Raw genomic sequence first — 144,179 nt, 5'->3', positions numbered from 1 at the left:
CAAATTGAAGGGGAAATCGTAGGAAAAGACAGTAGAAGAAATTTAGAATCACAGATAGCAGAGGGCTTTGAAGAAGATAATTTGTTTCATTTACGGGATGCAGCAAGAGAGCGCCAGGCGCGCGAACTTGACAATAATCGACATTCAAACTGGGACAGACGCGGTAGGTCTTTGTCGCCACGAGGCGAAAACTTTGACTATAAACACTTTTTGACTGTTCGGAAATTTAAGATCTTCCGTAATTCTAAGAATGACATACATCCATGTGCATGGTTAGATCAATTTATGTATGCACTCCCACCAAATTGGCCACTAAGTCACAAACTGGAATTTATGTGTGGATATTTAGAAAACGAACCGGCGACGCGGATGCGTGCACTCATTAGAGATTGTAATAATCTGAATGATTTTTATCATGCATTTCTATCGGCATATTGGTCCGAAAACACACAAGACAGAGTCAAACACAGTCTTATTATGCAGCATAATTTCAAACAGTCTGAGTTCCGCACGCCAGCAGAATATTTTGAAGACATGATTCGAAAGAATCAGTTCCTTTCCAACCCTTATAGCCCGACTGAATTAATTCGCATTTGTTTAACTAAGCTGCCACAATCCATAAGACAAATTGCTTTAGCTGGAAGATGTAAAGACGACATTGAGACTTTTAAGACTTTGTTACAAGAACTTGAGTATGACAACGACGACGGGACTTTTTGTAACTTTTTCAGTAACAGTAATTACGATAGATTTTCAGAGAAAAGGGATAGTGATCGGAACTGGCGTTATATGGGTAATTTTGAGAATGACAGACGTAACAGACAGGACAATAGATACCAGCCTTATGACAATAACAGACGTTCCAACAGAAATTACACAGACAATTATAATAACGGTAATTCTTACCGGAATGATCAATCATACGGAAACAGTAATCGGTATCATCAAGACAGAAATTATTCATACAATAATAGAAACTCTTACTACAGAAATAACCAGGGTAGTAGGTCTAACAATAATTTCAGAAGTGACAGTCGAAATTATACAAGAAGTAGTTATGCAGACAGACAGGAAAACAGAAATTTTAATAACAGACACAACCAAGAATTTGCATCCAACAGACAGGAAGGACCTAATTGGCATCCTCCGCGTGACAGAAATTCAGAGAGACAAGTAGAAATAGTAGAAATTGATCCGCGAAATGACGGGAATAATCAAAGACGTGACGCAAACAATCGACCATGACTTGCAGCTTCGGCTTCTGGCAGCAATATAGACGGTTCAGAAAGTAATGACACTACGACTTTACACTACGTACGCCTGGAAGACATGAGAGACATTTTGCTAGATGAAAAGGAAAATAATGTAGACGCATTTTTACATCCTGTCATTGAAGTATGTGTGGGTAAGAATAAGTTCACTGCAGTTTTAGATTCTGGGAGCCCATTGAACGTCATTAGTGAATCAGTTTTTCGTATATGTGAAAGAACTATTGCCTGTCCTGTGTTACCTATTTCTAAAACTACAATTCGAGGAGCGATTTCTGGAAAAGGTGTGGAAGTTAAACAACAGACCAACCTAAACTTCATTTGTCAAGGATACGAATTGTCTGCTAATTTTATTATTGTTCCATTACTCAGTACACAGATTATATTAGGTATGGAGTTTCTTAACACACATAAGGCAATTTTGAACTTTAAAGAAGGAAGTGTGAATTTGACTGTTGCCGGAATGCCGAAATGTTTGAAATTTTTCGAGTGTTTAGCAAGATCTGAATCAGATACAAAATGTTTAAGGTTTCTTACTTCTGATGCTTTCGTTGAGCATTATGACGACAGTGTGTTTATTCATGACAATGACAATAGATACAGAGACGCGATGGAGGATATAATTAGTAGCGAAGAATTAATTAATGAAAAGGTTAAGAAAGCTGAAGTGCCAGATGACGTTGCAAAAGAAGAGCTGCACCATATTTTGACTTCACATGCTACAGTCTTTAGTCATCACACAGGAACTATACAAGGCTTACAATATTTATTTAAAGTAAAAGAACACACACCATTTCGCGGGAAAACGTACGCTATTCCTTTGGCTTACAGAGACAAGGTTAAGAATGAACTTCAATACATGTTAGATCAGGGCATTATTGAGCCAGCAGTCAGCCCTTATACCAGCCCATTACACGTTGTTCTTAAAAAGGATGGGTCAATTCGTTTGGTTCTGGATTCCAGACAGATAAATAATATTATTATTCCTGAAACTGACCGTCCACAAAATTTAGATGAACTTCTTCAACATTTCCATGGAATTAAAGTTTTATCCACGATTGATATGCGCGCAAGTTTTTGGCAAATAGAACTCCACCCTGATTGTAGAAAATATACTGCTTTTTTAGCCTTTGGTAACTGTTACCAGTTTCGGAAATTACCGTTTGGACTTACTGTATCTTCAGCAGCATTCATTCGTAGTTTAAATGAAATTTTACCTGTTTATCTTCGTGACAATATTACTTCTTATGTTGACGACATTCTTATTGCTAAACGTTCTTGGAGTGAGCACAACAAAATTTTGGATTCATTATTACGTATTTTTGCACGAGTTGGCATGACAGTGAACTTGGAAAAATCAGAATTTGGTCGTTCTCAGGTGAAATTTCTCGGTCACATTATTTCTACAGAAGGTATTCTCCCTGATCCAGAGAAACTAGACGCTATTCGTAATTATGCTGTTCCAACCACAAAACGTGATGTTCGTAGTTTCCTTGGTGTCTGTAATTTTCTTAGACGCTTTGTTAGATTGGACAATTTGGCCACACCTCGTTTATGTGAATTATCTGGAAAAAATTCTAATTGGTGTTGGGATGAGGAAGCTCAATCAGAATTTGAACAACTTCGTGATGCTTTAGTTGCTGCTCCACTTCTTTCACATCCGGATTTATCTAAAGATTTTTGTTTGGCGACGGACTCATCATACAAAGGCCTAGGTGCACATTTATTCCAAGAGATAGAAGAAGACGGCGTTGTAGTACAGAAAACTGTTGCCTTTGGAAGCCGTGTTCTCTCTAAATCAGAGAAGAATTATTCGATTACGGAACTTGAAGCTTTGGCTGTTGTATGGGCTTTCACAAAATTTCGCACATTTTTGTTTGGCAGACATACTAAGGTTTACACCGATCATCGAGCTCTGGAATTTCTTATGTCAACAAAATTAACTCACGGCAGATTGTCACGATGGGCGTTGTACCTACAGGAATTTGATTTTAGTATTGTTTACATACAGGGATCTTCAAATATTGTTGCTGATGCTTTATCACGTGCACCTATGGGTTTGAAACAAAGTGCTGAAGAGGACTGCAAAGAAAACAATTATTGTTTGATGTACATTCAAGGTGTTGCGTTTGAGAACTTTATTTCGTCTTCGCTCCAGGACATCGCTAAGGAGCAAAATAAGGATCCAATCTGGAAGGACATTAAGGAGAAGTGGAGGAGAAAGGAAAGCGTAGCGATTAGACAGCATTATTTAGTTCGCAATGACATTCTTTTTAAACGGAAATCGGTCGACAACTCTGTTTGGTTAGTTTGTATTCCTGATGAGTGGGTCAATAAATTGATTTGGTACACACATTTCAGTTATGCGCACTTTGGTCCCAGAAAATGCTTTCATAAATTACGAGAAAATTGCTACTTCAGTAATATGGAAAAACGTATTCGATCTGTTCTTGCCAAATGCAAATTGTGTCAAAAGGCTAAGCCGCCAACAGTTTCTCACAGAGCACCGTTGTTTCCTATCATTCCAGCGAAATTAAAGGAGATGGCTGCAGTCGATTTGTTCGGTCCAGTGGTTCGTTCTACTAATGGTTTTGCGTACATTTTCGTAGCAGTGGAACTGACATCAAAATATGTGTGTTTTACACCGTTACGCAAAGCAACAGCTCGTTCAGTATCTAACGCTTTCATCAAACATTTTCTTAAAGAAGTTGGTCATGTTGATAAGGTTATATCAGATAATGGATCACAGTTTCGCTCTAAAATTTGGCTTCGTACTCTACGGCGTCGGAAGATTAAACCAATTTTCATTTCACTTTTTCACCCTCAATCTAATGCTTCAGAGAGATGGATGAAGGAAATCAATAAATTGTGCCGTCTTTATTGTCATCAGAATCACAGAACTTGGGATCAGTATCTTCATATTTTTCAAAACATTCTGAATGAACTTCCTAATGACTCAACTTCTTTACCGCCTCTATTGATATTAAAAAATAAAGTACCAACAAATCGCATTTCTGAAATCGTTCCTTTTCCGCCTTCACGGAAACTGCGGCATTCTGAAGTTGTCAACCTGGCTCTACAAAATATTGCATCGGCGGCTGCTAGAAGAGAGAAATCAGCTAAGCGTCCTGGTCGTTTAAAAATCTTGTCAGTTGGCCAGAAGGTGTTAATTAAGTCCCACCGTTTATCTCATAAAGGAAAAGGCTTACGTCGCAAATTTTTTCTGCTTTATAACGGTCCGTATAGAGTTCGCAAAATTATTCATGATAACAATGTTGAAGTAGAAACTCTTAAATCTCGGCGCTCTAAGGGAATACATCATATATCGAACGTAAAAATTTTTGTAGAATGACATACTTTAGAGAAACTAACAGCTACGTAAACATGCGGAGAATGCAAGAGTACCGCGCTGTGTTTTGGCGGCGGCACATACTCAAAGCAACAGTCAGTCTGCGCGCCGCACAAGGCAGTCGTTGACCGCAAACAATCACTTCCTACGTCACGCGCCTACAGCTGATCGAGCGCTCAGTGCGAATGCACTGACAGACGTAAATAAATACACAGTTTAATTTCTCCGAATAAATTCTGTATAAAGCTATAAGGACTTCATAAATTATGTTATTAACGTTCAGTATTTTTCAGGATACGGTTGTATAAAGTATTTAAGACCTTCAGGTAAATTCTGTGCGTGTCCGACGTTAAGACGACTTGCTTTGGAGAAAATTTTCAGGAAGAAGGTCATTTCGAAGAAGAAAGTAATAAACAAAAAAAGGTAACGGTTAATTGAGTTTATTTTTCAGGTAACATAATTCCACTTAGGTACGTACTTCAGACGTAATTTGCTGCTTGCGATTACGTGATTCATACTTTGTGCTAATTTCATGTTCTATGAATTTACTAGTGAAGCGACGTGCTTACGCATATTAACTGATTTTGACAATGATTAATTAATGAACAGGGTTGTTATTTGTATATATTATGCATCGCTTGGCTGCTATGCTTTTTCACTGATGTCATATTTTTCTATTATGTGCCTGCTGTGCTTATTTATTTAAATTATAATTGTCACCTGATTAATTGTGCTGATGTGGTTAGATATGTAAGTTATACTTTGTGATTTATCTGCTTGCGCCTTCATGTTTACTTATTAAGATTACATATAAACATTTATTTGCTTATGCTGATATGATGCTAATGACCTGTTTATTATGATAGATAACATATTTGCTGCCTTGCTTATGGATTGCATGTTTACACATTTCTGTTTTGTTGTCATAACTACTCTTCAATTTAGTATATAGAAATGCTGATATACTGTGTACAAACATAGAGACTAGGTTACACTATGGTATTAATTGTAGATTGTTCGCTTGGCAGAGCCTTGTTATAGGGATTGTGCTGCATCCACTTGTTGACATTCTGTTCTCTACTGGTATATTTACTCGCTATTGCATGTTTTGCTTACGCTCAGTGCCTTATATTTTTAAGATAAGAAAATGAACTGCTATAATTCGACGAACGACATTAGTAAAAGAAAGTCATAGAAGTCACATGAGCTGAGGTTTTATGGAAGCTGTATAAATTTATGCTAATAGGAAGGAAGCTAACGACATGACAGACCAAAACTAGGTTTAGACCATTGACAGTATGACACTGCATTTTCGTGAGCAATTGAAATAGGAAGTGACAATTGACACAAAAAATACTCCACATGTTTGCTTCTGCTATGATTCTTGAAGTGGTGTACACACTGTGAAATGTTATGATCATTCACACTCCGTAATCGTACTTAATTACTGAGAGTTATTCGAACTAAGGTCTGTTAGAGGTCATGTATGCATTTCTTTTATTTAATGATGGACAAGGAACCAAAATGTATCTTATAATTTATAATGAGTAGAAAATTTGGGTCAGATGGATTACACAGAGGTTGTGTGTGGACACTGTGTCTTCGGATTGTATGGGATGATGAATTGAAGTTGCACTAGGATTTTGTCTGTACTTGTTCGAGGAGACTGACTAGAGGAAAGAGTTGTTATGGAAGTGAAATGATATTGGTGCTGAGGTTTATATGTATCGACGTATTATTGAGGTATTGAGATTAGGTGAAGTAGATGATTATTGGAGTTTTCGTGGACAAAAGGTAAGATAAATGATATTGATGATCGACGTATTGAAAAGGTATTAGTGAAGTATTGAGATTAAGTTGATGATTATTGGAGTTTTGGTGGATAAGAGGTAAAGTAAATGAGGAGCATATTTTTTTTGTTGGTCCATATGGAACAAGGAGGATAAAGATGGCAGACTAGAACACTCAAGTATAAGGAAGATTGTCTACACACACACTTTGTCAAATCACTAAGCAGTATAACCTTTTTTTTGAAGAGAGGAAGTATTTGCATATCTTGGCTCACTGACAGTTGTTCAGCAACAGTACAATTTGATCTGGCTTGGCAAACATTGATCTAGGCATGATGACTATGACGTTGACTAACTATTATTGACTGTTATACATTGCTGCCACTACTACTTGATACACATGATGAACGTAAAATTTTGACAGAATTGCATTTACACAGTTAACACTATTCAATTACACAGTAGCACTAATGTGGATGAAAGATGAGTGAGTGTGTTTTGTGTGTTTTCCTTTTATAATCCCAGAGAAGTGATCCCAACCTATCTCCTAAATATTATTTCACTTGTTTGTTGTGGCTTGCACTGACACCCATAAATATTATAGGTTAACTGTTATTGTGTACTGTAATAGTTAATGTGACAATTACCTGATATCATTTGTGTGTTTATTATGATTTGTATGTTTAGTGTAAGAGCATTGATAATAATTTGTTAAAGAAATTGTATGTGCATTCAAACTATTGTTCATGACTGAACTGTCTCAGTAGTTATGGTGAATAGTGTGGACTGTTACTTGCACTTTTTCTACATGATTGGTCCCACAAGGACATGTTTAATTTCTGCAGATGAACTGTGTGATCAGTGATTGTAAAAAATTATGGACTGTTACTTGTACCTTTTCTACATGATTGGTGCCACTAGGACATGTTTAATTTCTGCTTATAAACTCTGATGAACAGTGTGATCAGTGCTAGTGAATTTTATGGAACTGCTTCTGCTGAGAAATGTGACTTGTTGCTGTGTGCACCTGATCAACATTGCTGGTGCCACTAATGGACTGCTTCTACTGAAATGGTGTTACTTGTTGGTGTCTGCACCTGCTCAACATTGCTGGGTGCCACTGATGGACTGCTTCTACTGAAAAGATGTCACCTGTTGCTGTGTGCATCTGCTCAACATTGCTGGTGCCACTAATGGAACTGCTTATACTGAATTGGTGTTACTTGTTGGTGTCTGCACCTGCTCAACATTGCTGGGTGCCACTGATGGACTGCTTCTACTGAAAAGATGTCACCTGTTGCTGTGTGCATCTGCTCAACATTGCTGGTGCCACTAATGAAACTGCTTATACTGAAATGGTGTTCCCTGTTGATGTCTGCACCTGCTCAACATTGCTGGGTGCCACTGATGGACTGCTTCTACTGAAATGATGTCACTTGTTGGTGTCTGCACCAATTCAACATTACTGGGTGCCACTGATGGACTGTTTCTACTACAAAAATGTCATTTGTTGGTTTTTGCACCTGTTGACCATTGCTGGGTGCTACTGCTGGAACTGTCAACTGCTTATTCTTGGGCTATGGAAAGCGTTTATGTGAATATTTGTATAAACTGATTTTTTGTGTATTACTGTTTGTGAAAAGTTATGAGACTCTTACCTGCACATATTCGTCATTGCTGACGCTATTGATTGAACTGTTTAACCACATAATACTTGTATAAACTGTTATGTAAAGTCACATGTATGAAAGAATTTGTATTGCTTACTGTATTCTATATAATAGGTTATTGAAAGGTCAGTGCAAAGCCAAAATTTTATCTAGTTATATGATATTTACGTATTAATATTATCTTTTATTTTTGTCTATATTTTTTTGACGAATTTGGTGGTATTTTCACCACCAATGCTGGCAAAAATACCATCAAATTCTAGCCGTGGAGGAAGGGCATATGAAAGGTGGCTACACTGAGCCACAGCGCCAGAGATCGCTAGAGAGCATTGTTCCGCCGCCTCCACTGGCACAGTGATTATTGAGATGTCGTAGTGGGCAGTGCTTGTCCAGGACTCGTAGTAGTCAGTTCGTGTTCAGATGTGCTAGTAAGGAGTGCTTGCTGAGATGTGATACTGAAAAGTTCTTGTTGAGATGTGGTAATAGCGAGTCGGTGTGGAGATATATTGTAATTATGAGAGTGATTTTGGTCAATATATGAAGGTAACGAAACTTGATTTATTTTTCATTATTTCCATGTTTTAAATAATGCGTCATTACAGGTTCAGTCAACAAAGCATCTGGCTTGTGTTCTTGGATTAGAGTGTAATTCTGGTTTTCCTGAGTAATTATGGTATTTTTATTTCCTTTAATTAATTCAGTATAAGTGATATTTAAAATTTCTTGTGTTGTTGAAGAAGAACCGTGCCAGATGCGTACGTTGAGTCATACTTCCACACACAGAACAGTTACACTTGTGCTTTGGTTTCGTAGGTTTTATAGTTGCTGGGGACTTAATTAATTAATTTTGTTAATGAAAATTTCCATTTCATTCTTTGTTGTTGTTCTATGCAGTCAGATAGCGTAATAATAACAGTCAGGGCCAACCGTTACGAGACTTCGTAATCGGACAGACAGCTACTAAAGCAAAAAAAATTAAAATTATTTGCATTCATTTTTTTTTAAGCCCCCATGCAACGTGAATAAACTTAACATATTGTGCATACACAGGACAACAAATCTACTACTGCACAACTACAGCACTGATGACAAATTGCAGGAAAAAGAATCTACTGTAAAATATCTAGAAGTACTTATCTGGAGCGATCTTTAAGTGGAATTACCACATAATACGAACAGTAGGGAAAGAAGACGCCAGATGAGATTCATAGGAAGAATCTTAAGGAAATATAGCTCAATCACGAAAGAAGTAGCTTACAATGCGCTTGTTCGAGCGATTCGTGAATACTGTTCACGAGTATAAGATCCTTGACAGGTGGGACTAATGGAAGAGACAGAGAATATCCAAAGAAGAGAGGCGCGTTTCGTCACGGGATCGTTTAGTCAGTGCGAGAGCATTACAGAGATGCTCAACAAACACCAGTGGCAGCGACTACAAGAGAGGCGCTGTGCATCGCGGAAAGGTTTGCTACTGAAATTTCGAGAGTACGCTTCTCGGGAACAGTTGAACGTCGTATTACTTCCTCCCACACACAATTCGCGAAATGACCACGACAAAAGAATTGCGAGAAATTAAAGCTAATACTGAAAATAACCGAAAATCATTCTTCCCCTGTGCCATAAACCTGTCCTTGCAGCTCTTCAACTTCTACCGTCTGTGCGGGCGAGCTCCTTGCTACCGGCCTCCACTTGTCTAGGCTGACACTGATGTACCGAGTCGCTTCTTCTACACTGGGTCCACGGCGTGGTCCTACACGCCACGGCGTCCATGGTATGAGGCAACCTGGCTGCCATAGGCAGCGTGGCTGTGGGACGCTGTCTTGTTGGTGTCAATGGTCTTGCCTTGCCTATTGAGTCAGTGCTTTCTCGCCAGCAAGACACCGACGACTGTCTGTGATCACGAGCTCAGTGCTGAATGGATCATCTACACTGACCTCTCTGGGCATCTTCACGACTACTGTAGTGCTGTCATACATTAGTGGTTTAACAATGCTATTTTCTTGACAACAGGTCGGGCGACTAAGAGGCAACCATTCATCCCTTCACTGGTACCGTGTTCTGGGTGGTGGACTACAGACATCGTGACTTCCAACTACACAGTTCAACCAACCACCACTGCAGTTGAGCTCGCCGGTCCCTATATTGCAAAACATCATGAGCATCACAGTTGTTTCTACATATACACCTACACTCATATTTTGCATACTTCTGTAAAGTGCATAACAGGGGACTCTTTCCACTGAATCAGTCTTTATGGATTCTTCCCATCCAACTTTGAATGGCACATGAGAGGAATGACAGTTTCTGTGCATCCGTGCGCTCTGTATTTAATTAGTCTTGTCCTTACGATACTTACAGGATCGACACTTACGGGGTTATAATATACGAGATTTATCGTTTAAAGCTGGTTCTTGAGACTTTCTAAGAAGGCTTTCTAGGCATGTAGAAAACCTTGTAGACACGGCAACAACAGCTGTGACTAATTGGCTCTGAGCACTATGGGACTCAACATCTTAGGTCATAAGTCCCCTAGAACTTAGAACTACTTAAACCTAACTAACCTAAGGACATCACACACACCCATGCCCGAGGCAGGATTCGAACCTGCGACCGTAGCAGCCCCGCGGTTCCGAACTGCAGCGCCAGAACCGCACGGCCACCGCGGCCGGCTGCTGTGACTAATTCTCTTGTGGATCAAGAAGCCGCTTCACCTGAATTTAATCATTTTATTATCAGATCGCAACGGGCTTCGTGGCACTGAAAACCAAATCTTCGGGTGATGTCTGTTTAACAATGAATCTGAAGAAGTTCAAATGGTGCAAATGGCTCTGAGCACTATGGGACTCAACATCTATGGTCATCAGTCCCCTAGAACTTAGAACTACTTAAACCTAACTAACCTAAGGACAGCACACAACACCCAGCCATCACGAGGCAGAGAAAATCCCTGACCCCGCCGGGAATCGATCCCGGGAACCCGGGCGTGGGAAGCGAGAACGCTACCGCACGACCACGAGATGCGGGCAATCTGAAGAAGTAGCAGCCCCTAAAGTACCAACTACCATGAAAAAAAATTCGCTGTTAGCTTCCCCTTCGTTATTTAAACTAGCCTCTCGTCTGGTCTCTACGTGGTTTTTATGAATCATCGCGTTACCAGAGGATAACCATTATGTAACCTGGTTAGCCTGCACCAACCATATTGGACATGGATCCAGCGTCCGGCTGATTTTGATTTATTGACCTGCCACCGTTTAGGAGATTGTTGGTTTGGTCTGACGATGAATGTTGCGTTCCATGTTCGGGGCTAATCTTCTGACTTAGTTAAGTGAGCACAATTTTCTCAAATTTACATGTTAAAAAGTTTTTTAAAGTTTCTTCATGTCAGAGGGCAGTTTACGGTCTATTATTCATTAGTGATACATTGTTATAGAAATATCATACGAAGATGTGATTTTCAGACCCACGAAGCCGGTTGTGACCTGATGAAAATAGATTAAATGTAGCTGACGGGGCTTCTTGAAGCGCAAGATGATTCCTCAGAATAATTTGCGACTCTCTCTTCAAGTATGCTCAATATCCCCTGTTAGTCCTATCTGGTACGAGTCATACGATTGAGTAACATTCTAGGGTGAGTTTTACGAGTGATATTAGACACTCTCCTTCGTAGACGTTCAATATTCCTAGTATTCTGTCAATGAATCAAAGTCTGCCATTTGCTTTACCTAAGATTGAGAATAAAGTATCGTTCCATTTCATATCCCCGCGAGGTGTTACTTCCAGATATTTGTGTAAACTGACCAAGTCTAGCTTTGACAAGTTGGTACCGTAGTCATAGGATACTACCCTTTTTACTTTTGCGATGCGCACATTTTTGTATTTCTGAATATTTAAATTAAGTTCCCAAACTTTACATCACTTTGAAGTCTTACCAAGATCGGAATAGTTGTGTCGTTTCTTTTAGGTAGTACTACGTTTTAGATAACTGCGTCATCTGCGAGAAGTCTGACTTAATATTTTCTTCAAACTCATAAACATAAAACATGAACAGCAGGAACCCAACACACTTTCCTGGGGCATACCCGAAGTCACTCCTACATCCGTCGATGACTCTCCATTCAAAATATGTAATGCGCAGCGACTTTCCTACCAAGAAATTCTAAATTCGGTCACAAATTTCTGTTGATTCCCCATACGACCGTCCTTTCGACAATAAGCATCGGTGTGGTACAAAGTCATATGCTTTTTGGAAGTCGAGAAAATCTGCATATACCTTGACCCATGGCCTTCAGGATGTTTTGTGTGAAAAGTGCGAGTTGCGTTTCAAATGATCGATGTTTTCGGAATCCACTGCGGTATGTATAATAGTTACAGTGTTGGAAAGTTATCTTTCTGTGTTGATATTCTACACAGAACCTTACAATTTCATTTTATATTGTCTGGCCTATAGCTTGAATCATTTCTACTGCAGCTTTATCACCCTTACGTACCTTTCATTTTCTACGATGTCTATCCAGTGGATTTATACATTTGATCTGACATTACTCTGGAATGTGGTTATTTGCTATTAAGTGTATTTCTTATTTATCTCTCGAAATATACAATCACTCACATAACTCTTGGTACGTGTTTACAGTTTAATTCGCATGTTAATCAATTTGGCGTCTGTTATCTTAACTGATAGGCGTGTTTTGGCCTTTATAAGAGATGGCGTAGTGGTAAGCACACTGGCCTCGCACTGCGGAGGACAATTTCTTAAAATTGTGTTTCCCTAAATCGTTCCCGGCAAACGCCAGGATGGTTCTTTTGAACGGGCACGGCAACTCGCTTCACCATCGTTGAAACAATCCGTGACGTTAAACAATTATCTTCCTTCCTTTCTACGTATTTGGGAGGATGGCTGTTCAAATCCCTATGCGAAAGTTTCTTGCCTTCAGTCGTCTGTCAAACTTTCGTTGTATCTCGTTACATATTCTCTGCTCCTTGCACTTATTTACATAATGAGTAATTCTGTATTCACTGTCTCCTGAGGCAATCATGTAAATAAGAGCACATCTGCATACGCACTGCACTCTCGATGTACGTGGGTAGGGGATTAGTGGGCGTATGAACGCAGATAGCTGTGTTATCTTAAAGTCGCGGTGTAATCTATTACTCCGTCCACCCATCTAGGGCATGATTTTTGTTTTTGTTTTTTTCTGTTTCCTCTCCTGAGCCGAGCTCTTCATCTCAGAGACGCTCTTGCACCAAGTCTCTTCAGTTATTTATTGGATGTACATCACACGGTGTCTTCATTTACAGTTTTCACACTCTACAACTCCATCTGGCTTCATGGAAGTTCTTTCTTCATCATTCCGTACCTTACTAGTCTACAGAACTTTCAACATTCCTCTGTAGCACCACATCTCAAACGATTCCTTTCTCTGCACCGGTTTTTCTACAGACCATCTACATTTACATGATCACTCTGCAATTCACATTTAAGTGCTTAACAGAGGGTTTACACCAAACGAGGTGGCGCAGTGGTAGAACGCTGGACTCGCCTTAGGGAGGACGACGGTTCAATTCCGTCTCCAGCCATCCTGATTTAGGTTTTCCGTGATTTCCCTAAATCGTTTCATGCAAATGCCGGGATGGTTCCTTTGAAAGGGCACGGCCGATTTCCTTCCCAATCCTTCCCTAACCCGATCTCGCGCTCCGTCTCCAATGACCTCGTTGTCGACGGGACGTTAATCACTAACCTAACCTAACCTAACAGACGGTTCATCGAACCACAGACATTGGGAAAAACAGAACAGAAGAATCGAAGCTTCTGAGATGTTGTGCTAGAAAACAGCATACAAAATTAGACTGAATGATGAAATAAGGAATGAGGAGGTTGTCTGAAGAATCAGAATGGAAATTACTGACAAGAAGAAGCGACGAGATGATATACGTGTGTTACGACAACAGGGAATAATCTCCCTGGTACTAGAGGGAAGCGTGGAGGGTAAAATTCGAATGGGGAAGACAGAGGCTGGAATCCATCCAGCAAATAACTGTGGATGTGGGGTGCTACTGCTTCTCTAAGCTGAAGAGGTTGGAACAGGAACGAAAATAGTGGCGGGAGGCGTCAAATCAATCAGACGACACACACTAATAATAATAATAATAATAATAATAATAGTAATAAATTGTTCGTAACTCTTGAATGACAAAACTAAACGGACGAGTCTGCAATGTGTTACCTCGATTGGTGCAACCCCTTACTTATCTATGGCGGATACATTCGACAGAAAGAAGCAACTATTGTTAGTAGTATGGGATGGGATGTATTCCTCGTCGTATGAGCATCGGTGAACGTCGGTGAACTCCATCATGCACACAGAGACACCCATTCCAGCCATCAATATTGTATTTCAATGCAATATTTAACACTCTCAATTTCTGTGACTACACGACAGTTTCTGTCTGAGTCTATGGCTACATTTACACGTTTGAAACCCCTGGTAGTCAAAGTACATGTTGTGGCGAACACTTGGCTACGGTTCGGCGGGTTGAGGAAACTGGAACGGTTGCGTCTCCTGAGCCCACATTTCACGTAGGCCTTATGTGGGATGCTGTGCAGACACCGGAATCTCGAATGGCTAATCCGATAAATTATTTATTTATTTATTTATTTATGCATTTATTTTACCTGGCAAGATTAGGGCCTTCAGGCCCTCTCTTACACCTAACCAGGCATACTCAGATTCAACAAATTTCAGTTTCTACAGAGCATTAAGGACATATTACATGTTATACAGTATTAATGTTAAGAAAAAAATAGAGATTATAAACGTAGTACAATGATAATTATAACAATCAAAAATTAATTATAACAATCAAGAATAATAATAATAGTAATAATAATAATAATAATGACTATGTATATGAAAGTAAACATATTTTTCTGTTATGAATGTCACTCCTATTGCTAGTTGGGAATTTTCTCGTTATATTCTTGCAGCTTGTGAGTTATTCTCATCAAGCAGAGACATAAGACGATAGAATGGGGTGAAAGAGATATAGAAGAGGTAGATAGGTTAGAGGAAGAGAAATAGAATGGTAAAATTCGAAGCTATGATGGAGAGGAGAAAGAAAGAGATGAGAGGGGCCCAACAATGGTGGCTAAACCGTCCCTAATATGTAAGTCTTGAGTTCACTCTTGAATGTTGAGTGGTTCCGGATAACACGCAGATCACAGGGGAGCGCGTTCCATAGTCGTATGGCTGAGATGGAGAATGACATGGAGAAAGATTTTGTGTTATGTAAAGGTACAGCCAAGATGCTAGACGTATCCGATCTGGTATTGCGGTTGTGGAATGATGATAGGTGTTTAATGTGAGAAGATAAGTATTGGGGGCACCAGTGGCTAAGAAATCGATGAAGTAAGCACATCGTGTGGAGATCGCGTGCCTTATGTGGGCGTATCCAACCTAGCTGGGAGTATGAAGGACTGATATGATCATACAACCGTATATTGCATACGTATCTAACGCAAGCGTTCATCACTAGCTCGAGGCGTCTCGAATTTTCACTATTTGTGCCGTGTTGAACTACATCACAGTAGTAAAGATTAGGCAAGACTAGTGTTTGGACTAATTTTTGTTTAACATGGGTTGGAAATATTTTTCTAAATTTCTGAATTGCATGTAGGGAGGAGAGCGATTTCCGGCAAGCTGTAACTGTTTGTTCTTCCCAGTTTAGGTGTTCATCCAAGATTATTCCAAGGTCTTTTACTGTTTTTTGGTATGGTAGTTGGGTACCATTGAGGTGTATTTGAGGGACTGTTTCGTGAAAGTGCCGACTGATTAACTTTGGATGAGATATAAGTATGACCTGGGATTTCTTGGGGTTTAGTTTCAGACCTAGATTCTGTGCCCATCGAGAAACAGAGCAAAGATCCGCGTTCATACTCGCTACTGCGTCAGCAATGTTCTTGGGGCTTGCACTTATGTACAGTTGGATGTCGTCGGCATATAGATGGTAGTTGCAGGAGTGAATCACTGAAGAAATATCATTAATGTACAGTGAGAAGAGTAATGGACCAAGGACGGAGCCTTGGGGAACTCCAGAGCGCACGTTTTTCCATGATGACTTTTCCGACCCACAAATGACTTGTTGACTTCTGTTTTTGAGGTAGCTGTCGAACCAGTGTATTGCGCTGTTTGAGAAATTCAGCTGCTTCATTTTAATTAGTAATATATCAAAGTCAACTGTATCAAAAGCCTTGCTAAAGTCAAGCAGTGTTAGGATGGTAGCTTCACGTCTGTCCATAGCATGTTTAATGTCATCAGTTACTTTGATTAGTGCAGTTGCTGTACTATGGTGCTTTCGAAAGCCTGACTGATATTTGTCATGGATGTTATGAGTTTTGAGGTAATCCGTCAGCTGTTCATGGACGATGTATTCTAGGGCTTTAGATATTGCAGGTAGTATGCTGATCGGCCTGTAGTCACCTGGCGACTTAGGGTTGTCAGTCTTGGGTATAGGTTGAACTAAACTTTGCTTCCACTCAGTAGGATATGTACTACTGACAAGAGACAGGTTGAAGATGTCTGTGATAACTGGAGTAATAGTGTCTACGACGTTCTTGATCATGCCAATGCTCACTCCATCATTTCCTACTGCCTCGGAAGAGATTCTCATAATTGCCTTGTGTACTGTGCCGGTAGTGACATGTTTTAGGAAAAACTTGTCTCTCGAGAGATTGATATCTTGGGGCTGGTAATTTGTCGCTGCGTGGCAGTTTACAGCTGTTGAGAAGAAATCGTTTAATTCTTCTGCAGACGCTTGATAAACAGCGTCAGATCTTCGCTTCCCTATACCCAAACTGCGCAGCTTTTTCCACAGTGCAGCAGGTTTTGATATGCCGCATACGACAGAGCGGGCATGTCTGATTTTGGCATTCCTCACGCTCTGCTTGGTTCTATTTCGGAGTTTCCTATAAGCTTCGTACGCCTCGGGAGTTGGGTTACGCTTGAAGGCCCTATGTGCAGCATCACGTTTATTCATTAACTGGCGTAATGCAGTGGTGAGCCACGGAGCGGGAGCTCTCTTTACCTTGACAGTGCGTTGAGGAGCATGTTTATCATACAGTGCAATGATTTTGCGACATAATTCCCGAATTTTTCCGTCTAAAGTCGGTTCATTGCTTATATCATACCAAGGGATGTCTGAGCAATCCTTTTGAAGAGCGTCATGGTTAACATTTTTTAGGTTTCTGTAGGTTACCAGGTGAGATTTTTCTTTGGTAGTATGCACTGAGTAATTTAAGAATATCACGTCATGAGCAGAGAGTCCTGGAGCGGATGTCTGATTGGCGCGAATTATTTTATCTGGTCGCTTTGTTGCCATTATATCTATGAGCGTATGGCTGTGTGGCGTGTGATGAGTTGGGTCCAGCGGTGTTAAACTCATATCATTGGAGTGGAACAGTCTCCTTAGTTTTTCTGCAGAGGGAGATTTTAACTGTAAGTCGATGTTTGTGTCGCCCATAATGATTATGTGTTCATACAGTGTCACGAGCGAGGACAGGGCAGACTGAAAGGAGGACATAGCACCGACGTTTGGAGGTTTATAGATTACTCCAATTAGCAGTTTCTGATTTGATGTATTTATTTCGAAAAACAAGAACTCTGCTTCTCCTTCGCACTTTGCATCCGATGTGCATAGTATAGTAGGTCTCAGATCAGAGCGAACATAGGCACCCACACCACCCCCGCGTCGTGTTTCACGATCTGCCCTTAGGAGAGTGTAACCAGTGATTCGGATAGCGTCGGAAGAGATGTTTGGTTTCAACCAAGTTTCAGAGACGAGGATAATATGGAACAGCGATTGGCAGAACAGGTTACAGAACTCGTCGAAGTGAGCCGTTAGCGACTGAGCGTTCGCGTGGGCCACAAAGAGCCCGCCGCCGGAACCGGTCCGTCCCATTGTGGCCGCCTGTAGGACCGAGCGCGCTCCGTCTACCTGCTGGCCGGAAGAGGGACAAAAGCTGGATTTCGCGGGGGAAGACATATTTACAGGTGTGTCCAAGGTCGTGACTGACTCAAGCGTCTGTGGGCTAAAGGTGAAAGACAAGCTGGAGGTATCGGAGAAGGGAGCGAAAAGAAAGATGGAAAGTGGCAGTGGTGCTTACGAAAAAGATAATAGTAGTAATAGTGGTAGCGACGAGGATGAAAATAACAGATATAGAAAGGCGGTTTTAAGGAGATTCCTGTTAAAGGTGAATGTTAATTCCCGCTTGACTGACAATATGAATATACATGAGCACTTATGATACACAAATAAAGAAGCAATATCTATGTGAAACAATTGACTGATTTTAAATAGAGTACTTATGGTACTTATAGAATTAACGAAGCAATATTTACGTAAAAAAAATGAAAAGAAAGAATACTAATTAACTTATATTAGACAGAGTACAATATGAGACTTTGTGTCTCGCGAGATTTCGCTCAGTCTTTCAGTTCGGACATGTTCGTCACCGTTTTCCTCCCTCCTTCCATCTTGACTACGATCCTGCCATCCTGGGTCCATACATTTTGAAGGCCGAACTGTGTGATCGCAGTGTTCAAAATTTTTAGTCTTTCGCGCGTCAGATCTTCCCTCAGGGTAACCCCACTCTTGGCGAGTTTTCTTTTCTGAGCAAACACTTCAGCTCTTTTCCGATATGACACAAATTTAATTATTATGGGCCTGGGTTTCATGACACTTGGTATCCTGCGCCCAACACGGTGGCTTCTGTCAATATCGGTCACGTCGATTCGCACGCCAAGTTTTTCACGCACGAGGCTAATGACCAGGTCGTCGGTGTTTTCGCGATCGTTTTCAGCTACCCCGAACAAGCGCAAGCTGTTCCTTCGCTGATACTGCTCGAGTTCATCGGTGGCCGCAGACAGTTTAGCTTCTAGGTCGGCGGCTTTTTTCTCTTGTGCGGCCAGGGACTTTTTGAGAGACTGGATTTCGGTGCTGTTGCGCCCGACAGACTCTTGCAGTTTGTCCATGACCGCGGCCGTCACAGAATCCGTGATGGATTGCACGATTACGTCTAGCGTGTCTTTGCTGTGCAGCGCCGCACTCACCTGGGACCGGACGAGCTCCCCGATGTCGGGAAGCGAGGCCTCACCTGCCGCCGGAGACCGGGCGCCCGCGCCGCCTGCGCCCCTGTAGCCTCGCCTGCTGCCGCTTACTCGTGCTCTTCCCATTTTTCACTCACTTATCACTTATCACTTGTGGTAATCAACGGAGAACAACACACCACGGCAAGTAACTCTTGTTTAGTCGGATGCACACGTTGTGGACTGCCGCACTTCTCTGTAACACCTTCAATGAGCGGAAAAACTCGCGAGCCAAAGAAACGCGCGTCACTCAGTGGCCGCCATCTTAGCAAAATTAGGTAACCTGTCTGTGTGTTGCTGTTACGGCTTGACTAGCGACGGTGCAGCGAACCGGTGTACCTCCTGCTCTAGCGTGTCAGTACCGAGGGATGTTGCGTTGTTGGTACAAAACCGTAAGTAACTGCTAAATTACAACTTCCACTGTGGCTAACGGAAGACGAGCGACGTGACAGAGAGAGAGAGAGAGAGAGAGAGAGAGGGGGGGGGGGAAGGGAGTGTGAGGAAAAATATGGCTGTCTTCGTCGCCCTCAAACAATTGGGAATGCCCCGCCCACCTGTTTTTCTGTTTTTCTTTTTCAGCCATTCTTAAGTCGCACAGTTGATCCTGACATTTGGCACAGGGGATCTGACAACAATGGAGGATGCGCTCATATGTACAGTAAACAGAATGCCACTATTTAATTTCCAGCAATATTTTAGACACGTAATTCACCTAGACATGTCGCATTCGGTAATCACGCAGGCTACACGCATATCCCCAACCTATACGAACCCTGTTCTTTTTTATAATTTTCACAAATATTTCCCATTTGCAGTCTTTTTTTGCATTCCCGACATTTTTAAGTCACTCAGATAGGCGAGAGCGGGTGAGAGAAATGACGAAAAGGGGAAGGGAGGCGTTAGATACCATTTGAGTTGCAGTTTATTCACACAACCGATTTCGATTCTGTTACGGATCATTTTTTCCCTATTTTGCGTGGTTATGAATAAGGCGGAGGAGCCATATAATAAAATGGATAAAGTAGAAAGGAAAAATTTTAATGCATCTATCAACGACGAATGTCGTCCCATTTTATACATGTGATGTCAATACCATTGATACTGAACATACTTGAATATGATTCTAGCTGAATGTAAATCGGTTGCATGATTAAAATAAGGAAGTATTTGGCAATCGATGTGGTTTGTAATCTCCGACGTGCATTAAAAAACTACGAAAGGACTCCAGCGGTTGGAACAGTGGTTCGTTTCCTCAAACTAATTCAGTACTTAAATATCAGCCTCCTATTACTCGCTAAAATCCCATTTCGCTTGTCGGATTACCTCAGTCGACATATCTTTGGAACATCGTCTTCAGTTGACGGCCAGAGGTACTAAGATCAACACCAATTAAATAACACTAACATCACGGTAATTGCAACAGGTCTTTATGAACGCATACCGAACGATGTTGTGTAGTGACAGACATTCGACGTTTCTTTTGGAGGATCATGATTTAAGTCGCTGGGGGTCTATTCTGATTACCGTTGTCCTTGTTATTTGTAAATTCCTTAAGGCAAATGTAGGGATGGATCCACTGGAAAAACACTGCCGACTTTTGCCCCATATGACCCCAATGCTGCTCTGCATCTAATGATACCATGGAATATTCATTCCTGAGTTTCCATCGTTTCTTACTGTGTAATCACTTTAATTCAGCGTCCCATCTTTCATTTCTAACATTTTCATTTTCATTCACCCACAATACTTCAGTATGTCGCTGTTTTGCAGACATTAGTCGGTAAAGAACAATCGCCTTGCTACCTCCAGTGGGTAGTCATATATCACACTGCTGTACCACGAATGTATTGGCAGAGATATGGAGAATCCTTGAAAATGTTGTGCAGCTGTGGCTGAAAGTAGAAATTAAGGGACTGGTGGGCACATTTTCAATGTTCTTATTGAAAAACCGGTTCTGCAAAGTATGTTTGCGACATCGCCCACAGACGAGGAAGCATGGATTTATATATCACTAGGTGCTAAATCAGGACTGTAAGAGGGATGAGACAGTACTTCCCAGCCCATTTTCTCGATGGTTTCACTAGTTAGTTGAGCAATATGAGGACGTCCGTTGTCTTGCTGGAGAATCATACCTCTCCTCTTAAATCCATGGCGTCTCTCTCTCATGGCTGGCTTCACCTTGTTTATAAGCAAATCCGAGTAGTTCAAAATTGGTTCAAATTGGCTGTGAGCACTATGGGACTTAACTTATGAGGTCATGAGTCCCCTAGAACTTAGAACTACTTAAACCTAACTAACTTAAGGACATCACACACATCCATGCCAGAGACAGGATAAATCCGAGTAGTATTGGCTGTTCATTGTACGCTGGTCTTCAAGATAACCACAGAAAACTGGACCTTCAGAATCCTAAAACACCGTCAACATGACTTTTCTCCCTTCTGATCTTTTTTGATTCTTTCTCATAATAGTTTCACCACAAGTTAAAATTTTGTTGGGGAAGTGCTCACCCTTCCTTTCATAATGTTCCTTTAGCTCTGTGCACACTCTCAACCGTGTTTCCGGGTGTAGCCACGTCAACTTTTTTGGGACCCATCCTGCACATGTTTTCGGTATTTCAGCTTCGTACAAATAATGTTATGAACTGTACCAGTACTAAGTTGAACCTTATCAACTATCATTTCCACAGTCACCCGGCGGTCGGCACGAATAATGTCATCAATTCTACTTTCAAGCGAGGGAGCTAAAACTGCAACTGTTCGGCCAGAACAGAGTTTGTCAGCCACAGAGTCGAGACAATTTTTGAACTGCTCTACCCACTTGTAAAAATTTACACAATTCATACAACCTGCATCATAAACTTTAGACATTCAATAGTATATATTCACTGGTTAATAAACGAACAACACAACGTTGTTCAATTAATGTGGACGTTTCAAGCGGACTCGCCATCTTGAAATGTATTTTTGAGGTTATAAATCAAACAATGTTGATACATCATCGGATCAGGCTCATCCCAATGATGTCAACTTAAAGACATAAAAGTACCAAACCTGTCCTAATAACAGTTTTTTTCAGACGAATTTGTCTTTTTAATTACTGAATGACCCTCGTATATACAGGTGTAATGTGCGAAATACGAACAAATGTACTGCCAAGATATGTTACAAACAGCTGTCAAGATAAATACCTACCATTCGACGTACATTAACTTGTTAAATAAAGCGCCACCGACCAACAACTACCAAGACGTGATAATTAGGCTGGTATCACACTGATCTACGAGTTTCAGTCTGCAGTTTATAAAACCACCATTTGAATAAAACGGTTCTGACGGTGACAATACCGTCGTCAAATATTACAGATTGAGAAAGGAAAGACAAGCCTTTTCAGTGAAAATTTATTGATAGGTTTTCTGTGGATGTAAAATTTGTGATGCTTTCCCATTTCCCGGGATACATTACAGTCGGCAAAACCCGACGTCTCAAATAAATCAAGTCTACTTTACAGAAAGGTACATTTATTCGCTGTTGCATTATTTTAATTGTATTTGCGCTTTATGAGGAACATCATTAAGGATTTTTGGACTGTCACTGATCACCATAAATGGGCGCATCAGTCACACACTTCATTTATAAAATGGAAGCTATGTATGTCAACTGATGTGTGTTACTTTTATGTGATTAATCCCGTCGTGTTCTGAAAATGGACTCGTAAATCGTTGCTGATGAATTCTGCTTGCACATTTATATGTACACATGCCTGTGTATTTGTGACCTCATTTTAATTCTGGTGCTCTGAGCATTTTAAGCTATGTGAAATAGAGAATTTTGTTACAATGCACCATTTTGAATAAATTGAGCCTCAAGTGAGAGTGCGCACAAATGTGGTTCAAAAAATGGTTCTGAGCACTATGGGACTTAACATCTGTGGTCATCAGTCCCCTAGAACTTAGAACTACTTAAACCTAACTAACCTAAGGACATCACACACATCCATGCCCGAGGCAGGATTCGAACCTGCGACCGTAGCAGTCGCACGGTTCCGGACTGCGCGCCTAGAACCGCTAGACCACCGCGGCCGGCACACACAAATGTGGTTCTCGGCATTTGATACCATACTTTCGTGAGAAAAACTGACGGTAATTCATACCTATGATAAAAGAAACAGTTTCTCTCTCATCCGAATGGTAAAAGCGACTGTTGCAGCTTTTTTTTTTCTGTAAAGGTACGAATACTACTCCACGTTCCCGGTAATAATCTATATAATAACTTTGTATGATGTTGCGTGAACTCTTGTAATTGAAATCCAGTTGCAGATTTTATAATTTTCCAATATTTTACATTGGGCTGTACAAATAGATCAACGGCTTTACACAATGACATTGGTTGTCATCGTGCAGTGCAAAGGTACAAAGCTGCTGGTGTAAAAGCAGTACTGTGCTGCTACCTGCACATATCATTAATTAATATTGTTACTACCAAAAGTAATATTCGTAGGAGCAGACGTGGTGGTAGAGTTAGTAGTTGTACTTATTACGGTATGTGAACCACAGCGTTTCATCTTGTTCCTGATGTTTCTACACCCTCCATTCGTATATACGAGTTATGAAACTTGTACGCGTCTTTGATGCAGGTTAACACCCCCTCCCTCCCCCCGCACATACGTACACACACACACACACACACACACACACACACACACACACACACAAAACGGTAGGTAGACTGTCATTTCCAAATCTCTCTCTCTCTATCTCAAAACAGTACAAAACCATCTGAGTTTCGCCATGCTAAATTAATTTAAAACTCAGTACAGAAACATGACCAACTGCCATGTCCTACATGGAATTATAGGACGAAGCAATGAATATGAATTAGCGAACTGGTTTAGGTTTCACACATTCTAAGAAAGTTAAACAACTTCGTTTAAGCAAAACCTAAACCAACATCTGTTAAAAGATAAACCACTGAATGGAAAATGAATAAGTAATGAGAACCGACGGGACATTTCTGATACATCTCCGTTTCACAAATTGCGTTCCACTTTCTGACGGCATTGCAGATAAACTAGGAAAAATATCGAATACCTTAACAAAGTTCCGAAGTGAGTTCCAAAATCAAGTGTTACACGTCCAATGTCCCGTGTAAACAATTCTCTGAAAAGAAGTAGTAGAACCGAACAAATATCATGTAACTAAATTATGTAAGTATGGCAGTTGAAGGAACCTAGTGTGCGGCGCTAAAACCAATAAAGGAAGGTGTAAAATTGTATAGAGGATATGAAATTAATAGAATTTTCTAGTGTGCATGACAATAGAAGGATGCAATCAATAAATATTAAAAGTTTTTACTAATGGCAATGAGACATAGGTATTTGTAATGACCTTTCAGCAACTGAGTTGCACAATCAGTGAACATGTGTGTTGTAAATTACTAAGAAGACAGATAAAGATATAATATGTCATTGTATGACTCAATAATTATTGCAATTGCACGGAAATTGTAGATGGATAAAGAAATGTTTCGTGGATTTTAAGAAGAGTTAGAGACAACGAAAACGGTCTGGAGCGACTTCAGTGCACTTAGGTTGCTATAATGTATTGAAAGGTGCAGTGGGAAGGCTATATTCAACAGTGGATATTAAATAGCTGACGAAGGTAAGAATGACAGTGACTGAAATTAAGAAGCTTACAATAATACTTTCATTGTGTCTAATACTGTTATCTGTCATTAATTAACAAAATTATGGGCTTGAGGAGACTGTGTCGTCAATATTAGTTTTTCTGTTTTTTAAATCAGCTGAAACCTTTCCTTTGAATGATCACGTAACTTATCAAATGCGTCGCACCAAAGCCTCGCATATGAACTTCGTCTTTTTATCGTCCCAGATCAATATCTGTAAACGCTTTGTCTTTAAGCACATAAGAACCACAGAGTACAACGTAAATTGAATAGCTTCACGAATGACATTCTAGGGAACTGAAGGTTCTAAAACCAATCTGAGACACTTTGTCTCGTGCTGGTCAAACTTCAACTGTCATGACGAACATAGGAATGCAGAATAAACAAATAATACTCACGCCAAAAATTATGAAAACCATGAAAGAAACTCCTCAAAAGTCTTCAGTTAACATTACCAAATGCATGAAAACTATATCAGCTAATAAAACTGTTGCGAATAATTTCCGGTATACATGCCTTATGTTTTTAAAGTTCATCCCGGAGAGTTCAGTGCAAGAAGGCCAACTCAGAGCCGGTGTGCCAGTCTGAATGCCTCACGAAGTACTGTCGATGTTGCATAGCACAGGGCACCAGCTGGCCATTGCCAAGCAACCTCTGAGCGAGAGAGGCACAAAACGCCACAATACGACATAGCGAGGAAGTATCAAATAACAATCCATAACTTCAAACGCCAGATCGTCATTGCAATACTCAGAATTTTCAGAAAGCTCCGATCTCGGCGACCCAGAATAATTTTGGAACCATCGGAACGAGGCAAGGAGTTCTGAGAGAGCTGATAAACGAGGGAAAAATTCTGTCTTGCGCTGAGAGCCCCCTCATCCCTCCCCCCCCCCCCCCCCCCGATCATTGGCGCGGGCTCGACTCAGTAAAGGATCTTTTGGATCTGATAGATACATCCAGTTAGGCCGCGATTCTGTCTGTCTCTAGAACCATAGATAATGACAGTCGATTTGGTTTTAGTGAACCACGTGAAGCTGATCAATGATGATCTGCCTGCACCTGCTTGGTGACTTCAACGCCGAGATGCAGCCAGCCTAATGCAAAAACACAGCCGTGGTCTGCCAGTGATGCCCGCTGGGACATTGCAGATGAGAAGAAGACAGGTGTGCTGCCAGCCCGCTTCTACTTAGCGTTAGTAGCAGATGACCTGCAAGCTATGATCTCCACACCGTCTAGGCGTGGAACGCTCGTGTTGGCTTCTGGCCGATTTGTCAACATCTTCTAGTCTTGATCCGTCCACGGTAGACGAACAAACACTCATGACAAACAACTTCCTGGAGCCCACAGCCGGCTGTCCTCACCCAAGTGCATGACGAGGGTGCCGAGGTGTTGGGCCATACTATACAGCAGAACACTAGGAGCGGGTGACACCTACCCAGGTCACCGCTCCCACCAGCACAACAACACATGACCGCAAAACACATGCTTGCCGGTCTGACATCATGACTAACTGATGCTTCATTGCAGCATGCACTGATGTCTGGCTGCCATGTGGAGCACTGAGACAAATTGATAACTATATACACTAGCAATTATTTTTTTTACAGATAACGCTGTGTCAATAATGCCTCTGGGTGTTAGTTTTGGTCACTCTCCCATAATCCATGCTCACCGCCTTCATAACAAAACTAAAGTTCAGCCCAAGACACATAAAGAATAAAACATTCACACTCTGATATTTCAATTCACATTTACCTTTCATACATATTAACAATTCTGAACCTTGTCTGGAGCTTCAGAAAATATATCACAATTTTTAGAACGTCAGAGAGTTGCTGCCTCTATGCTTCGTTTATCCTTTCAGTCAGTTTTGTCCTCACTGATTGCATAAACTCTCTTTTCCTTACGTTACTGAGGTTGCCAGCGGATTCGTGGCACAGTTAGGTTGCGTCTACAGCTTCTCAGCCTGATAAAATATTGTCAAATGAAACAGTAAAACTGTTATCACCTACTCCAAATTCAAGCTGTTGCCTACTGTAGTTAATCACGGACCGACTTTCGTCATCCTTTCCATACCCTGTAAAAATTGAGTTCTGGGATCAGTAAATCTGTCAAACTAAATTCAACATAATCCACTCTGAAAGTTAAGAAAATCTGCTTTCTTACGGGCTTAGTAGCTGATTTGTTGCACCTTGTATCTTGACACAAGTGACTGGCATCTCAACCTACTCAGTATGTGGTTTTTATGACACACATTACTTTACCTTTATCCAGTGAACCCTGCGCTTCTGAATCTCCTATCACTATACTCACCACAGGTTGAGTTCTAGCAGTAATTCGCTCCTCAAGCTTGTCTTTCGCTAAAAATATCCTTCGGAATACCTTCAAAATCATCTTCATAAGAAACCGACTGCACGGTACCTAAATTACTTTTGTCTGCAGGTAGCTCTTTTTCCAAATCAGCCTCAAAAATTTCAGTATAAGTCATTTTCCAAGAAATACCCTGTCTTACATTGGATAGTAACTCCCTTGCAAAGTAAAGTTTATTAGCTTTCCAATTATTAAACACGCCTGTTGACACAGACAAGCAAACTCTTCCCAGTTCCTTTATACAGTGTTTATATGAGTACATAGAATGAAACAAGTCAAGTAAAGGTTCTTCCTTCTTAATTAAACAAATATACGACCCCAATGAGTATGAATGACAATCGTGATTCCCCATAAAGGTAACAGGAATTTACCGGGGCAAAATTACCCCAGGTACATTAAGCAACAGTATTGAAAATTTAATAACAACTTGTTAAAAAGCAATTTCAGTGATGGAAAGCTTAGTCCATTAAACAGATCAACGGAATTCCTCTAACAATATAATGACTATTCCATACTCGTGGAATCCCAAGTATAACACCAAATATGTGCAAAACAGTTATTTTAATAAAACTTCCTGGCAGATTAAAACTGTGTGCCCGACCGAGACTCGAACTCGGGACCTTTGCCTTTCGCGGGCAAGTGCTCTGTGAGCTGTGAGGACCGGGCGTGAGTCGTGCTTCTGTAGCTCAGATGGTAGAGCACTGCCCGCGAAAGGCAAAAGTCCCGAGTTCGAGTCTCGGTCGGGCACACAGTTTTAATCTGCCAGGAAGTTTCATATGAGCGCACACTCCGCTGCAGAGTGAAAATCTCATTCTGGAGTTATTTTAATAGTCACTTTCAAATTTCATGCAAAAGCGAGCATACCCAGACTGATGACCCACACAAACACAGGAGAAACCAATTACTAGGAACAGGGGACGCACCTTGGTACAACTCGAACACCCTAACGAGAGAAAACCTCAAACAATAGCGGGAGAAAAATACTCAACTTCTGTTAACTAATGGGGCGAGCAGCAACATTGACCGGATACAGCCAAGTAGCATGGAGCGTCACCAAAACGCAGCTGGCCGAGCTAACGGCGTCCGAACACATTTCGCCCATGGCAACGCCCCTCTACCGGTCAATCCGGAACATGTTGTGCCCGCCGTTGGTAGTTCACTGGAACATTCTTAAAACAAAACAAGGACAGACAACCAAACAAAAAGTGGAAACACAAAACATTCTATTCTCAAGGTTATGCCCCCTTTAAATTTAACAACCTTAACAGAAAGAAAAGGTCATATAAATGACATGGAAAATTATTCACTTCTTACACTTCGTAATTCAAGATTTTTACAGGCAAGCCCCACATTAACGAGCATAAAGTCAGGAGAACTTAAAGGCCTACCAAACCAAAAATGTTAAAACTGCAGAACAAGGCAAGAAGGTCACAGGCCCTTCAAACAGAGACCACAGGATAAATCACAAGATACTTAAGTACATTGCAAACTCACTCTCTTAACACAACACATGGCCTGCGCACTGTGCTAAAATGACTCACACACTGGTTTAACACTATTCACGCTTAGTTTCTCTATCACTGGGCAGTGTTTCATATTCTCAACACCACTATTTAATACATATCCACCTGAACCAGGAGCGAATTCCTTACTTCAGGCTCAGCAGGGATAAGCACAGTGAAACACTGTTTCTGGCTGTATACACAAATCACTTTAATGAAATTAGGGGATGCCCACCGTTAGTAGCAGCAAGCGACGAGACTCAACATAGCGTGCATAGGCATCGAGCATCAGGTCGTGCTATATACACTCATGCTAATACATTAGAGGCCATCATCACCAGTCCAGTGCCGACACACTTCCCAAATCATAACATGGCGTCGCGAGCAACCAACACTCCCCGTAACGGTCACTACGAAACTCCACAACACAAACTACGCTAATACCACGGGCAAGCACGACCTCTCGAGCCCTGGAGCGGAAAACCAAGAGTCACATCGCCTTTTCTTTCCTTTATTGTTATTTTGAAACCTGATACAGGTAGGCCGGCAGCGGCAAACTACGCCACTCTTCGGCCACAGAATATTCCAAGCAGTACACATGAAGACACAGAAAAACAAAAGAAAACGGTGGATAAAAGAGAGTAGACACACAAAGTAAAAAAAAAGAAAACATGTAGTCGTTCACAGGCGTAGTGAATTAAAAACCGGTCAGCACTCGTATACGAACATAGGTGACAGGAATGACACACGTGAACGATGGAGCACAAACGACGAAAACACTGAATCACTATCACGAAGGCACACGTGAACACTGGCGACGATCTCCGGCGCGCGATTGTTCACTGGTTGTGTACGATTCCGGGGAGGGGAGGAAAGAGAGCGGGAGGGTGGAGATACCAGGGGCAGAGGTGAGGGAGGGGGGGGGGTGAGGAAGCTAGTGGGGTAGGTGAAGCCCAGGGGGGAGAGGAGGGAGGGAGGAAGGGAGGAGGGAGAGAAGGAAGAGAGGGTGCCCTTAGGAAAAACACAGGGGGTGGGAGGGGAGGATGAAAGTTGATAGGAGGGGTTGATGGAGAGGATGATGGCATCATCAGTGAGGGGGATTTGGCGGAAGCCACCTTTGGCGACGGTATGGGCAGTGGAGAGATGGGGAGCAGGTGGGACGTGGGAATACAGGCGTGGCAGCGGACAGGGGTGGGAGAGGATGGTACAGACAAGCGGGTGACGGGTTTCAAGTTTACGGGAGGTGTAGAGGATCCGTATCCGTTCGAGGAAAAGGAGGAGGTGCGGGAACGGAATGAGGTCATTCTCACATCGCCGGAAGAGCCATGCTCAAATAGCGGTCAGAAGAGGAAAACCAAAGAGAAAACACGCATGCCAGAACAACTTGGATTGCTGCCCCAACTACAATTGGCACCAGCGATTCCCTCATGGCTCAGCAATAAAACATTTATTCATGATTCACGATTCCTGCACGATTTTACATGTTTCATATGGCAACACCATTTAAACTACTAATTCCTCTTATCCCACCACTGAGGCTCGACGGCTACCGCCACGATAATCTGTCCTCGGAAAACGCTTGTGTCGATCCCTCTAGAACAAGTAAACAGGAGACAGTAAGTGAACTCTTGCCCGCCTGTGAGGTCCGCTAACTAACGTAATCAACACACTTTTACTAGCACTGATTGTAACAAAGACTTGTTCTCACTCGGCTCAACAATTTTGGGAATTTTACTATGTACATTTATGCACTACTTTGTGATTCTCCGCATCAGGGGCATGGATGGGTCTATTACTAACGAACTCAAGAAGTATGACGTCACTGAACTGTGTCTTACTTTTGCAGAAAGTTCTATAAGCGCCAACTCCACATACTCCGCGCAAACTAGCGTCCCCGCTACTCGCCTTCCGGAACAATGGCAGACATGTGTACCCTGCTCGCCCTTGAATGCTACTGCTTCGCTGTCTTCAAATTTGCATGTAACTAAAACCATAAGGTCTTCCGTGCCGATTGCATCAATCGAATGGAAATATTACAGTGTATAATTTTTAGCCTATTAAACTCTAACTTATTCTTTACCTTAATTCATTTTGTTACGTAATACACTGAGGTGACAAAAGTCATGGGATGGCGATATGCACATATACAGATGGCGGTAGTATCGCATACAGAAGGTATAAATGGGTAGTGCATTTGCGGAGTTGTCATTTGTACTCAGGTGATTCATGTGAAATTGTTTTCGACGTCATTAAGGACGAGAATAAACGGATTTTGAATCCGGGATGGTGGCTGGAGTTAGACGCATATTACATTCGATTTCGAAAATCGTTAGGAATTAGTTATCCGAGAGCCAAAGCCTCAGTAGTGTGACGAGAATACCAAATTTCAAGCATTACCTCACTCACAAGGGACAACGCTGTGGCTGACGGCATTCACTAATTGATTGAGAGCAACGGCGTTTGCGTCGAGATGTCACTGATAACAGACAAGAAACATTGAGTGAAATAACTGCAGATATCAATGTAGGACTTACGAACGTATCAAATAAGACAGTGCGACAAAGTTTGGCGTTAATGGGCTATGGCAGCAGACGACCGACGCGTGTGCCTTTGCCTGCAGCACCTCTCCTGAGCTCGTGACCATATCTGTTGGACCCCAGACGACTGGTAAACTGTGGGATGGTCAGATGAGTGTCGGTTTTAGTTGATCAGAGCTGATGGTAGGGTTCGAGCGTGGCACAGAACCCTCGAAGCCAAAGACCTAAGTTGTCGAAAGGGCAAGTGCATGCTGGTGGTGGCTTCATACTCGTATACCGGTGTGAGCTACACTACTGGCCATTAAAATAGCTACACCACGAAGATGGCGTGCTACGGACGCGAAATTTAACCGACACTAAGAAGATGCTCTTCCCCCATGAACCATGGACCTTGCCGTTGGTGGGGAGGCTTGCGTGCCTCAGCGATACAGATGGCCGTACCGTAGGTGCAACCACAACGGAGGGGTATCTGTTGAGAGGCCAGACAAACATGTGGTTCCTGAAGAGGGGCAGCAGCCTTTTCAGTAGTTGCAGGGGCAACAGTCTGGATGATTGACTGATCTGGCCTTGTAACATTAACCAAAACGGCCTTGCTGTGCTGGTACTGCGAACGGCTGAAAGGAAGGGGAAACTACAGCCGTAATTTTTCCCGAGGACATGCAGCTTTACTGTATGATTAAATGATGATGGCGTCCTCTTGGGTAAAATATTCCGGAGGTAAAATAGTCCTCCATTCGGATCTCCGGGCGGGGACTACTCAAGAGGACGTCGCTATCAGGAGAAAGAAAACAGGCATTCTACGGATCGGAGCGTGGAATGTCAGATCCCTTAATCAGGCAGGTAGGTTAGAAAATTTAAAACGGGAAATGGATAGGTTAAAGTTAGATATAGTGGGAATTAGTGAAGTTCGGTGGCAGGAGGAACAAGACTTTTGGTCAGGTGATTACAGGGTTATAAATACAAAATCAAATAGGGGTAATGCAGGAGTAGGTTTAATAATGAATAAACAAATAGGAGTGCGGGTTAGCTACTACAAACAGCATAGTGAACGCATTATTGTGGCCAAGATAGACACAAAACCCCTGCCTACTACAGTAGTACAAGTTTATATGCCAACTAGCTCTGCAGATGATGAAGAAATAGATGAAATGTATGACGAGATAAAAGAAATTATTCAGGTAGTGAAGGGAGACGAAAATTTAATAGTCATGGGTGACTGGAATTCGTCAGTAGGAAAAGGGAGAGAAGGAAACATAGTAGGTGAATATGGATTGGGGGGAAGAAATGAAAGAGGAAGCCGCCTTGTAGAATTTTGCACACAGCATAACTTAATCATAGCTAACACTTGGTTCAAGAATCGTAAAAGAAGGTTGTATACCTGGAAGAATCCTGGAGATACTAATAGGTATCAGATAGATTATTTAATGGTAAGACAGAGATTTAGGAACCAGGTTTTAAATTGTAAGACATTTCCAGGGGCAGATGTGGGTTCTGACCACAATCTATTGGTTATGAGCTGCAGATTGAAACTGAAGAAACTGCAAAAAGGTCTGAATTTAAGGAGATGGGACCTGGATAAACTGAAAGAACCAGAGGTTGTAGAGAGTTTCAGGGAGAGCATAAGGGAACAATTGACAGGAATGGGGGAAAGAAATACAGTAGAAGAAGAATGGGTAGCTCTGAGGGATGAAGTAGTGAAGGCAGCAGAGGATCAAGTAGGTAAAAAGACGAGGGCTAATAGAAATCCTTGGGTAACAGAAGAAATATTGAATTTAATTGATGAAAGGAGAAAATATAAAAATGCAGTAAATGAAGCAGGCAAAAGGGAATACAAACGTCTCAGAAATGAGATCGACAGGAAGTGCAAAATGGCTAAGCAGGGATGGCTAGAGGACAAATGTAAGGATGTAGAGGCTTGTCTCACTAGGGGTAAGATAGATACTGCCTACAGGAAAATTAAAGAGACCTTTGGAGAGAAGAGAACCACTTGTATGAATATCAAGAGCTCAGATGGCAACCCAGTTCTAAGCAAAGAAGGGAAGGCAGAAAGGTCGAAGGAATATATAGAGGGTTTATACAAGGGCGATGTACTTGAGGACAATATTATGGAAATGGAGGAGGATGTAGATGAAGATGAAATGGGAGATAAGATACTGCCTGAAGAGTCTGACAGAGCACTGAAAGACCTGAGTCGAAACAAGGCCCCGGGAGTAGACAACATTCCATTAGAATTACTGATGGCCTTGGGAGAGCCAGTCATGACAAAACTCTACCATCTGGTGAGCAAGATATATGAGACAGGCGAAATACCCACAGACTTCAAGAAGAATATAATAATTCCAATCCCAAAGAAAGCAGGTGTTGACAGATGTGAAAATTACCGAACTATCAGTTTAATAAGTCACAGCTGCAAAATACTAACGCGAATTCTTTACAGACGAATGGAAAAACTGGTAGAAGCGGACCTCGGGGAAGATCAGTTTGGATTCCGTAGAAATGTTGGAACACGTGAGGCAATACTAACCTTACGACATATCTTAGAAGAAAGATTAAGAAAAGGCAAACCTACGTTTCTAGCATTTGTAGACTTAGAGAAAGCTTTTGACAACGTTAACTGGAATACTCTCTTTCAAATTCTGAAGGTGGCAGGGGTAAAATACAGAGAGCGAAAGGCTATTTACAATTTGTACAGAAACCAGATGGCAGTTATAAGAGTCGAGGGGCATGAAAGGGAAGCAGTGGTTGGGAAAGGAGTGAGACAGGGTTGTAGCCTCTCCCCGATGTTATTCAATCTGTATATTGAGCAAGCAGTAAAGGAAAGAGAAGAAAAATTCGGAGTAGGTATTAAAATTCATGGAGAAGAAGTAAAAACTTTGAGGTTTGCCGATGACATTGTAATTCTGTCAGAGACAGCAAAGGACTTGGAAGAGCAGTTGAACGGAATGGACAGTGTCTTGAAAGGAGGATATAAGATGAACATCAACAAAAGCAAAACGAGGATAATGGAATGTAGTCAAATTAAATCGGGTGATGCTGAGGGGATTAGATTAGAAATGAGACACTTAAAGTAGTAAAGGAGATTTGCTATTTAGGGAGTAAAATAACCCTACATTTCAGCACGATAATGCACGACCACATTGGGGGTCCTGTACGGGCCTTTCTGGATACAGAAAATGTTTGACTGCTAACCTGGCAAGCACGTTCTCCAGATCTCTCACCAATTGAAAACGCCTGGTTAATGGTGGCCGAGCAACTGGCTCGTCACAATACGCCAGTCACTACTATTGATGAAGTGTGGTATCGTGTTGAAGCTGCATGGGCAGCTGTACCTGTACACGCCATCCAAGCTCTGTTTGACTCAATTCTCAGGCGTATCAAGGCCGGTATTACGGCCAGAGGTGTTTGTTCTGGGTACTGATTTCTCAGTATCTATGCACCCAAATTGCGTGAAAATGTAATCACATGTTATTTCTAGTATAATGTATTTGTCCAATGTATACCCATCTATCATCTGCATTTCTTCTTGGTGTAGCAATTTTAATGTCCAGTAGTGTATGTTTACGTGGAATGGACTGTATCTTCTGGTCCAAAGGAACCGATCACTGGCTAGATATGGTTATTTTGGGCTACCAGGAGACGATTTGCAGCCAAATAACAATGAAATTTTTTATGGATGTGTAACGAAATCGCCGTAATGTCGAATTCGTTAAAGAATGATGAATAATAAATTTTATCTTTTTTGCTTTTAAGTTAAGTTTCTTTCGTGCGAACTTTATTGTAGAACCACTCTCTTAATTTCGTGTGGTAATAAAAATTTTACTTTCTTAAGAATTACGTACATTTAAAGAAAAATATTACGTGCACTCATATTAACTGGATAATAATATTTAGTTGAGAATTGAGTCCTTTAGATCATTCGGCCTTGGCATACACTTTCCTGATGCAGTGGGTTTTTTTGTTAAATATTTTTACTGAATTTTATCCCGGCAATAGCCATAGAACACAAGATTATCTCTATCAGCAGAAAATGTTATAATTATTGCCAAGCCGACATTTATCACTGATCAAACCTACTTCACTATGCATTTGAGTTATTTTAAAGAACCAAACTGTTTAAATTTCAGTGTTAACTAACATTAACTATCCGCCTACGAATGCACAAACGTATAATTAATTCAAATTTTATCAGCCACAGGATCACTGTAAAGAAAGAACAATTTCTTAATTCACGATTGATTATTATGCATCTGTTCCCGATTTACGGGTTTGATAATTTTTTTTAAATGTGCCGCCTCTTCAGATCTGCGATTGTTGGTCGCGGCACAGCCCAGCAACACCGCTAAAAAATGCTGAAAAATTCTTAAAGAAATTTTATAGATGACGTGGGCAAACTAATTTACATAAATAATTCACACTTTTGATAAATACTGATATATTTAGCTCAAACAACAATTCAACTCACATTAATTCGTAGCGCGTCGTCTAATGGCGGCTACGTCCAGACAGAGACAAAAGAATTCTACACATTCACGAAATACATCTACACAGCTTCCTACCGCTTACAGCTCTAAGCAAGGAAGACCAAAGAATACATAGTGCATTGTCCTTTTATAGTATTGCTGACTATTAACATTTCTTTGTAATTTCACTACATTATTTCCCTCTGGCTGAATTTCACATCTCTGTTATCGCAGATATTGACACATTTTGCAATTACATAATGAATATAGAAATATTACCATCCTAAATACAGAGAGAATATTACTACAAAAAATATTAAAATAATAACAAATGTCTTTTACACAAAATTCAATAATGTTTTTCGTTAAATAATTACATTATATACAGATTGCTGAGAGCGGCGTATATGGTACAAATAAATTTCAGTTTGTTAGTGTGTGAGTTTGCCAGGGAACGTTACATTGCCCCCTGGCAGCATTTGGCAAAGAGTTTTTACACTTTGACACAATGGTGCCAGTAACGTTCTTTACACTTCTGTATGTTTTACGGAATGGCTCTTTTATTTAGTCCCAGGGTTATATAAGTTCATGGCTCCCCCATTTGGGCGTAGGCAAACAGGACACCTGGGCAAAACTGTGCCGGAGCCCAGCCATCCCAGTTGGTTTATAGTCAATATTGTCTTTTTAACAGTTATTCATTTGAATTAAATTAGCAGTTTGTCACAAACGGGTTACACAATTACACAATATCACAGTCACATATAGTTCAATGGAAGGTTTTTGTGTGTGTGATACTATTATTCTTGTGATGCACTACAAGGTCACTTGTCCTAGGATATATCACTCACGGACGTACATAGTAAATGTTCAATGTTTATCGAAATGAAGTCATTAACATGTTATTCAGTTTATGTGAACATTTCAAAAAAGTCAATAATGTTGTATTTGGTGAGCGGTGCGGAGTGATTGTTGGGCGGCGCTCGACGCGGCGCGCTGACTCCGTGTAGGTCACCGCCCCCGGCGTTGACAGCTACGGCGCGGAGGGGCGTGGCTGTCTGGTCTGCTACGGGCTGCTGTGGCCGCTGCATAGCTGATGTAGCCGGATGCGCGTTGGATATCAGCTCGCCCGTGCGACGTCTTCTCGCGGTGCTCCAGGAAACATGCAACAAGTTCACAAACAGTGTACTATCCTTATAGGCATTTTTCCTGCTGTGGGAAAGAACGCACACAGTTAGTGGTAGTTATTACTCAGTAGGCCTTCACTAGTCTGGTTTGCACAATGTTTCGTTGTCACAGTAACACTTTTATGGGCACACAATATTCTTCACCATGTCATGACTTGTCATTAGTCACACGCAAGTTTTCACCTTAGGACAAAATCAAAATGTATTTCTGTAGTCAATGCGCTTTCCTAGCGTCCCTTGACACACAAAGAGTTAAAGTTTGACACTAACTTGATCACCTTCCGTTATCGGTTCACTGTTCGTGTCGTGCTAGTTCCTTGTCCACTTGCACACACGGTGATGATACAGTTTTTTATTACTTATACACAACTACTCCGTGACGTATTGCTGCAGGTTTAACAGTCACTGTCTGTCTCTGCCGCACAATACTGCACTTTTGTTAAAGTTCCTTTATTTCTATTTACAATGTCCGCTGCTCAATTTTGTTTGTAACAGCACATTCGTAACTCTTTACCAAGGTGTGAGATTTGCGTACATGGTAACAATTACTCAAAATTCGTATTAGTTTGCCCATAGTCATCTATATTCGTGTTCGATTAGATTTTATTTGTGCATTCCAGCCGGATTCAGGCATATTGTTCAATAACTCCTTTGTACTCATGTCACACTTTACTATTAACGTCCTACGTAACTACAGTGTAGTCTCTGTAGGCAAAAATTTACTTGGACTGTATCTGGCTAGCTCCTTTTAACTGATTGAATATGCACATGCTTCAATTGAAGCTTCTTTGTGCGTAACTTTGCGTTACATTAATTTACAACAAGGTTGCCTCCCGTGGTGCCCTCGGGTCACTACTGGGTGCATTATTTTCTCTGATAATATTGGTGAGATAATAAAGTTCTCAGGGCCTCATATTACTGATATTATTCTGGGTTCGGATCTGTCAATCTGACAGCTACACATATATACATACATACACATAATAGAAAAGATTGTGCCAAGAAATATTTCAAATTTGACACACATATTGGAAATTATGTAATACACTAACTAATCCTTACTAAAATGTTCTTCTTGACTGAACTTTGTCACAGCTTAACACTACAAATAATTGCACTAATCAGATTATCTGTGCAAACATTTAGAGCATGTTTTAGATAACACAAATTAAAAGAGTACATAACATAAATATCCATACACATAAGAAAGTCAATCATATTCTTATAACTAAACACTTCTACACTAGTACACATTATCTCTAAAGATCACACATCATTAATGTTCATTTTACAAAAGAGTGGTGTCCACATAGGACTATTACTCTTTTACTGTAGGAATGCTTTTACATCCTTACGCGGATACAGTCCCCGTACTCTCCCTGAGTGGGGATCTGCTAAGAGATAGCTACACTCATGTGGCACACTTACTACTCTAAAAGGTCCATTGTACACCAATTGCCACTTGCTATTCTGTTTCAAGGATGCCGAGGACTTAGGATGATTGCGTAAGAGTACCAAGTCCCCAACACTAAATTTTTGGTTATTCGTCACATGTCGGTTATATTTTTCTTTCCTTTTCTGAGCGCACCTGGTAAGGTTGCACCCTGCTTTTCTTATCTTCTCTTCCTTAGGCTCAGGAATGACTGGGACCTTAGGCAAAGGTGCCAGCCACTCGTTCAGAACTCTATTATTATTCATTAATATCTCGTTTGGTGGATACCCCGTAGAAGCATGCGGGGTTGCGTTGTGAATTTCTACAAACTTAGGTATCAGATCTGGCCATCTTGTGTGTTTATATGCAATGTATAACCTGAAAAATTTATTTAACTCTCCAAATGTTCTCTCTACTAAACTTGCTTGTGGGTGAAAGCGGGAAATTAGTATATGCTTTATATTTTGTTCATGTAAATAGTTTTTCCAGGTATGGCCTGTAAAATAGGAAGCATTATCCGATATTATCGCTTCTGGCTTACCCACTTGTGTAAAATATTCTTTCCCTAACCATTTAACTATTCCACGAGCAGTGGCTGATTTAAGGCAGTATATTTTTAAATATTTAGAGAAAAGGTCATACACCGCTAAAATGTACTTCAATCCACCCCTGGCTCGTGGGTAGGGTCCTGCTATGTCTATAGATACTAACTGAAGTGGTCGATGAGGCACTATAGGATGCAGCTCAAACCTTGTGGACTTATTTTGAAACTTAGCTTTTTGGCACAGAGGACAAGTCCTGATAATGGTGCGAGTCTGCTGGCTTATCCCCTTAAAATAACAGAATTTGGATAAAATCCTTATTGTTTTGCCTATCCCAGGGTGACCCCATGCCAAATGCGTGTGCCACACTACAGCTGGGATAGCCTGTTGTGGTATACACACGACTCCATGGTCATTTGACAGACCTGTTTTATAATACAGAATATTATCTACTATTTTGAAATTCTGAACACTTTTAAGATTGGTTCCTTCTTTAATTTTGCTAATGATATCTCGCCAAGTCGGATCAGTTTCCTGCAATACAGACATATTCTTACACATGTGTAAAAAGTCCCTCCTATGTACCTTATCTTGTACTAAGAGTATTCGATATTCCTCCGATTGTTCCAAAATATTTGATATTGAGGATTGCCCTAATGGGAGCCTCGACAAGGCGTCTGCTACAACGTTATCTTGTCCTTTTAGGTACATGATTTTAATTTTATATTCCTGTAATGCTAACCTCCATCTTAGCAAGCGGGTATGGTATAATTTGCAAGTCATAAGATAGCTCAAAGCCTGGTGGTCACTGAATACTTTGACTTCTTTACCATAGATGTAATAATTAAATTTCTTTACCGCCCAAACCACTGCAAGAGCCTCTAATTCAGTAGCGGAATATGCTCTCTCGCAGCTGTTTAGTGTGCGGCTGGCAAATCCGATTACATTGATTGTTGTGGGGTCGTTGCTCCTGTCCCACTGAAATAAACACGCGCCCAGACCGTATGAACACGAATCTGTCGCTATACAAAAATCTTTTGTCATGTCTGGGTGTCGCAGTATGTTTGCGTTCACCAAGGCATTTTTGATAGCGTCAAATGCGCGCTGACATTCTTCTGTCCACACCCAGTGCGCATTTTTACGCAACAGGCTCAATAAAGATTCGTTATTCATTAATTGGTTTGGGACAAACCGTCTAAAAAAAGATGCTAGACCTATAAATGCTTTGAGCTGTTTCTTAGTTCTCGGACTAGGAAACCCACGAATTGCATCAAGTTTTTTGCAGTCAGGTTTGATGCCTTGTGGTGTTATTATGTGACCTAGAAATTTAATCTGATTACGTCCAAATTTGGATTTATCAAGATTTGCTGTTACCCCCGCTTGCTTAAACCTTTCTAAGACTTTACTCAGTAGTTCTACGTGCTCCTCCCAGGTGGCAGTGGCAATCACTAGATCGTCTACATACACTGTTACCCTTTGCAGCAAATCCGGACCCAAAACCGCGTCGAGGGCTGTTATGAAAACTCCTGCACTTACATTTAGGCCGAAAGGTAGTACCCTAAATTGGTAGCTCCTTCCCCCAAATATAAATGCAGTATATTTCCTCGACTCGGGTGTGAGCAGGATTTGCCAGAAAGAACTTCTCATATCAATAGATGTCAAATATTGCACTCCATGGAATTTTTGAATTTGCTCATCAAGATTTTCCGGATGCGTCCTGACAGGTACAATAATTTCATTTATGTCTCTTGCATCTAGTACTAACTGTACCTGTCCGTCAGCTTTTGCTACCGCCACCAAAGGACTACTATAAGGGGACAAAGACGGTTCTATTATTCCCCACTCGATCAGTTTTCTTATTTCTTTAGCTACTATTTCCTTCTTGGACCAAGGAATGGAGTATGAGGCTCGACAGTAAGTTTTGTGAGGCTTTACCTCGATCTTGTACTGATATCCCTTAACAATTCCTGGTCGTTCTGAAAATACCTCTGCATAATTAAATAATAACTGTACCAAATCCTGCTGTTGCATAGAATTCAAATTTTCGGACTGTGACACTTTGTTCACTAATGTGTCCATATTCGCTTTTGATTGATCACCTTGTACGTCAGGATAATAGAGATTCTGTCCTAGACAATGATTGTCTAAATGTAGTATCGACTGATTCCTACATTTTATATTAATAGCATTACATTTAGGTACAGGTACAGGTACCTCTCCGGATCTGAGCATGGACAATTCTATTCTCCTACCAGCATTCATCAAACTTAATTTTCCCCGAGAAAGGTCGATTATTGCGTCCCTTTCTCTTAAAAAATCTACCCCCAAAATGCAGGCTACTTTTAAACCCTTTACTACCAGGAATGAGCTCGCTATGGCTTCTTCCCCTATACACATCTCTACCTGCACTTGGAGTTTAATTATTTGTCGCTGTGCACTTATGGCTCCAGTGACTTTACAATTATTCACGGGAAAAGTCAGCATACGCCTTTCCTTCCCCAGTACTTTGAATAAGTCCATACTCATAACACTGACAGTAGCACCTGTATCTATGACTGCTTGCACATCAATATTGTTAATTTTGATCTCTATTATCGCTTGTACTTTGTCTTTGTGTTCCTTTATGCACGTGGATGGTTCAGTTATTAGTTCGTCTCCCATCTGTACCCCGTGATTATATCTAAGGATACAGATTTTGTTCGGTGTTTTGTTCTGTGTCGGGCTGCTCTCACTCCAAACCTCAGCCGACGATGGAGAGCGTATCTCGGCTGCATCTAGTTTGTTGAATTATTGCTAGTGGATGGGCGTGGCTGCTCTGTGTCACTGACCTCCACTATGTGCACGTTGTGTTGCGTCGGCCGCCACGGTTGCGCAATTGGCGCATTTTGTGGTGGCGGTCGGTTATTGTCATATCTATCATTGTTTTGCCGGTCCGGACTGGGCCTCTGGTTCTGTGGCCAAGTTCGGTTTGCATCATTATAAGTATTAGTGTTGTACGGCCCCCTGGCATTTTTCCATCTATGATTGCTTGGTGGGCCTGTTTCATACCGGTCATCGAACCTTCTCTTTCGGTCATTATTCACCGGCGGACTATTGCCGTTCCGGTCTCTACCTCTATTTCCGTTTTGTGCATACTCTTGTCTCCTATTATTACCTCCGCCGTTTCCATTACTTGGTGGAGGCGTGTTATTTCTACCACTTCTATAACCGTTTCCGTTACTTCTAGCCTGTTCAGAGGCTGCCTTAACGTCCTCCTGAATCAGGTCAATTGAGTCCAGAACAGACAAGAAATGTTCCATATCATTTTCAGGCACGTGTATAAGCTTTTCCTTTACATGTATCGGCAAGTGTGATTTCAAAAGTCTGATCAAATCCCGGGATGAGATCTGTTCGTCCCAGTAACGGGTCTTATTAATGTACTTCTCAAAATATTTTCGCAAATTGCCTAGTCGTGGAGAATACGGCTCTGGATTATATACCTCCTTCCGTAATCTCTCTTGAATACATGTTGACCAATATTTGGCCAAGAATGCCTTTTCGAATTGCTCATATGTATCACAACTGTCAGCTGCTTCGGTTGCCCATAATGCAGCATCTCCTTGTATGTAAGACATAACAAACTGTATTTTCTGGGTATGACTCCAAACGCTAGGCAAAATGTTTCTAAATCCCTTGATAAACACTACAGGGTGAACAGATTTCTTCTCCGTTGTAAAGATCTGAAACTGTCGGTTCCTAATCAGACTTTCTTCAATCACTACTTTGGAATGACATTTATTTGTTCCGCTTACATTGGTTGCCTGTTCTGTCTCGCAGTCGCAATTTTTTACTGCAGTATTTATATGCCTATCATTGTTGGACCTGGCTGGCGTGACATACGCCTGTGCCTCGTCCTGCCGCAAGCTAAGTTCCATTTCGGCAAGACGCCGGTCCACACTCCGCTGCCACAGCGGAATGTCTTTTTGCACAATCTTTTTAAGATTTTGCACATCCGCTTTTGAGTCCACTTCTCTGGCCTCAATTGCGGCGTGCACTTTCTCATCTATTTCCTTAGTGAATTTACTTTCTGCTTTGTGCACTTGTTCGGTCACTTTGTCCTCAATTACTTGAGTTGTGTCAAGTTCTAGTTGTTCGACCCTATTAGTCAAGACACTGATCTCCTCTACGATATTGGCGTTAGCCACTTGAATACTGTCTACTCTTTCGCTTAATTCTTGCACCGCTTTGGGTATGGTTTCATATTTTTGTTCCAAACTAACAATCTCACTTTGCATAACTTCTAAAGTTTGCATCAACTGTAAGTCCCTCTCATGTAGGCGTCGGTCACGCTCTGCTTGTTTAGCTTCACGTTCTCTATCGCGCTCTGCTTGTTTGGCATCACGTTCTTTATCGCGCTCTGCTTGTTTGGCATCACGTTCTTTATCGCGCTCTGCTTGTTTGCATGCAAATTCAGCTACCAATCTCTGGTCACGCTCTGCTTGCATATGTACAAATTCAGCTTGGAAATTGAGCATGCGCTCGAACATAACTCTTAATGATTGCACTTCTGACATCACACCACTCTCTGGTCCGTGTCCAGTGCTTGCAGATTGCACAGAATTTCCGCTATCAACTGAATCACTGGGTGGCAGTGGCAACATTTCTTGCCCTTCTGCCCCCAGATTCTCACATTGTACTTCCTGAACTACGTCACTGACATTACCTTGTATCCCACTTTCCAACTCGGTATCACTACTTACTGACTGTTGCTCATTATCCATGTTGATATCTTTCTGACTACGCAATCTAACCATAGTAAACAAAGGAAATAAAATCTGAACTAAATATCCTAACACTCAGGTTTCACTGACATAATCACACAAGAAATGGACATTAACTAATACACACTTACTATATACTACAATGACTAACTACTTAAATGTCCTGTTATTTTAAAACAAAGCACTAACAACAAGCACACCACTAATGATCCGAGAACACTGCACTGAGGCTTCTTTACTACCCACAGGACAACTACACTGTAGCTTTACCTTTTGGTGATCTATCTTGGGTGCAGCTGCCCCCTGATATTGTGGTAGGTAATTAATTTTTCGAAATAATGAGCTCTCTTCTTCAGCTTGCCTCTGGATACATAGTGTTCTCATGCAAAAAATCATACACAGGTATTACCACACAATATTGGTTATGAAATACATACAATACATAGAAAAATTATTAAATCTCCTCCAACAAAGTTCGACTATATTAATTCCCTAGTTATCTCACGGGTGTTTAGTGGCCACTGCCTATTCGGGCCCCACGTTGGGCGCCAAATTGTAACGAAATCGCCGTAATGTCGAATTCGTTAAAGAATGATGAATAATAAATTTTATCTTTTTTGCTTTTAAGTTAAGTTTCTTTCGTGCGAACTTTATTGTAGAACCACTCTCTTAATTTCGTGTGGTAATAAAAATTTTACTTTCTTAAGAATTACGTACATTTAAAGAAAAATATTACGTGCACTCATATTAACTGGATAATAATATTTAGTTGAGAATTGAGTCCTTTAGATCATTCGGCCTTGGCATACACTTTCCTGATGCAGTGGGTTTTTTTGTTAAATATTTTTACTGAATTTTATCCCGGCAATAGCCATAGAACACAAGATTATCTCTATCAGCAGAAAATGTTATAATTATTGCCAAGCCGACATTTATCACTGATCAAACCTACTTCACTATGCATTTGAGTTATTTTAAAGAACCAAACTGTTTAAATTTCAGTGTTAACTAACATTAACTATCCGCCTACGAATGCACAAACGTATAATTAATTCAAATTTTATCAGCCACAGGATCACTGTAAAGAAAGAACAATTTCTTAATTCACGATTGATTATTATGCATCTGTTCCCGATTTACGGGTTTGATAATTTTTTTTTAAATGTGCCGCCTCTTCAGATCTGCGATTGTTGGTCGCGGCACAGCCCAGCAACACCGCTAAAAAATGCTGAAAAATTCTTAAAGAAATTTTATAGATGACGTGGGCAAACTAATTTACATAAATAATTCACACTTTTGATAAATACTGATATATTTAGCTCAAACAACAATTCAACTCACATTAATTCGTAGCGCGTCGTCTAATGGCGGCTACGTCCAGACAGAGACAAAAGAATTCTACACATTCACGAAATACATCTACACAGCTTCCTACCGCTTACAGCTCTAAGCAAGGAAGACCAAAGAATACATAGTGCATTGTCCTTTTATAGTATTGCTGACTATTAACATTTCTTTGTAATTTCACTACATTATTTCCCTCTGGCTGAATTTCACATCTCTGTTATCGCAGATATTGACACATTTTGCAATTACATAATGAATATAGAAATATTACCATCCTAAATACAGAGAGAATATTACTACAAAAAATATTAAAATAATAACAAATGTCTTTTACACAAAATTCAATAACGTTTTTCGTTAAATAATTACATTATATACAGATTGCTGAGAGCGGCGTATATGGTACAAATAAATTTCAGTTTGTTAGTGTGTGAGTTTGCCAGGGAACGTTACAGATGACAGTGCGTCATGTCACTGGGCACAATTGTTCATGATTGGTTTGAAGAACATTCCGGATAATTTGAGCGAATGTCTTGGCCACCGAAATCAACCCACATGAATCACACCGAACATTTATCGGACATAAAACACCGGCAACACTTTCTCAATTATGGAGGGCTATACAGAAGAATGGACATCAACGTCTTGTTGGGTCCATACCACGTCGAGCTGCAGCACTACGACAGGAAAATGGAGGTTCGACACGCTATTACTAGGTATCACATGGCTCTTGTCAGCTCGGTGTATTACAGTCGCTAAAGAGCGTCTTCATTTTGAGGAGATGGAGAAGTTGTCTTCCACAGCGTATAAGTTGCCAAAAACTGTTTCAGTCTGTATGCTAATAGAATTTTCCACTTGTTCATGTAGATACCAAGACTTCGGATTGTACTAACAGAGCGACTCTATTTAAAAAACAAGTACATAGTGAACCATTTAAATTAAAAAATTTTAGTAAAAATATGTAATGGAAAATATGGATTAAATTCGAAATGAAGGCAAACTTGTTGTGTTGTCCGTGGGAGTATTAGTATTCTAAATGGTTCAAATGGCTCTAAGCACCATGGGACTTAACAGATGAGGTCATCAGCCCCCTAAACTTAGAACTACTTAAACCTAACTAACCTAAGGACATCACACACATCCACGCCCGAGGCAGGATTCCAACCGGCGACCGGAGCAGCCGCGTGGTTCCGGACTGAAGCGCCTATAACCGCTCGGCCACCGCGGCCGGCTTAGTATTCTAAAAACAGCCAAATCTTTTGCTTTACATTGTGCACTAACAAAAAAAAATGGGCCTCCATCCAACTCATTTGCTAATCTTTATATTTTAGAAGTATTAACAAATCTTTCCACTGATTTTCACTTTCCACGAAACACGAATTTAGTGACGATTCGATGCTCAGGAAATTTCTGTATAAGAGAGTTAACACTGACTTCGCTTAAGCCTCTGTCAAACAAAACTGAAAATATTCGTCGCCATCAGCGATCAGGGATTGCTCCTTGTTTTCCCAGAGGGTCTCTAACGTTGCCGATCCTTTGCATGACTGTATAAGACATGTGTGTTAAGTATCCAACTAATGTAACGATGAGAGTAGTTCTAAATTATTTTCCCTGCGTGACCAGGAAGGAAACCACTGATACAACTATTTTTGCTCATTTCATCTCAAAAGACGAAGATTTTGAAAACGTTGGTTCACTACAGATATTAACACTATCTTAAGCGTTGAGTGTAATATACTATGATTTATGCACATACATTAAAGTAGCATCTCTCATACACTAATAGCCGGCCGAGGTGGTCGAGCTGTTCTAGGCGCTACAGTCTGGAACCGCGCGACCGCTACGGTCGCAGGTTCGAATCCTGCCTCGGGCATGGATGTGTATGATGTCGTTAGGTTAGTTAGGTTTAAGTAGTTCTAAGTTGGAGGAGACTGATGACCTTAGAAATTAAGTCCCATAGTGCTCAGAGCCATTTTGAACCATAGAATAATAAACACGCGTTTGACTTCCTTGTTATTAAAAATACTTTGTAACGATTCAAGCGGTCTATACAACCCGTTGACTATAAAAAGAAACGTATCTCCCTATAATTCGGGAGTCCGAGTAATAAAGCACGTAGCTTTGTTTCTTCTACATCTACATCTACATGATTACTCTGCTATTCACATTTAAGTGCTTGGTAGAGGGTTCATCGAACCACAATCATACTATCCCTCTACCATTCCACTCCCGAACAGCGCACGGGAAAAGCGAACACCTAAACCTTTCTGTTCGAGCTCTGATTTCTCTTATTTTATTTTTATGATCATTCCTATCTATCTAGGTTGGGCTCAACATAATATTTTCGCATTCGGAAGAGAAAGTTGGTGACTGAAATTTTGTAAATAGATCTCGCCGCGACGAAAAACGTCTTTGCTTCAATGACTTCCATCCCAACTCGCGTATCGTATCTTCCACACTCTCTCCCCTATTACGTGATAATACAAAACGAGCTGCCTTTTTGTACCCTTTCGATGTCCTCCGTCAATCCCACCTGGTAAGGATCCCACACCGCGCAGCAATATTCTAACAGAGGACGAACGAGTGTAGTGTAAGCTGTCTCTTTAGTGGACTTGTTGCATCTTCTAAGTGTCCTGCCAATGAAACGCAACCTTTGGCTCGAATTCCCCACAATATTATCTATGTGGTCTTTCCAACTGAAATTGTTCGTAATTTTAACACCCAGGTACTTAGTTGAATTGACGGCCTTGAGAATTGTACTATTTATCGAGTAATCGAATTCCTCCGGATTTCTTTTGGTACTCATGTGGATCACCTCACACTTTTCGTTATTTAGTGTCAACTGCCACCTGCCACACCATACAGCAATCTTTTCTAAAACGCTTTGCAACTGATACTGGTCTTCGGATGACCTTACTAGACGGTAAATTACAGCATCATCTGCGAACAACCTAAGAGAACTGCTCAGATTGTCACCCAGGTCATTTATATAGACCAGGAACAGCAGAGGTCCCAGGACGCTTCCCTGGGGAACACCTGATATCACTTCAGTTTTACTCGATGATTTGACGACTATTACTACGAACTGCGACCTTCCTGACGGGAAATCACGAATGCAGTCGCACAACTGAGACGATACTCCATAAGTGCGCAGCTGTGTCAAAAGCTTTCCGGAAATCTAGAAATACGGAATCCACTTGAGATCCCCTGTCGATAGCGGCCGTGCGAATAAATAGCTAACTGCGTTGCACAAGAACGATGTTTTCTGAAACCATGCTGATTACGTATCAATAGATCGTTCCCTTCGAGGTGATTCATAATGTTTGAATACATTATATGCTCCAAAACCCTACTGCAAGCCGACGTCAATGTGTAAGTAGGCTGTTTAGGTTTTCTTATTGGTAACGCCACGTAGCGCTCTGTATGAAAATCACTGACTGTGCTGTGTGCAGTCTGTGGCTGCTTTGCATTGTTGTAATACTCGCAATTGTAGCGTTGGGCAGCTGGATGTGAACAGCGCGTAGCGTTGGGCAGTTGGAGGTGAGCCGCCAGCAGTGGTGGATGTGGGGAAAGAAATGGCGGAGTTTTGAAATTTGTGAGACTGGATGTCATGAACTGCTATATATATTATGACTTTTGATGATATTAAGGAAAATACATTGTTCTCTATTAAAATCTTTCCTTTGCTAACTATCCCTATCAGTAGTTAGTGCTTTCCCGTAGTTTGAATCTTTTATTTAGCTGGCAGTATTGGCGCTCGCTGTATTGCAGTAGTTCGAGTAACCAAGATTTTTGTGAGGTAAGTGATTTGTGAAAGGTATAGGTTAATGTTAGTCAGGGCCATTTTTTGTAGGGATTTTTGAAATTCAGATTGCGTTGCGCTAAAGATATTGTGTGTCAGTTTAAGCACAGTCACGTATAATTGTTCAAAGGGGACGTTTCATATATCGACCCTTAGCCGAGGATACCTCACTGGAATCTTCTGATTTTTTTCTTGTAGTTTGTGTAATTAGTGTAGATTTTGTTTATTGCTAGCGCGTAATTACAGAGAGAATTTCCTTTGTAGTTGTAGTTTTCATTGTTGTATAGTAAAACAGTTGTGGCATGCATGTAGATTTGCAGCAAGTATTTCGCAGCTGCGCTTGCAATTAACGAGATATTATTTTCAGTGCTACGTTAATGTGTTCTCTTATTTTTGCTCTTCAAATTGTGCTTTTCTGTGTTATCGTGTGAAATATTGTGACAGTAATGCCGTGTGAAAAACGTAATACTAGGCTCCAAAGAAAACTGAGAAATGACAGTGAAGACGAAAGCAGTGTGTTAGCGCCACCGAGTAATGAATTAACTAATGTTCAAAGTAGTAATTTGGTAATTGTACATAGGGAAATGGAGCGGGTTGCAAACAATGGTGTAGACAGTGAAACAATTACTGAACAGGGAAGCATTATCGATCGATGGGTCGGCAACAGCTTGCCTCAGGAATCCGAAATGACAGGACACAATCTTGGAAATACTGTAGATTCAGGTTTTGCGTCCTCACCGTTTTCTCAAATAAGTCAAGACACATTTTCTGCTTTTCAAACTGCCAATATTGCCGGTTGAAATGCATTGCCGAATAGCACTGAGGAACATGTTTCAGACACCAGTGCGTTGTTATTACAATTAATGCAACAAATGGGACAAAAGCTTCAAAAGTTAGACACAATGGAAAAAAATCTTCAAAAGTTAGACACAATGGAACAAAATCAGAGACAAACACAGCAAAAGCTTCAAAAGTAAGACACAGTGGAACAAAATCTTCAAAAGTTAGACACAATGGAACAAAATCAGAGAGAAACACAGCAAAAGCTTCAAAAGTTAGACACCACACTTGAACAAACACGTGAAGATTTAACTACTGAGTTACATAACATTGAATCGAAATGTCAAAAAGTCTGTAATGACGTAAAAACACAGATTTGTGAGCATTTTCAACCTATTTTTTCGCGGCATGAAAATGTATTACAGAATCACGAAGCAGCCATAAAAGAACTGCAAACTATTGTTCATCAAAATCATGAGAAATGCAAGCTAAAATTGACTCAGTTGCATCTACCGATTCAGCTACGCAACTTGCAAAAACTCAAGAAAACTTAAAGGACACAGTAGATACTCTGAAAATAGGTTCAGAAAGACACATGGAGGAAATTAGTTCATTATCAGAGAAAGTGGTTGAACTTTCGGATCAGCTAAATAATTTATCTACGAAGGTAGATGATAATCTGAATGACACAAAACCGGTAGTCTTCAATGACACAGAGGTGTGCGAAAAAATTAGTAAATTCAAACAAAATCTGAATCAAATTAATACGCAACACCAAAGAGAAATCCGGGAAGTAGAAGATCAGCTGACACAGGTAATACAAGAATAACGTATTTCAGAGGACATTCGCGCTCCAATACGGGAAGAGGGACATAGAAATACGGAACAGCCACAAAATAATAACACAGGGAACTTCGGAAATTATAAAAGAAATTGGCAAGGTACACCGAATTTTGAGATGGAACCGCCGAAACGACGTAACAATGACCGACATTCGACTCGCCGACATGATTTTGACTATAAGCTGTTCATTACTACACGTAAATTCAAAACATTTAAGAATTCTGGCAACAACATTCATCCACAAGCGTGGCTTCATCAATTCTCTCATTGTTTTCCACCCAACTGGTGATTAAAACACAGATTAGAATTTATGTATGGCTACTTAGAGAATGAACCAGCTGTAAGAATGCGATCGGTCATTCACGAATTTTCCAGTCTTATGAAATGTTTTGAAGACATGTTGCACAAGAATCAGTACCTGTCAAACCCATACAGCCCCTCAGAACTCATCCACATTTGCTTAATCAAATTACCTGAACATTTACGGCATATTATTTTGGCAGGATGTTGCAAAGACGACATTGAAGCTTTTCAGGGACTCTTACAAGAATTAGAAATTGACACTGACAATCACAGAACGCGAAAACAGGAACACAACAATTACAGGTCACATCTGTCGCAATTCCGCGATGAAAGAAATAATAACTGGACACGACAAGGCTATTCTCACAACAAAAAACGTGACCAAAACAGACACCACCCGTATGACAACCGTTGGCAGAGTAGTAATAATTACAGGGAAAGATCACCTCTCCACGGTAATGACTATCACAGAGACAATCAGAGGAACAGGCAATATGGGAACCAAAATAAATATTATCAGGGGACACAGAATAACTTTAGGCGCAACGGTCCAGCGCGCGGTTACAATTCTGGGAGAAATTCTCCACCGCGTGACTGACAAGAAAGAAACTATGGAATCTACCGACATGACGACAGGCGATATGATCGTAACGACAGACCTGAATTGCATCAGAACTGGCAGGATTCAAACAGAGCAGGGCCCTCTCGACAAGGTGAATTTGTAGAAGTTAGGTCTCCAAATCCCAATAACGACGCACGCCAACAAAGAGATAACAGACAATGACTCGCACCGCAGGCAGCCACGTGCGCCCACTGGCTCAGGGAAAAATAACATCGACGCTAACCTTGAGAAAAATTCCAGTATTCTTTACCGACGTGTACGACATGATAATTCCGTTGAAGCTCGAGCTTTGCATAGTAGGAAGAGTAAAGGCTTGCACCACATTTCACATGTAAAACCGTTTATTGAAAGATAATCTGCTTTTTAACTTTGTCTTTGCCATAAAACTTTTCACTTTACATTACTAGTATGCTTTGTCAGACGTAGAATCTGTTAACATGCAACAATGTTTGAGGTTAAATATCCACCCAAGAACCCAGAGAAATTATTTAAACAGAAATTACGAATGCATTGTTATAGTGAGTAGACGACACAGTGTTTTTATTTGTACATTCTTGCTTGTTAGTTCCACTATCACGTAACGACTATAAGGATCACATACTTAGAACATATACTGGAACGCTAATGAGATTTTCATGCAACATTTTGGTTTACTAGAAAATACATTCTGGATTTAAAGTACTTTCTGTGAGATACCAGATGACACAGTGGTTAGTTTATGTGACAGCTACAGGATTTTATCACGACGCTATTAATGAGTGACAATTTACAATGTTGCTTTTGCGGTGTATCTGTTTTATATCTGCACAGTTTTTCTGAATTATTCTGGAAAGTAAAACATGTTTTAATAGTAACATTTGTGGTATAGCTACAAGGAGATAGCCTTTTCCGTAGGACAACAATACATTACAGCACAGTACTTTCATCATCACGGCAATAAGCGTAATAACTACGATATCTATACGCAAAGCATTTCACTTTTGTTTATCATGAGGTAAGTACATAGACATCTGCAGAACTTAGCTTTTGGAGGACGATAACTACGAGACTTCCACAGAGATTATCTTACAACAAGACGCACAGTTTAGCGCTACAGGACACGTATTTCAGTGATTAATTTGGTACTTAAAACATTTATTTTTAAAGATTTTTGAATTACAATGATACAAAGGTTTCCCATGATGCGTTTAATTCCATTGCTGTAATCTGTAACACCTGAGGGTAAAATTACATTAATCCTCAGGGGGTACACGCCTACTTTGTGTATCATGTGTTTGGCAAGCACAAGGAGCCCTAGCTAATATGGTATTTGCTTATACAACTTTACACATCCGTACCATATTTCTCTAACACATAAATTACACAGCAATCTGATCATTTAACTGAGAGACAAACATTTTTTTTTACTACATCAGTGACAGATGTTTACGTAATTACACAGTTGGATAACTTCACACTTATGAAATTGTATTTTGTCTGTACTTTGTGAACTCTTCATATTTTTTCAGAACCATTGTGATACTATGAGAGGTTTAAATGATGTATTTGGTGTATGATCATGATTTTTAAAGTACGTTTGAGGTAGATGAAACTTTTGACATGAGCAGAGAATTTTTTTAGGTTTTGAAATTATTGGAGGAAGCTACAACGATTTTGAGAGTTGACTGAGGTGTTATGATGTTATTATTACGATAACTATTTGTATTATGCTGTTGAGGTATGTTTATGATCAATATGCTGATTCTATATTAGTTATTTGATTATGCTACATATCTGTTATGATGAAATATTGAAGAAGTGTCGACGAATAAGGTAAGGAATAATGAGTAGTGGTTAGGGACTCTGGTTTGTGAAAAATGTTGTTGGAAACCAAGAATCGTACTTTAAGAGTTATGAAATGTATCTAAACGCGTGAATGTATTACAATGCCGACGAAAATTTTTTGGACACTGTTATATCAATAGCATTTTGTTTCTACAGATTTGTAACGCAAATTCCTGACCTGTGAAATATTTTTATATGAGGCTGTTACTGTAGCAGAAACTGCTGTCGTAAATATTTCGGTAAGAAAGTTAAGTGACCACCTTCACGTAATGCGTCGTGGGCACCCAGCTGTGCGATAGACACCTGGAAAAAAGCCATTAGTGTGTGCCTTTCAGAGGTGCAGGTGGAGAGAAAAAAAAGGCCATTATCCTCGCTATTGATATTCCTTTGTAGAAAGCATCGTAAATATGACACCCTCAAACTTGAAAACATGATTACACTGTAGAGTTCTTAATTTATGATATTTACTGAAATGGAATGATGAGAAACATTTCATATCTATTGTCTTGCTAGTTGAAAGATTGTTTACTGCATTATGAAATGCCTTATGGCTAGTGAATGACGTTTCACGTCTTGCTTTGCCTATTTTGTTTAATATCTAGTTCCTAGCTGCACTGCAGCATTGGTTAAAATAAAATTTTATAGATGTGCCAATATAAATATTTTATGCCTACAGATCCAGCAATAAATAACTTTATGATGGATGTAATCCAAAAAAATGAGGGAGCACAAAAAGACATTTCCACTTCACAGGAATTGCTTACATAATTTTTGTCAGTGACTTGGTAACTTGTCTGCTTGAGCAAGTTACAGTGATGCATCACTCTAGTGTTACGATGTGACGTATGTATTTAACATGGCCATTTTTACTGTAATATTTTTTCTGCTTGAGCTTTCTCATGTTTAGATATAAGTTATTGCATTTGCTGCTGCTGCTTGCCAGGCATAATGTTACTGAATTTGACTTTGTATTACGCTGTAAAGCCAGTTTTACTACGGATTTATTTTTCTTGTTTGCTGCACAGTGCCTTATATTAGTTTTAATATTGCAATTGCTTTGCCAATTTCCATTTTTTTGTCATTGCTGTTTGTGTTAATTGTTTTGCGCTGCTGCATTACTTCATCCCTTAGTTTAGCATCTGAGCTCAGTAGATTTAAGTTAGCTTAAGAGGGGGTAGCCTATAAGAGAATGAGTTGCGATGAATTTGAAGAAATGCACTGAGAGGCTATACGAGAAAAGTAGAGAAAGCAGGTATAGATAGGACTTTTTGGAAATAATGAAGAACGAAGGGAGATCTCCGAGAAGTAAAGAAAGTTTTCTTTGCAAAATACTGCAGTAAAACAAACCCTGTCCTTTCCTTGTGTTATCCCACTATGTGTTAGTACACCCTTGTGTATTTATGTTCTTCCTGTCTTTATATGTTTATCTGATAAGACTTATGTTGTAGAATTTTTCTAGTACTAAGCTACATTCACTATGATGAGGAATACTGTTATCCTCAAATATAATTTGCATTTATAATATGTTATTTACTTTGTAAAGATGTTTAGACATTATTTATCTGTTCTGTTTTGTTGCTAATGTGTGAAGTTGATGCTTCAAAAGTTATTCTGATCTTTCATGTATGTACTTATGTCATAATTCCTGTGACACTGATGTATATGTTACTTCTATTATTTTGTAAAGCCTGTATTACTACAAATGTTATCTGTATTATTATGTTTTTAATGATGTATTTTGTACCTCTGTAATTGTATTCTTATGTTATAAAATTGTAATTGACACCAGTTCATCATATTATTAACTTGTAAGTTCCATTTCACTGCACACGTTTCTGTTGGTCATAGTATATGGACAATATGTGAGAAGTAGGGACTGTTAGTGTTTGCACGTGTGTTGATAATTCAGCCAGGGACTGGATAACAGCATTGCTGGTTCTAAGGACATTTCAAAAAATTTTTTGTGAGTGCACAAGTGGTGGTTTATGGACTTGCTATATTGTCCGCAAGACTCTTCGATGGTGATTGTGCACCTGCACAGTCACAACAGATGGTTGCTGGCCGTCTCTACAAGGACTACAGTGGGTCTGCACCTCTGGTGGCCCACCAATACCATTATTTCTACAAGGACTGCAGTGGGTCTGCACCTCTGGTGGCCCACCAATACCACAATCTCTACCAGGACTACAGTGGGTCTGCTCTGTGATGACCTACCTACCAGTATTCTTCAAAAATTCTACTGACTCTGCTGTGGGTTTGCTCTGTTGTGGCCCATTACCTGTCTGCATGTCGAGAGTCAGCACTATCTCTCCGTTGGAAGGACACCGCTACTTCTTCAAGACTGCATGGAAATCCACTACTTCCATGTGCATTTTCTTTTACTGCTGAGACTTTGAGAAAAACACTGCAATTTTACTGTGATGAACGATCAGGACTGTCTTTATGGACTTTGACCAACATTGTATCAATAAGTGTGTGCATTTGATTTCTTTGTTATTGTAATTATGAAAAATTTTTTTTCAAAATCATTATTGGCCACTGGCCAAAACAATTTGTAAAATTTTTTGTGGGGAGCATGGGGGCTATGTAAGTAGGCCGTTTAGGTTCTCTTATTGGTAACGCCACGTAGCGCTCTGTATGAAAATCACTGGCTGTGCTGTGTGCAGTCTGTGGCTGCTTTGCATTGTTGAAAGAAATGGCGGAGTTTTGAAATTTGTGGGATTGGATGTCATGAACTGCTGTATATATTATGACTTTTGATGATATTAAGGTAAATACATTGTTCTCTATTAAAATCTTTCATTTGCTAACTATGCCTATCAGTAGTTAGTGCCTTCTGTAGTTTGAATCTTTTATTTAGCTGGCAGTAGTGGCGCTCGCTGTATTGCAGTAGTTCGAGTAATGAAGATTTTTGTGAGGTAAGTGATTTGTGAAAGGTATAGGTTAATGTTAGTCAGGGCCATTTTTTTGTAGGGATTTTTGAAATTCAGATTGCGTTGCGCTAAAAATATTGTGTGTCAGTTTAAGCACAGTCACCTATAATTGTTCAAAGGGGACGTTTCAAATGATATAGGTCTGTAGTTCGATGGATTACTCCTACTACCCTTCTTAAACACTGGTGCGACCTGCGCAATTTTCCAATCTGTAGGTACAGACAAGTTTATACTGTGTTATTTTAAACACAACGAAATCTGTAATTCCTTGACGTCTATTCCGTACACAGTAACATTTCTTTCGACTGTCGACATAACATGATGCGAAAAACATCAGTGGGACTACACAGTAGATGGCAGGATGCTGGACACTTTTTTTTTTATCCGTATCTATGTTTAGCGTAGTATCCGCTAAACTTGTAACTGTGAGACAGATGAACTTTTATGTCAGATGATTATTATTTTACGTATGGCGCTCAGCACGTTCGCTTTTCTTTCCCTGAACTGCTGGTGCACTGCAAAACACATTCGCAGAAATGGATAGTTCAGCGAATAACTCCCTCCCTCCCCACTGCCACTCGTCACTGACTAATTTGAAAAAAAGAAACATGCTCTTCTTTATGTCGACATTTTTACATTTTTGTTTACACGTAAGAAATATGCGGGCTACTTGTTTCTGACACTTCACTTTTAATCACTGTTCACCTCTTCTTGTCGCAAACTGCTATTTAAGCGAAAGACATGCTTTTTCAATAGAAGAATGGAAATTTCAGTTATGTGAGAATCGTTTATATTCGAGGACTTAAATGAAAAATTGAGAACCGTACGAGTTACCACCTGCCTGTTACATTATTACGTTACTGAGTTAACAGCTTCGCCCCTCTGTTCTTGGAAATGATGCCGTTCGTGCAACGCCTTCTTAAAATATCGAAGGCCACCACTCCACTCTCATGACAGTGAGTACTCTGCCTGGAAAACTAATTAGAGAGCCAGAAGGGGACGCGGGAGCGAAATGAAACATCACGGGTGTAGAGTGAAGTGATGTTATTTCATCGATTACAATACCGAGTCAAATTCAGAAAGAAAGTGGAAGTAAGAGCCGACATATATTAGCATGATGTGAAACCCCTCTGAACCGGATGTATACACTGACTCCGTTCGGAAGGGTGCCATAAAGCCGTAACATCCTCAACTGACACTAGCTATAGTAACACGTCCTTGATATTTTGCATTCTGATGCTGGGACAGAGTTGACCTCCGAGCTGATGCAGAAGGGTACTTCAGCATTACGCAGGCAGTTCGAAGAGACATGTGTCACGTGTGGATAAGTATTGTCCTGATAAAAACTGGCGTCAGGATACTGTCGCATGTAACGTAACACATGAGGAGGCAGTATTTCCTTGATACACTGTTGTAACATCAGGGTTCCCTTAGTTACTACCAGTTGTGACCTAAGCCATGCCCAATGGATACCAAACGATGAGTAGCGCTGCTGTACCTCTCCAAAACAATGGAAGAATGTGGCCTCCCCCCAGGTCGTCACCATACTCCCGATGGTGCTCATTTGGTGTCGCAGAGAACCGTGATGCATTGCTGAACACATTATGACGCTATTCATCAGGAGTCCATGTTTACCGGTCACGGCATTACTTCAAATGCCGCCGCTAGTGTTATGGTGTCAACCACAGTCTCCGTATGGGTTTCAATACAGACATTTTCCATTGAAGTGGTCAGGCATGGTCGACTAGAACGCTGACGATGGGAATGCCTGCCCCCAAATTGCATGGTTCAAATGGCTCTAAGCACTAAGGGACTTGACATCTGAGGTCATCAGCCCCCGAGACTTAGAACTACTTAATCCTAACTAACCTAAGGACATCACACACATCCATACCCGAGGCAGAATTCGAACCTGCGACCGTAGCAGCCGCGTGGTTCCGGACTGAAGCGCCTACAACGGCTCGGCCACAGGGGCCGGCCCAAATTGCCACGCTTTCCAACATCTGGGCACTGTGACTTCCAGATAACCCATAAATCTGGAATCGACCACCCAGCCAAAAGGAGCTTCACAATGAGTTCCACTGCGAATTCTGTCAGTGGTTGATAAAGCTGTCTCACAGTGGTACATAGACACCTCGCTGCCCTTCATACCGATCACTCGTCATCAGACTCCGTTGATGCCCCGTATATACGCATCATGCTTGCTAACAATACAAAACAGTGACAGCACTAATGAACTCAGGTAGTCCTTCTATATGTCACAGAGATTCGTATCCTTAATAATTTATATTCACGCAGGTGATATGTGTATGTATGAAGGTGCACTGTTATTTGACAATGTCCTCTTGCTGCTTCGACTTTCTGCTCAGGATAGAAAACAATTTCGTTCTTGCAACGTTTACGTTTTTTAGAATTAAAGCCACGGTCGCAGGTTCGAATCCTGCCTCGGACATGGATGTGTGTGATGTCCTTAGGTTAGTTAGGTTTAAGTAGTTCTAAGTCTAGGGGACTGATGATGGTTCAAATGGCCCTGAGCACTATGGGACTCAACTGCTGTGGTCATAAGTCCCCTAGAACTTAGAACTACTTAAACCTAACTAACCTAAGGACAGCACACAACACCCAGCCATCACGAGGCAGAGAAAATCCCTGACCCCGCCGGGAATCGAACCCGGGAACCCGGGCGTGGGAAGCGAGAACGCTACCGCACGACCACGAGATGCGGGGACTGATGACCTCAGATGTTAAGTCCCATAGTGCTTAGAGCCGTTTTTTTTTTAGAATTAAAAATAATTTATATTAGCGTGAAACTTTTCTCACTTTTTCATTATTTAAGATTCATAGTGGAAGACTTTCTTTTATTTAGTAATGTAGAAACTTGTATCGTGCGATAAATATTCACTTTCGAGGAACGTAAAGACAAATTCATAGCAGTGAGAGTTTCCACGAAGAAGTGTCATTACTTAGCATCCGGAAGATACAAGGTGAATGTTAAGCGGCTACTCATTCGTATTTTCGCACTAAATTATCACGTGTGTTCAGTAGCCATAACCTGAGAAATACTTTCTGTACATTTCCCGCAGTACGCATCCAGTGGCATTTTCATTACTCCGTATTTTCCTGTGTAGCTCTACCTCAATGTGGTTTTATTTTGAAACGTTTAATGTTCAATGAAGGTTGATCACGAAGTGTACAATATTTTTAAGGACGACGGCAGTCATTTTAATTATTGAAGTACCATCAAATGTGGATAACTTATGATATTCCCTGCTAAGATAAAATGTGATCACTTCACGTGTCTGTTCAAAGTTATTCGTGGCAAGCACTGAGCATTTCCATTCCGTATCAGTCCCCACCGTGAGAAGTCTTCCCTTAATTTGGTATTATTGAGTGACTTCCAGCATGAGGATGAAAGCTTTTCTTTTACAAGATGTGGAAAAACTATTTTTGAATTTTTGTTTGTCACACTTTCTGGAACAGTAAACCGCTATGCGTGATTTCAGTTGCACTTCATCATTGCCTGATACAATCTATATACGTGTTTTCTTAGTTTTTCTGTTGCTCATGTGAATGTATATTTTTGTGGCGTTCATTTCATGCTTAGTCTGTGTTCGTACACATTTATGTCATCTATTGGCGGACTGTATGGATTTGACAGGTACTAAATAACAACATTGTTTGTATAAATTCTTAGACTTTCATATTTCAGTGTTTCTGAGTCTTATCTCTATATTTATTTCACAGGTTTTATTTAGGTATATTATTTGTCGCCGAAATCACTTCATTTGATGCGAAGCTTTATCAGTGATGTAAAAAATGGTTCAAATGGTTCTGAGTACTATGGGACTTAACATCTATGGTCATCAGTCCCCTAGAACTTAGAACTACTTAAACCTAACTAACCTAAGGACAGCACACAACACCCAGTCATCACGAGGCAGAGAAAATCCCTGACCCCGCCGGGAATCGAATCCGGGAACCCGGGCGTGGGAAGTGAGATCAGTGATATAAAATATGTCGGAAAATCAAATACTTGATTGTCTGCTCAGTAGAGCTGCACTGACGTAAAACAGCAATGTGGAGACTACAAATACTCCGTTTAGCGTTTTTCTTTGCGGAAGCTGTACACGATCGACGCTACGGCCGCGTAAATGTGTTCGTGAATACTGGAGGCAAAAATAGGTTATGCAGGAGCGAGAAGACTAATTCAGTTATCCAGACAATTGTCGAAGTACAATAACGCTACTGACGTAATTCACTTCAGGGAACCTTAGACTCGGAAATAAATCTTTTATGACGTGAATTGAGCCAGTTCTTAAAAAGAGACTGTGCAGACTTTGTCCATATTCATGCGCAAGAAATTTAGATGAAACAGTAATTTGAGAAAACGATCGAGAAACAGGCAGATAATTAACTGAGCATGAGGTTAACCTCGGAGAACACATATTTCTAGAACAAGCGTCGAGAAGCCGTCCTCCTCATTTTTTCAGGAATGTACATATCTGAGTTGTGTCCGTTCTGCCATGCATGTCCTACAGAAGACACATCACTCGTGATGACGCGGCTGGTGCATAAATGTAAACATTAAATGTAGGAAAGGTTACTGCTAGCAGCAGAGGGCACTGTGGTAACGGAATGGCGAAAATTAAAAATTCGTATCGCACGAGAACTCCAACATGTCTGACGCAAAAGGCAGTTTTAGTGCGTATACTCAAATATCGTCCGAACTCCTAAGGGAATCTAGATTTGCAAGTAGTAAGTGTAATGGGCGAGGGACGCTGCAGTGCAGCGTGATGCAATTTGCAAAGTTGTGTCGTCAGGGACCGAGCCCGGATGTCCGAAACAGTTAAGGGAACCAGTTATGAGGAGCGGTAAATCAGGGGTCGTGTCCCGGTCCGGTACAGATTTTCCACTTTCGCAAGTGCATTATCACAGTACCCTCTGCGGCTAACTCTCACGATTTCCCCACCCATCCTTTCGTTTTTCTTCCCCGACACCACTCAGATGTACACATGTACGTTTCTGGGAAAACATTTTAGTGAGCACAGTTCTCAATACATCCTTAGTGTATTGCAGTACTTAAAATTACTAATATTAACCAGGGACCTATTCATAATCTTACTAATAAATAAATCCCTACAGTTAAGAACACCATAATGCAGGTGTAATTGCGACATTATATTATGTCGGATAAATTCTGGTAGCACTGAGTATTCTGGCGGCTTGGTTAGCTGCCCCCAGCGGGGGAGCGAGCTGGTAGGCCAGATGAGAGAAACTTAGGCCGCTGTAAGCTAGCTCAGACAGGAAGCGAGTTGTCAGTGGTGAAGTTCCAATCAGTGACACAGAATACGGAGATACAGTGTAACAAATAAAATTTCTTCACTCCATTAGGTCGTCTGGTACAGCAGCTGTATGTAGAATATCTGAACTAAAAACAGTCTTGGTTGCTCCTCATTCTTTTATTAACAAAGGGTTTCGCCTTCGTGGGACATCTTTAGATTATCTACGGGAATAACAAATAAGGGCCGGCCGCTGTGTCCGAGGAGTTCAAGGCGCTTCAGTCCGGAATCGCGCTGCTGCTACGGTGGCAGGTTCGAATCCTGCCTCGGGCATGGTTGTGTGTGATGTCCTTAGGTTAGTTAGGTTTACGTAGTTCTAAGTCTAGGGGACTGATTACCTCAGATGTTAACTCCCATAGTGCTTAGAACCATTTGATTTGAAACAAATAAGGAAAAATCTTGACATGGTTCTAGCTTTCACGATTCTAATAGTGAATAAGGCACTGTTACTGACAATAAAATTTTCCTTTTGCAACATATTAAAAACAATAAAGCGGCTATGTGCTAGACTGACGGACGCGGCGAATCAAATGGATCCGCCGAAAACTAGTCAAAAATAATTAAAATAATGTTATACAATCATGGGACCCGCTAATTAAATAATCAAAATGAACGAGACCTGCCTTAATTTCTATAAGCAGAGAGCTTGTTAACTTGAACTTTGTTTTAACTAATAATAGTTTTAATCTACGGATAGTAGATAGACAACAGAAGAGAAAATTATCGAGGAAAAAGAACAGTACGCAATCGTATCTTTTGTCAGCATCACAGAGATATAGAAAGCTTCTCTTTGTAGGGGAATCAACATATCAGTTATCAAAGTCACTCAAAAATCACGACGTCTGCAAAATAAAGTTCAGAACCCTTATGTGCGTAAGAGCGGCCATATGACGATCGGTATGCATCTTCTGGGCTTTACGAATTGGAATGCAGTGTGCCATAAATTCTGTATTGGAAGAATGTTTAGAACAAGATTTAGGGAGCATTTGTCAACCAAAAAAGGATAAGTAACGCTGCAGTTCACAATTCCTGTAGACCCGAAGAACGCAGGGCAGCAGCCACTCACGCTCGATCTTAAATGGGGTTCAGAAATGCTGAACGATGAGCATATTCGCAGGATCCAAGCCTATTATGATTCAGTGATGTCAGTCCTTAAAATTTTTTAAATCAGCTAGGTTACGTTCTTCTGATAGGTTCTACTTCCGTTTTATGAATTTCTCCCTAATGATTCCTTTCTAGGCATTATATTTTTAAAGTCGCGTCGGGTCTTGCTGTTGTAAGAATTTATTTTATCCCCCGTTATAGGGATGAGGCCCATCTTTTATGGTTAGCTTACGGTTTTATTTAGTAGTTACTGATATTGTTACTACTTTATTTGCTTGCAGTAATTTAAAGGTTCCATTATGGGCGACTGTGTTCTGATTAACTGTAAGTGACTGCTTTCATTATAGTGACTGAACCACTTTTAGATCTCTTTTGTAAACATTAAATATGCCGAAAGCCGCATAATTGCGTTGAGTGCCACCTATGTGCGTCCTCGGGAGACATTGCATGCAAGCTTCATTTTATTTCTCGCCTGTCTGCCCGCTTGACGTTCCTACCGTCAAGTTACGGGTTCAGTCTAACACATTTGTTTTATTATTTTTAATATGTTGTAAGAGGAAAAAATTAAGGTCATTAACAATGCCTTATTCACATTTAGAATCGCTCAGTCCATGAAAATATCCAAATTTTTACTTATTTGTTATTCTTATATATAACGAAAGAAGGAAGTGAAACCGAAGCAGCTATTAATTCAAATGCAGTGTAATATTTACGGAAGATACTTTACAGACATTATACAAGAAATGTTAATACATCATAGAGATCAAGGCGACTAGACGCCCACATTGCTAATTCAATCTTGTTTTTAAAATATTATTTAAAACATTTGTTAGCGTTACTCACTATCATAGTTTATGAAATTTATAACAGCTGAACTTTATGATACGTCATATGAAAGATGAAGATGGCAGCATTTACTACTAAGTTTACATGATTTTGGGTATAAAACAAAGTGTTAAATAATGATAAACAATTGAAACAGTTATAGGCAAACAGCACGATAAATATGAATTCCTCTGCTGAACACATACCATAAGGTCAGCATGAGTATCCCAGTCCATGAATCAAAAAGTTCTTATTTTCAACAAGCTACACACCAGTGTTTCGCAACGGAAATTAAAGAAAGGTAAATATGGAACCCTTATAGGATCACTTCGTTAGTAAATTCGATTTTCCTTCCCAAGAAACCAAATGCAAATGTAACCAACAGACAGAAGCAAAGCAGTTTCGTTAAGTGTTTAACACAAAAAACCAAACCAGCGAATCTGTATATCCTAGCCACGTAAATTCAATGTCAATTTGTATTCGCCAGCAGAGGATTATTGTGCTCAATTCTGAAACTGACTTAAACTTTCAAGAATACTTCTGTTACTGAAATAAAAAAAATCCAACAACATATCTATTGGTTCTTTGGTGAACAGTGAAACTAACAGTGCCATCTATTGGTTCCTTGGTGCACTAAGGTAAACATCCGTGCAACTAAGCTGAGCATATTCGTAAAACCTTAAATTACGATTTCTTTTTCTATTGTTATTCGATACTGATGAAGTAAAGGATATACCCAAGTTACCTAAGAGAACCCCATGAACATTCGTCTAGAAGTTTTGAAGATTTACATGCTCAGACACAATCGACAAGTTTACTTTTTCGTTACTGGTATGGATACAGATTAACCGTAATTCGCTATTTGTAAGGTATTTGAAGCTCATGACTTGATTAGAAACTCGTTGCAACGTCGGATGTGGCGAGAAATTCGTGTGTTGACTCCTAGTGTCTGAAGTAATGTAGTGTTGTTATATTGTGAGGTCGCAAACTGACCACGAATAGTATTGTGTGTTTTTGTGTGTGTATATGTAAAATACACGTTGAAAAAGTAAAATCGGTGGTTATTTTATGATCATCTGCTTTGAGCAGAGGTTACGTGTCTTAGTACGTCAAGAGGCATGCACAACCGAGCTCGTTGTCTTATAGTCGGTGTTCAATAGAGTGGTAAGATCTTTGGTCTTTTTTTGGTAAGAATTCAGAGTACTAGACTGGTTGTTTTGGCCGGTCAGGGAACTGCAGCTGCTTTCACAAATGTAACTGAATTATAAGAAACTCAAGACAAAGAAGAATTCAAATTTGCATAAATGAATGTTAAATTTTTATAATTCATGTACGCAGCACTTTCTGAAAGGGTGTCCCTGGAGGCATGATCTATAGTCAGTGATATTAGAACGAATCATTCGAAGCAAAAAAAGGCTAATAAACATGGACTCTAATATGCATACTTTAAGAGGTATTAGCACTTCTTCGTCTCCGATACTGTGAAACAAATGTCTTCTACTGCAATGTTTTCCCTTTTCACGTGTTGAGAGGTGGTAACACGGATCAAAAGAAGAAAGAATGTCCAGTAAACAAAGGGCGCTATTAGCACTTGTTTGTCTTCCCTATGTATAATAAATGTGTTCTACTGAACGAGTGCCCCCAGCGTTTCTGGTATGCATTTTAGCGACCATTTTTACTAGACAATTTTCTCTTGTTTTTGTTCATACCTCCTCTTCCCAAAATGGAAAGCAAAGATCTTGCACTAGAAGAGATCTGTATCACAGTTTCTAAGATAAATAACTGGTCACAGCTATTAAGGTTTGTGGGTTAGAAATCACGTTTACAAGACTTTTTTGTTGTGAAATGATAGTTCCTGCTATATGACTGAATGTTGACCTTACCACCTGGCACGCACTGCTTAATCGAGTGGCAGCAGTGTTTCAGTGTTTGAATAATTACGTACCACTTCATTGAAAAATCTGGGTTTCTTACAGTGTCTCTTAACTTCTAACGCAGAAATACGTGCAAGAAAGAAGGAATGGGTAATTTAACAGCTATTCGAGACCAAGTTTTCTAAGGACAGTAATGTACTTTACTGTGTTTCCTGCGACTCATGCTAGAGACGTCCATTACACACGCAGTCCCCAAAACTTACGAAAGCGACATAATTTTTCTTCTCTGAATGCGAAGTTGTTGCTGTTGTGGTCTTCAGTCCTGAGACTGGTTTGATGCAGCTCTCCATGCTACTCTATCCTGTGCAAGCTTCTTCATCTCCCAGTACCTACTGCAACCTACATCCTTCTGAATCTGCTTGGTGTATAACCTATCCATTTCCGTTTTTAAATTTTCTAACCTACCTGCCCGATTAAGGGATCTGACATTCCACGCTCCGATCCGCAGAACGCCAGTTTTCTTTCTCCTGATAACGACGTCCTCTTGAGTAGTCCCCACCCGGAGATCCGAATGGGGGACTATTTTACCTCCGGAATATTTTGCCCAAGAGGACGCCATCATTATTAACCATACAGTAAAGCTGCATGCCATCGGGAAAAATTACGGCTGTAGTTTCCCCTTGCTTTCAACCATTCGCAGTACCAGCACAGCAAGGCCGTTATGGTTAATGTTACAAGGCCAGATCAGTCAATCATCCAGACTGTTGCGCCTGCAACTACTGAAAAGGCTGCTGCCCCTCTTCACGAACCACGCGTTTGTCTGGCCTCTCAACAGATACCCCTCCGTTGTGGTTGCACCTACGGTATGGCTATCTGAATCGCTGAAGCACGCAAGCCTCCCCACCAACGACAAGGTCCATGATTCACGGGAGTAAGAGTGAGAATATTAGGCCAACTAGCGAGGACACTATTTTATCGCGGGCTTGTAGTATCTCTGGGAATTAGAGGGATTGATCTGCGGGTGGATTACATCTAATGTTCGGATTGAATTTATCGGAGATGTCTGACTAACTTTCATTTACTTTAACTTTCGATAACTCATTTTGCTCTGCTACTGGATAATCTGTAGACAAATGTGTTTGCCAGTTCATTATAAATCTATGTTCAAAATTGTAAAAGCTGAAAAGCTAAATGACGGAAAAGAAAGCAAAATGAACATAAATTATCTTTGTAAAGTGCCACTTTTAAAAATCAGTTATGCCATTAAATTTTTCAATTTATCGCTTCTATCCAGTAAAATAAGTTCCTTTCTCTGGGGGTCATCAGTCTTCTGACTGTTCCAACCTCTTCAGCTCAGAGTAGCACTCGCAATACACGCATCAATTGTTTGCTGGATGTATTCCAATCTCTGTCTTCCTCTGCAATTTTTGCCCTCTACATTTTCCTCTAGTGCCATTGAAGTCATTCCCTCGTGTCTTAACAGATGTCCTATCATCCTATCCTATCTCCCTATCAGTATCTTCCACGTATTCCTTTCCTCTCCGACTCTGTGCAGAACCTCCTCATTCCTTTCCTTATCTGTCCACCTAATTTTCAACATTCGTCTGTAGCACCACATCTCAAACGCTTCGGTTCCCTTCTGTTCCGGTTTTCCCACAGTCCATGTTTCACCATCTACAATGCTCTACTTCAGACGTACGTTCTCAGAAATTTCTTTCTCAAATTAAGGCCGATGTTTGATACTAGTAGACTTCTCTTGGCCAGGAATGCTCTTTTTGCCATTGCTAGTCTGTTTTTGATGTCCTCCTTGCTCCGTCTGTCACTGGTTATTTTATTGCCTAGGTAGCTGAGTTCCTTAACTTCATCTATTTCGTGGTCATCATTCTTGATTTTAAGTTTCTCGCTGTTCTCATTTCTGCTACTTCTCATTACTTTCTTCTTTATTCGATTTACTCTCAATCCATGTTCTGTACTCATTGGATTCTACATTCCGTTCTTCTTCACTTTCACTCAGAATAGCAATGTCATTGCATCATTGATATCGTTTCACCTTGAATTTGAATTCCACTCCTGGAGCTTCCTTTTATTTCCATCATTGCATCTTTGATGTACAAATTGAACAGTAGGAGTGAAAGACTACATCCCTGTCTTACACCCTTTTTAATCGGAGCACTTCGTTATTGGTCGTACACTCTTGGCTATCATACATATTGTATATTACCCGTCACTCCCTATAACATACCCCTACTTTCCTCAGAATTTACAACATCTTGCTCCATTTTACATTGTCTAAGGCTTTTTCCAGGTCGGCAGATCCTATGAACGTGTCTTGGTTTTTCTTTAATCTTGCTTCCATTACCAACTGCAATGTCTGAATTGCCTCTCTCGTGCCTTTACCTTTCCGAAAGCCAAACTAATCGTCATCTAACACATCCTCAATTTTCTTTTGCATTCTTCTGTTTACTATTCTTGACAGCAACTTGGCTGCATGAGCTGTTAAGCTGATTGTGTGATAGTTCTCGCACTTGAAACACTTATATCGATTAGAAGCAGGATTATGTTAAGTAACTGTGTGTCTGCAATTATGGAGTGTGCATTCTGTGTTAGTTAAGGTCACTGATTTGTGACAGGAAATTTAGGGTTTTGTAATGCATATATGAAGAAACCAAAATGATTTGTTAAAATGATTAAATTTTATAATATGTGTTTCTTTATGAGAAAGACAATGTTTATTGTAAGCTAGTTCATGCTTTAGGTCACTTGTTAAATGTAAAAGGTGTAGGTGAAGTCCATCCGCAACGGAAGTGGTATGGTGCGATGTAAAAGGTGATTTTGACGGTCGAACTGGGTGGCTCCTTGGTATGGCGGTACGCAGTCAGTGGTCAGCCGTAGCATGGTACATCTCGACGGTGCCAATAGAGGCAATTGCAAGCTGCTTTACAAGGGGTTTTTGCCTCAGATGTGGATCTGGCTATTGTTTGGTATTCTCGGCAAAAAGGAATGGCTCTAATATATTGAAAATCCGACGCCAAAGAGAACTTTTATACAACATTGGAACCTCAAGAGCAGTGAGTACGGTTAGCCGCAATGCCCCTTGACACCAAAGCTTCGCCACTGCTTTGCTAACTTTATACATCCAGATATGTATATGGGCATGGACTAGTTAATTTGTGTGAGTGGTTTTGAAAATAATCCAAATGCTATAAATCTGCGTTTGGAACCGTATTTTCTATCCTGATCACGAACCTACACAGGGTCTTCTCCTAAGTGCTACTAAAACCGAGTATACTGTTTTAAATGAACATTTATTGCTTTCAGGTGTTTCGGAGTGGTTTCTTTTTTGTTTGTCAAATGTGAAAAGACTAGTAAAAGATGAAGTTAAAACCACAAAAGTGAAGTCAAATAGGATATTGCGAAAGTAAAAAATGGTTCAAATGGCTCTGAGCACTATGGGACTTAACATCTGTGGTTATCAGTCCCCTAGAACTTAGAACTACTTAAATCTAATTAACCTAAGGACATCACACAACACGCAGTCATCACGAGGCAGAGAAAATCCCTGACCCCGCCGGGAATCGAACCCGGGAACCCGGGCGCGGGAAGCGAGAACGCTACCGCACGACCACGAGCTGCGGACAATATTGCGAAAGTACTCTCAGTTTATTTCAAAGTATAATTTTGCAAGAATACAGTGCCAGATTGTGTAAATGTTACTGTCTAAAATAACTGCTTCACAGGTGATAAAAAAATGCAAATAAGTTAAGCTCATTTTAACCACAGTGTAGTCTTGATTACTGGCATGAACGATTTTTTTGAAGTTAATGGAGCTCAGTGTTGAATTTTTTGCCTTGCAATGTAAAATATAAACTGTTCCAAGTGATGTAAAAGATTAGCTTTGTTTGAATTTTTTTTCTGATAAAATCATAGAGTTTGACTTTTGAGACTATACTACACTCCTGGAAATTGAAATAAGAACACCGTGAATTCATTGTCCCAGGTAGGGGAAACTTTATTGACACATTCCTGGGGTCAGATACATCACATGATCACACTGACAGAACCACAGGCACATAGACACAGGCAACAGAGCATGCACAAAGTCGGCACTAGTACAGTGTATATCCACCTTTCGCAGCAATGCAGGCTGCTATTCTCCCATGGAGACGATCGTAGAGATGCTGGATGTAGTCCTGTGGAACGGCTTGCCATGCCATTTCCACCTGGCGCCTCAGTTGGACCAGCGTTCGTGCTGGACGTGCAGACCGCGTGAGACGACGCTTCATCCAGTCCCAAACATGCTCAATGGGGGACAGATCCGGAGATCTTGCTGGCCAGGGTAGTTGACTTACACCTTCTAGAGCACGTTGGGTGGCACGGGATACATGCGGACGTGCATTGTCCTGTTGGAACAGCAAGTTCCCTTGCCGGTCTAGGAATGGTAGAACGATGGGTTCGATGACGGTTTGGATGTACCGTGCACTATTCAGTGTGCCAGTGTAGGAGATCGCTCCCCACACCATGATGCCGGGTGTTGGCCCTGTGTGCCTCGGCCGTATGCAGTCCTGATTGTGGCGCTCACCTGCACGGCGCCAAACACGCATACGACCATCATTGGCACCAAGGCAGAAGCGACTCTCATCGCTGAAGACGACACGTCTCCATTCGTCCCTCCACTCACGCCTGTCGCGACACCACTGGAGGCGGGCTGCACGATGTTGGGGCGTGAGCGGAAGACGGCCTAACGGTGTGCGGGACCGTAGCCCAGCTTCATGGAGACGGTTGCGAATGGTCCTCGCCGATACCCCAGGAGCAACAGTGTCCCTAATTTGCTGGGAAGTGGCGGTGCGGTCCCCTACGGCACTGCGTAGGATCCTACGGTCTTGGCGTGCATCCGTGCGTCGCTGCGGTCCGGTCCCAGGTCGACGGGCACGTGCACCTTCCGCCGACCACTGGCGACAACATCGATGTACTGTGGAGACCTCACGCCCCACGTGTTGAGCAATTCGGCGGTACGTCCACCCGGCCTCCCGCATGCCCACTATACGCCCTCGCTCAAAGTCCGTCAACTGCACATACGGTTCACGTCCACGCTGACGCAGCATGCTACCAGTGTTAAAGACTGCGATGGAGCTCCGTATGCCACGGCACACTGGCTGACACTGACGGTGGCGGTGCACAAATGCTGCGCAGCTAGCGCCATTCGACGGCCAACACCGCGGTTCCTGGTGTGTCCGCTGTGCCGTGCGTGTGATCATTGCTTGTACAGCCCTCTCGCAGTGTCCGGAGCAAGTATGGTGGGTCTGACACACCGGTGTCAATGTGTTCTTTTTTCCATTTCCAGGAGTGTAGTTTATGGGTCCCATCACATTCTTCTCATAACAGAAAGATAATTGCACTATTATTACTGCTAAGGATATATATGTATATATATTAAAGAAATGGATAGGTTAAAGTTAGATATAGTGGGAATTAGTTATGTTCGGTGGCAGGAGGAACAAGACTTTTGGTCAGGTGAATACAGAGTTATTAATACAAAATCAAATAGGGGTAATGCAGGAGTAGGTTTAATAATGAATAGGAAAATAGGAATGCGGGTAAGCTACTACAAACAGCATAGTGAACGCATTATTGTGGCCAAGATAGATACGAAGCCCACGCCTACCGCAGTAGTACAAGTTTATATGCCAACTAGCTCCGCAGATGACGAAGAGATTGATGAAATGTATGATGAGATAAAAGAAACTATTCAGGTAGTTAAGGGAGATGGAAATTTAATAGTCATGGGTGACCTGAATTCGATAGTAGGAGAAGGAAGAGAAGGAAACATAGTAGGTGAATATGGAATGGGATTAAGAATGAAAGAGGAGGCCACCTGGTAGAGTTTTGCACAGAGCATAACTTAATCATAGCTAACACCTGGTTCAAGAATCGTGAAAGAAGCCTGGATATACTGGAAGGTCTCAAATAGATTATATAATGGTAAGACGGAGATTCAGGAACCAGGATTTAAATTGTAAGACATTTCCAGGGGCAGATGTGGACTCTGATCACAATATATTCGTTATGAACTGTAGATTAAAACTGAAGAAACTGCAAAAACGTGACAATTTGAGGAGATGGAACCTGGATAAACTGAAAGAACCAGAGGTTGTAGAGAGCTTCAGGGAATGTATTAGGGAACGATTGACAAGAATGGTGGAAAGAAATACAGTATAAGAAGAATGGGTAGCTTTGAGAGATGAAATAGGGAAGGCAGCAGAGGATCAAGTAAGTAAAAAGACGAGGGCTAATAGAAATCCTTGGGTAACAGAAGAGATATTGCATTTAATTGATGAAAGGAGAAAATATAAAAACGAAGTAAGTGAAGCTGTCAAAAAGGAATACAATCCTCTCAAAAATGAGGTCAACAGGAAGTGCAAAATGGCTAAGCAGGGATGGCTAGTGGACAAAAGTAAATATGTAGAGGCGCATATCACTTGGGGTAAGATAGATACTACCTACAGGAAAATTAAAGAGACCTTTGGAGAAAAGAGAAGCGCTTGCATGAATAACAAGAGCTCAGATGGCAACCCAGTTCTAAGCAAAGAAGGGAAAGCACAAAGGTGGAAGGAGTATATGGAGGGTCTATACAAGGACGATGTTCTTGAGGACAATATTATAGAAATGGAAGAGAATGTAGATGAAGATGAAATAGGAGATATGACACTGCGTGAAGAGTTTGACAGACCACTGAAAGACCTAAGTCGAAACAAGGCCCCGGGAGTAGACAACATTCCATTAGAATTACTGATGGCCTTGGATGAGCCAGGCCTCACAGAACTCTACCATCTGGTGAGCAAGATATATGAGACAGGCGAAATACCCTCGGACTTCAAGAAGAATATAATAATTCGAAATAATTCCAATCCCAAAGGAAGCAGGTGTTGACAGATGTGAAAATTACCGAACTATCAGTTTAATAAGCCACGGCTGCAAAATACTAACACGAATTCTTTACAGACGAATGGAAAAACTGGTAGAAGCCGACGTCGGGGAAGATCAGTTTGGATTCCGTAGAAATGTAAGAACACGTGAGGCAATACTGCCCCTACGATTTATCTTAGAAAATAGATTAAGGAAAGACAAACCTACGTTTCTAGCATTTGTAGACTTAGAGAAACCTTTTGACAATCTTGACGGGAATACTCTCTTTCAAATTCTGAAGGTGGTAGGGGTAAAATACAGGGAACGAAAGGCTATTTACAATTTGTACAGAAACCAGATGGCAGTTATAAGAGTCGAAGTGCATGAAAGGGAAGCAGTGGTTGGGAAGGGAGTGAGACAGGGTTGTAGCCTATCCCCGATGTTATTCAATCTTTATATTGAGCAAGCAGTGAAGGAAACAAAAGAAAAATTCGGAGTAGGAATTAAAATTCATGGAGATGAAATTAAATCTTTGAGGTTTGCCGATGACATTGTAATTCTGTCAGAGACAGCTAAAGACCTGGAAGAGTAGCTGATCGGAATGGACAGTGTCTTGAAAGGAGGATGTAAGATGAACATCAACAAAAGCAAAACGAGGAAAATGGAATGTAGTCGAATTAAATCGGGTGATGCTGCAGAAATTAGATTAGGAAATGTGACGCTTAAAGTAGTAAATGGGTTTTGCTATTTGGGGAGCAAAATAACTGATGATGGTGAACTTTAGACGGAATCTGCGTAATGACAGACATACTACGTAACATGGCCACTGCAAAAGCCTTACGCGAAAGTTCATTGTTGTAACTATCGATGATTTGTTATTTATGATCATGTATCGACTTAATAATTTCAAACTAACCTAAAATGTTTTGTGCAACCGTTGTTACATATCTAAATTTTAATTTAAGTAAGTGTTAAACGTATGGTAAAAATTAAATGACTGTAAGGTATTTTCAAAATATGAATAACTGATGGAGAAAGAACAGCAGCTCAGCTAATATAATTCTGTAATTTTGTTTTAGGACCTTCATAAGCAATTACTTTATCTAAGCAGGACTTACTTTTAACTGTCTCTAAAACCTGAAAAAGACTATCAAATAGACATTGCTAATCTCAAATTAACGCATTGATTCCTACATTTAAGCTGGGTGTTTATTCCTACTCCTGGGGTGTATTTAGCTCCGTGGAGCGAACTGAGGATATCTAGAATGGAATATTGCGATCCGGAGGTTGGAAATGCAGCCAACGCTTAACAGATATATGTGCTGAGCCCCTGCCCCACCCTAATGCATCCTAACGACGCCACCTGCAAACGATGACATGGTGGTCATTCAGCATTGCATGATTCTCAGGACCTGCATATGGGATTTATTTATTTTCATTCATTGTTAACGAAGGTTACCACTGCTTCTCTGTACCAATCTGTGTGGGATTAATAAGTGATACTTCTGCTATATTTACGTTTACAGCGATACGACTGATAAACCTTACGTTTGTGGTGTTCGTTGAGTGATGATTTGCACACCTTCCCGGAATTCTTTTTTTTTCCGTTGGCAGCCAGTTCAGCGGATAAAATTGAATATTTTGCTGCCTTCCAGGCACACGTATCAGCACATTCAATTTTCTTCCATACACCGGAACTGCACTGAAGAAGTGCCTAATATCGTGTAGGGCCCTCGCGAGCACCCACAAGTGCCACAACACGACGTGGCATGGACTCGACTAATGTCTGAAATTGTGCTATAGGGAACTGACACCATGAATCCTGCAGGGCTATCCATAAATCCGTAAGAGTACGACGGGGTGAGATCTCTTCTGAACAGCGCGTTGGTAGGCATCCCAGATATGATCAATAATGTTCATGTCTGCTGAGTTTGGTGACCAGTGGAAGTGTTTAAGTCCAGAAGAGTGTCCCTGGAGCCACCCTGTACCAATTCTGGACGTGTGGAGCGTCGATTTGTCCTGTTGTCAATGTCCAAGTACGTCGAAGATGTTGTTTCCGTACCCATACGTGTCCATCCTCTTGATACAACTTGAAACGAGACTCGTCCGACCAGTAAACATGTTTCCAATCATCAACAGTGCAAAGTCAGTGTTGACGGGCCCAGGCGAGGCTTAAAGCTTTGTTTTGTGCAGTCATCAATGGTGCACGAGTGGGCCTTCGTTGAATGTTTCACACGCTGACGCATGTTGATGGCCCAGCATTGACATCTGCAGCAATTTGTGGAAGGGATGCAATTTTGTCAAGTTGAACGATTCTCTTCAGTCGTCGTTGGTCCGGTTCTTTCAGGATCTTTTTCTTGCCGCAAGGGATGTCGGAGATTCGATGTTTTACCGGATTCCTGTGATTCACGGTACACTAGTGAAATGGTGGTACGGGAAAGTCTCCACTTCATCGTTACCTTGGAGATGCCGAGTCCCATCGCTCGTGCGCTGACTATAACACCACGTTCAAAGTCATTTAAATCTGCGTAACCTGCCATTGTAGCAGCCGTAACCTCTCTAACAATTGCGCCAGGCTCTTGTTATCTTATATAGGCGCTGCCGACTGCAGAGCCGTATTCTGCCTGTTTACATATCTGTATTTGAATACACACACCTAATCAAATTTCTTTGGCACTTCAGTGTATAGACAATATTTTACCTTCCAAAAAGCATGTTTCCCTCTCCTGTTACTAAGTGGAGTGTCTACACTCCCACTTCCGTATCTGAGCTTTATTCGTGAAAGTATCCATCCTACGAAACACGGGTTTCAATATGACAATAAAATGCAAAAAGAATGGTTATGGACAGATAAATAATAAGTGCAGCTAAGCATCCTAATAATTTTTAGTTTCTTTATTTCTTTTCTTTCATTAGGGAAGTTAAAGACTGTAAACTAACTTGCATTGGTATTATATTTTTGCTACTTTTATTGAAAGCAATCATCACAAAACTGGTAGTAGAAATGTGGTACAATGGCATCTTACGCCGCGAAGCCCGTTTTATTTTGTGAGTGGGGGACAGATGGCTGCGGTATTCCCCCCAGGTATGATATATAACGCAACGTTGCTCGCAATAAAGAACGCATTAGTTCACACTGCATTGTTGAGTAGCACAACGGACAAACGCTAATGTAATGCTCTGGGCCTCCATAGCCCTATAACACGCGATCCAGGCTTCTATGTATTGAGGGCAATCTGTACAGTAACCTCATGTTCAGGTAAGTTTTAGAGTCCGAGTCACTACCCTTCCTACAAGGATCTCCATATGCCACATTTCAACAGGAAAATACTCGGTCAAATGTGGAGGGGAATGTGCAAGCTTTCTTCTACTGTTTCCCTGGCCTGCACATTCGCTTGGCATGTCGTTCATCTAACTTGTCTAGGATGTGCTCCATCGGCAACATGTTCATTCGGATGCACCAGTAACTAATGTCAATGCTTTGAGCACGTACCTGCAAGCCACGTGGCAGTGTATTTCCCAGCAGCGTATCCAGGCTTTTTCTGATTCCATGCCACAACATCTAGAGGCTTTGACTGTACTACGTGGCACTTTCACTCTGTACTAAATTATCAGACTCAGAGTGCGTACACTTCTCTGTATTTCTAATAATTTGTTTATTGTCATGTCCAACGTCTGGGGAATAAATCTCGTCCTACTCACAGGTTTCCTTCTTGGTATGGCAATTTTGAGAAACATTAGTGTTATACCCGACATACCAGTTTAAAGAGGTTTAAATAGAAATTACATTATGTAGTTTCTTTCAAGTCAGGAAATTACGTTTTATATTAATTAATTGAGATATATATGTGGCAATTAATGAACTTCGAATTCTCTTGGTTTGTTTAAAATACAACTAACCTTGAAATCAGTTTTCACTGGTGAATAATTCAGTACACCACGGATAAAGTATTAACTTGATAACCCTCAAGTCATCGCTTGGTGCATGGCGGTCGGTACCTTCACTACTAGTCATTTCCCTTCCTGCTCCACTCGCAAATAGGGGAGGCAAAAACGGCTGTCTCTGTCCTAAGAGTCCCAATTTCTCTTATCTTCGTGGTCCTTTCGCGAAATATACGTTGGCGGCAGTAGAAAAGTTCTGCAGTCAGCTTCAAATGCCTGTTCCTTAAATGTTCTCGAAAGTGTTCCGCGAACAGAAAGTTATCTTTCCTCCAGGGATTAGCGTTTCAGTTCACGAAGCCTCTCTGCAACACTCGAGTTTCTATCGAACCTACCTGTAACAAATCTAGCAGCCTGCGTCTGAGTTGCTTTGACGTCTTCCTTTAATCCGATCTGGTGGCGATCACAAATGTCCGAGCAGTTCTCAACGAGGCCACACTAGTGTTCTATACGCATTCTCCTTTATAGATGACCTGCGCTTTCCTAAAATTCTCCCATTAAATTAAAGTCGACCATTGGCATGCCTTACTACCATCCCTCATTTCATAGGGCTTTACAACGATACGTTTACATATTTAATCGATGTGGCTGGGTCAAGCACCACACTACTAACTCTGTGCCGGCCGGTGTGGCCGAGCGGTTCTAGGCGCTACAGTGTTGTAGGCGCTACAGTCTGGAACCGCGCGACCGCTACGATCGCAGGTTCGAATCCTGCCTCGGGCATGGACGTGTGTGATGTCCTTAGGTTAGTTAGGTTTAAGTAGTTCTGAGTTCCTGGGGGACTGATGACCTCAGAAGTTAAGTCCCATAGTGCTCAGTGCCATTTGAAACATTTTTGAACTAATTTTGTAGCTTCCACACTCATCTGCATCAACTTACTTTTCTTACATTTAAAGCAAGCTACCATTCATCACAGCATGTACTAATTTTGTCTAAGGTATTTGGCATTCTCCTGGAGTCACTCGACGACCTTCCCTTCCCATACAACGTGGCGTCGACAGTAAACAGCAGCAGACTGCTCCTCACCCTGCCCTTGACACCGCTGATGTACAAATATAGAGAATAGGAGCGTCATATCACATTTACCTGGGCCACTCCTGACTATAACCTTATCACTGATGAACACGCACTATCGAGTTCGGCTAGTTGGTTTCTATTACTTAAGCACTCTTCAAGCCGCTCACCCTTCTGGCAATCTATTTCGTATGCTCAAACCTTCGTTAACGGCCTGCAGTTAGGCATCATAAACGCCTTAAGAAAATCTAGCAGTATGGGAATTGCCTGTTGCCCTTCGTCAGTGGTTCAAAAAACGTAATGTGAGAAAATGGCGAGCTGAGTTTTGCACGACCGAAATCAGCGGCGGTTTGTGCATATAAGCTTCTCAATGTCAAAGAAATTTAACATTTTCCGTATCAGAACGTGTTTAACTACTATGCAGCAAACCGATGTTAAGGATATTGATCTGTAATTTTGTGGGTCCGGTCTTTTACCCTTCTTATACACAAGCGTTACCTGCGCTTTTTGCTGTCCCTTGGGACTTTAGGCTGGACGAGATAGACGATAAATGCAAATGAAAATGCAAATGAAAATGTAAATTCCGTAGCGTAGTCTCTGTAAAACCGAACTGGAATTCCATCTGGTCAGAGCGACTTATTTGTATTCAACTCTTTGAGTTGTTGCTGTACCCGAGGGATGTCTATGTCCTGCATACAGGACTCGCTGCGACGGCAAACAACAGTATGGTTGTACGACCCTCCTGCGTAAGCTATTTTTTAAACTCGTAATGTATATGTTTCCTTTTGCTGTTTCCTATAGCCACACTAGACTGGTCAACGACAGACTCGATAGAAGCCTCCGACCCGCTTAACGATTTTCCATAGGACCGTAACTTTCTCGGAGTCTCAGCAAAATCTGCTGAGGTATGACGGTGGAAGATGCACGCTTCGTGCACCGACAGTTTAACAGAGGCACGAAATTCTACTAACTGTTGCCAGTCACCATTTACACATTCCTTTTTTTTATCGAGTTTGCAAATTTCCGTTCTTAATCCACTGACTCAGCACATACTTCTCCACAGCTTGATTTACAATCATTTTAAACTTTGACCACAGTTTTCCTACGTCTATCGCATTGCAACTTAATGTCCATTCACTGTCCACATGGGATGCTAACAGCTGATTTCCCGCTCTTTCTAGCAAAAGTACCATCCTAGCCCAATTGTTGAATTTATTAACTTTCGCAACCATAGCTGTTATGGTTGATGATCACTAATCCCTGTGTTTAGACTGACACTGTCGACAAGGTCCCGTTTGTAGCTATAAGGTATAAAATATTTCGATTGCGTGTGTGCTGTCGAACTAATTACTCAGTAAGATTTCGGAGAACGTTTTCCTAAATGCTTCTCAAGACTGTCTGCCCGTAACGCCTGCAGTGAATCCATACGCGACCCATTCTACACTGCGTAGACAGATGTCGCGTATAACTACCACTGCAAGATCTACGTATTTCCACGCTATTGAGGGTAGACTTTATTTGAATGATTCTGAAACTGTCACTGCGGAATCGGGTGACCGGTAAAAACATCCAACAGTTGACTTTAATTCATCAGGCCTGTTACTCGACTCCAGAGAACTTCGCAGTTAGATTCAGTTTCGACATCGACAGATACAATATACATGGCGACTGGACAATATGTGTGGTATCGATAGCTACGATGCCACAACGTAGGTCCGCTCTGCTAGGTTGGCACTACGAGAGACACCGACGACAGCGCCCTCTAGCCGTTGCTGTCGAGGTCTACGAGCTCCGCTCCAGATTCAGCCCATTTGATCAGGTACAGCCAGCCAGGACACTTCGCTTCAGCATCGCACCTACGTACAAAGTTACGTAAAATGTTTGCATCTGTTTATCCCCACGCGCCGCCTCCCAGGCGGGATACAAACATATGTATGGCGACTGCAATGAACAGTCATCTTTTTTCGGCGTCTGATTTGCCTTTTCAATATGTGTTTCATGTCTCGCAAGATGTTTTGGAGCTTTCTAATTCGGATTTTAGCCAGCTATCGGTTCCGAGAAAACTCCGAGCGCGACAATTTTTGTGGAGGGCACAAAGTTCAGGAAATTTGTTACGAACACTTCGGAAATCTACTGTTAAAATTTTGACAGTCAAAGTGTCCTGTCTTTGTATGAGGTCTCATTTCGCTCTCTGTGTGCCGACTGGCGACCATTCATCGGAGGACCGCCTAGCCGAAAAAAAATTTATTTGTGCACTCCACAAGTACTCAGCTACCCCAGTGGCAGCTTCCTTCGTGTAGTGAACCCCGGAGCTTCAAATGGCTCTGAGCACTATGGGACTCAACTGCTGAGATCATTAGTCCCCTAGAACTTAGAACTAGTTAAACCTAACTAACCTAAGGACATCACAAACATCCATGCCCGAGGCAGGATTCGAACCTGCGACCGTAGCGGTCTTGCGGTTCCAGACTGCAGCGCCTTTAACCGCACGGCCACTTCGGCCGGCTTCCCGGAGCTCTCAAGCGTAGTCCTACAACGCTCCACACAACACCGCAGGTCCAACAATCTGCAATCAGCACCGTCACAGAATCTACAGACCCTCTGAGGCACTCCATACGGCTCCAAAGCAAAGAACCGGTGAGTACGACGACGCAAATTCCGAGTTCTCTTATCTCTTCGCGAGTAAGGAGAACTGTCTTCAAGGCTTCTGTCAGTCGCTTGTCCGTCCGGAACCACGCTGCTGCTATGGCCGCAGGTTCGAATGTTGTCTCGGGCATGGATGTGTGTGATGTCCTTAAGTTATGTAGGTTTAGGTAATTCTAAGTCTAGGGGACTGATGACGTCAGATGTTAAGACCCATAGTACTTAGAGCCATTTGAACTATTTTTTTTAATAAAGGATACGCTGATATATGGCTTAGCCACAGCCTGGGTGATATTTCCTGAAATGTTAGTTCTGCAAAGTTCGCAGGAGAGCTTCTGTGATATACGGAAGGTTGGAGACGAGGTACTGACGGAAGTGAAGCTATGAGGACGAGTCGTGAGTAGTGCTTGGGTAGCTCATTTGGTAGAGCACTTCCCCGCGAAAGGCAAAGGTCCCGATTTCGAGTGTCGGTGAGGCACCCAGTTTTAATGTGCCAGGAAGTTTCATAACAGCACAGACTCCGCTGCAGAGTGAAAATCTCATTCGTATATCAAGCTCGCATTGGACTTATTTCCAGCCCCAGGCGCTATTTACCTAAGGTATTCCATAACGCTCCCAATACATGATCTCCCGGTAACTAGTAAATTCCTGACACAGCGAGCCTGCTCGGATACTGCTGCAGGTGTGATCAACTGCCACACTGACTCTCCGCCTCGAGCGATACGGACGCGTTTCAACGCGAGATGAAGGCGCATTCCATCGTCGTGCTCGTTGCTGGATGTCTGGGCAGCAGAGGGCGTGCGTGTAACAAGCGGCACCTGAGGTGTCTCGACTGACGCGCCAGGTTATCCACTACGGGTACTGCCCGAGACAACTGCCTGGAGACGGTTGATCGCGGCTGAAGGTGTCTCCAGCTGCTCGCGAATTACAGCTAGCTCCTCCTACGTCTACACACAACCTACTATTACTAGCTTCAGAACTAACTACAAAAGCACGCCAAAAAAGCTAAATATGTAACGTGCGACCGCTATTGGCAACAGAGCGTCGAAGGTTATACATTTGGTGGGAAGCCTTCTAAAACACACACTTTCAACGGTTCTGTGTTCTTGTGTGTTTGCATAATAGAAACCTTAGCTAAACTTATTCTCTTGCGAAGCATCACTGGCCTCTTCATTTCTGTAGCATGGTTCTACTTGTGTTTTCACTATAATTTGTAAAGTTGCAAATCACTGCTATTGGATTTGATGTACTCATCCTCTGGATTTCGGCGTTAATTATTGCCTGAACTAAGGTGTTACAATGTTAATAGTTCCTTTATTTAAAGTTATCAAGTTTTCATAAATATATATCCAGACTTCTGAATATTTTGGGTTTTGCAAAAATGGCTCTGAGCACTATGGGACTTAACATCTGTGGTCATCATTCCCCTAGAACTTAGAACTACTTAAACCTAACTAACCTAAGGACATCACACACATCCATGCCCGAGGCAGTATTCGAACCTGCGACCGTAGCGGTCACGCGGTTCCAAACTGAAGCGCCTAGAACCGCACGGTCACACCGGCCGGCTTGGGTTTTGCATGTTCTATATGTAATATGATGATGTGTCGATATTTATGTATATTTTTGTATGAATTATTCTTTCCCATGTCTAATGAGAACTCCGTTTTAAATGTTGTAATTAGCACGTGAGGCCATTTACTGCGTGAAATTGTCAAGATTGTCATACGAGTGCGTGTCCAGACATAGTAACAAAGGCTAGGTCCTGACTGTAATGTGCCTACGTCACCATTCTCCATGTGCCATTTGACCATATGATTAATGCCTGGTATTTATTGTAAGCCTCATGACGATAAACTTGTGCAGGTTTTATTGCCTTGGTGCGCTACTGCCTTTATAAACAAAATAATTTTTTCTGTGGAGTAAATGTGAGGCGTGTTTTTTAAGTAAGTACCGTTTTGAAATTAAAGAAAGACGTGCTAAGATATCTCAATAATTTTATTTTTATATGAAAGTCTGTACCTTAATCTACTTTTCTACATAATTTCCGTCAATACTGAGGCACTTGTCATAACGTTATACCTGTTTTTGAATACCCCCCTCATAGAAGTCTGCCGCCTGACTTGCTAACCACTGCATCACCACTGTTTTGACTTCGTTATCGTCTTGAAGACGCTGACCGCCCAAGTGTATCTTCAAGTACAGGAACAGATGGTAGTCACTGGACGCGAGATCGGGGCTGTACGGAGGATGATCTAGAGTTTCCCATCGAAAAGATGTGATGAGATCTTTGGTCTGATTAGCCACATGCGGACGGGAATTGTCTTGCAACAAAACGATGTCCTTGCTCAACTTCCATGGACTGTTGCTTTGATTCTGGTGTGACGTAGGCCACCAATATTTCATCGCCCGTAACAATTTGGCTTAACAAATCATCACCGTCGTTGTGGTACCGCTCAAGGAAAGTCAATGCACTGTCTAAACGTTTGGTTTTGTGCACATCCGTCAACATTTTCGGTACCCAACGTGCGCACAGTTTTCGGTAATTCAAGTGCTCGGTTACAATGCCATACAAAACACTACGAGAAACATTAGGAAAGTCATCCTGCAAGGAGGAAATCGTAAAGCGTCTGTTTTCTCTCAACTTATTGTCCACTTCCTGCACCAAACTTTCATTAACGACCGAAGGAGGCCCACTCCATTGTACATCATGCACATTTGTGCGGACGTCTTTAAAAGTTATCACCCACTTTCTTACCATTCCATTACTAACAATGTTTTCTCTGTAAACTGCACAGATCTCACGATAAATATCGATCGCTTTTAGGCCTTTAGCATTAATAAATCTTATAACAGCCCGTGCTTCACAATCGGCGGGACTCAAGATTATCGGAGGCATCGTAAACACTCAGTACACAACGTAAACAAGGAAGAATCAGACTGTAATGGCGTCAGTGCGTAGATTAAGGTACAGGCTTTGACGTGAAAATAAAATTATTGAGATATATTAGCACGTCTTTTTTTAATTTCAAAGCGGTACTTACTTAAGAAACACGCCTCTTATTTTTTTTTCCCTAGCTCTAGCACTCCCAGCTACTTACTCTCAACCTTTTATCGGTAACATAGCGTGTTTCCCTGGATGCTGCCAGAAATTATTATTACTAATTTAATTTTTTGTTTGTTAAAAAAAGAGGTTCATATTTTTCGTGCTCTTATATGCAGTGTCTCTTTTTGAGTCTTGGTTACAGGTGTCTTCATCACAAAGTGTGCAGCCCACAGACGTTGGGGAACCGTGTCTTAAAAAGGAAAAAGTACAATCTGAGTTAAAAATCTGTAATCAGGTAGCGCAGGGTAGGATCGTAGATCTGCGCGCGTGGTTCAACGGTTCTTTCGGCTGCTCGTTATGAGTCGCCAATGTCGTCGAGATAATTGGCACCCTAGGAGATTGTTTCGCCTTACTCACCAGTGTGCAGGAAAACACTGAGTTCTTAGAGTGTAGTTGCAATTCTAGAGCTCAGATTTATGAGCTGCAGGTTCCGTAATAAAGTCTGCTAATTACTAAATACAAAATAGGGTCATGCAGTTGAAACAAGTCATACTATATTGGAATGGCAAGGGATATAGTCTGATAGCAAGGATGAAGCGTCCTCCTCAGGTGAGGGCTTAAGTCAAAAAATCGGTTGTTGAATGGTGGTGATATAGCGAAGCATAAACAGTTTCATAAATTATATACCACCATTTTACCCATGATTCAGAGCATTGGTAGCTTACCTTTTGGAACGGGTCAATAAATTATCAAAGTCTTGTGGTTTTACGTTCGATTAGAACACCAGCGAGTATACATCAAGTTCATCCTTTAGTTATTGTTTAAGTAGTATATCCCTAAGCTCAAGGTAGCTCGGATAGAATGCAAGAAATATATTCGCAGTAGGGAATATGATTAGTATGCAGTTGCGCAATGTTTTGGTAATGAGGAAAATTTGTACAGCACAAGGACTCGAACCCAGATTTCCTGCTATATGCGATCATTTTCTTTCTTCGCCGCTAACAAAATAGTCATCTGCTAAATCGAAAACACACGACAGAAATAGGAAATCTTGGGAAAAAAATCATTATTTGGGGTCAGACTTCTTCGCTGACAGAGTAAATGTTCACCTCCAGAGGTTACATCCTGTTGTAAAATAAAACAAAATGAAATTTACTTTAATATAAAGCTAATAAAGATTTCTTCCAGCTGTTCTACAGGTCCAGTCTTAGGCAGTGTCATTCAATACACAAGGCGCCTATCCCAAATAAACAAGGAGACATGTATTGGATTGTGCATCACAACAAGCAAGTACAGAACATTTCTGAGCCAATATTGCCTAAGTCTGTTTCGAGTTAGAGCTCTTCTAACAAATCTTACATAATGAAAATTTTCAGCACATGGAGCATAGAAAGAGATATAAGGGCTTCAGGATGCGCTCTAAATCACGAAATCACATTAAGTGAAAAGAAAGGAGAGCAGTCGCCTTAACTGCCTCGGCCATGTTGGCACATCCCGCGGGAACGAAACCTCCATACTGTCAATTCCAATGAAATTCACCAACAACCGTCTAATGTAAGATGTTATGTTGGTTTATTTTGAAGGCTACCAGATTCAGCATTTCATTATGCCATCATCAGGCCCCATATGCATTTCTTCAAATAAAATAAAATGTCATACAGAGCCATAATTCTCTGGATGTCGTGAATTCAGTCGTTATCCTAGTGCTTCATTCGAAGACTCGATTGCAACTTCGAGTCAAGCACTAGTGTAACGACTGAATTCATGACATTCAGAGATTTATGGCTCTGTATGACATTTCCTTTTACTTGGAGAGATTCATATGGGACCTGAAAATGACGTGTGATTCTCGCACAGGTAGGGCCTTATGATTATTGTCATAGTCTTTAAAGGACGTTGCAGAGGACATCTGAAAATACACAGGCACTGCAATTTTTTCATGCTACGACAAGGCGGCGACAATAATCATAAGTCTCTCCCTGTGCTGGAACCAGAGTAGTTGTGCAAGTACAGTGCGTACACACATGTTGACATATGGGGGGGGGGGGGGGTTTGGCTCGGTCGTGGGTTGTGTTCGGATGGCCGAGGCGGTTAAGGCGACGCTCGCGTAAAGCGGGAAATCCGGTTCAAATGGCTCTGAGCACTATGGGACTTAACATCTGAGGTCATAAGTCCCCTAGAACTTAGAACTACTTAAACCTAACTAACCTAAGGACAACACACACATCCACGCCCGAACCTGCGACCGTAGCGGTCGCGCGGTTCCAGACTGTAGCGCCAGAACCGCACGGCCACAGCGGCCGGCCGGGAAATCCGGCTCGAGTCGCAGTCTGGCACCAATTTTCGTGGTCACCAATACGTTGTGCAATTACAGACTGATAATGTTCACAATTGCGAATACATTCCATGTGTTTCGTACAACTGTCGACAGCAGCAGTACATTTTAACAGAGGCACTGCAATATAGTAGAGTCGTTGCCACGGTTTTGCATAATGGTGGTTCATTTCTGGATTTACGAGAAATGTAGTTTCTCTAAATACGACCACCTCAGTGCTTCTCTCTTTTCCTTTGTTTTCTATTAACGCTTTCTACTCTACATCAGCTAATGGGTCGCAAGGAGAAACTTTAAATTCGTTCGGTGTACTTATCAATGAGATGAAATTAAACTACATCCCTTAGAAATTACGCCCTTACGATGGGTAGGGATGGAGGAGCGGAAGTCGTGAAGTGGTGGTAGACATTGAGGCAAGTTATGAGAGCCCTAATAAGCAGAATATGTGACTGTCCTGTGTGGGCATATAGTTGAGGGTTGTTGTGGGACAGATACAGACTCTTGAACAATTTCCCACTTTTCACAACCTTCCTCTACCCCTTGAAGAGGTTTCAGTGTTATGTAACGGCGACGATTTTGCCCTTACAAGCATAAACTGTGACCATCACACCTCGAAAGCCACAGAAAATACTCTGCATCACCTTGCGCAGTGATGGTCTCGTGTTAGTCTGTTTTGGCAGCAGTGAATGCATATGTTTCCACAGATTGCTTTGCATCTTTCGCTGTGGACAGGTTCTAGGCGCTCAGTCAGGAACCGCGCCACTGCCAAGGTCGCAGGTTCGAATCCTGCCTCGGGCATGGATGTGTGTGATATCCTTAGGTTAGTTAGGTTTAAGTAGTTCTAAGTTCTAGGGGACTTATGACCACAGATGTTGAGTCCCATAGTGCTCAGAGCCATTTTTTTTTCGCTGTGGACAACAGTGATGCAGTCAGCACTCGTCCATGATGCTCAATTAGCTAAAGAAGTCATACAGACAGCCCTGCGACAGTTGCAACATACCCACAGAGAGCGAATTACAGCACAGTACCCCACTATGTCAATGAGGTCCGCCGCACTGTTTTGGCTCCCTTACTGCCGTCTTATATTACTGTGAAGCGTCAGTTTCAAGACATATCAGGACTGCAGAATGTATCTGCAAACAAACAAAAGGTAATTACGTAGCGTTGTTTCTTCGAGGTGGAAATTAAACCTAGTCCCAGGGTTCTGGCTTGAAAATAATAAAATTTTGTACATTGTTCCGCATATAATGGTCAGCACCAGTCAGTGTTCGTTTATCTTCACAGTTGTTCACATTAAGATAGGGTCAAAGAAAATGAGTCCACCTTGCTTCTAAGATCCGCGCGTTAGCAATGATATTAACACTCGAGGCCATTTACCGCGTTGCAAATGCCAAGGTCCCTCCACCTGAATGTATTTTTCACTCCACTGTGCAAGCGCTAAGTTCCATTAGCATTACTTTTAATCTCTTGCCACTGGCGATGAAATTACTTGAAAAATTCTATCGTCGTAAAGCAATTTTACTCCTGAACTACTTAAATTTAATTTCAAACTTGTACATCTCAGTTACGCAGTTCTTAATCAGATTCCAGTCTATTTCCACTTCCCGAACAGAATCTTCTCAACCACTTCTGGTGGAGCTGCATTACATGCTGCTTATTCTGAAGCGGAGCGACGAACTTGATTGCGCTGAAAGATCAGTTCCAGTAAATTTAAAACATATTTCATCCTCAACAAAGTAATTTTTCTATGCTAGTGCAATAGAAATGCATTACCGTCATATTGACATTGAGGACATTAATGTCCGTCTTATGTTCTACACGTACCCACATAAAGGTGTAGTTCAGTGGCCGTCACTTCATCTTATCGACGACGTGCAAGTAGTGTCAAATAATATAACTTAGATAGTTACATGTTCCACAGATCATTTGAACGATTCATTTATCTAAATGACGTTGAACGAATCAATTTGCAGTATATGTATACATGATTAGCGCTAACATTAATGAACCCATTATTATTTTTTGTCCTGCTTGAGCAGCTACAGTACTTTTTTCCTGGTCACTTGTTTTAAGTAGAAATTAAAAAACGGTTCAAATGTCTCTGAGGACTATGGAACTTAACATCTATGGTCATCAGTCCCCTGGAACTTAGAACTACTTAAACCTAACTAACCTACGGACATCACACAACACCCAGTCATCACGAGGCAGAGAAAATCCCTGACCTCGCCGGGAATCGAATCCGGGAACCCGGGCGCGGGAAGCGAGAACGCTACCGCACGGCCACGAGCTGCGGACAGTAGAAATTCGTCAGCAGAATAGAAGGAGCGTTCCAGGAGAAATGATTGTAAAATAGATTTAAAATTTGCTTTGCTACCTGTCAGACATTTTGTCCTATTGAGTAAATGATCAAAAAATGTTATTGCTACATGTTGAACTCCTTTCCGAACCACCTACATCTTTATCAAAGAACACTGAAGGTCTTTTTCCCCTAGTTTTGTAGGTATGTACACAAGTATTCTTCTCAAATAGTGATGAAATATTTATTACGAGTTTTGCTAGCGAATAAATATATGTATTTTGCAGCGCAGATAACATACCAAGCTCATTGAAGGGCTACCTACATGGCGTCCGTGGATGAACATCACTTCTTAATCTTACTGGTCGTTTTTATGCAATCAATACTTTCTTTCTAAACGATAAGACTTGCACGAGGCGGCCGATCATCCCATGCGGAATCTCCCGGTCAGCAATCCCACAGGATCATTTGATTGTTTTTCGGTTATATTAAGACTGTGTACGCACATTTATTATTTCAATTAATTGAGCGTAGACTACAAGTCGTAGAACATTGTGTATGATCTGAGAGGGACCGGAAGAGAAAGACCTTTTAATACATGTGTTGTATTTGTGAGCTATGTTAATTTGAAACCGTGCTCTATTTAGTGTGTTTTGTGTTCGATGTAATATTTTGAAATCTAACTTAAGGCTTGTAAGATACCGTCAACATCTGTTCCAGGTCATTCGGCACCCGGCTGTCAATGAGGTAACTTGTGTGTTCATGAATTGGTAGAGTGATTTAGAACTTGTAAAATGATAGATTTTGGGCGTTATGTGGCTGCGCGAATACTGTAACATCTGTTCATAGTCAGACGAGTCTTGGATTGAGTGGGACTTGAATTTGTGCGCCCCTTTCAATTTTTGCGAGTGATGGACAGCTTTGAACTCTGACTTATTTCGGCTGCATTCTGGAATTATTGCCAGTTAGGCTGACGGAATTCAAGTATCATTCCGCGGGTTTTGCTATGCCAACCACTATGTTGAATATTATTGGCTTGTGAACTGGCGACTATTTGGTGAATAGTTTAACGGAATGGGACTGTTCTTTGCGAACCAGTTACGTTTAATTAGTATTTGGAGAATATGCTACTACTCAAATACGCAAACACACTATCCTTACTGCAGCTGATTATTATCATTTTATTTTATGCTTGAAGGCTTATTTGTAGGATTACCACTCTCATTACTTAGGTGTTCTGTTTTACTGGAATGAATAAATCATCGGTTCGTTTAATCTAAATCCTTTGGTGTAGGCTGAACATTTTGCTTACTTTGACTTGTAGCTCATATAAAAGCGCATAACTTGCCCATGTATCGATAATTTAGACAGAAGGATCGTGTGTTGATTCAATATTCCAGCGAGTTTCGCTGCTGAGCATAAAAGCATAAAAGCATGACTCGACATTACGACGGTATCAAACTAATATTGCAAATACAGTCGTGTATTTGCCTAACTGTGGGAGTGTAATATGTATCATCACATTTGTGTGTCGCAACTGGTTTTCTCAGCTATATAATCCTTTAGTGATGTTAGGTAGTAGCAAAAAATGGTTCAAATGGCTCTGAGTACTATGGGACTCAACTGCTGTGGTCATAAGTCCCCTAGAACTTAGAACTACTTAAACCTAACTAACCTAAGGACAGCACACAACACCCAGCCATCACGAGGCAGAGAAAATCCCTGACCCCGCCGGGAATCGAACCCGGGAACCCGGGCGTGGGAAGCGAGAACGCTACCGCACGACCACGAGATGCGGGCTAGGTAGTAGCACACAGCAGTAACTTTCCTAGTTTGATTGTCCATCCGGCCTTCGGTTAGCCCGCCAAATCTTACAACTGAGACAAAATACATAAAATGGTTCACCATTCAAAATTTACATAACTCACAAAATACCACATAAATCTTAAAAAGCCTCTTTCTCTTCTGGGCCCTCTCAGTACATACACAGTATCTTATGTCTAATAGTTTAGGCTCAGTTAATTAAAACATGGAATTTGTATACACGCTCTTAGTATAACTGACAAAGAAATGGTTGTGAATACGTGATAAACAGTAAATAATGGTTTGCTCAACACAAGAGTCGCTTTGTACCGTATTGAATGGCAGTATCCGATATTACATTGAAAGTACCACTTTCAGTTGATGTCTTTATTATAGGCTGAGTTAGGATTTCGTTAAATAACAAGAAATTCTTTAACGAACAATACATATGTTACATGGTTGTATAGGGAAAACAAAAGGTGGTATATTGCTATATTCATTCTCTGTGTCAGTGTGGAGAATACCATGTTCTGATACAGTTACATAATTCAAAAATATAAAACATGTAATAATTCAATAAATTAAATATATACAAACATATGAAGTTCAATGATTACAACTTGTTTTCTTCACAGTCATTCAATTCCTTGTTTGTACAGATCTTTGAAGTATTCAACATTTACAAATTTATAATGGTTTTTGTATTAATACTGGTTTGTCTCTTCTGTAATTTTTAAAGCTTACATGATATTAAGGTCTCATTTAATGCACCTTAGTGCTGTGGCCACGCTGATGTCAATGGATTCCTAACATCATGAATCTGTGAGTCACTACTTACTTTTAAACTTTTGTTTAGCCCTCAATGTCTGCCATTTTGCGTCGGCCGCCCGTTTTGGAGCCATACAATAAGACTTGACGACAAACGTAGGGATGGGATGTACGCGAGACTTTTTTTTTAACAGACAATCTGGCACACTCTGATATTACTCGCAGAATTGTTTACAGTAGGGCCTCAGCAGGGTGAGAGTGTCTGTGAGAGCTGAGAGATAACTGTCCACGAGATTTTTCTGCAATAGATCTGTGTGTGAAGGAACAAGTTACGATGGAAGAACGTCGGGCTGCAGCTGCAGTTTTAATACTTTTAGTGGCAAACAAATAACGTAAACTACAATATTCGTGTTAGGTAAGAGAGTAGTTTAATAATGTAACTTCTGACTTACATTATTCACAAATTATTTAATTTTGCATTGGAGAAACTGGGACAGGAGTAAAAATAAAAAATAAATGTGTCATCCAGTTTTAGACCGGCGGTTTAACTGCTTAAGTTCTATGCAATATGTCAACAAAACTTACCAGTAAATTGTAACATTTAACGTGCTGAAGTAGCACTGTGTTTCTTGTTAAGGAGCCCAGTTATGTGAGGAATTCACAGAAAAGATTTCAGGTCAAACGCATTTACACTAACTAGGCCAGTATCTCATACCGAAGTCAGTGGCACAACATCACTGTTACTCCTTAGCGCAGCAGACAACTGAAGTCCACGGCACTGCTGTCTTCCATATGACTTCGGAGGTCACAGACTAGTGGCGGTTTACTAGCTGTTACTTCTGCCTCCCTCTGGGTCTCGAGCCGCTCTTTTGCAGTCATCTCGTAATCGAAAAAGAAATTTTCACTCTGCAGCGGAATGTTCGCTGACATGACTCTTCCTCGAAAATGAAAATTGTGTGCCGGGCCGAGGCCCGAACTGAGGCATTTACTTTTTGCGGGCAAGTGCTCTACCGACTGAGCTACCCAAGCACGACTTACGACTCGTCTTCATAGCTGTACTTCAGCCAGTATCTCGTCCCGAGCTTGAGCCTGTGTCCATCACACAGACTGATTCTGTCAGGAAGTTTCACCTCGTTGCGGATTCATATTTATGGGAACGGTTTTGCTTCTGTTACCGAATACTTTTCCGCCCAGTCAGTTTTCGCCACTAATCGTGATACACCATGCATACAAATGTTATACTTAGGCGCCTCTCGTGCACCAGTCAACTTGGCTCCCCTAGCGGTTGTTTCTGTCGCTTTGGCCTTAAACTGGCCCTGCTACCCTTCCTGTCCTATACTGACTAACCACGCCCAGCACGTCAGCACAGTTTTCTATTTCTAGCTGCTTTCAAGATAGAGAATGTTTTTTTCCATTGTTCCATTCACTTACACCGAAATTACCTCCTGGAAACTATCCTAAGAATCTTCTCTCCACCTAGTTTTCTTCTCATGGGATCAACATTCAGCTAATACAATTACTGAGAGGAATAACAGAACACAGTGGCAACCGGAAAAGATTTTGTTTTACTTCTCCTTCTTTGTCTTTTTCTACCACAGGTTAGCCGTTTCCTCCTTCTAGTAGACTCCATTATTCCAATGGTAGGCTATCAACCATTCTCATACATTTCTCGATAAATATACAATTCCCATGACAAATGTGACTATCGCCTTTTAGTTCTTCTCGGGTGACCACATTGACACTGTCTTGGGCCACTTGCTATTGCTCATTCATTGAACGTTACCTGACCACTGGAGATTTTTATTCTCCATTCTGCTCTTTGCGGACAGTCACTTCCTTTTTTTCATATTTTTATTGGTTTGATCGTATCTTCGCGGGTGCCATGCAGACATCTTCTCATGAAAACTAATTCATCTGGTCTGATCTTGTTCCTTATTTTATTCGTAAGAGGCCATATTTCTATAACCTAAGTTACAATTTCTCAATAATGCTATGCAACGTCCTTGTCTTTCGTTTGTTGACCATTGTTTCAAATCAGTCCATGTGCAGACCTCATCGCCAGTTTACTCATCAGTACTTTGGTTTCAGTATAATTTTCACAGCTGCCGACACTGGACATAATAGAACCTCAAATACGTATTTAAAATGTTGAAATTTTAAAGTTTTTCATCTTCGAATACTAAATCCATTATTTGCTTATCAATAAACATTTGTTGTCATTTACAAATTAATTTTTAGACCTCACCTTGTGTATTTTCTCTGTAATTTATCCAGAAAGTGTGCCATATTTTCTGTGTTCTTTGCAAAAGTTATTTGGTTGTCTCAGAAACGTACTAAATGCATTCTGTCCTGTGCAACTTGAGCAATTATCCCTGAGCTTCTTCTGTACCAAACCTCCAGAGTGTTGTGTACATAGTTCTGCATAGTCAGCGCGTACACAACTTTCCCACTAGAGCACGCCCCACTAAGCACAACAGCGCAGGCACAGCGCTCGTCCGTCTCCGCACTACAAGATGGCGCTGCCATAGAGATGGGCCAAATTCTGCTTCCACCGATCCTCGTATTAATATGTAACTCAGCCAATGAGATTGCTGCTAACGTAGAACCTTTTCTCCTCGCGGATCACACTCACGCAGTGATACATGAACGCGCGAGGTATTATAACGAGTGTACAGACCTCCAATTAGTCAGTCTGCAATTGTCTGCACCAGTGTGTACCAGTCTGGATTAGTCTATACCAGTCTGTACGAGTTCTACATTTGTCTGTACCAGTCTATAGTCAATTTTCAGTCTGCGCCCAATAAGATTACCATATTCCTGTACATAGCCATGAAGATAACTGTATAGACACTTTTGTCAAGTATCAGAGATATATGTGAGAATAAGATTAACGTACCAGTACCATAGGAACTTCAGATTGTCAATTGTAAATAGCAACCAGAACCAAGTTAAGTAATTCTTATATTTGTTATTATTTTAATAAATGTGTGTGAAAATTAATCCAGCTCTGTTTAAAGTTGGTCACCGTCAATCTGCTACTCTAAGCGTGCAAGTTGCATTTCTATCGTCTGACCTAACGACAGAAGATAAACACGTCACGATAAGACCACGAGACAATTGCTGACACTCGCCTACTTCGTTAGAGCGACAAGTCAAATAATCTGATGGTGTGTGTACTGAAGGTCTTACAGTACGCAAACCACACAGAGTATGGTATATGAATAAGTTACAAAGTAATTCGGACGCCCTGGAATCTTGTTTAGCTCCTTTTCTCGATTTAAAGCTTTCTTTTATTGTGTTCTCTACATTTCTGTATCTTTGAGCAATGTTTTTAGAGAGTTAATGGATGGCTGGAAGAAAGTGTTGTTACGTATTTCCGACATCGCGTTTTCTTTTGCAACAGCCAGGTAAGAGTCCCCTCTGCGTTGTGTCGAATCGTGGTGGTTCTAGAAGACTCTGATAGATGGCTTAGCACGCAGTAGTCTCCACTGGAAGAATGTTGTATGTAGCCGAGACAGGTTTCATTCAGAGTCAGTGATCAGTGCTCACGTATTAAGATCCAAAACATTATGAGCACCTGCTCTACAGCTCGTTTGTCCGTCTTTGGAACTAAATACGTCACTGATTCTGCGTATCACTGACCCGACAATATGTTGGTAGGTTTGTGGAGGTAAGTGGTATTATATGTCTACGCGCAGGTAATGTAATTCGCGAAATTAACGGCACAATAATCTGCGTACGCGGTGATGGTGCCCAATAGCGTCTCATGTGAGTTCCATAGGATTTACATCAGGCGAGTTTGCTTTCTCAGACATCAACGTGAGTATATTATGTTGCACCTCAAACCACTGTAGGATGCTTCTGGCTCCGAGACATGGATAATTATACTGCTGAAAGATGATTTCGCAGTCGGAGAAGACATCATGAACGAAGGGATGCAGGTGGTTCGCAGCCGTTCACTTCGATGACGGAGTTTGTGGAGACGACCAGCGACCTAGTGTAACAAAAATGTGATTCACCCGAAGAGCAGACACGTTTCCATTGGTCGACGGTCGAATCCCAATGGTCCCGGGCCACTGCAATCGTAACTGACGATGTCGTCGGGTCAACATGTGAACACGTAGGGTTGGTCTGCCGCGGAGCTCCTTTCAACAACGTAAGATGAACGGGTGCTCCGAGACACTTGTGTGAGCACATCATTAAGCTCTTTCAGCAGAGATGTCACGTATCACCATCTGTATCCTATTTTACAGGGCGGACAAGCCTCTGAACCCCACGCTCTGTGAAGAGTCGTGGACGTTGAAGCATTAGCGCCTAGTGGTAGTTTCACTGTCCTTCTATCTCCTTCCGTAGATGCTCATGACAGTAGCACGTGAACTTCGAACCACCTTCGCCATTTTCGAGATACTCGTTCAAAGGTATGCATAATAATAGTCTCCCCTTTGTCAAGGCCGCCTATCTCAAGAGATTTCCCCATTTCCAGCCAGTACCTTCGCTAGGATGAACCCACCGGTCGTGTCTGCTCCGTTTACTTTCTTCTGTTACCACGTCATGTGCCCTCAACGCCACCCCAGGCGGCATCCAACGTCGCTGTGGACAGCCGTGATAATGTTTTGGTTTGTCAGTGTGTCTCCTGCTTCATGGTGTGCAGTATGAATCCCTTGAATGTTACTGCCAGTGATCAGGCGAATTTAAACAAGCGGAAAAGCGTTGCAAATGTATTACAGAGAAATATAGGAAGCGAGACAGTGGGAAGTCCTTTGTGAACAGACAGGAAATGGAAGTTCTTGCGAAGCCTGCAACGGATAGTTTAAGTGTTCCTGCATGACATGTTTATTGTACTTCGATATTATTATTGTATTTCGATACTAAAATATTTACACATAGAGTATTAAAGTTTTTCAAAACCGTCGTATATTTAAATATTAATATTCCTAAATTCTAGACACCTCAAAAGAGCTTTGTAATGTGAGCAGCTGTCGTTCTTCCTTTGCTCCAGGCTACAGCCTGTAGTGCATCATGTAGAAAAGACTACAAGAAATTAAATATTAATGTTGTAACTGATAGATATCATGATTTGTACCAAATATCATATGAAGAATAGTCATTAGTTCTCCTGAAACACATCCGTAAAGATGAGCTTGTAAGAAGACGATCAGAGAAACATCTAATATAGAGGCTACATTCCATTACAAAGTGGACGAGAAACGAGTTTGTTCAAAGGCTTTTTGTAGTATTTTTGTTGAAACTCTCCGACAATAATGGGGATATGGCTGCTAAAGACAGAAGAGGGCTACACAAATGGGCCTCATGTAATTGATTGTAATTTAATACGGGCCTATATAAAGAGCTTCCCGACAACTCCAAGTCATTACAGACGGCATGTGTCGGTAAAGGAACATTTTAGCCCTGATTTAAGTGTTACAGAAATTCGTTAATCAAAAGCCTCAGAACAGAGTTTGACATTGTATAAAATAGTATTTGACCATGACATCAGCTTACAGTTTGGTGCACCAAGGTCAGATGCCTGCCTACAGTGTGACTTGTACCATATTAAACTTAAAACTGCTACAAGTGAGGAAGAGCAGTTACTAATAGAACATAAGAGAAAGCTAAGAGCTGAATAAACCTATAAAGAGCGGAAATGGACCCTACAAGTGTGAGGAGAATCACTTTGTGTGTTGACTTACAACAGGTACTGCATCGCCCTTCCCTTATGCATTCCAGTATGTACTCCTACTACTAAAGGCAATACGAATGGTACAAATTTGCTGTTCACAACATGAATAGAAAGCATGCTTCTATGTATTTATGGCATGTAGCTATTGCCAAACTGGGCTCTAAATAAATTGAATCATAGATACTGAAACAAAGGACAAATTTTTCCGAAACTAACCCACGCTGAAGAACAGAAGTTGATAATTTGGTCAGGTGGCCCAGTAGGTCAGAACGACAATAGTTGCACTGTTTCCTTGTACGTGTATTTGATTCGTTGTGGGTAGTATTACGGAAATACACCTGAAGTGTATGGCCTCTGGCTACAGCTTCTTACCATGTGACCAAGACTTTGTCATTAATGTGCGTCACAAAAAGTTATTTAAACCTATGGTTCCTGAAGACTGGAAACACATCATTGTCAAATCTTGGATGAATAAACCTTCCTCTGTGACATAAATGAGCCAAAACTACTATAAAGACTGGTAGTGTGTTATGACTGGACTAAAAAAAACCAAAGTGAAAATAACAGACTTCATGAGGCTCAAAATGTCCTAAGATGATCCGGTTGCACCCTGCGCAAGGTTTTCACACAACATTCTGCGACCGAGGAATTATGACTCCTGGAACCGCGCGACCGCTATGATCGCAGGTTCGAATCCTGCCTCGGACATGGATGTGTGTGATGCCCTTAGGTTAGTTAGGTTTAATTAGTTCTAAGTTCTAGGGTACTGATGACCTCATATGTTAAGTCCCATAGTGCTCAGAGCCATTTGAACCATTTGAATTGTGACAGTTTTTCCACTACTACGAGTCGCTTGACTATGATCAGCTACCGGTCTTATACCAGACGTTGCTTCCGGACAGAAAAGAGTGGATTTGATAGACATGATTCAGTTCATGAAAAAATAAGAACATCGTGACCCCTACCAGAAGCTGCCCTCTGAATGAACTGGCTATGTGTTCTGTTTCAATGTGAGGAAAATCAGATGAAAGGTCTGTTTTGTTAATGGCTAACAGCAAGTTTGATGTAATGAGTCGCGTTGAACGTTACTCAGCTGATGGAAAAATAAGAACATCGTGACATTCACAAGAATTGTGTGTTCCGATTGAAAGTTACTGTGTACTGCAATAATATGTGTAATAGTATATGTTTGATTCTGAAATCGTTTTGTGTTGCGGTATAATTCTTTACCCGTTCCTACAAATGGACATATCCACTAGAGTGCAGTGGAATAATATGGTAATTCGCCTCTTGAGGGCTTCCCAGCTCGAGCCACGTAAACACGGAAATATAAAAGTCCACTTTCTTCCAGCCGTCATTTCAGTTATTTAGCAGCTCAACTATCATCTGACAACGCCACAGTATTTACGGTGGATTACTTCACAAATACGCATTGTAAAGCACAACTTCAATAAAAAAGCACATACAGTCAGTTCTTAGAAACGTGATTATAATAATGGAAGTACAGAATTCCTGTAGCTGAAAATGTGTGTACCGCTAAATAAACGTTCGTGAATGGTGTAAGGAGCAGCATTCATTGTGTTAGTTTTTTCGCTACAGATTTCATTATAACTGAGTGTTGTATTACCCAACAGTTGCCCGCATCTCGTGGTCGTGCGGTAGCGTTCTCGCTTCCCACGCCCGGGTTCCCGGGTTCGATTCCCGGCGGGGTCAGGGATTTTCTCTGCCTCGTGATGGCTGGGTGTTGTGTGCTGTCCTTAGGTTAGTTTGGTTTAAGTAGTTCTACGTTCTAGGGGACTTATGACCACAGCAGTTGAGTCCCATAGTGCTCAGAGCCATTTGAACCATTTGAACCCAACAGTTTATTAAGTAAAGTTTATTTTGAGGCGATGTTAAGTACCGCGCCTTCGTTCTAGGGCAGTGAAAGCTAATTTTTTTGTTTCTCATATTTCATTTCTGGAGCATCTTTATTACTAGACTTGCAGAACCTCAGAATGAAGTGACTCATTATTATCTGGAAGTTTCTTTTCTTCCCTTGTCTTCCAGGAAAAAGTTCGCACAGCAACTCTATACCTATGAAAAGCCTTCGTGATCTCTCCTCCAAATTACTTGCTCTTTTATTGTATTTACCGAAGAAAAATCGTCTTTAGCAATATTTGCTTTTGTTCTTAATTAGTTCGTCGTCGGTTTTGTGATTAGCTCTATTCATAGGCTCATTAGCACGACCATTTCAGAACCCTGTTCGCTGCGTAATGGGGGTGAGATTCAGGTCTGGCGGATGGATCCCTGTAGTTACTGGGACATTTATTTCGTCTTATGCAGCTGAACTTGCCAGTCAGATGTTTTCAACATGTTAGGGCTTAATTTTTTGAGTTTATCGAATATTTTTTTGTACATGATCGCTAATAAGATCAGTATTATATAGAATTCACATGCTGGTTATAGTTTCCTTGCATCTAATGATAGGCTTTTGTTTTCCTTGACATTCATATCCTGAACAAGAGTGTAGAATACAACTTTATTGTAGCATATGGATTTATTAATTAACGCAGGCGAACTAGATCTAAATGTATATCTCAGCTTTTCCAAGATATTTGACTTATACGATTTATAGACGTGTAATAAGAACAAATACTTGAGAATGTCACAAAAGATTAAATTCGCAACTCCTTTCGCAGTTTCAGGCTAATTGCCGACTTATTACTTTGGGTGTAAAAAATTGTTCAAATGGCTATAAGCACTAGGGGACTTAACATTTGAGGTCATCAGTCCCCTAGAGTTAGAACTACTTAAACCTAACTAACCTAAGGACATCACACACATCTATGCACGAGGCAGGATTTGAACCTGCGACAGTAGCAGCAGCACTGTTCTGGACTGAAGCGCCTAGAACCGCTCGGCCACAGCGGCCAGCACTTTGAGTGTAGGATGGTAATAATCTCGAATAATATTCCTACATTACACACAAAAATATGCAAAATTTTGCTTACAGAATGTGAGTGAATCAAAGTTATGTGTCGTAGCTGATATCGTTCTTTCTTCCGTGCTCGCACTGAGCACGCTTGATCCAATTATGAAAGGTAGAACTTAGTAACAGGATTGTTTTGTTTACAGTCCAGTTTTATAGCAGTATCTGTGAAGGGCAAATGGAACATTATGTTCTATTGGAATCCATAAGAAATCAGTTTTTTTTTTAAAAGTGGTCTGATAACGTAGTCTTACTGAATAGGGAAGGAGTACAGTGTCAAAATATTGTCGACCAGTTAGTGTGCAGTGTTTAAATATTTAAAGGACGGTACACCCACGCAACATTAAGCCTTCTCCATATCGTAAACACCTGGAACACCAAAAATATCAATGTAAGTGAGTGCATTACGGGTTCCCACCTCTCGTCACATAATGGTATGGTCAGCATTGTCGAACATGATCGGACTGCTGGTCAAGGTGTTATGACGTTGGGAGGCATAACATTTCATGAGCGTCGTGGCCTCCGAATCTTTTAACACGGTACGCTCACCTTGAAACGTTATTGTGATACTGTACTTCTTAGACATCTGCGTCTTTTTGAGGGGTGAATTCGGCCATCAATTCATTTTTATGGATGACAGTGCACGATCACATCGAATAGGTGTGCGAGCTCTTTGATCGAGAGGATGTTCGGCAGCCGAACTGGACTGCCCGGACCCCGACTTAAATCCCATCGAGCAGAAGTTAGATGTGTTAGTGAGACATAGCGCAGCTCCTCGACATGAACCAGTGACAATCCAGCAGTTGTCAATCTCGCTGGTGAAAAAATGGAACTCCTTACCAACAGTACCCACCATAAGAGTACACTGAAAAGCATGCATTAAAGTCCGTGGTGATCACGCGCACTATTAAGTACCATGTCCCGCGCTTTTAATGTCTAGGGCAGCCACTATGAATTTTGGTGACTGTCTTTGGATAAAAGTGTCATTTCGGTTCGTGTAATTGGAAAATCTTGAAATGTGTGACAAGTTCCAATGGGACCAAACTGCTGATGTCATCGGTCCCTAGGCTTACACACTACTTAATCTAACTTACTTAAGCTAAGGACAACATACACACCCACACCCTAGGGAGGATTCGAACCTCCGACGGAGGAAGCTGCGCGAATCGTGACTGGACGCCTTAGACCGCGCGTCTAATCGGCAGAGCGTGTAAGTGGATATTTCTTTTCGTGTCCGCCGGCTTGGCTGGGTGGTAACGTGCTTGCCTCCAGTTCAAGCGGGCCCGAGTTCGATTCTGGCCAATTGGAGGTATTCTCCGCTCGTGGACTGGGTGTTGTTTTTCCCTCATCATCGTTTTATCCTCATCGCCGGCACGTAAGTCGCCCAATGTGGTGTCGACTGAAATAAGACTTGCTCTTGGCCGCCGAACTTTCCCGGTTGGGGCCTCCCGGCCACTAATGCCTTACGCTCATTTCATTTCATTCATTTCTTTTGATTACCTTCTGTGGTCTACTGCATTGTAGCAAATATTTCTACGTATGGTCCAAGCTTCACTTGGCAGTGGCACATTACGCAGAAGTTACTTTAGCCTTAAGTTATGCATATCAGTGTATTATACGCAAAGGCTGGGTGTGTAGATGTGCTTCCTCGCTTCGTTGCTCTCTTCCATGCGACACCATTATCTACTCAGTATTTTTAATATCATGGATTTTACTTATGCGACAGTTTTTCCGGCGCTGTCACACTTGCGCAGGTCAGCCACTGCTGTTCGCCCGAGGGAGACCACTTGCAGTAGTCTATAAGGCTACCTACTGCCCATGTGAGATCCGGCTCACTTTGTGCCACAATATGTATCGCTAATTCAGACGCTGAAAAGTCGTCTGGTGGCCAAAGAGAAAGATCCACACACCGTCTCCTCACGAACTATTCTTGCCTCTGCCGTGAGTCGCGCAGCACCGCTCCTGGTCGCCTGTCAAATCAGTGCGCATCTAGACTCGCCTGAATCCCTTCTCTCAAGGTCAGTTGTAGAAACGATGTGTTACTAGGCAACAGTAAGCAAAGCATAACTCATCTATAAAAGAGACAGCCTAGAGAAAACTTGTGCGGCCCACATTTAAGAAATGATCTAGTGTTTTTGATCCCCGTCAGGATGGAGTAAAGGAAGACTTCGAAGCAATTTGGATTCTAGCCGCTACACTTATTACCATGCGTTAGGCTCGATCAGTACGTGAGTATTATGGATATTCAGATGGGAGTCCCTGGAGTGAATAAGACGTTAATTTTCGTGAAACCCTATTCAGGAAATTTAGAGAAATGACATTTGCGACAAGCTACAGAACCCTCGTATAGCCGCCAACATGTCTCACCAAAGGATCACGAAGACAAGATAAATGAAATAATGCCTCCTACAGAAAGCGTATAAACATTTTTTTCCCTCTACTTGGAAGTGTAACATGAAGTGACATAATCAGCAGTTGTACAAGGTACTACACCATGCACTGTACGACGGCTTCCAGAGGGTGTATGTGTACATGTCTATACAGACGTAATTTCCTCTGTTGTAAAGGACAGTCATGTGTAAGAAACCTATTCTTCTCCGTTTCTCTTTGCCTAAGTCGAAAGCAACAACTACTTGGCAGGGAAAGGACGTGGCCAAGTGAAGGAGCTATTCACGCGCAGGGTCACAACTACGAACTCAGAAGCAGCGGATCCTCAGCTGTAACGCTTGCCTCTCAGGTTGTTATGATTCCGGTCGTGAGGTACGCTGCACTGCGGCAATAGCGTCTATTGGCCCGGATTTCAGATTTGCCGTTCACGTGCTGGCCGGGGGAGGCGCTATCTCGGGGATCTTCACGGCGTACGAGATTGGATACCCGCCGGCTGCCGTGACCAGAGATTCTCCTTTGACAGCCACACTCCACGAGAGACTAGGGCCCACATCCGATAGTTTATACGGGCACCGTTCCAAAATCACCCACCGACGACTTTCCCTCTCATCACCGTTTAGGAGACATCTGTGTCCGCCAATGAACTGTAGTAATAAAATGATAAGTAATAATACCTGAGGAAAAAGATATTTTGCAATTACGTTAGAGGAATGCATTCTTCGTAACACCTTTTCTAAATTTTCTCTAAATTAATCTCGTCGTTTACACTTGTGTTTATGACTTTGTATTTTTTCTTGGGAAATATTCTGATGATAGACAGCACCAGAAACTCGTCAACAAATATGGCTTTTCGAAGAGCAAGTGACCAGTTATCCTACGACCTATTCAGCAGTGGCGTCAGTCTGCTCGAGGAATGAGGTTGTCCGCAGAATCGTCGAATAACGAAACATGTAGAAAATACTGACAAGACGAAGGGGCAGGATGAGAGGACATGTGTTAAGACACCAGGGAAAACTTCCATGGAACTAGAGGGGCATGTAGAGGATGGAAACAGTAGAGGAAAACTGATGTTGGAACACATCCAACAAATAATTGAGAACGAAGGATGCAAGTGCTACTCTGAGAGGAAGAGAATGGCGCAGGAAAGGCATTCGTGGCAGGTTGCATCAAATCAGGCAGAATTATGATGAATCTAAATAAATGAATAAAAGCGATCTATCCCGTGCAAACACAGCGTAAAGACTGTAACGAAATCTTATTTGTTATGCGCATGCGCTACAGTGGGAGGAAAGCATAAATAACTGTATAGGTGCCTCTATGATACGCAGAGGTGCTTCAGTTATACAACAGAGTGGCACGTTGGTGGTGATGTGCCCGGCTCTCGGCAAACCATGACCACAGATTTTCAGTGACTGAGATACGAAGAAAGTGCTAGCCAGCGTAATAGTTGAACTTCTGCTGCATCGAGGCAGGTCAGGACAGCGCAGAAAACATTTGGTCCTGCGTTATTTTGTTGAAGGATAGAGTCATGGAAGCTCGAAGCTAAGGCACAGTCACAGGTTTTAACACGTCGCAAAGGTTACGAATGCCGCGATAATTTCCCGGCTATAAAAACTGGAGTTTCTCTTGTTGATTTTCCGATTGCATCCCGCACCATGACTAGGTGCTGAACCCATACGAGGATCGCTAATGAAACCTGGAAATTTTCGTTCCCCAGAGCCTCCACACACGTTTGCGGCCACTGCGATGCTGCATCCAGAACACAGGCTCATCTGGGAAGCATACGTGGAGTTACTCCTATGTTCAACGTTGTCGCTGGGCGCACTATTGCCACCGCGCACCTCTTTCCATCCGCGTCAAAGACAGCGGCAAAGTTGGCAGCAACAGTGATAGGTCCGTTGTGCTTTAGACCTCATCGCACTGCCCGTATCGGAACTTTTTAGTTGCTACCAAGTCCATTTCCTGATTAAAGGTACGTGTCGTGGTTCTATGACTTTGCACAAGCAAGCACATATTATTTTGGACATCTCAGATCCTTAGGTCCGTTGTTCCACTGAGATGCTGCATGGCGTTCAGTGCAAGTGTGTTTGTGCGGATAAAAGACTGAAAAGAAAATTGTATCTTATTACCGCTATGTATGTGGCACGTCGCTGCTGGTATACGGTTCCGGCTGTACAGAAGACACACTGCATCAGATAACATCATTAACGCAAATTCCTGTCATCCTGAAGCACCCAAATATTACTTTAATATGATGATAAACAGACTAATGAACTGACCATTACAAAAATCCGAAGTGCAGAAGGGACTTGCAATTGTCAAATACCCTGATGGAAGAAAAATCGCAACACTAGGAAGGAGATGTGCGACATAAAGTTGGTAGGGGTGTGTATACATCTGAAAGATGATGTCTATTCAAATTTCGCGGTAGTCGCATTTGCGCCATCACGAGAATGCAAATCAGGTTTACTTTAAGTATGCTGTAACGTTCGTGAATGTTACTTAGCTTTGAGACTGGACGTAGAGAGTTGATGATAGTCAAGAATTTCTTTAGCCGAGAAAGACCATTTTTAACATCTTACTCAGTTTCAACGTGGTCGTGTAATAGGGCTGGATTTCTTTTGCAGTATTCCAGAAAGGTCTGGCGAGAATGTAGCCGCGGTAAATGACTGTTGGAAGCGGTGATGTACTGTCGCAAGAAGGCAGGTGTCTGGGCGGAAGGCAGTGGCTCTGTCGCATGGTACTGCAGGAATTTCAGCAGCAGTTGGCACCACATTGACAGAATTAACTGTACAGATCGGTTACTTCAACGACAGCCCTGAGCCACATGCCCAGTAGCGTGCATTCCACTGACCACAAACCACCACCAAAGCGACTTCAGTGATGTCAAGCGAGAGCTCACTGCAAGGCAGGGTGGTACCTGTTATGTCTTCTGATGAAAGCTGGTTCTGCTTCGGTGCCAGTGAAGGCCGTATGTTGATTATAAAGAGGCCAACTGATGGCCTGAAGAAAACCTGTCTGCGTGCTAGATACACTGGACTTACACTTGGAGTTATGGTGTGGGGAACGATTTTGTATGACACCAGCAGCTCTCTCGTCGTTAAGCCCTGCTTGAAATCTACTAGTAAAATCATATTTAGATTTCATTATTCCTTTTTCTACGAAGAAACTATTCACTTTATCCACGTAAACTTCTTTTTTCTTAATAATGCAAATTTTAAGTACAGTGACAAAATACAGATGTACAGAAGATATCAGGGACCCGAGGAAGAAATAAATGAGTTTGTGAATGACTTCAATAAGATGCATAAGGGCATAGCTCTTACAGTAGAACATTAGCAACACGGCTTCTTAAATTATCTGAACCTGAGGAGTGAGAATAAAAATAACAAGCTCCAGAGAGGAACTATTATGAAATCCACGTTCCCAGGGGCAGTTATTGATACGTCCTGATGCCATCCCCATAAACATAAATTAAAAATTTTAAAAAATGCGGTCCACAGGGCTAATTCCACACCTCTAAGTCCGAAAAACAAGAATGAGCAAGTGAAAACCCTTATACAAATAGCGATGGAAAATGCTTTTGACGGGGGTTTTATAGATCGGTTGGATGTAGCTGTTAGACATGGTAACCAGCAAACTGATAAAAATTCAAATCTAGTGTGATGCCGTATTGGGCGACCATCTCACATAAATTTGCTGGATTGTTTTACCAGAAAGGGATTAGAATTGCTTTCAAGACGGGTAACAAATTAGGACATAGGCTGAGGCATAAGATCGACACTGATGATAACTGTATGATGAAATCGGGAATGTATGAAATAAAATGTCAGGATTGTGAAACGACGTAGCTTGGCAGATGGGACGGAATTTTAATGTTAGTTTTAAAGAGCATAATAATAGAGAGATCGGCTATTGACTTGTAGCAAAGCATCTCAAGAATAAGCAGCATTCGTTGGGTGATATAAGGAGAAACGTGAGGGTATTTCACGTTGAAGAAAAATGGTGGTTGCTTTCAGATTTAGAGGAGGTAGAGGTCCACTGTACCTTGAAAGAAGAGTGCTTTGGTGTTTAAAATGAAGGGACGAAAGTGTCTATAGGGCATTTCTGAGCACTCTTTACCGATACCCTCCTTAAGAAACACGCACCAACATGTTATACCTATTGACATAAGATATACGCATACTGTTTCCTTCAGATGCAGCGTAGACTTGGTTTTAAGTTAGAATGGGCTAGGATCAGACAGACATTTCTTAAAGTTTCATGACAGATAGTAATATCGTTGGTGCTGAGCATTAGGCTTTATACAAATATCATCGTTGTAGGAGATGTCAGTGAGTTTCAGTTTGCAACTGTTCCTCGGGAATGGCAGATGTACCGGCTTGTGATGTCTTATGTTTTATGGTCTGAGTTGACAATGCACGTGTGCAGCTTGTTTTTAAGTAGTAACGGTGCCTAATAGCATAAAAAGAAAGAGTTAAGGTAGGTTACAACTCAGGACGTCTCTAATCCTTGTATGTCTGTCGGTGTAACGAGGATTGTTTTAACTGATTTCCTTGCATTTGGCACTTACAAATGGGATATCATTGTGGCAATAATCAGACGATTGAGAACTGGGCTGAATATCTTCAGTATTGCGTTTGTGTGAGCTTAACGCGACGTAATATACGTTTATGCTGTTTCATCTTCATTACGGTTACGCCGTGCTGATTACCGAAAGGTAACGGATACCAAAGAACAGTAAACATGGTTCATGTGTTCAAGACCAGAAGGAGTTTCGTTACACAGAAATCTAGGCACCGAGCTGGTTCTTGAAGTTGTACTGGTATGGAAAGTTATGTATACAACTGATTATGATGGGCACGCTTCAGTGTTTTTGTATAAAAGTATTGTTTGAAAATGTATAAATTTTTACTAAACAACTACTACACATTTAAACTGCTCCGGAAATTCGTAGTAGTTCATAGGCACGAAAATATCGCACGTTTTCAAAGTGTTAGACTTGTTGCAAGCCTATACGCTTCGAACGAAATTAGTGGCAGTTATGAGTTCTTTATTGTTTCTGCTTCATTTGCGTGTCAACAAGTGTGTGTATTTTCTCCGTTAACTAACCTCATTCAAATATCAATTTAAAAATAATTAATTTTACGAGCCGCACAACTCTTTTGGTGTTGGCTGCTTTACATCACGATAGCTACTTAGCTATGACGTCATAGTACGGTTTTTAACCTATCCTCTAGGTGGTGTTGGTCTCAGCGAATATTGCTGAGCAACAAAACCCACTGCTGAGACGTTAAATATCTGAACAATGTAGCTTGCGTTACAACTACAATACCCTGCCACACAAGGTATTAGACAGTGACAGCGTTAACTATGTTGTTTCGGAATTAAGTACTATGGCAGATATACACAAAATTGTTATTAACTATAGTTAGTTGTAGGAATAGAAAAAATCAGTCGTCAGCTGCACAGATTTTTATTAAATTAACTTCATAAGAAGTTAATTTGATAAAAAGATGTGCAACCGTCGACTTATTATTCATATTCTTAAAACGTAATTCATAGCTGCTGATTGACAGTCATGAATAAACTTTTAGTTACAAGTAGACATAGATACATGCACTAACAACGCCATATGTTTTAAGGTAGCTTGATAACACCAATGGAGTCGAATTAAGCTCGTAGCACCAGAAAAAAAGTCTTAATAAAACTTATTTGAATGCAGCAGCGTTATGGCTTACTGTACGTACACTGAGTTGACAGAAGTCACGGGACACCTCGTAATAACGTGTCGGACCTCCTTCTGCCCGACGAAATGCAGCAGTTCGATGTGGCATGGACTCAAGAGGACATTGTAAGTCCCTTGCCATAATACTGAGCCATGCTGCTGCTATTGCCGTCCATAACTGAGAAAATGTTGCCGGTGCCGTTAGTTTTTGTACTAACTAACCTTTCGATTATCTCCTGTAAATGTTGTATGGGATCCTTGTCGGGTGATCTGGATGGCCACGCCATTCGCTTGAGTAGTCCAGAATGCCCTTCAAACCAGTCGAAAAAATTGTGGCCCAGTGACATGGCGTACTATCATTCATAAAATTTCCGTTGTTGTTTGGGAACATGAAGTCTACGAATGGCTGCAAATGGTCTCCGAGTAACCGAAAATAACCATTTCCAGTCAATGATGTGTTCAGTTGGACCAGAGGACCCAGTCCATTCCACACAGCCAACACCATTACGCACCCACAATCAGCACAGAGCTTTTATGACAAATTAAGTCCATGGCTTCGTGGGGTCTGCGCCACACCCGAACCCTACCATCAGCTCTCACCAATTGAAATTTCGGTGGTAGCTGTTGTAAGGCCTATGGTAAATGTTCCTTGTAATTATCTTTCCAAACTGTAAGCAAATGCTTCTTATTTCGGTTCTTCGGTGGAAGGTCCTTTAAAGGTATATTTTTTTAAAATGTTTCTATTGTTAAAATATCATTGTTAATAATCTTGAGTGCTTTTGAAGCAATATTCAAGTATAGGTAGAACGAGTGTTTTGTAAGCCACCTCCTTTGTTGATGGACTACATGTTCTAAGGACTCTCCCAACGAATCTTAACCTGGTACCCGCTTTACCAACAATTAATTTTATATGATCATTCCACTTCAAATCGTTCCGCACGCATATTCCCAGACATTTTACAGAAGTAACTGCTACCATTGTTTGTTCCGCTACCATTTAATACGATATATAACTAGTTCTAAAATACAAAGCATTTTGCTCAATATAAAAATCTGTATCGGCAGAACTAAGATATTTCAAATAACTTAAGTATGTTATAGAGCACTTAAATGAAAGTAACGCGGAATCTTTTGTTGTTGTTGTTGTGATCTTAAGTCCAGAAACTGGTTTGATGCAGCTCTCCATGCTACTCTATCCTGTGCAATCTTCTTCATCTCCCAGTACCTATTGAAATCTACATCCTTCTGAATCTGCTTAGCGTATTCATCTCTTGGTCTCCCTCTACGATTTTTACCTTCCACACCGCCGTCCAAAACTAAATTGGTGATCCCTTGATGCCTCAGAACATTTCCTACCAACCAAGCCCTTCTTCTAGTGAAGTTGAGCAACAAATTTCTCTTCTTCGCAGTTCTATCCAGTATCTCCTCATTAGTTAAGTGATGTACCGATCTAATCTTCAGCACTCTTCTGTAACACCATATTTCGAAAGCTTCTAATCTCTTCCTGTCTATACTATATATCGTCCATGTTGCATATCCATACATGGCAACACTCCATACAAATAATTTGAGAAAAGACATCCTGACACTTAAATCTATACTCGATGATAACAAATTTCTCTTTCTTGCCATTGCCAGCCTCCATTTTATATCCTGTCTACTTCGAAAATCAGCAATTATTTTCCTCCCCAAATAGCAAAACTCATCTAATACTTTAAGTGTCTCATTTCCCAATCTAATTCCCTTAGCATCACCTGATTTAATTTAACTACATTCCATTATCCTCGTTTTGCTTTTGTTGATGTTCATCTTATATCATCCTTTCAAGACCCTGTCCATTCCGTTCAACTGCTCTTCCAGGTCCTTTACTGTTTTTGACAGAATTACAATATCATCGGCAAACCTCAAAGTTTTTATTTCTTCTCCATGGATTTTAATAACTACTCCGAATTTTTCTTTTGTTTCCTTTACTGGTTCCTCAATATACAGATTGTATAACATCGGGGATAGGCTACAACCCTGTCTCACTCCCTTCCCAACCACTGCTTCCATTTCATGCCCCTCGACTCTCATAACTGCCATCTGGTTTCTGTACAAATTGTAAATAGCCTTTCGTTCCCTGTATTTTACCCCTACCACCTTCAGAATTTGAAAGAGAGTACTCCCGTCAAGATGGTCAAAAGCTTTCTCTAAGTCTACAAATGCTAGAAACGTAGGTTTGTCCATACTTAATCTATTTTCTAAGATAAATCGTAGGGGCAGTATTGCCTCACGTGTTCCAACATTTCTACGGAATCCAAACTCATCTTCCCCGACTTCGGCTTCTACCAGTTTTTCCATTCGTCTGTAAAGAATTCGTGTTAGTATTTTGCAGCCATGGCTTATTAAACTGATAGTTCGGTAATTTTCACATCTGTCAACACCTGCTTCCTTTGGGATTGGAATTATTTCGAGTTATTATATTCTTCTTGAAGTCTGAGGGTATTTCGCCTGTCTCATATATCTTGCTCACTAGATGGTAGAGTTCTGTGAGGCCTGGCTCATCCAAGGCTGTCAGTGTTTCTAATGGAATGTTGTCTACTCCCGCGGCCTTGTTGCGACTTAGGTCTTTCAGTGGTCTGTCAAACTCTTCACGCAGTGTCATATCTCCTATTTCATCTTCATCTACATTCTCTTCCATTTCTATAATATTGTCCTCAAGAACATCGTCCTTGTATAGACCCTCCATATACTCCTTCCACCTTTGTACTTTCCCTTCTTTGCTTAGAACTGGGTTTCCATCTGAGCTCTTGTTATTCTTGCAAGCGCTTCTCTTTTCTCCAAAGGTCTCTTTAATTTTCCTGTAGGCAGTATCTATCTTACCCCAAGTGATAGGCGCCTCTACATATTTACTTTTGTCCACTAGCCATCCCTGCTTAGCCATTTTGCACTTCCTGTTGACCTCATTTTTGAGACAATTGTATTCCTTTTTGACAGCTTCACAGTTCGGTAATTTTCACATCTGTCAACACCTGATTTATTTGGGATTGGAATTATTATATTGTTCTTGAAGTCTGATGGTACTTCGCCTCTCTCGTACATCCTGCTCACCAGATGGTAGAGTTTTGTCAGGACTGGGTCTCCCAAGGCCATCAGTAGTTCTAATGGAATGTTGTCTACTCCCGGGGCCTTGTTTCGACTCAGGTCTTTCAGTGCTCTGTCAAACTCTTCACGTAGTATCATATCTCCCATTTGATATTCATTTACATTCTCTTCCATATCTATAATATTGTCTTCAAGTACATCACCCTTGTATAGACCCTCTATATACTCCTTCCACCTTTCTGCATTCCCTTCGTTACTTAGAACTGTGTTTCCCTCTGAGTGATTCTCTTTTTTCCATAGGTCTCTTCAATTTTCCTGTAGGCAGGCTATATCTTACTCGTAGTGATAGATGCCTCTACATCCTTACATTTGACCGCTAGCCATCCCTGGTTAGCCACTTTGCACTTCCTGTAGATCTCATTTGTGAGACGTTTGTATTCCTTTTTGCCTGCTTCATTTTTTATATTTTCCTCTTCATCAATTAAATTCAGTATATCTTCTGTTACTCAAGGATTTCTACTAGCCTCGTCTCGTTACCTACTTGATCCTCTGCTGCCCTCACTATTTCATCTCTCAAAACTACCCACTCTTCTTCTACCGTATTTCTTTCCCCCGTTCTTGACAATCGTTACCTAATGCTCTCACTGAAACTCTCTACAACGTCTAGTTCTGTTAGTTTATACAGTTCCCATCTCCTTAAATTCCCACATTTTTACCGTTTTTTCGGTTTTAATTACAGTTCATAACCAATAGATTCTGATCGGAGTCCACATCTGCCTGTGCATATGTCTTAACATTTAAAATCTGGTTCCTAAATCTCTGTCTTGCCATTATACGAGTATAATCTATCTGACACCTTCCAGTGTCTCCAGGCCTATTCCACGTATACTACTTTCTTTCAAGATTCTTGCACCAAGTGTTAGCTGTCATTAAGTTATACTCTGTGCAAAATTCTACCAGGCGGCTTCCTCTTTCATTCCTTACCCCCATTCCATATTCGCCTACTACGTTTCCATCTCTTCCTGTTCCTGCTATTGAATTCCTCTCACCCATGACTATTATATTTTCGTCTCCCTTCGCCATCTGAATAATTTCTTTTATCTAACGATACATTTTCATCAGTCTCATCATCATCTGCGGAGGTAGTTGGCTTATAAACACGTACTACTGTGGTAGGCGTGGGCTTCGTGTCTATTATGGTCACTATTATGCGTTCACTATGCTGTTTGTAGTAGATTACCCGCACTCCTGTTTTTTATTCATTATTAAACCTACCCCTGCATTACCCCAATTTGATTTTGTATTTATAACCCTGTATTCACCTGACCAAAAGTCTTGTCCCTCCTGCCACCGAACTTCAGTAATTCCGGCTATATGTAACTTTAACCTAACCATTTTCCTTTTTAAATTTTCTAACCTACCTGCTCAATTAAGGGATCTGACATTCCACGCTCCGATCCGTAGAACGCTAGTTTTCTTTCTCCTGGTAACGACGTCCTTTTGTGTAGTCCCTGCCCGGAGATACGAATAGGGGGACTATTTTACCTCCGGAATATTTTATCCAAGAGGATGCCATCATCATTTAACCATACAGTAAAGCTGCATGCCCTCAGGAAAAATTACGGCTGTAATTTCCCCTTGGTTTCATCCTTTCGCAGTACCAGCACAGCAAAGCCGTTTTGGTTAGTGTCACAAGGGCAGATCAGTCAATCATCCAGACTGTAGCCCCTGCAACTACTGAAAAAGCTGCTGCCCCTCTTCAGGAACCACACATTTGTCTGGCTTCTCAACAGATACCCCTCCGTTGTGGTTGCACCTACGGTACGGCTATCTGTATCGTTGAGGCACGCAAGCCTCCCCACCAACGGCAAGGTCCATGGCTCATGGGGGGAGGACGAAAAAATCAAAACCCCACACGGTAATTAATTTAGATTAATGAAATTTCGGGAATGCAATTTTCTAGGTAATATATTTAAGGGATTAACATTGCCAGATCACAGGTTAATGTAAGCGTGAGATACGCCATTTAAAATGTGAAATGCTGGTACATTAACAAACGGCTTAGCTGCCAGAATATTGAATGAACGCAAACAAATGTACACATATTGTGTTGTAATGGTGCTGGATTTGCAGTTTGTTAGAGGGAGTTCCATGCCTCTTGAACTTGTTTGGTCAATACGGAGACTAATTGTGCTGTTTGTGAATCACGCTGGCCACCTTCCAACCAAAACACGGCCATCACTAGCACCGAGGCAAAACCACCATCATCAGAAAAGGTAACAGACCTCTACCCTGCCCTCCAATCAGCCCTCACTTAACACCACTTAAGTTACAAATGTCGTTGGTTTGGTGTCAGTGGAATGCAAGCTACAGGACGTCTGGCTCGGAGCTGTCGTTGGAGTAGCCGGTTGTTGTCGGTTGTTTCGGGGAAGGAGACCAGACAGCGAGGTCATCGGTCTCATCGGATTAGGGAAGGACGGGGAAGGAAGGCGGCCGTGCCCTTTCAAAGGAACCATCCCGGCATTTGCCTGGAGCGATTTAGGGAAATCACGGAAAACCTAAATCAGGATGGCCGGACGCGGGATTGAACCGTCGTCCTCCCGAATGCGAGTCCAGTGTCTAACCACTGCGCAACCTCGCTCGGTGGAGTAGCCGGTTAGTAAACATTAATTGCGTCTCTGCGGTGCCAACTTCTGCTAAAATTGCTGCTGCAGATGCTTTACGGTGCACCAGCGCCATACGCCGAGCAAAATGGCGTTCCCTCTCGGTAGCGCCACGTGGCTTCCCGGAGTCCGGTATTTTTGTGACTGTAAATTCTCGTGTTCTCCGCCGCCAGCTATCAAGTACAGTGGTTACGTTCCTGCCCAGTATGTCTGCAATATCGCAGAAAGAACAGACATTTATTCGTTGTTCTATTACACGACCTCCTTCAATCTCAGTGTTGATAAACGCGTCCTTCTCCCCTTACAGGCAATTTGACTAACCTGACTAACACCAGCACGTTCAATCGGAAGGTAACTGTCGCTCACTACCTTAACACCTCGTCTATTTAAAGCAAACCTGATCTGCATCCTAAGAGAGACGCTACTAGCGCCACTGTTTTGCGACTGTCGTGAAATCTGAAGAGACATCATGTTTCAGAAGTAGAAACGCGTCTACTAACTTTCGTTTATGTCGCATATTTCCTTCTTGGTGTTGCGTTTTTTTTTTTCTTCGATATATATACATCCCCCATGAACCATGGACCTTGCCGTTGGTGGGGAGGCTTGCGTGCCTCAGCGATACAGATGGCCGTACCGTAGGTGCAACCACAACGGAAGGGTATCTGTTGAGAGGCCAGACAAACATGTGGTTCCTGAAGAGGGGCAGCAGCCTTTTCAGTAGTTGCAGGGGCAACAGTCTGGATGATTGACTGATCTGGCCTTGTAACATTAACCAAAACGGCCTTGCTGTGCTGGTACTGCGAACGGCTGAAAGCAAGGGGAAACTACAGCCGTAATTTTTCCCGAGGACATGCAGCTTTACTGCATGATTAAATGATGCTGGCGTCCTCTTGGGTAAAATATTCCGGAGGTAAAATAGTCCCCCATTCGGATCTCCGGGCGGGGACTACTCAAGAGGACGTCGTTATCAGGAGAAAGAAAACTGGCATTCTACGGATCGGAGCGTGGAATTTCAGATCCCTTAATCGGGCAGGTAGGTTAGAAAATTTAAAAAGGGAAATGGATAGGTTAAAGTTAGATATAGTGGGAATTAGTGAGGTTCGGTGGCAGGAGGAACAAGACTTTTGGTCAGGTGATTACAGGGTTATAAATACAAAATCAAATAGGGGTAATGCAGGAGTAGGTTTAATAATGCATAAAAAAATAGGAGTGCGGGTTAGCTACTACAAACAGCATAGTGAACGCATTATTGTGGCCAAGATAGACACAAAGCCCATGCCTACTACAGTAGTACAAGTTTATATGCCAACTAGTTCTGCAGATGATGAAGAAATTGATGAAATGTATGACGAGATAAAAGAAATTATTCAGGTAGTGAAGGGAGACGAAAATTTAATAGTCATGGGTGACTGGAATTCGTCAGTAGGAAAAGGGAGAGAAGGAAACATAGTAGGTGAATATGGATTGGGGGGAAGAAATGAAAGAGGAAGTCGCCTTGTAGAATTTTGCACACAGCATAACTTAATCATAGCTAACACTTGGTTCAAGAATCATAAAAGAAGGTTGTATACCTGGAAGAATCCTGGAGATACTAATAGGTATCAGATAGATTATATAATGGTAAGACAGAGATTTAGGAACCAGGTTTTAAATTGTAAGACATTTCCAGGGGCAGATGTGGATTCTGACCACAATCTATTGGTTATGAACTGCAGATTGAAACTGAAGAAACTGGAAAAAGGTGGGAATTTAAGGAGATGGGACCTGGATAAACTGAAAGAACCAGAGGTTGTAGAGAGTTTCAGGGAGAGCATAAGGACACAATTGACAGGAATGGAGGAAAGAAATACAGTAGAACAAGAATGGGTAGCTCTGAGGGATGAAGTAGTGAAGGCAGCAGAGGATCAAGTAGGTAAAAAGACGAGGGCTAATAGAAATCCTTGGGTAACAGAAGAAATATTGAATTTAATTGATGAAAGGAGAAAATATAAACATGCAGTAAATGAAGCAGGCAAAAGGGAATACAAACGTCTCAAAAATGAGATCGACAGAAAGTGCAAAATGGCTAAGCAGGGATGGCTAGAGGACAAATGTAAGGATGTAGAGGCTTGTCTCACTAGGGGTAAGATAGATACTGCCTACAGGAAAATTAAAGAGACCTTTGGAGAGAAGAGAACCACTTGTATGAATATCAAGAGCTCAGATGGCAACCCAGTTCTAAGCAAAGAAGGGAAGGCAGAAAGGTGGAAGGAGTATATAGAGGGTTTATACAAGGGCGATGTACTTGAGGACAATATTATGGAAATGGAAGAGGATGTAGATGAAGATGAAATGGGAGATAAGATACTGCGTGAAGAGTTTGACAGAGCACTGAAAGACCTGAGTCGAAACAAGGCCCCGGGAGTAGACAACATTCCATTAGAACTACTGATGGCCTTGGGAGAGCCAGTCATGAGAAAACTCTACCATCTGGTGAGCAAGATGTATGAGACAGGCGAAATACCCACAGACTTCAAGAAGAATATAATAATTCCAATACCAAAGAAATCAGGTGTTGACAGATGTGAAAATTACCGAACTATCAGTTTAATAAGTCACAGCTGCAAAATACTAACGCGAATTCTTTACAGACGAATGGAAAAACTGGTAGAAGCAGACCTCGGGGAAGATCAGTTTGGATTCCGTAGAAATGTTGGAACACGTGAGGCAATACTAACCTTACGACTTATCTTAGAAGAAAGATTAAGAAAAGGCAAACCTACGTTTCTAGCATTTGTAGACTTAGAGAAAGCTTTTGACAATGTTAACTGGAATACTCTCTTTCAAATTCTGAAGGTGGCAGGGGTAAAATACAGGGAGCGAAAGGCCATTTACAATTTGTACAGAAACCAGATGGCAGTTATAAGAGTCGAGGGGCATGAAAGGGAAGCAGTGGTTGGGAGAGGAGTGAAACAGGGTTGTAGCCTCTCCCCGATGTTATTCAATCTGTATATTGAGCAAGCAGTAAAGGAAACAAAAGAAAAATTCGGAGTAGGTATTCAAATTCATGGAGAAGAAGTAAAAACTTTGAGGTTCGCCGATGACATTGTAATTCTGTCAGAGACAGCAAAGGACTTGGAAGAGCAGTTGAACGGAATGGACAGTGTCTTGAAAGGAGGATATAAGATGAACATCAACAAAAGCAAAACGAGGATCATGGAATGTAGTCAAATTAAATCGGGTGATGCTGAGGGGATTAGATTAGGAAATGAGACACTTAAAGTAGTAAAGGAGTTTTGCTATTTAGGGAGTAAAATAACTGATGATGGTCGAAGTAGAGAGGATATAAAATGTAGACTGGCAATGGCAAGGAAATCGTTTCTCAAGAAGAGAAATTTGTTAACATCGAGTATAGATTTAAGTGTCAGGAAGTCGTTTCTGAAAGTATTTGTATGGAGTGTAGCCATGTATGGAAGTGAAACATGGACGATAACCAGTTTGGACAAGAAGAGAATAGAAGCTTTCGAAATGTGGTGCTACAGAAGAATGCTGAAGATAAGGTGGGTAGATCACGTAACTAATGAGGAGGTATTGAATAGGATTGGGGAGAAGAGAAGTTTGTGGCACAACTTGACTAGAAGAAGGGATCGGTTGGTAGGATATGTTTTGAGGCATCAAGGGATCACAAATGTAGCATTGGAGGGCAGCGTGGAGGGTAAAAATCGTAGAGGGAGACCAAGAGATCAATACACTAAGCAGATTCAGAAGGATGTAGGTTGCAGTAGGTACTGGGAGATGAAGAAGCTTGCACAGGATAGAGTAGCATGGAGAGCTGCATCAAACCAGTCTCAGGACTGAAGACCACAACAACAACAACATCTACATATTCCATGCAAAACTCACGCAAAAAAATTGCAGAAAATATCGAGAGTTCTTATTGCAGTCTCTAATGGAAAATCCTTCTTGTCATTCCAAAATCAGTCAGTAGACCGAAGGACCAAAAAATCATAATGTGTTCTAAGGTGTACTTTGCTCTAGGTGTAACACTCTCCCCTACTTGGAACAATTTTGGTAATTTATTCCGAGCGATGTGGTGCATTGGTTTGGTCACCGGACTCGCATGCGGAAGGACGACGATTCGGGTCACCACCCGACCATCCAGATTTAGACTTATCTGTGATTTTCTTAAACAGTTCCAGGAAAATGCAGGGATGGTTCTTTTCAAGGACATGATCGATTTTCTTTCAAACCCATCTCTAATTAGGGCTTGGGCTTTTTCTCTAATTCTACGGTCGCAGTTTCGAATCCTTCCTCGGGCATGGATGTGTGTGATGTCCTTAGATTAGTTAGATTTACGTAGTTCTAAGTCTTGGGCACTGATGACCTCAGATGTTAAGTCCCATACTGCTTAGAGCCATTTGAACCATTTTTTTCTCTAATTACTCCTTGTCGAGGGGCCTGCCTTCTTTTTACTTGATTAATGGTGTGATTCGCTCATATACTTGAGTTTTGGTGCTACAGAAGGTCACAGTATGATTCATCATCACACTCTGGAAGTGAAAGTGATTTTAAACGGTATTATTACTGAATATTTGGGACAGGTATACACAGTGGCTGCAAGGATCAGGCAATGACTTCACCCGTTAAATAGTGAAGTGCAGCAGAGATGTCCAAGAAGGCAGCGCTGCACGAGGACGACTGTTCACCTCAAACAGTGTCCCAGTGGAAAAAAGGCACGAACAGCTTTGAACATAGTTCTGCGCCTAAAGTGTTCCTAGTGAAGTGCGTTTGGAGCCTCTTCTTATATGTTTGAAGCTGTCAGACCACTCACATTTGATCTGTCACCTGACTTATTGTGTGTTAATTTACCTTTAATGCAGCTCAGTCGTCGTCAATAGTGTTCTTTATGTGGGAGTCGTGCAAGGCAGTATCTCCGTAAGACTGTTGGCCTTGCAGAGATTTGAACTCCTCTCATTTGCAACCGTTATTGGTGGAAGGAAAAACGACATCTACACTAATTACGAAAGGACCTCACTATTTCATCACTGACTGTCTGTATTTGTTTCCTTGGGTGTACAGATTACAATTACTACGTAGATCGGAACAGATACAATTTAATTCAAACATAGCATCTGTCTCGAAGGTTCGTCAAGAAGTAATCCGTAAGTTACGTCATTCCATTTCAGAGCTTCCTTTGTTCATTGCTTTTTACATTCTTGGGGAAGGTATCTGCTCATTGACAGTCAAGTTACCGACAAGACGTGACGACGAAACATAAGAGTCCCCTCCCACAACACGTGAAGACCTTTACTTGCGGCGCATAGTGCTGATTACTCGAATCGCACATCTCTCCGTTCAACTCTGTAGAAACGTGAAACAAAACGAACGCCTACAGTATGTGTTTCGCGACTTATTTCCTACCTAATATTATTGTACTCTTTTGTCACGATTATCTCTCCTTGTCAGAAATAGGGAGTGGGAAATAGTGTTTGCGTAAACCGCATGTAACACTACAGATTCATCCACTTAAAGGGAAGTTGTCGTGAAAACTCTTTGCTCTGCTAGGTGTAGATGAATTCTCATAACATAAAAAAATGAGATACGTAATTACTTAGTGCGAACTGACGCTCTGTTAAGGAGAAAATCTCTAATATCAGGACACAAGTCTTTTACAGTCACAGCCATTTACAGTTCTCAATAGTATTTTTAATATTGTCATTCACTTTTAATTTTTCAAAAAAACGGTAAGTCTTCACTTTCAGACACACTCTGCTGTGCAGAGTTACCTTACGAGTTTTTGTGTTACATATGCATTCTGTTTATCTAATGCACTAAACTGTTATGCAATGACCAGCCTTTCTACAAAGACAGACGTGGCATTTTAATATCTATAAGGACCATCATGAAAATGTTAAAACTAAAAAGAATTTTTAAGACTCTGTCTTGTGGTTTTTGTATTTATGATATTAGCTGCTATGTTGTCTTTAATCTACTGCACTACTTAGATTTCTTTCCATTTATTTAGTACCTGAAAATTATATTCTTACTTTATTTGAAATAAATATGTGTACTTATACGCTGTATGTTAATTTCAACGTACTTTCCAACACTTTTTTACTTTGTTGTTACCTGAAGAGTTGCCTGTCGGATGTATGCCCAATGTACCATGTTCACCGTCAAGTCTGACTACATGCTCTTGTCAACTTGTCTGAAATAAAACCATCCTTAGTCTCGGCTGTCAGGTAAGTCTATCCAAAACCATTCTTCGTCTCGGCTGTCAGATAATGCTAATCAATCTTATAACTAATTTGGAGAAAACTTCTGACATATTTACGGATTAACTGTACTTACACTCCTTCTAAGGACAGACATTGGTTTTTTACAGGTCGTTCCCCAAATGGATTCACCTGACCAAGGTATATACCATACCTTATAGGGGTTGGCCTACAATTACACCACTCTTGCCTACATAAGCCGGTACAGGTCATTCCTCCGATGGATTCACCTGACCAAGTCGTAGACCATTATTTCTACGGATCTGCCAATCCTTTTCTTCTCCGAAACCTCGCCTGTAAGTACAGCTAATAGACCTTTTCTGCAATCTTTATTCACTTTGAAAGAGCAGTTTCCCCATTATCATTTTACACTGGCTTTACAAGATAATTCTCTACCTCTGAATTTTAACTCCTTTTTTTAAATTCCTTTTTTTATTTGTTACGCTGTTTATAACGCGTATAACAAGACCACAGACACAGTTCTCACCGCTGTGTATTCTGCTTCTGCTTAGTGATACATATTTCCTTGTCTTTCACTCTCTTACTTTACGTGATTTAGACAACGCTTGACTATTTCAGTATATTCATCGTACTTCTTTTTAATATACTAAGACATTGTTGCCATCTTATCTCCTATTCAATAAAATGTTTCATCGTGAAAATACGTTAACGTTCTAGTTCCTATACTGCATAACATACTTCTTATTGGAGATAAATTAGCACACCTTCTCATTAGCTTGTTTACTGTTTATGATATTATCTCTTGTTCCGTTATGCATGTTAGCAAGCCATCAATTTCCTAGCCTTCTACGCTCTCCATGGACTCTCCTCCCCTGCAACTCGTGGTGTGACTAACAGGTGTCAACTAATCGACGCTCCATAAAATTCTGTCAGTCCATTGTCGTCGTCATACGTGAGATACTCTCCAGTGCAATCCTATAGTTGTAGGCTGTAACTTCAATATGTGGACTGTAAAAGGTAAGGGATCATGCATAAGAACTTCGGATGTGGACAGAGGGAGGATAAATTAGGCACTGTTGAGGAGAAGACAGAAAAGAAAACAAAGAGTCGGGTACGTTTGGATCGAGGAAGGAGAGAAACACACTATCCCATAGACAAATTCCCTTACCACTCGCATCCCAAGGACCCTATTTGCTGAAGTACTTTACCGTAGCGCCAGAGGAAGAAGGAGTTGGGAATTTCCTACATAACGGCTTTGTCTCGTTTCCACCCTCACAGAAAACCAGAAAATTGATGCTAACAATTATATATGAAATGCAATACAAAGGGAAGTATTTTCGCTTAAGTCAGCGTCAGACTATCACTATGATCGTTAAAGTCGGTCTATTCGTCTGCCAATACTCTGTAGAAGTAATACCTCACTACGCCTGACTGATGTCCCCTAAAAAAAATCACATATAACAGTCAAATAACAGTTTTACAAAATGTGGTAAGCAATTTATAACATTTGACTCTTAATTCTTAAAGGGTACTTTTTTTACTTTCATATTTGATCTAAACACGTTGTCATTGCTATTTCACTTTTCTATACGTTTTATAGCACTCTTCATACCATCATATGAGATTAAAACTAAAATAGTTGTTATTCTTAGTTTTTCGTGTACTACATGTACAGTCATACTCAAAAGTATCCGAACGACCTGAATTGGATTTCGAATGATTCGCATGCTACCGGCTTAACGCAGCTGTCTAGCAGGTCCTCTAATCGTTCCTTGGTACAGTCGTTTGACTACTGAAAATGGTTCCAACACGTCACCACCAGAAAACATGCTGTGTATCGCAATAACACAGGACGAAAAGTAATAAAAAATGGTTCAAATGGCTCTGAGCACTATGGGACTCAACATCTTAGGTCATAAGTCCCCTAGAACTTAGAACTACTTAAACCTAACTAACCTAAGGACATCACACACACCCATGCCCGAGGCAGGATTCGAACCTGCGACCGTAGCGGTCCCGCGGTTCCGGAATGCAGCGCCAGAACCGCTAGACCACCGCGGCCGGCGCAAAAGTAATACCACGATACTAAAAATATCAGGGAACACCTCATCACAGATAAGACTATCCTTAAGGCTTGTAAGCTCGGATTTATTGCAGTAACTGACATACCTGAAACGTTAGCACTCTCCTTATTACGTCAGATAGGTAATGCACGTAGTAAGTACGTCGTATTCATAATTTCCTCTTCAAAGTAACATACCAAATTGTTATTTAACAGAAAATGTCATTAAAAATTTACGTTATTCACGAGCAGCTAGTTGAGAATATGTATGAACTTCAAATGACACGACGAACCGTCTCGTTCTGCATATGGATTCAAACCCAGGTCAGGCAGACTAAGCAAAGATTTCGTGACTGACGCAAACTAACAGTCATTCCTGATTACGCATACAGAGAGTGATATACCTCGATTTTAGACAGTATCAGTTAGCAAATGTCTTCGTTAAATTACATAACGCAAACATTTTTAAGTCAGGCGAATTCCTACCCAGCATCTATTGTCACTGTTAACGAACTACAAGAGATGTTAGATATTACTTCTTCACAAGCAACTTACTTGATATGCCGTGAGGTAAAGATTTGTGTTGGACACGGATTCGAACCCAGAACCTAACCGAATTGATATCGAAACACAACCAACTGTGACAAATCGGATTTCCTCTGCAGTAGCTAGATGTTTTAACTGAAATGACGGGACGAAACATTAATTTTTTCCTTCCCAGAACTCCAACCCGGCAGCTATCGCTGTTATATTCTAGAGAAAACGAATGGTAAATATGGGTTTGTTGCACCAGCTGCGACATGTGAGCCTGTTTGACCTAGAAATAATATGAAGAAGAGTTCAGTGGTCGCTGGGAATAGAGCCCCACACATATCGTTGTTGACTACACACAAAGTGACGTCAGCTACCGAATTTTTCTCCACCAGCAGCTCGGAATAACATCTTGAACTTACAGTGATCTCGCAAATAGTTGTGTGTCCTACTGGGATAACGTTAGTGTTGACAACGAATGAAAAAAAATTAAAAATCAAAATTATTATCCACCAGCAGATAGGTGTTCTCATGCTAGAGCTTGACAATACACAATGAAATCTTTAGTGCCGGGCCAGGATTCGAACCTATTCACGCGTAATATGTGGAGATGTTGATGAATCTGCAGTTTTGAACAAACAACAAATTGTAGCCGAGCTGAATGATCACGAAGGGATCAAATTCCGCGTTAAGGGCGGTCTGAGTTGCATTCTCAGTTCAGAACCAGTTTTATAGACATACAGAAGTTCAGATGAAGGATGGAATAAGTGTCCTGTGACCCTACATAGCGTTTGTTTCGTCACTAGAGATAAATAACTAGTATAAGAAAGGTTACTGGTGATAGAGATTCTACATGTCGCCACTCCAGACTTTATTGTGGTCTACTTGGCAGAGAAGGAATATAATCTTTAATGTGAATTTCACACCACTCTGCCATTATATCTTCTTCACTTGGTGTAGCCAGAAGAGAATGGAATCTTTCTCTCCCTATCTAAAATCATTGATAGAAGTGGAAATCGAACCCAGACCATACGTATAAGAACCTACCATCAGTCCAACAGACCACCAAACCCTCCTTTCTGTGACTCATTTTTCTATCGTAGCGCCGTTGCGCCACACTGGATGAGAATTCTGACATACAGGCTCCCTGTAGTAAACTGCAGCATGTTCAGTAAGTTCATTTACTTGGTTGACCGAATCACCATGAACTAGCTGCCTCGGCTACCCAGTGCATACATTCGACTCTATTTTGTAATCACCGAAATGAAATCACGCAACTGCCACCTACACGGAACTGCCAACAGTGTAGGATGCAGTAATTTAAATATGAAGTGTTCCTTTCCACTTGAGCTATTCTATTGCGCTATCTGTTTGTAAAAAACGTCGTGCAGCGCAAAATAAAAGCTGTAACTGTTTCTCTCAGAAGTCTAGACCCGGCCATTTGCATTATCTCGCAGCGCTGTGGTATGCAGAAGATCTGGAGGAATTGTTGTTCAGCTCTGGAAGTGTTGTAGCTATGTGTCAGCTATAGTTCAATTCTTTTATCTTGGCGGCTCGCGCATGCCCGCCTAGACGCGGGAGATTGCTGCGTTGCCAGTTGCACACGACGCACGCTCCAAGAGAAGCAGCGCCATAGTACAGCATAGTTCGCAAGCTTACGTTTAGGGGGGAGCGCGCAGTTCATGAAGTAAAGCCACCACGGCCGCATTAACCCTTTCGCTGCTACAAAGACGTGCTCCCTGCATTCCGCGCTGTGGGCGATTTTGTCACTGCACTGCTCGCCTGTGCAGACACATTGTGTTCCGACTGCTTTGACACTCTTTTATCATTCGATTCCACAAAAACTATTTGGCTCAAAAATTAGATTTTTACCTATCTTCTTGACTGATACCTTCCCCCCATAAATGACTTAATTTTGTTTTCATGTTCAACGCAGTTATTATGCAGCATTAAATATAGTAAACCATTGCACGAAATTTTGAAGAGTTTGCAGAGGTAAAGTCCATAGAGTATACTTTCCGGATGGTCGATTTTAGTTGCCACAATGTTGAGCATGAAATGTGGACAAGATACCTATATATTTCATTTAATTTAAGTACCACATAAGTGTCGTATGTAATATTCAGAAATATTCCACCTTTCGCCACTGTAACAGAAGTTTTACTTACACTGGGCATGTTTGGCTTTATTTTAAAGCACTTCAGTCAATCAAAAGGAAGTAGACAATATACATTAAACAAAACTGTGGACTTACAAAAACATTAGGACTTGAATATACCGTCTGTCAGTGAAGTGCTCAGAGCTATGTCAAGTATAATTTTGTGTGTGGCACACACAAACAGCATTTATTTGGTAAAACACTGATGAGCCAACACAAACGTTGAATATTGTGCTACCGCAGCACGAAACTACGAAAGGTGACTTGGCAATGGAGGACACAAAATACAGTCCTCTTATGATGCTTCAAAAGAGAGAAACGCATCTGGTCTAAATAAGTCGCTTATTACAGTTGCAGAAGAGGGATATATTTCAATACCATTGGTAAAACTGCGACTGTGGAACAAAAACAAGAAACAGAACATGAATACCATTGTGTATGTGCCATACCTTTTCACCTTTCACTTTAAAATAAAGCCAAACGCACGCTGTGTAAATAAAACTTTTATTACAGTCGCGAAAGACGGAATATTTCTCAATATTACGTACGACACCTATGTGGTACTTAAATTAAATGAGATATTGTTATACAGTAAATATTATATGAAATTTAGGTATCTTGTCCACATTTCATTCTCAACATTGTGGCAACTAAAATCGACCGTACGGAAAGTATACGCTATGGACTTTTACCTCTGCAAACTCTTCAAAATTTCGTGCAATGGTTTACTACATTTAATGCTACACATCAAAACAAAATTAAGTCATTTATGGGGGGAAGGTATCAGTCAAGAAGACGTGTAAAAATCAAATTTTTCGGCCAAATAGTTTTTGTGAAATCGAATGATAAGTGTGTCAAAGCAGTGGGAACACCATGTGTCTGCACAGGCGAGAAGTGCAGTGATGACAAAATCGCGCACAGCGCGGAATGCGGGGAGCACGTGTCTGCAGCAGCGAAAAAGTTAATGAAGAGGCAAAGTATTAGAAATTTCATTCAAACGAATAAAAATCGTGAAGTAAGGCACTCCAATATTGTTTTTAAATAAAGAAAAAGTATTAAGCACCGCACAAGTTTTGAACCCATAACCTTTCACTTAGCAGCCCAACACCTCAACCGTTCCGCTACATTGACTCATCGAACAGTGTTACTCCATAAGGACTCTAACAGCTCACGCAACTACTTATAAACACTGTTGGTATGACTATGAATCACTCACGCTTCGTCGAAGTACAATAGGAAATAAACAATTACCGCTGTTCTTTATTGCGAAAAAGCAGTTCTTGAGATTCAAACAAACACCTTTCCTTGCTATCGCCTGAATTACGAGGCTTATTGCTTGTTTTGTTTAATTAATTAATAGAATATGAAGCAATTGGTATAAAGAATGCTTTTTCCAAACTTTCTATAAAAGAAAGTCTGCTATCAAGACATTGCTTTTGTTCTATTACTGTATTTATGACTGAACGTTTCTAAAACTGAAGAGACTCGTCCGTGCTCTGCACTGCAGTCGAGATCTGGCAACGTCGTTCTCTGTTCATTGGCTGACTGTGTTTTCTGACGTCAGATGCGCAGAACGAACCTAAACTCGGCCGCCAAGATATATGACGCGCACTTTAGTAGCGTAATGGTAAGATGTCGCGAGTTCGAATAAATTTACTGCTAATTTATTTTTAAACTCAATTCTGCTGTCTGCTGAAGTTACCAAACTAATTGAACTTTGAACATAATTCCCTTCACTTCTCAACCCAAAACAGTCGCATGTGGAAAAAGGACTAACTTCTGTGACATTTTGTTCTTTTTAGGTTTAATAGACAGCCAGGCAGCAGATGCATTTCGAAGCTTTTGTATTATGTATGGGGAGTGCGCATCGTGCCCAAATACGTCAGAAAAGTATTTTCTACATTAGCTGTCGTGTGGTAGTGGCATTTTATTCTTCTTCAAACATGAATTTCAAGCACGTGTGTTCCTGCAGCGGTATGAATAAAATGATAGTAATAATGACGGTAATAATCGAATTATCCGGTAACTTCACACCTCACACTTTGGATTTTATCGAACTAAGCAATTTGCTCAATTTGTGAAAATTCTAAATGGCTTTACTTGGAGCCTATGATGCCTAGAAGAGTCTTTACATCCTGCTGACATGAGAATAGCATAATCTTCGGGTCAGAAGCTTGCTTCTACTTAACCATTTAATAGACTCGCATTTTTTTCACCGTGACTAATTTTGTAAGCTAAGCACATCATCCGTTTCAGCACACTCTTGAGGCTGGGAAATCTGGCCACAATGGTCTGGTGGAACGAATTATCACAGGTGCACTGCGTGCGTTCAGAAATTTACGTTTAAAAGACAGAAACAGATTTATTTTACCTCTGGTAACCTCTAGAGAAAGACGTTATAACCCATAATCCGCGGTAAACATCACATTCCTTCATTACCAACTGGGCAGAGCCGGTTTATGTTGGGAAATGACATAGCGGAAGTCATGGCAAACAGAAATACTGTCACCAGTACACTTACTTACATACGAAAATTTTATTTCATTTGATGATCCGATAGCCATTTAAAGGAACAGGTCTCTTATTTTACTTGTACTTGATTGAACTAGAGACGTTGAAAAATTTGGTGCTGGACTGTGATTCGAATTCGTGTCTCCTCTTTCGAGGATCTGAATCTTTCAGAACAGTATAGTTCAATCATTTCGTTCCTTTTCCCAAGACTGCAATCTTCTCTAGGTCTTTTCCAAAGGATCCAGTACAAAAATATTCATAATTTCATTTCAAGCCCTATCAAGTGCACACCCACCTGCTAGTGAAAATTAGCGTGCATTTTTAATGTCTGTTCATGTGGTGCTAACAATCGCAATAGATGTCGTTATTTCTGGTCAAACACGCACACATCTTACTGTTGGTGAGTAAGCAACTGACACTTAAGCTATATTCTTGGATGCACGGTATGTGTGCAGTTCGATTGTCGCTTAGGCACAAAAGTTTGTATCCTTATTTTAGATTCAAACACGTAGCAGTTCGTAAGAAAAACTGATACGTAACATTTGATTTTTCTTAGTTAACAATACGATCACGTGTTAGGTACGTATCTCCGTCACAGAACTTCACATCGTGCACTTCATCTTTAAATGCATCCACACTTTGTCACTTGAGGGACGAAAGGGTCTTGATAGGTGTCCTGGTTTAGTACAAAAACAGTCGTCTTTTGTTTTCAAGTTTACATTTGGTAACTGGTATTGGCAAAAATTTCGATAATTCATGACTCTTCATGGCTAGTCAACAATATGATGTGATTAGATTAGATTAGATTAATTATTGTTCCTTAGATCATGAATACATTTCGTAATGATGTGGAACGGGTCATTTTAATATTACTTTACATACCTTGATTCAATTTCTTTCCAACAATTTTTTACACACACACACTCTCTCTCTCTCTCATTCTTTTTTGTTTCTCTGTCCCTCCCTCTCTCCCTATCTCTCTCTCTCTCTCTCTCTCTGTCACACACACACACACACACACACACACACACACACACACACGCACACAGTTTTTTTTTTAGTTTTATTTGTTTGTTGTGCTCAACTATCGGCGAGGCACGAAAACGCCTGTGAATGAGTTTCTTACTTTTGAGTACACTTAGGAAAGAAATATAAAAACAACTACTGGAGTTACTGATTTATAATGCTTAGTTTGCAGTTAGTTCTCAATATTATTAGTAACTACGCTCCAGTTCAAAAATGGTTCAAATGGCTCTGAGCACTATTGGACTTAACACCTGTGGTCATCAGTCCCCTAGAACTTAGAACTACTTAAACCTAACTAACCTAAGGACATCACACACATCCATGCCCGAGGCAGGATTCGAACCTGCGACTGAGCGCCTAGAACCGCTAGACCGCCGCGGCCGGCCTACACTTCAGTCCCTAAGCCTAGTTACAGAAATGCGAATCAGACGCATTATATGTTCCAGGCCGTAGCAGTCGCGTCTTTGAGACGCCAGCGATGGTCACTTCCCGGCTCACTTTAGGATCACATCGGTTCGTCTTCTTCCTGCTGGTGCTGTAACTGAGATTTGGCAACAAGGCAACGTATGTTTGGCAACTCTGTGAACGACGAGTTACTTCCTTTTGTGCACGGAATTAAGCCTCAAAGTTCACTTGATTTTACCTGTCATTTCCACTGAATAATCTCAGTTATTATCGCTTGAGGTGTAACAAAAGATTGTAAACTTACGGTTTCAGCCCAGGAAAGTCGTTGCAGGTGGAAATCGCAACTAATCTCGTCCTTTAAATAGCGTTTTATGAGTTCTAGCCACTATTGGCCTCGTAAGAGGAAGCTGAGACACATACCTCTTCGCCAGCTCTGTGGTAATGTGCTGACCTGTGAAAAAGCGTGTGTTATAGTTCCCAGTTCCAGTCTCACTGACTTCAACGTTTTTAACCCTTCTGTGAAGGGGTAAAGGAAATCGCAAGAAAATACTTTCGGCTCATAGTGCAATGGTGAAAAACTTACAATGCTGCACAACAGATACCGCCTCTTTCCGATGCTGACAAGGAAATTTTGAATTTCTAGAAATACATAACTGTATTTATGAAATGCCACATTTGCATACCTTTTGAGTATGACACAACATACCAATTAAACACAAACCCATTCAAAATCTGAGTAGTATTTTACTAATTCGTGTCGATAGAGGCATTCTTGTGTACAGATACTCAGTTTTATTAAAACAGACTTTCGCCGTAAGGTTATCGTGGGTAGTTTTATTTCGTTTCTTATAATACAGTGCACAATTTTCGTAAGGTTTCCTATATTGTTGTTGAAACAATAGTAAACATGAGAGCGAAATTAATCATCAACGATATATGTGAATTCTCTGATGTTATCTATAACAGTCTGACGATGCACATGCAATTTATTGATTACATGCATGTAGAAAACTTGTTCTGAATTAAAGCTGTCAAAACAATGTTTGAAGAAGAATAAAATGCCTCTACCACACGACAGCTAATATAGAAAATACTTTTCTGGCGTATTTGGGCACGATGCGCTCTCCCCATACATAATACAAAAGCTTCGAGATGCATCTGTTGCCTGGCTGTCTATTAAACCTGAAAAGAACAAAATGTCACAGAAGTTAGCCCTTTTTCCACATGCGACTATTTTGGGTTGAGAAGTGAAGGGAATTATGTTCAAAGTTCCATTAGTTTGGTAACTTCAGCAGACAGCAGAATTGAGTTTAAAAAAATTAGCAGTAAATTTATTCGAACTCGCGACATCTTACCTATGATGCACGACACTTACCATTACACTACTAGCTCACGCATAGCTACAACAACTCCAGACCTGAACAACAATTCCTCCATATCTTCTGCATACCACAGCGCTGCGAGATAATGCAAATGGCCGGGTCTAGACTTCTGAGAGAAACAGTTACAGCTTTTCTTTTGCGCTGAACGACGTTTTTACAAACAGATAGCGCAATAGAATAGCTCAAGTGGAATGGAACACTTCATATTTAAATTTCTGTATCTTACACTGTTGGCAGTTCTGTGTAGGTGGCAGTTGCGTGATTTTATTTCGGTGATTACAAAATAGAGACGAACGTATGCACTGGGTAGCCGAGGCAGCTAGTTCATGGTGATTCGGTCAACCAAGTAAATGAATTTACTGAACATGCTGCAGTTTACTACAGGGAGCCTGTATGTCAGAATTCTCATCCAGTGTGGCGCAACGGCGTTACGATAGAAAAATGAGTCGTAGAAAGGAGAGTTTGGTGGTCTGTTGGACTGATGGTAGGTTCTTATACGTATGGTCTGGGTTCGATTTCCAGTTCTATCAATGATTTTGGATAGGGAGAGAAAGATTCCATTCTCTTCTGGCTACACCAAGTGAAGAAGATATAATGGCAGTGTGGTGTGAAATTCACATTAAAGATGATATTCCTTCTCTGCCAAGTAGACGTTAGGCTGAACCACAATAAAGTCTGGAGTGGCGACATGTAGAATCTCTATCACCAGTAACCTTTCTTATACTAGTTATTTATCTCTAGTGACGAAACAAACGCTATGTACGGTCACAGGACACTTATGCATCATTCATCTGAGCTTCTGTATGTCGATAAAACTGGTTCTGAACTGAGAATGCAACTCAGACCGTCCTTAACGTGGAATTTGATCCCTTCGTGACAATACAGCTCGTCTACAATTTGTTGTTTGTTCAAAACTGCAGATTCCTCAACATCTCCACATATTACGCGTGAATAGGTTCGAATCCTGGCCCGGCCTAGCATGAGAACGCCTCTAGAATATAACAGCGATAGGTGCCGGGTTGGAGTCCTGGGAAGGAAAAAATTAATTTGAGTCTTGAGTTTCTCCCGGCGTAATTGATAATCAAAATATCCACGGAAGTGCTGCCGGTCTACAGTGTCCAACGGGCACAATATTTCGGCGATCATGTCGCCATCATCAGGGGAACTGACGGACTGATCTCCTGTGAACGTGCCGGCACGGAGATCCGTACGCTATGGCTGCTCAGAGGGAACTGGGTACGGTCGCGGCGGCGGCCGGTTTAAGTACCCTCCGCCCGCGGCGCGTTCCCTCTGCAGTCCGCACCCCGCGCCACGGTCGCGCGGTGGAACAGATTGCGACGGCGTCTGACATGACGTCGGAGAGATGGATCTGTCCGCCGTGGTCGTCACAACTATACGTTTGCTCGATTTATTCTTGATTAACCCAATCACTGGTTCCCAAGCCTTGCTAAGATTATAGCCACAGCCACGGTTTATGAGGTCGTCATTGGTGCGAATTTCGATGGCCTCTCTAACAACGCTGTCCCACTATCTCGACGTCTGTACCAGAATTCTCGTGCGTTCATACTCCAAAGCGTGATTTTCCGACAATGTTCAGCGACCGCCGACTTGCTCGGATACATCAGTCGAGTGTGCCTCTTGTGTTCATGGCATCGATCCTCGACGGTACGAATCGTCTGACCAATATACGACTTGCCACATTGACACGGAATCTGGTACACGCCGGTCTTCCTCAAACCGAGGTCATCTTTGGCGCTCTCCGCCAGTGCACGAGTTTTATTCGGAGTCAAAACACAGTTTCTTCAAAATGCGGGCGATTTTTCCCGTGAGTGCGCCTATATATGGAATAAACGCAGTGCCTACCTCCTCCCTCGTGATTCATGCATGTTTCGTCTCGTCATTTCAGTTAAGACATCTAGCTACTGCCGAGAAAATCCGATATGTCACAGTTGGCTGTGCTTCGATATCAATCCGATTAGGTTGTGGGTTCGAATCCTTGTCCAACACAAAGCTTTGCCTCACGGCCTTTCAAGTAAGTTACTTGTGAAGAAGCAATATTTAACATCTCTCGTAGTTCGTTAACAGGGACAATAGATGCTGTGTAGGAATTCGCGTCAGTTAAAAATGTTTGCGTTATGTAATTTAAAGAAGATATTTGCTAACTGGTACTGTCTAAAATCGAAGTATATCATTCTCTGTATGCCTAATCAGGAATGACTGTTAGTTTGCGTCAGTCACGAAATCTTTGCTTATTCTGCCTGACCTGGTTTTGAATCCATATGCAGAACGAGACGGTTCGTCGTGTCATTTGAAGTTCATACATATTCTCAACTAACTGCTCTTGAATAACTTAAATTTTTAATGTCATTTTGTGTTAAATAATAAGTACTGTATGTTACTTTGAAGAGGAAATCATGAATACGAGGAACTTACTACGTGCATTACCTATCTGTCTTAATAATGAGAGTGGAAACATTTCAGGTATGTCATTTATTGTAATAAATGTGAGCTTACAAGCTTTAAGGACAGTCTTATCTTTGATAAGGTGTTCCCTGATATTTGTAGCATCGTGGTATTACTTTACATTTTGAGTTACTGTGATGCAGAGCAGTTTTTGCTAGTGGTGACTTGTTGGAACCATTTTCAATAGTCAAACGACTGTACCAAGGAACTATTAGAGGACCTGCTAGACAGCTGCGTTATGTGCGTTGCATGCGAATCAGGCGAATTGAAATTCAGGTCGTTCGGATACTTTGAGCATGACTGTACATAGTAATACGCAATTAAATAAATTACATGGAAATCTTAAATGTTAACTATCACATACTCGTGTTTCATTACTCTACAGTACAATTAAGTTTATGGACTAACTGATCGTTTATTATTTTAACGTACAAAAGAAACACTAGATACCATGTACCTAGCTGTTGTAGACGTAGTGGCCTACCGGACCGTTTTCATGTCGAGCTCGGTCCTCTTTCGTTTCCTTATTGTTACTTTTACGGAAGAAGTGATAGTGGAAGGTATTACTTTATTCAAAGATAACAGGATAGTCGAAAAAGAAAGGAACTGTATCCTGGAAAACTAAAAGGCAAATGCGGACGGAAACGTGGTTAGCTCTCCTGGGGCTTTGAATCTTTTAAGCGTATCTGTATTATACAATCCTTTATTTTTTCCTGTGCCAGGAGCTACCAAGTATACTACATTGGAAGTGGTACGACTTGTACTTTGAATGGACTCCTGTAAGGAGGGAAAAATTTTTTTGCCTCCTTTTCTTAAGTCTGAGCAATGAAATAGTTTGGCGTAACAGCTTTGTTATTAGAAGCCTTGATTCTTCTTTGTGCTTGTGTACACAGATCCTCCTGCACTCTTTCTTGCAATTTTCTAAGTCATCCTCTGGCAATAATGGTAGGCAAACATTTTCAGCAAGGTTTCCCGTGTATGTGTTTTATTCATAATCTCTACCGGAGCTAATCCCGTTGACATATGCGGGAGTTCATTTAGGATTGCCTGAAATTCTGGAGTTATTTGTGTAGTTGTGCCCATGTAGTATGTTTCGTAGAACAGAATGTTTTACACAATAGTCCTAATTTTTTTCGTTGTTGTGCAACATCTTCCTTTTGAATCTGTGGGTTGTGTCCTTAGAAGGTCTTTGCTCGCCGATATATACAGGGTGAGTCACCTAACGTTACCGCTGGATATATTTCGTAAACCACATCAAATACTGACGAATCGATTCCACAGACCGAACGTGAGGAGAGTGGCTAGTGTAATTGGTTAATACAAACCATAAAAAAAGCACGGAGGTATGTTTTTTAACACAAACCTACGTTTTCTTTAAATGGAACCCCGTTAGTTTTGTTAGCACATCTGAACATATAAACAAATACGTAATCAGAGCCGTTTGTTGCATTGTAAAATGTTAATTACATCCGGAGGTATTGCAACCTAAAGTTGACGCTTCAGTACCACTCCTCCGCTGTTCGATCGTGTGTATCGGAGAGCACCGAATTACGTAGGGATCCAAAGGGAACGGTGATGGACCTCAGGTACAGAAGAGACCGGAACAGCACATTACGTCCACATGCTAACACCTTTTTATTGGTCTTTTTCACTGACGCACATGTACATGACCATGAGGGGTGAGGTACACGTACATACATGGTTTCCGTTTTCAATTACGGAGTGGAATAGAGTGTGTCCCGACATGTCAGGCCAATAGATGTTCAATGTGGTGGCCATCATTTGCTGCACACAATTGCAATCTCTGGCGTAATGAATATCGCACACGCCGCAGTACATCTGGTGTAATGTCGCCGCAGGCTGCCACAATACGTTGTTTCATATCCTCTGGGGTTGTAGGCACATCACGGTACACATTCTCCTTTAACGTACCCTACAGAATGAAGTCCAGAGGTGTAAGATCAGGAGAACGGGCTGGCCAATTTATGCGTCCTCCACGTCCTATGAAACGCCCGTCGAACGTGTACCTCACCCCTCATGGTCATGTACATGTGCGTCAGTGAAAAAGACCAATAAAAAGGTGTTAGCATGTGGACTTAATGTGCTGTTCCAGTCTCTTCTGTACCTAAGGTCCATCACCGTTCCCTTTGGATCCCTACGTAATTCGGTGCTCTCCGATACACACGATCGAACAGCGGAGGAGTGGTAGTCAAGCGTCAACTTTAGGTTACAATATCTCCGGATGTAATTAACATTTTAGAATGCAACAAACGGCACTGATTACGTATTTGTTTATATGTTCAGATGTGGTAACAAAACTAAGGGGATTCCATTTTAAAAAAACGTAGGTTTGTGTTAAAAAACATACATCCGTGCATTTTTTTATGGTTTGTGTTAACCAATTACACTAGCCCCTCTCCTCACGTTCGGTCTGTGGAATCGATTCGTCAGTATTTGATGTGGTTTACGAAATATATCCAGCGGTAACGTTAGGTGACTCACCCTGTACATGGGGTTCGCTGGGAAGAAGGTGGTGATTGGCGGTAGCGTCGCGACAACAGGTGGTCACGTGGCCCGAGCGGCCGAAGCCACGAGCTGCAGGAGGGCCTGCGCAGAGCGAAGGTACCGGAGTACCTCACTGGGATCAGCGTCGACTACAAGCAGCAGGCCGACATCCCATCGGTTCGTTGGCAACATTCGTGTCGGACGACCGCTCGTGGCCTGGCTGCCGTCTTCTACCTGGCCTTCATCGGCATCACTCAGTAACCGCTACGACGCACCGTGGATCCGAGGAACTGCTTGCTGATGAAGAAGTGGTTCCAATGGCTTGGTGCACTATGAGGCCATCAGTCCCCAAGAACCTAGAACTACTTGAACCTGACTCACCTAAGGACATCACACACATCCATGCCCGAGGCAGGATTCAAACCTGCGACCGTGGCGGTCGCGGGGTTCCAGACTTTAGCGCCTAGAACCGCTCGGCCACTCCGGCCGGCGCTGATGAAGAGGAGTAGCATTCTGTAATCCTCGTGGTGATTTGTGTCATTGTCTACCTGCCCTCTTATTATTTTCTGGATTGCACCCGACCCTCAGAGTTTTACTCGGTCGGCTCTTCGGTCGTAAATGTAGGTCGTAGTATTGTCCTAAGACACTAGTTCTCGTTTGAAAATTTGTCCCACTGTTATATTCCCTTTCCTTTCTGGTTTATACCCGATCATTAATGTTCTAATGACTCAGCTTCTGGTCGTAAATACAGCCGGCACAATTGTACTAAGGCACAGGTTACCGTTAAACAAAAGAGGGACCTTGTGGCTAGATTTAGATGTTAACCAGTTCAGTTCTCTGATTGTAATTACATTTCTCAGTCATCAGTTATAATCTGAACAACCAGTTGTAGGGTCTGATGACCCTGTAGTTTGGTCCCTTTATACCCCAAATCAACCAACCAATCTGTTGTGTTAAGCTGTGCGTTGCTATGTTTGAAAGACCGGGTCTTTATTGGTGTATTTTAGCTGGATCTCGTGGTTTTGCCGAGTGAGTTCTCTTGTAATAAATGTTCACAGCTACTGTTTCAAGACGTTCCTTCAGAGCGATCTTAATAACTGACGATCAGTTTATCTCTGAAATTATTAACAGCCAACTGTCACCAGAGGTTTAGTCAAATTAAGATAGTCAAAAGGGACGGGTGGGGCTCCCACTGCACCTTGGTTGTCGATTGAAATTATGAAGTTGGTTGCTTTGAACTAAGCCTTATCCTTGTCATATTGTTTCCTAATCTGTTTAATCTGTAAGCACAGGTGCGCATCTTATACCCGAACCTTTCGACATACAGCTTTCAAATTAAAAGTTAGGTCATCTGTTTGAGTAATTGAACCACTCTCGTCACCAATGGTGCTTATATAGTTTTCATGTGTTGCAGAAGGGCATTCAGTAAGAGAGACTGTGTTCAGCGCTATAGTAAACACCGCTGTTTGACCCGATAAAGGAAGGGATGCAGGTCCGGCCGTCTTGGAACTTTTGCCAAGTTGTTCATTTTGTAATAATTGTAATTTGTGGTAAGTGCTATGGGAGCAAACTGCTGCGATCATCGGTCCCTAGGCTTACACACTACTTAATCCAACTCAAAATAACTTACGTTAAGGACAACACACACACACACACACACACATCCAAGCCCAAGGGGTTCATTTTGTAAAAAAAAAAAAGTTATGTTTGTATATTGTTATATAAACAGGTTGTGTGAAAAGAAAGTTATATTGGTGTCTCCTCCCTTCCACGTATGATTTACAAATCCAAATTAAATAAAGCCTCGGGTGTTCTAATTACACTGAAATCCAAAATTAAGGCAACAATAGAAAATTTGGCAAGGATGAGTTTATTTTGCCACAAGACGGTATAAACAGGCGATAGTAAAGTAGAAACAATGCAAAAATGCGGAACGCAAACAACTGCAAGATACATAACGGTAGACACAAATGTTCGTCGTTTTTCCAACTTAACGGGTTTGCATACACATTGCGATAACTGGTTAATGTGACCAGTATGGGATGTGACAACCTTTGGCAGCAATACAGGCCTGACAACGACGGTACATGCTGTGAATAATGTCACCAGTCTCAAGTTGGGGCACAAACGCCCATTGTTCCAGTAGAGCTGTTCGCAGTCTTGGAGAGTGGTTGGTGGATGCTGACGTGATGCAACCTGTCTCCCTAGTGCATCCCAGACATGCTCTTTAGGATTCAAATCGTGGGAGCGAGCAGGCGACGTCATGCATGCAGTATCCTCCGTTTCCAAGAAAACACTAACCACCCGTTATCTACGAGGTCGACCTCGTATTTCAATATCGATACAACGTCTGGGTCCACAGCACCTCGCAACAACAACAAATGACGTCCCAAGATATCGTCACGGTACCTGACTGCAGTTAAATCTTGCTGATTCAACAGTTCAGTTTCATGAAGAGGGGTTCGTGTGGTAAACATAATCCCTGCCCACACAATTAGGGATCCTCTTTGATATGGGTCTCTTTAAATGTCTGGGCCCCAAAATCATGTTCCACGTTCGCCCCAGATGTGAATCAATCAGGAATCTCTCTCCAGATTATATCGGGACTCATCTACGAAAAGAAAATTGGTCCACTGTTCGACAGTCTAGGTAGCGTGTTGATGACACCACTCTAGACGTTCCCTTCTGTGAAGACGCATCAGAGATAGACATACACCGTGTCTCCGACAGTAAAGGCCACTGTTCCGACCGTCGTATGATGATTGAAAGGCGGGGCTGTGTTACGATCTTCCGCTGTGAAACAATTTCAGACAACCGAATTCATTATTACGGCGTTCTTTTCTTATCTTCCTTTTCGGTGCTCTACCCGATAGTAGAGCCCGGGAAACTCGCATCCGGTACCGGCTGGTCCTCTGAATGAATGGAGCATTTCAAACTACTTGCTGATTTTTTATAGACCAAAATCTCTTATGGTATTTACTTAGATTGGTTGACAAAGTTCCTCTCATTGCTCTGGTTACTCTCATTCTCCTTTCATTTAGCTTCTGTTTGTCAGCTACCTGTAGGTTTTCACTTCTCTTGCATATGAAATGAAGCTCTCCTCCTCCGCAGAGCAGTTTCCTAACACCGTTGTGAAAGCAAGGTAGGCCTTACCTGTTCCTTAAGGCCTTGCTCATAACATACCCTTGTGTAAGTCATATTGAACGATGCTTTTGAATTTATTTTCCTTTTGTGCTTCACATCTTCATCATCATTGCTAAATATCCGATGCTGACTACTCAGGTAGTCTGGAGTTTGTATCCTGTCACTCTCGCTTAAGGAGAAATATTTTCCTACCTCTCGTACCACTCCTCATTAACCCCGTAGTCATCGTTGCTATCACAGCTTTTTGATCACTTATACTTTCCTCTACGTTAACTGATTCATTAAATTCATGTTTGTTCATCCGAGGATGTCTAAACAGTTTTCTTCACCAAATGGTCTTCTACTTCCTCAAAGCTATTTTCAGACGTGGTCTATACAGGGCACTTTGAAGTCAGCCCTGATTATAAAAGCATGAAGAGCAAAATTACTAACGATATTCTGGAAGTTCTCTCTGAATCGCTCTACCACTACAGCTCCTGACATAGGCGGTCTATAAAATCATCCAATTACCATTCTTTACTGACTTCTGACACTTAAATTATCCTACATTAAAGCACATCTCGGATTCATGATAAACTCACTACATATTATCAAGTTCTTTACTGCAATAAACAATCCGCCACCAGTGGAGACTAGCCTACCGTACTATAAGTATTCCAATCTGAAATTAAAATTTCGTTGTTATTCACTTCTGGTTTCGACTAATTTCGACTAACTTTCTCTTCCTGATACTATCTGGCAATTTTATCCTTCAATAACCGATTCTATCTCTGGATATTTTCGTTGGATGCTCGTGTAGTTTACTAATATATTTTTAACCTTTTAATATGCGATTTGCGAAACCGTGCATTCTCCAAAAACGTTGTGGCTGATGTAACTTCGATTTTGCCAGGTAATTCGTCTCTGCTGCCGAACGATGTGGGGGAGGGCTCTGTAACGTAACTAACGTAAAAGAAATATGTGCGTTCCACGTGTACTCTGCTACCATACTAGCCGATGTCTGTGTGTAGTGCACGCCTGACCCATTTAGGGGAAGCCCTTAATTCTCTACCCGATAGTAGAGCCCGGGAAACTCGCATCCGGTACCGGCTGGTCCTCTGGTTTGAGCTTTCCACTCTGCCGCAGACCAGAGGACTACACACGATCATTGGTACGATGTTATAAATAGTATAGCCTGTACACCATGTGTGATGCTAGTTGCCTTCACCAAATCAGCCACACACCGAGAGGAGCAGAGGGTGGCCTGATAAACCAAGCAGCATGCGTCGTTCGTGTCGACATGTGTCACTATTAGCAGCCGGTTGCAACAAGTGCGCTCGATTGCACTGGCGAGACCTCCTCCACGTCGTGAGCGAGGACCCCTGGCCAACATATGTCATGCACAATTGCGTTTTTTCCCCAACTTGTAAGTTATATCCCTAAAAGGCTCCATCACCGACGTAACACTGGAGCTCCCAACGACTAGTACACCCACCTTCTGCACTTGTCTGGATTGGGCAGGAGAATCGGCTGCTGGCCCAAAAGGAGAGACATACCTTGTTGGCTCAGAAGCGTTGTCAACGCTGGACAATACTCCATATCTGTTGCTAAGATGTAAGGAGCCTACTACGCAGCCTGTTCCCTCTTTCACCTTTCGCCTAGTGACACACCAGCTCGCTACCGTCCGTCACTCACTCTCGAGCGAGGATGCACCGGTCATATGTTGTGTATCGGAAGACGCAGCGACATGCAGATCACCGTGGGATTCCAATGGCACCATTAGCATTTCAGAGCTCGTTGCTTGCGACCCCATATCTCTGCAGCTTTCAGCATTAGCCAGAAGTCTTTTGGCTGCAGCCAAGGCACTTTCTGGCTGTTTATGGAGAGCAGCCAATTCTGCTTGCATATTAAATGCATTCGCAATTGCGATCAAGGACAACAATCTGATGTAGAATGGAATGACGACAATGAAAATTTGTGCCGGACCGGAGCTCGAACCCGGATTTCCCGCTTATCTCCAGCGGTCGACTTACCATTTGGCTCTCCGTACATGACTCGTGGCCCTCCCAAACTTCCATAAGTCGTCAATCATGCGTCTACGACAATACTTAATCGAGTTCTGCACTAACTTGTAAATGGTAGTAGCAAATACACTGTTCAAGAACCACAAGAGGAGGAGATATAGCTGGGAAAGGCGGGGAAACACGGCCAGATTCCAGGTAGACTGCATCATGGTCAGGGAGAGGTTCCGAATCCACATACTACATTTTAGGGCGTACCCAGAAGCAGCTTAAGACTCAGATCACAATTTAATAATGATAAAAAGAAGACCGGAGTTTTAAGAGAATCTATGATAATGAATGCAAACCGAAGCAATAAACTAAAATATGAAGGAAGTCTAGGACATGGACCCGGTCTTTTGCTCATTAGGCAGATGCGCTGACCACTTTGCCACCCTGGCACTGCGCCTAACAGAGCTGCATGGAATATGCTAGTATGGCTCCTTCCCTAATCCCGCCAGGTATTTGATTTCTGTTTGAAGAGCCACTGCAGTAGTTTCAAGCCCCAGTTTAGTGCTAGATTTCGCTACTGCATCAGCACACCTGCGAACACCATTTTCTTCTGTGAGTTTGACACAGCTTCTCATAAGAATCAACTTATTTTAAGTTTCCAGTGTGCTCTTTAGTTTAAATTCGCTGATTTCATGCATGTATGTTTAGCTACCAGGCACACGTCTGATGGCATTAGCTGTCAAGAGTATATTTTCGCCGTCTTTAATATGGATAGGAACTGCGGTTGCTGTTGCTCAGATACGAGCTGAGTTGGTGACCCTTCCCTCACAAGTTCAGGCGGTGTTGGCTTCAGTCACAAAGCTTCAATCTGCTGCCAATGGTCTTCACTGTGGGGTGCCGGACATGGGATTCGAGAGACGTCCAGCACATCCCACGTGTCGCTCGATAGGTCCAATACTGTGGCCACCCTTGTTGCTGGCTGCCGTGAGTTTGCCCCCTCACCTGAGCTCGAGTGTGAGGACGTTTCAAGGCAGCTGAGAGGAGGCAGGCAGCAGAAGATATTCCAGGGGGCTGATAGGAGAGACCCTCGTTTTATCTAAGGGACAGGTTTCCAGGGCTGTCCGGAACTCGCAAGGTATATGAGCCAGATTCAGTCGCTCACCCTGTTCTAAAAAAAGCTCTTCAGCCTTCTGCGTTGACAGAGGGTGGGTTTACTGATAGTTCGTAGGTCCAACGCTAGGCACAAATGGGCCCCTTTAGGGATGTGGCAGCCCAGCACAAAAGAGAATAATCTGGGCAGTCATTTACCGTCTTGTAATGTCATGAGATCATCAATACCTATTGCAAAATGTTTTAGACAATGGGTCTGTATGGTGTAAAAAACGACAGTTAACTCTAAATAATGAAAACAGTGAAGTCAGCCACATGGCTACCAACATATGTCCGCTAAATTTCGACCAAACTATAAATCACATGAAGGTAACGCCTCTAAATTTAACTAAATACTTAGAAGTTACAATTAAGAATTAATTAAATTACAACGATCACATAGATAATGTTGGGCTGAAGCAAATCAAAGACTTTGATTAATTGGCAGAGTGGAATGATAGAGAAATAGCTTGAAGATGGTTCGATGTAACCTCTGCTGGCACTTAATCGTGAATTTCAGAGTAATGTAGATGGTTAGTGTACCTGACTAGTGATCAGGAGACTGAGCAGTTTTTTTTAAGTTACAGGGTTCTGGGAAAATATAGAATGGGCGTCAGTCTAAAACTGCGCAAAGCGAACACAGGAAGGTAGAGGTAGCAACAATCGGTATTGTAGTTTTAAACTATCGTAGATCGTTAGTTCATCTGCCTAATGAGCGGATGACCCACGGCTTGATACAAATTTTAATTCATTGCTTCGGCCTGTACCCGTTATCATAGATAAAGTTCAGAAAACATATGTCTCTGGCACATAAAATTTAATACGTCTAAGAGAATCTTCCGGAAGAATCAGTGTGGGAAGAAGTGGGATCCTGACGTACCGACGAATGATAAGACGGATCAGAAGTTTGCTAAGGATGTGGATACTGCAATAACGAATATCAGAGGAGGCAATTTAGTTGAAGATCTCCAAAAATGGCAGACCATGATGTTCGACAGGCAACATAGGTACGATGAATGTAACTGTGAATAAAAAGCGTGAGTAACGGAAGGAATAACTTAGTCGATCGACGAAAGTAGCAAGTACAAATATGTTCAGGGAAACACAGGAGAACAGAAATATACATCTCTGGCGAATGAAATAAATGGGAACTGCTGGGAAGCCAAGGCGAAATAGCTGCGGGAAAGATGTGAGAATATCTAAGAGAAATGTTCATCGAGGAAACTGATTCAACTTATCGAAAAGGAAGACCAACGTTCGGTGAAATTGAAAGCGAGGGTGATATCATTAAGAGTGCTGTACGAATTTCACTGTTAAAGGCAGATGAGAGAGTAGATAGATGGAGTAAGTGCAATGAAAGCTTCTGTGAGAGGGTGGATATATCCGATGACGTGACGGAAATTAAGTCAATATCGAAGACAGGGGGCATCAGATATTAGAATCAGGATTTAAATGGTTTCTGGAAGATCTGTGATCGAATAAGGCAGAAAGGATAGATAACATCCCATAGGAAGTTATAAAACACGAGTGTTGAAGGTGGTGCGTAGAATCTACGAAATTGGCGTTGTACCATCGGACTCTTGGCAAAATATCATCCACATAATTCTGTAGATAGCAAAGGCAGATATCTTCGACGGCTCTTGCACAACAGCTTAACATCTCATGCTCCCAAGTTGCTGTCAAGGATGGTATACGGAAGAATGGAAAAGAAAATTCAGTGTCTGTTAGATGACGATCAGTTCAGTTTTATGAGAGGTATAGGTCCAGAGAGACAATTCTGACATTGCACTTGATTATATTAGCAAGGATCAAGAAAAATCAGTATGTGCTCATAAGATTTATCCACCTATAAAACGCGTTCGACAATGCAAAATGATGCTAGATGTTCGAAATTCTGAGAATAATATGAGTAGAGAAAGAAGTGTAATATACATTTTTTTGGGACATCAGTCTTCTAACTGGTTTGATGCGGCCCGGCACGAGTTCCTCTCCTGTGCGGACCTCTTCATCTCACAGTAGCACTTGCAACATACCTGCTCTTGACCAGAAATGCCCTTTTTGTCGTTACTAGTCTTCTTTTGATGTCCTTCTTGCTCCGTCTGTCATTGTTTATTTTAATGCCTAGGTAGATGAATTCCTTAATTTCATGACCATCAATCCTGATGTTAAGTTTCCCATTGTTCTCTTTTCTGCTGCTTCTCTTTACTTTCATCTTTCCTCGATTCTACACTCAATCCATATTCTGTACTCATTAATTTATTCTTTCCATTTAGTAGATCATGTAATTCTTCTTCTCTTTCACTCAGGATAATAATGTTATCAGCGAATCGTATTATTGATATTCTTTCACCATGAATTCTAATTCCACTCCTATAACTTTCTTTTATTTCCATCATTGCTTCTTCGATGTTTAGATTGGACAGTATCGAGGAAGACTACATCCCTGTCTTGCTCCCTTTTTAATCCGACCACTTCGTTGTTGGTGATCCACTCTTATTATTCCTTCTTGGCTCTTGTACATATTGTATATTACCTGTTTCTCCCTATAGTTTACCCCTATTTTCCTCAGAATTTCGAACATCTTGCACCATTTTACATTGTCGAAGGCTTTTTCTGAGTCGACAGATCCTATGAACGTATCTAGATTTTTCTTTATTCTTGCTTCCATTATCAACCACAACATCAGAATTGTCTCTCTGGTGCCTTTACGATTTGTAGAGCCAAACTGATCGTCACACAGCACGTCCTCAATTTTCTTTCTCATTCTTCTTGTGAGCAATTTCGATGCATGAGGTATTAAGCTGATTATGTGATAATTCTTGCACTTGTCAGCTCTTGCAGTCTTCGGAATTCCGTGGATGATATTTTTCCGAAAGTCAGATGATATGTCGCTAGACTCATACATTCTACACACCAACGTGAATAGTCGTTTTGTTGCCACTTTCCCAAATTATTTTAGAAATTCTGAGGGAATGTTATCTGTCCCTTCTGCCTTATTTGATCTTAAGTCCTCCAAAGTCATTTTAAAATATGACTCTAATACTGGATTCCCTATCTCATCTGTATCGACTCCTGCTTGCTCTTCTATCACATCATACAAATCTTTCCCCTCATAGAGGCTTTCAATGTATTATTTCCACCCATCTGCTCTCTCCTCTGCATTTACCAGTGGAATTCCTGTTGCTCTCTTAATGTTACCACCCTTGCTTTTAATGTCACCGAGAGTTATTTTGACTTAAATGTATGCTGAGCCTATCCTTCCGACAATCATTTCTTTTTCGATTTCTTCACCTTTTTCATGCTGCCCTCTTAGCTTTCCTGCGCTTCTTATTTATTTCATTCCTCAGCGACTTTGTTCCTGTGTTCCTCAGTTTCCCGGAACGTTTTTGTACGTCCTCCTTTCATCGATCAAATGAAATATATCTTCTGTTACATATGGTTTCATCTGAGTTACCTTCTTTGTACCTGTGTTTCTCTTTTCAACTTCTATGATGACCCTTTTTGTAGATGTCCATTCCTCTTCAACTGTTTTGCCTACTGAGCTTCTGAGATAACAGGCGAGTTGTGGCTCCCTGAAAATATTTTAAGTTCGGAGTTGGCGTGGCCCCACGGGCCGCTCGGCAACCGGGGGTTTGTCAGAAACCGCGTGGTGCCGAACGTTAGCCGGAGCAAGAGGGGTAGCCCCAGCACGTGGTGAAGGCCAACCACGTGGTTGGGAATTCCATGTAGACACTGTGTCATGGAATGTGCTTTGTGTCGATGCAGGAGATTTATATGCTGGGAGTGCCAGAGATGGTGGACTATGTGAAACAATAAAGGCAGACATTTTACAGTTCATGTATTAAAAATAATAGTCCGAGGAATCATGATACCTCAAAAAGAATCATGTACATTACCATTATTTGCACGATGATTCTGATGGTGTAATCAGATTTTCAATATCTTTATTGGTTTAAAGTTTGTTATCTGACAGTAAATTATACAAGTATCGCCCAGCAACGAATTTCCAAAATCTAAACGGTTTATCAAATTTTATCGATCGATGTGTCTTTAGAAAGCTATTAGTGTAAACCTAAATTGGTATGAATTAAAGG

The sequence above is a fragment of the Schistocerca nitens genome, chromosome 1 (genome assembly GCF_023898315.1).
Source record: "Schistocerca nitens isolate TAMUIC-IGC-003100 chromosome 1, iqSchNite1.1, whole genome shotgun sequence".
NCBI lineage: Eukaryota > Metazoa > Arthropoda > Insecta > Orthoptera > Acrididae > Schistocerca > Schistocerca nitens.
The sequence above is the reverse complement of the archived record's forward strand: the minus strand, read 5'-3'. Positions refer to the sequence as shown.